This window comes from Amborella trichopoda, chromosome 13 (genome assembly GCF_054954075.1).
Source record: "Amborella trichopoda isolate Santa Cruz 75 chromosome 13, AtrichopodaSantaCruz75HAP2 v2.0, whole genome shotgun sequence".
Taxonomy (NCBI): domain Eukaryota; kingdom Viridiplantae; phylum Streptophyta; class Magnoliopsida; order Amborellales; family Amborellaceae; genus Amborella; species Amborella trichopoda.
This window is the reverse complement of record NC_142348.1, coordinates 5126527-5270705: the sequence shown is the minus strand read 5'-3', so window position 1 is coordinate 5270705 and position 144179 is coordinate 5126527. Positions and strand designations below refer to the sequence as shown.

The following is a 144179-nucleotide window of genomic DNA, read 5'->3' as shown; positions in this document are numbered from 1 at the left end:
ATTTAGAGCCTCGCTCTATATAAACCTTTTCCCTTTTTTATTGGTTGTTAAATGATGGATTGTGGCGGTCATGCAATATATATCTAATTTTATCCTCATTTCCATTTTAACAAAAAGAGCTGGACTCGGGCGGAGTCGATTTTTTTGAACACTGATATTTTCCTTTCTCTCCTGTTTCAGGAATTGAAGGACCGAATTCAAAGCACCATAGCCACATTTGGGGCAAATGGGGTGAGGCCTTCTGAAACAGAGTACGAAGAAGAAATGGCAAAGATCAGGAATGACATGGCCAATTTCCATAGAGAGATGGTGCTCTTGGAAAACTATAGCAACGTCAATTACACAGGTTAATCATCCTCTAGAAAGAGAAAATGCACCCTCTCATCATTTACATTGACTTTTAAATCACCCCAAAAAATTAAAAATTTACAACGACATTGAATCTCACTAGGAAAACAACTCATATCACTCTGTTATTTAGCAGAGGAAATTCACAGATCCCTTCAATTCAAGTTTCATAAACTCTCCCGAGTCGGACTTCGCCAAGTTACTCAGACTCTGCCCCTTGCGGAGCCAACACGCAGGTTTTAATTAAATTACAAAATTTATATTAAATGGCCAAATTATATGTAATTACAAAAATTATATTAAATGGCCGAATTATATGTAATTTGTGTTGGTTGAGCACCCACTCAGACATCTCCAAGTGACTCAGCTCAGGCTGCGGCCGAAGATCAAGGCTTGAGCCGAGTTCCATAATGTAGTTTCATTTACATATTTACATTGGCATTGAACATCTAAAGAGAGAAAAACAGAGTTTGGAAGAACCCAAGCCTCAATTTTTTAAAATTTTTCATTGGGTTTTTTAATTGCAGGCCTTGCCAAGATCTTGAAGAAGTATGATAAGAAAACGGGCCGGTTTCTTAGGCTCCCTTTCACTGAGAAAGTATTGGGGCAGCCATTTTTAATGACTGATCTTCTCTCTAGACTTGTCAAAGAATGTGAGGAAACTATGCAGGCTTTATTCCCAGCTGAAGGGGGAGGAAATGAAGCATGGGAGGAGACCATATTCAGGAACGCAGTGGCTGCATTTGTGACCATTAGAGAGATGAGACGGGGCAGCTCAACTTATCGCCCTCTCTCTCTCCCCCATATAGATGAGGGTAGACACATTTATTTAATTTTTTTCTTTTTCTTTTTTTTGTGGGTGAGGGTCACTTAGGAGCTGTAGGAATTGAGCCTAAGACATAAGGAATCCTCAAGCTCTACCAATTAAGCCCGGGATCTTTTCTTACCTGGGCTTTTACTTTCCACTCACAAATTACAAACATGTTTGTCACCAATTTACTACTATATACTAAGTACATTAATTTTGTTATTTTCTTGGTTTTTGTTTGGTAATGAGATGAATAAAATGTTCTGAGTAGTCACTTTAACACAGATACAGGCCTCTCTCTCTTTCCCTCGTTCTCTCTCTCTTTTTAATTTTGTAAAACCCGGCATTGTAAACTTGGCGATTCTTGATCTAAATAGGGAACGGGCTGAGACCGAATTGGTTTCTGGTTTCGGGGAAGGCGTTGGTACTGGCATGGTCCCACCTCTACAACACCATTCATATTTTTTTTTAGTGAAGTTTACCTGATGTTTTCTTATGAGCTGCCTAAATTTCCATGAAATCCTTGTTTTAATTTTTTATAATTTTTATTTTTAAATATTTTTCTAAAACAGCAATTCAGACCCATCGTGATCACCAAACTGCTGATCTGACCACATGGGGTGGACTAGTGGACGGTCGGGATTTTGAAATACTAGTAAAATACAATATGTAGCTTATATTGACGTCGGGCCATTGTGCTACTGACGTTAACAGACTGTTCATAACGCTCCCTGGCCCTAATACATGGATCAAGTTTCCCCGTCTGTGGAAAGCAGGGACAATGCCTTCTAAAGTAGGGTTCAGGTTAGTTATGAGCGCTTATATAATATGGATTTATATTTAGGATTATCTATAAAATTATCATTTATTTTTTATACAAAAGGTCACAATCATTCTTGTCTCTTTGATTTCAAAATGGGTAGTTGTAAGAATGTCATTGGTTAGACACAAAATTCTAAATAGAAAAAAAATTAGACTTCATGACTCACCCCAAACCATCCAATTTAATATCTAATGAGTGGAATAGTTGTAACCTCTTTGTACAAAAAGTAAATGGTCTCTTTATAGATAATCCCTTTATATTTTGAGAACTTGTTTGGAAAAGTAATTGATGCATATAAGTCGTCTTGTGGAATTGTAGTTGTTAAACTGATGAGATTGTCTCAAAGAAATCATTTAGTTTTTGTACATAGAGACCACAATCATTTTTGTCCTTCAAATTTCAAAGTAGGTGATAGTAAGAGTATCATTGAATAGACACAAGTTCCAAAATAAAAAATTATGGGACTTCGTGACTCACCCCAAACAATCGAATTTGATATCTAATGAGTGTGAATAATTGTGACCTCCATATACAAAAAATAAATGGTCTCTTTGTATACAATCTTTAAATTATTAATATGTTCTATCCTGTTTACATTAATGTTGAACCACAAAAATCTTAGCGTTTGTTTGCGCAAATGTTAGAAGGTGTGGTTTGTATAAGGCTGTAAACAATCGAAGTAAGACGCACCTTCAAATAATGTCGAAATATATTGTTTCAATATCAGAAATCTTTGTGATGGCCTGTAAAAAAAATTTTCATCTTTAATTATAAAATTTCCAGCTTAAGATATATTCTGAATCGACTAGTTAAGTTGGCATTAATAGTCATTGTTCTTTTGTTTTTCAATGTTAAATATTTAAGGCCCTATAAACTTTTTCCAATGCTAAAGAGGTTTAGTTGGCATTAATGGTCGTTGTTCTTTTGTTTTTCACATTCTTATCAACCAGTTAATTGGGGTTTGATTGTGCTGTTGCCATCCCACACCTTAAAAGGACTAGTGCACACTTTATTGTTTGAAAAAATGGATCAAGGTCCGAATCGTTACCTGGCTTAACAAATTTGGATTTGCTAATTTCAACTTGGATCACCTCTTAAGGGTGATGTTACATAAAAATATATTAGAAAAACATAATAAATCTTTAAAAAAAAATTTTGCTTTTACTTTTGAAAAAATGATACGGATGAAATTGCTAACCCGAATCCATAAATTTTTTATTTGAATCACTTAGTTCTCTTATAGAGCCCGGCGATTCCGTCTATATCGGATCAAGTCCCAATTTTCTACCAGATTTAAGACGATCATCTACTAATTCTGATCCGAATCAAGTGATTTTTATACATATCAAATGTCTTGGTTACTAAATTTCTTACAACTAACACATGCTTCTTACCTTTGCCAAACTTGCTTTCAGTCATACCCCTATGTCACTCCCTCTCGGCAAGAACACGTAGCATCTCAGCCGTCAATTTTTTTTAAAAAAGAAGGTTACTGTTGACGGCAAACAATCTCAATGAGGCACCCTAGCCATGGTGTTATGGTTCGTCTGGATCCTTGTATACCCAAATTTTGCTTTTTCAAAATCGTGTTTTGTCAGCAAATTTGTTTAAGGGAGTTTTGTGTGCTCGTAACGATGTAAAGCCCAGTTTCAGATAGATTTTTTAATTGCCAATCCCACATAAGACATATAAAGGGAATGAAAACAACATTACAATTGAAAAGAATAATTTAACCAACAGAAACCAAATTCAGATCCATAGAAAGATCACGATAAACGCCAAAAACATTCAATTTACCAAAAAATAAAAAGACGCTTGAGTTCAATTTAAAAGCAACCATTGAAGTTATTCCATTGTAAGATTGACCGAGAAGGAATCGCGTGGTGTTTGAGTTCGAGGAATCATGGCAAAATGATCACGAAAGCATCCTCACCACCCAAAATAAGAAAAATTGAGAAAAAATTTTCTTATGTTCTGTCCCAAGTCCCAACTCTTAAAGGTTTACAAATCAGCTATATTAACCACCAAATATTGCAAAGCCTTGCAAGTGCCTCGCCTCCCTTAAATACTTCAAAACATTTAAAAAAATGGAGACCCACGGGAGGAGAGAGGGAGCAAAATAAGAAAAATTGAGAGAGAGAGAGAGAGAGAGACTGCTTCACACAGAGCAAGAGCGCGAGAGAGGCTGCCGAAATAGAGAGAGCAGAAGAAAAAGATGTCAGGACAGATCCGCCCATCTATGTTGACGGTGGAGATCGCTTCAGATTTGAAGGGAACTTCAGCAAATCATAGGATAATCAGAGAGAATGCCCAAAGAGAAGAATACTAGATCAGTAAGAAAATGTGTCGAAATCAGATCTGCATCCGACTCTAGTTTTTTATGATGGTTTTGGTGGGTAGTATCTGGCAGTTTCGCAATGTGGTATTTCTATTGCCGATTTTTGGGGTGTTGTTTCGATTTTATTTTTTTTTGGGGCGGTTTATAGAAGAGTCGGTGGTTTTGCGGTGGTTTTGGTGTGAAGGACGGTTTTGATTTTGTGGTTTTCTAAAATACGGTTTCAATAACTATTTTGCGGTGGTTTTTAAAAGATAGCGGTTTTACAGTTCTCTATTCATACTCAGACGCCTATGGGTTGAAGACTCTAATACCATCTGAAAAAGAAAGTGTATTTTTTCTGTATTGTACCCGGGACGAATCTCATGTATGTATACCGAGGTGATTATATTATACAACCTGTGTAATATACAAAAAAAAAAAAAAAGACAACATGCATCATTCCATGAGGTAAAAGAAGAAAAGGCGTAGAGTCCTCTTCATCATCGTCATAATTCAACTATTTGAAGTCCGGTACACTAACATGATATTCTACTTCATTAAAAATCGTATTTTTTTATAAGCTTTCGTATTTTTTCTCAATGCATCCAACTATATCCTTTTAGTCCTACTTTTTGCTATTTTTAAACCTTAAAAAAAGGATAAAGTACCGGTTAATATTTACATGTTATGCAAGCATGATAAAGAAGATGAAAATCATTTGTTCCTACATTGTTCCTTTACAATGAATAGCTATACTTCAATGCCATACGAACATTAAAGTATATCTATACTTCAATGCTAGCAAGCCATACGAACATTGTGGCCCATATTGATCTTCCATGGCTGCCAAAAAAGAAAGATTCCATTGAAAATTGTAGTTATTCTTTAGGAGATTTCGTGGGAAAGAAATAGAAGGATTTTTTATGGGTAGGCGTTGAAGGTGAATATCATAAAAAACAGGAGTTGGAGGGTTAATTAGAAACCCCAAGGACAATCTTAAGTTTTCTGGTCCATGAAGTATAGTTACTGCTAATGAGGGTGAGATATATGTTATTCTATAGGGGATTATGTTCCACCATTCTAGTTGAAAGAGACTCTCATAATTTAATATAATTGTGCTCTAGAGTGCATACTGTTCCATAGAAATTGAGGACGCTTTGGAAGATGTTGATCTTTGTGCGTCGTTGGATGTCTACTTCAACCATGTCTTTAGAGAGGCGAAAAGGAGCGCGGATCTATTAACTAAACCGGGTTTGCTTTGCCGGAGCTTTTTATTGACCATACATCTGTATAATTATTTTTGCTACTTCTTACATTGTAAATCTTTGATCTCAATAAAGTTAGTAACCTTTGTCAACAAAAAAAAAAAAAAAAACAAACGATTGCATTGTTTTTTGAGGTCAATGTATGAAAGTATTTCTTGATTGTTTTGGTTCGTTGTTAAATTTAATGCCTTGGTAGTTTGTGTAATATGATGTGTAAATCTTGTTTAAGATGAACTGCAATCTTGATTTCTTGTCTTATGTTTCCTTAGAGAATGTAGTTGCTATTGAAAGAAAGACCTATGTGATCTCTTATTGGAAAATACATTATTATTTTTTTTCTTTCACCCCTTTCTTTTGGCAAAAGATCACTTACATGTGGTCTTTATTATAATAAGATAAATTTCAAAATAAAATCAGCATAACAATAAAACCAAGATCTTAACAACTTGATGTCATCGAAACAACTATGCACTATGTTTGAGAATAAAAGATAAGATTGCAAGAAACAAAAGGAAGAGCGCCGGAGATTATCCCAACTGGGCTTATTACACCCCACACCGAGTCACCACCATCCGATAGCTCGAGATCAATGGTCTAGATTCAATCTCGAACCGAAAAAGCAAATTTCAGCCAAGCCACACCAATTGAACATGAACTCCTTTGATCACAAACTCAAACCCTAGGTGAATTCTCTTACCAACCTAGTTTGAGAGAGATGAATTCGTTTTTTGCTAAACCTTAAAACCCTTAGCCATAAATTCATATTTGAAAGATAAGAGAGAAGACCTCCATAACCTAAACCCTTAGGTTCTTTCACAATATGGGAGAGAGATTAAACATGAGAAAGATAAACTTTCTTAAGAGAGATAGAAAGATAAGGTGTAGAGATTTTTGGGTAGAGACAATCCTTTTTTATAGGCTTTCAGTAAGATTGGGGTTTCTTAGGGTTTTCTTTGGCTTGCCTCTTCTTGCGAGATTGAACATAGACCGTCGATCAATGGTGACTTGTGGGAAGAGAGATTTGAGTCATCCATTCCATAGATGAGTCATCAACATTATGGAAGGTGCATGAACTATTATCTCCCTGTCCTAAACCATTTTCTCATCAATAGAAATTAAATAAATTAAATCTAATCAAAATATTGTACATACCATAAAATAACACAAGTCTACTCAATCTTTCTACAAAATCTTTCAAAGATATATCAAGTTAATATTTAGCCAATATCTTCCAACCATATAGCCACATGCCATATCACCAAAAAATAGGAAATAGAATAAAGAAAAATACCACCAGGGCAAAAAGAGCTACTAGCATATTGGAAATCATTCATAGTGACATATGTGGACCTATGAATGTGACCACCAAAAGTGGAAAAAGATATTTTATCTCTTTTATAGATGATTACTCGCGATATGACCATGTGTACCTTATTCTTACAAAATTAGAAGCTCTAAAAAAATTCAAAAAATATGAAGCCCAGGTAGAGAACCAAACCAACCTGAAAATTAAAGTCTTCAGAACCGATAGGGGCGAATATTCATCTGACCTTTTCAAATAATTGTACATTGAAAATGAGATCATCCATTAGTACACCATGCCCTATACTCTTGAACAAAATGGTATAGCTGAGAGAATGAATATAATGGGGCATGCAAATATCTCATTGGAGTTTTGGGGAGAAGCCATATTAACGACATGTTACATCCTTAACCGGACTTTACAAAAGCTGCCACACTTACTCCTCACGAAATTTTCACAGGTTATACTCCCTTCCTTGAACACCTGAATATTTGGGGTCGGTCGGCCTATGTTCTTCTCCCACATCAAAATAGAACCAAATTGCAACCCAAAACAGTCAAATTCATTTTCATTGGTTATCTAGATCATGGTAAGGGGTATCGATTCTACAACCTTGAAACATGTGTGGTTATTGAAAACTGTGATATTCACTTCTTCGAGGAAGAGTTTCTTGAAGCAAGGGTGAGTAAAAAACAAGCCGACTTTTATGAGGATGTAGTTCGAGACCCTGAACCTGAAACTTTCAAACCAATCCAACCTGATCCTGAACTCCCTATAGAAAGTGAATCTTTACCTGAACCAAGACAAAGTAACCGATTGAGGTAATCTCCGACACTCTTCCTTTTGTTTCTTGCAATCTTATGTTTTATTCTCAAGCATAATGCATAGTTGTTTCAATGGCATCAAGTTGTTAAGATCTTGATTTTATTGTTATGTTGATTTTATTTTGAAATTTATCTTATTATAATAAAGGCCACATGTAAGTGATCTTTTGCCAAAAAAAAGGGGTAAAAATACTAACAATAATAATAAATGTATTATCCGGTAAAAGATCAAATAGATCTTTCTTTCATTGGTATCAAAGCTATTGATACTTGATGTCATTAGTTATCTTTTCTCTTTATTGAGTTTAAATCAAGCTTGGGAATGATATATAAGAAAACTAATGAGTATTCTAGGCTATTTTGGAGTAGTGATATGAAAAATATAATGAGAATTTTCCTATTACATAGTGATATTTTGTGTCTTTAAGAGTAGGATTTACTTGAAAAATTTCAGTGGGAGATCCTAAGGGAATTGAGAGTTATTGAATCATCAATGAAGGGCGTCAGTTCTGACCTTGCAAAATCCAGAAACTGTCTATTGAGTTCCATGATTTGTTTCACCAATCATATGATTTTATTTCTTGCTGAAATTTATTGTAACTCACAAACTTGAGTATACTTTTAAGTAAAAAAAGGTTCATCAAGAAATTCTTTGTGGTTTGAAAGATATGATCAATTTATTGAACGGTGCGCAAGTGTTGTTTTCTGCAACGAAAATTATTTTCATGACTTGGAAGTCATGATTTTATTTCTATACTTAACAGAATGTTTTATAGTCCACACTAAATTTTTGGACTCCCATTCTACATCTATTTTCTAATAAAATTTATTTAAAAGAGAAATATATTCGGGAAGAGAGGAATAAAAATTTTGGATTGAAGAGAGGTCATCCTGAATTTTCTGCAATTTGGTATGTTATTCATTAAGACATGAACAACTATATTTATCAAGCCTACTTAACAAAATCATATGAGGCTTGTGGAAATATATGTGTTGTCATTATGTGTCTAATTTGAAATAAAGTTGGTTTGAAATGAAAACACCATGAGAGTAGAGAGAAAAGATAATTTTACGAATTATGTTCATTTTATTATTGAAATGATTTTAGTTTTATTATTTAAATTTTTAAACAACTGTAAAATCAATATCTTTAATTTTATAAATCCAAAAATTATAAATAAAATATCTAAGGGTTCATAAAAATTCAAATAATAATCTTAAAATAATTTCTATCATAAAACAAACACAATTAAATTAATTTGATGGGAAAATGATCCATATGGTTTAGGAATCATCAATCATGGGACATTCGACCTTCAACTATGGACTACAGATCACACTTGCTTTATCAAACCGACCCAGTGTTTCCTATGACCCACAGTCCAAGTAGGGGCTCATTAGCGTGTCACCAAAGTACGTCGATCAGCCAAGGGATCGCAGTCCCAGTCTGTGGATTTCAACTCCTCCCCTAGAGACGAGTCAAAGTCACCTAGACCTGATGTGACCATAGCTCCTATAGTGCATAGAAGTATCTCTCGCACATACATAAGCTTCACCCTAAAAGATAGATTTTTGATTTTTTCGAACGATCTATCGATATACATGCCGTGTGATGGTACATGGATGAGGCTTTGCCCCCGTCTCTGTAGGCCACCATCACACACAAGGGTCACCCAGTCCCTCGGCTCACTCATCCGGGCATATTCTCTGACCTCATCAAGGGCTAACCCATTAGAACCCTTCTTGGTTTGTTCTTTATGCCCAGATAACATGAGTTTTTCTCAACCGACTAGCCTATATCGTCAAGCACAATCTGATATCTACAAACATCGTTTGCTTAGTATGGCCCACGAGGGACCACACTCCCACTGAGTTCATGTTTCACTCTATCATTTCATTTTACAAGCACTCATAAGACCTTTAAAGGCCACATGAACCCAACAGCTATTACAGTGGTGTGTGAAGCTATTGCATTGTTTTTTAAAGCCTATGCTCGAAAATATTTTATGATTATCTTAATATTTGAGATAATTGGATTGGCTTTTCGTCGAGCCACCAGAAGTTCCGAAGTATGTTTCAGATCCAAATTTGTCACCTTTGAACTTCGCATATTTTAACTGATCTTGATAGGAAATCCGCATCGATGTTTGGCATGGATGATCCACCATTATTCACCAAAAGTTCTAGAGGTTACATCCTGAAATTTTGGGTCCTAAAAATATTCTTGAGTTTTATCTGAGAGAATAAATGGACAGTAAGTCCTATGCAGTGATTCAAAAGTCAGCGAGTCGAACTGGACTCGAGAACCGGCAGACTCGATCCGGTTCCTGTGAAATACTGAAAATTGCCCGGTTTTAGAGAAGAACCGACGATTCTATGCCGTACATCGCCATGTGATTACTCCCAGTGAAATACCGAAATCGCCCTAAATCGGCATGTGAATACTCCCAATTCTTGGATTCATGACGCCGATTCTTCAATGAGCATTTTTGTAAATTTTCTTCAATGGGCATTTTTGTAAATTTTAAATTGTACATATACTTTAAGGTCTGTACACCTCGTCACGTGACTCTCTTCACTTGGCACGCGTTATCCTCGTTAACTACAAGGAGGTATTTATTCACTACAACTTCTTTCTACCTCTTTGATGTGGGATAATGTGAAGGTATTAACTTGAAACATTAATATATTATATTTTGTTTGCGCTTTTAATACTACTAAGTAACATGTGGCTTACTGGTTACAACTTTCAGTTCCATTTTCCTTGGGACGAAAGGGGGTTCTTTTATCAACTATATTTCTTGTCAATTTTATTTTTTTGAGGGCAAATTTTTTTCTTATAAATATTTTTCTAGTCAATTTTATTTTTTTGAGGTCAAATTTTTTTCTTATAAAAAAAATGAAAGGTTTTTTGTATCAATTTCTCTTTTTGTCAAATTTTTTTATTATAAAAAAAATGAAAGCTTTTTTTATCAATTTCGCATTTTGTCAAATTTTTTTCTTATCAATAAAATAAAAATTTTCTTATAAAAAAAAATGAAAGGTTCTTATAAATTATTTTTCTTGTCAAATTTCTTTTTTTTGTCAAAAAAATAAAAAGTAATAAAAATTTATTGTCAAAAAAAAAAAAGTTCTTATGAAAAATTAATAATACAAAAAGTATTTTTGTCATAAGAAAAAAATGAAAGGTTTTTTTATCAATTTCAAAAATTTTCTTATCAAAAAAATGAAAGGTTTTTTTTTATCAATTTTGCCTTTTGTCAAATTTTTTTGTTATCAATAAAATAAAAAGTTTCTTATAAAAAAAAAATGAAAGGTTCCTATTAATTATTTTTCTTGTAAAATTTCTTTTTTTTGTCAAAAAAATAAAAAATTATTGTCAAAAAAAAAAGTTCTTATAAAAAAAATAATATGACAAGTATTTTTTTTAAAAAAAAAGGTTCTTGCTAAAAATAAAAAAAAATGTAATATGACAAACATTTCTTGTAAAAAAATGAAAGGTTTTTGTCAAAAAAACAAAAATATTTTTATAAAAAAATCATTCTTTAATGTAGTCCATGCATGATTATATACTTCATCAATGATAGTTCTATGATTTTTATTTTGTGTGATGTAATTTAATGGTTAAAATAAGTTCATACAGAAAAAAGTTATCTCAATATTCACATATTGATGAAAAAAATGAAAATTAATAATATATTACCTCGATTTCTTATTGGATTCTTAAAAAATAATATTTCATAATAAATGTTAATAATTTTTTTATATATTTTTTACAGCTTAATAAGTCCGATTCGGCCGATTCTCGATCCGGATCGTAGATCCACCGATCGGGATGGGTTTTTGAGGTGCTCGATCCTAGCCACTGATCCATTTTTTAAACCACCGATCCTATGGGAGTAAGAAATCTTTCTTTTCTGGGAGTAAGAAATCTTTCTTTTCTCTTCTTAAATATAAGAATCATGATGATATTTTAATGAAATTCTCTAGAAGAGAGAGAAAACTCACGCCATAGCAAGGAAAATAAGGTGAATAGCATAGGCATTATGGTTTATTTTTTAATCACAGTATCTCTTCAATTTCACCCAAAATAAGTTTTTGTTCACCAAACATGCTATATAAAAACTCTTATTCAGAAAATATATTACATATTAAAAAATGGAAAAGTATATAATGAGATCATTTACCTTTAGTGCAAGGTGGTCACAATTAATCTTGACCATTAAATGTACAATTGGGTGGCTCCATTTATTTCATTGGCTAAGTTCAAAATTCAAAAGAAATTTTCTCGAACCTTGTGACACACCGAGCTCATTGTATAGAATCCCCTAAAAAATATAAGGTAAATAATGTTTTTCTACAACAATCTTCAAACAAAAAAATCAATGATTTCCTATAACCTGATACCGAAAAGTACAAATGCTTGCGGTTAACAACAAAATAATAATAATTTTAAAAATTACTCCTTTGAGTGGTACACATTTAAACAAATTTAACAATCACTCCCCTTGCTTACGAGGGGAAGAATAAATGTTTTTTTACATAAGCTTGTCCATCGATTTGTTTCTAATAGCTTGACTGAAATAGAAGCACTTATCTTTTATTCAATCAGCTTGTTAATAGCTGACTGAAATAGATGCGCGTATCTTTTATTCAATCACCGCCAATATCCTATCCAGTCTGCATGAAATATGCATGTTATTAATTTGTTAATTCAATAATACTCTCCATGATGGAATGAGTAGTATTTTAGCTTTTTAATTCAATTTTTGATGAATATAAACTTCCATTTTTTATATAACAAACATGAACAAAATAAAAGCAAACAAACGGGGCATCTTAAGAAAAACGTGGAGCATACATCAATACACACAATACACATGTGCTTGTAGAAAAATAGTATCCACATCTGCCAAAGGACAACATAACAACATAAACAAATAAGGAATACAAATATAGTTGGAAACTATTTTTGAAAAAATATTTTCGCATGAAAGAACTCTTCTATGTGATGTGGTTTACGAGTTTTTTCATGTTAATCGGCTCCGGCTATCAAATTCACATTTAATGATTGTAAGTAACTAAACCATTTTTTATATTGTATGGATATGCATTTTTTTCTTCTTTAGTGGCATGTGGTTGTGCAAATTTAAGCCCTATCTTGTCCTTTGCGAACATGGGTAGAGAGAAGAAAATTGAAGACAAAGGAACCTATTTAATGTGCACAGTAAATTTAATTCATAGCTGAAATAGGGTTTTGGTTGGGTAGTTGATTGTTGGTTGCGAATCCATTTAATGGATTTTTAGCTTTTCTTTGTTTGGTTGATTTGATGTTTATTTTTTATGGTTTTTTCAGTTAGAATGTACTGGATTTTATGCTTTGAATTTGGTGGTTCATTTTAATTTATTGTTTTTTGTCATCATTTTTGTTTATGGATTGTGGTATTGGAGATTGATTTCCTATTCACCATTAGAGTTATTTATTTTTCTAGTTGATTGGTAGCTAAGATTATTAATTGTATGTCTGTGACTTATCAGCTATTTATTTATATTTTCATAATTTTCTTATTAGTAGCTGAATTTATGATTGTTGGGTTTTTCGAGAATGAAATTATGCGGAGCTTCTTCGGCCACATTAGTGTAAACTACAAAGTATATAGCCAAAAAAAATATTATTATCCTGTGGGAGTACGCTGTCCATTTACGCCCTCGGATAAAGCCTTTATCTATTATTAATTTTAGACTCATAGATTAACTTCAATAAAGAACATTTCCTAATTGCGCCATCTATGCACTTGAAAAAATAATGTCTCGAGATTGAACAAAGACCATCCACTTCTAAGTGTTAAAAAATTGAAATTGCTTTTTAAAAAAGAATCATCTGGTGATTCTTTTTATTCTTAAGTGGTTTCCAAAATTTTAGATTGAAAAAAACTCCTTGGGGCTCTATGCTCCCAAGGGAACATACGTGCCCAAGTATATTAAACTTTTGCGATGCCAATAAGATGATCCGAGTCACATGAGGGTGATGGGACATGAATTTAATAGAATTGTGAGATATAAAAGTAGGGGCAATTTGAGGAAGTATTTTTCGAACTTTTTTCTTTCTTTTTTTCTTGGTTACAAACCTATTCAAAATATTCGTCTGGGATAAGTGTGATACAATAGATCATTTAAGTTGAATGCTTTATAATAGTTTTGGACCTTTAGTTATGAGACAAAAAGTTACTTTGTATTTTTTTCACGATCTGATATGTTTATTTTGTTATGGAAATGTGTATAATGTGATTATTTATTGTTTGTATAGGGATATAACAATAATTATCAACCCTTATATATAAGATGGGGAGGTTGAAGATGTGGCATTGACTAGCACAACATCCAAGATAAATTTTTCAAATATTATATCATATTTCAATTTGTCAGATTTCACATCTAAATGGTAAAAATAACAATGAACCCTTTCTACCAAAACTGCGTAGTCTTATGGTATAAGGTCCCATTTGTTATACCTATTGTGTATATCTTATATTTTGAGAATTGCTTCATTGAATAGGTATCACGCAGTCATCCATGAAAACTTCAAAAGTGAATTGTTAATATAGCTAATTTCTAGAACTTCAAGCATCCAAAATCCCCAGTGTAATGCAAGTTCCGAAATCCCTAAAATTCTAAACAGGTTGTCAAATACATAATTTTTCCGTACCAAGTATCAAAATTTCCAACTTTCAAATTCTATAACTTCTAGCTTTTTAGCTTTGAATTATCATAATTTGGGATAGAATGCACCCAATATAAATAAAAAGAATTGCTCATGTTCAAAAAGATAGAGCAAATTTGCTCGAGTAAAGAAATTCCTAATTTTGGCCTCTTTACAAAATTATAATAATTTTTATAAGGGATTGTATACAATGATACCATTTATTTTTGGTACAAGGAGATCACAAATACTTATAACTATCTGATGTAAATTTTGATAGCTTGGGTGTGTCACAAAGTTTGAGAAAATTTCTTTTAAATTTTGAGTTTGGTCAATAGAATAAATCCAGCCACTTAATTTCACATCTAAAGGTGAAGATTAATTGTGACCACCTTATAACAAAGGTAAATGATCTCATTGTATACTTTTCCTTTTTATAAATAGTACTTATGTGAGTTATTGGTATTTTTAATATAGATTTCTCACTCTAAACACCATGTGATATGCAAATATCTTACATATGCCAGTAATTCTAAATTGGCACTCAAAAATACACATCTCACAATTGATTGAGACATAGGTTTTTTTTAAACACCAACATCTAACTAGGTATTCATGAGTATTGGTGCTTCGAAATACAACATCTTGTAAAAACTTAATAACTGTGAGGCCTTGGTATGCCAAACTACCAATATCTTACAAGATAACTCAGTGAGATATTGGTGTTCAAAAATACAATAATTTAATTATTAAAATATTGTTGTCTAAAAATATCAATATCTCATAGGATGTATAGAGTGAGAAATTGGTATATGAAAATACTAATATCTCTCAAATGACTTTTCCAAAGAATGGTTTCGATGTGATAGAAGGGAAAAATGGGAAACTGCATGTCCAACAATTTCTAACTAATGTCCAATAAGGATTCTCATTAATTAAAAAAAAGACCAAGAAGGAGAATGTTAAATAGTGCATCTCTTGATGTTGGTTTGATAAATTGGTTTGATAAATTTCCTTAGAAATTAGGATAAATGAGTAAGAGTGAAGACTGTGCTGATGTCAGAGTCTCTTGTTCAAATTTTAAAGGGAAAAATTGAATTGGGCATGGGTTCAACATTTGAACTCTGTGTTGAGGTGTATTCATGGCTATTGAAATTGCCTATGCCTCTTATCTTTTCTGCTTATAGCATTGAACAAAGGTTGTTTCTTTGACTCTGGTGATATCTTGGTATATTCTTCTTATGCATGAAGTTGTGGCATTGTTTTTGAGGTCTACGTTTGAAAAGAGGAAATATACACAATAAAATCATTTATTTTTGGCATAATGAATTCACAATCATTATTGACCACAAGATATGAAATAGGGTAGTTGAGGATGTGACATTGATTAGGCACAAACTTTAAAATTATAATTTCTCAAATATTGTGACACATTATAATCGGTTGGACTTCACAATTAATGACTAAAAATGATTGTAACCTTAATCTACCAAAGTGAATAGTCTTATAGTATGCAATCCTTTGAAAATATTTCTTGATTATTTGGATATTCAAAGTAATTGGATTGGTTTCTGAGGTGATCGTTGAGGAAAAATAAGTCCCCAAACCTAGAAAGAGGTGAGGGGAGGGTGCTTCTTTGGAGCCAAATTCTATATGTCTTAACTTGGGACCAATAAAAATAGAACTTTAGATGTCACACTGTAGCACTCACCCCCTTGAATACCTCTTTCTAAGCATTTTCGTCTCTCTCTACAAGTGAGCCTTTAAGAAAAATATGGGATAGGGTACACCCAAATCCAAAGAAGAAAAGCATTATACATTGCTCATGTTTCAGAAAAATAGAAGGTACTTATGAGCAAAATATACAGAGTTATGTTACAAGGACATGGTTTCGATTGTAAGAATTTGACCTCAATACATGCTTCAAATTTGCTAATTTTGGTAAAGTTGCAGTCCTACCACAACAGGTAGGGAACTAGGGATGAAACCTTCCATATTTTCATTAATTTGGATTGAGTGGACTTAGCATGGAATGAAGAAAGACACTGGCTCTTAGAGTCAGGGCTTTAAAATCCAACGATCAAGATGAGGAAATTAATGATCTTGATAAGGAATAATTGGTTCTTAGATGATTTAGATCTCCCCCAGGAATCACCCCATACTATTTTCTTGTCTCCTTTTCTAATTTTTCTAACCAATCATCCGGCCTGGATCATTGTTTTCTATAAATTTCGTTTATCAAATTTTCATTGATCCAGATAACGCAAAGTAGGTGGACAACTCAAAACCCAATACGGATTTTTAAAGGAATTGTATACTAGGATACCATTTATTTTTGGTACAAAATATCACAAGTGCTACTTGCTATTAGATGTCAAATTGGTTGGCTTAGAGTGTGTTACCATCTTCAAGAAGTTCTTTTTAAAATTTGAGTCTAGTCAACGGTACATTCATAATTAGATTTGAAATATGGCAGACAACATTAATTATGACCTCCTTGTATTAAAAGTAAGTGGGCTCTTTGCATCATTTTTCATTTTTGGAGCACTGGTTACAACCAGAGTAAGCAAATCCGGGAATATAATATATCAACAAAGAAAAACATCAATAATAAATCGGTTTTATTTCAAAAAGTTGGAGAAAAAATCAGGTAAAAAATACATATCGCAAAAAAAAAGAAGATAAACTATAGAATCGTGAAAATTACAAATTTATCTCCAAAAAAAAGAGTGAAAAAATCGAATATGTAAAGGTGACATTAAAGCCATTGGCCAATGATTTTATGGCCTTGCCAAGTGTTATTAGAATAATGCTTGATAATTTTGGGTCTCAACTTTCAATAAATTCAACAATAATGCTTACCATGTTGTTACAAAACATACAATAGATTTATTAAGAGCATAAAATGAAACAACAACATACTATACACGAGAACTACATTAGTAAATAACAAGAATTATAAACCAATGTATAGGATTATTGCCCAAAGAAAAAAAACAAAAAAAGGCCTCAGTTTAATATTGCAATTAACTAAAACAAAAAATAAAGATCCAAATCTGTAAAATAACTGTCCATCCAAAATGTTATGTTGTATATAGTATAAGCAAATAAAAAATGTAAAACAAAAATATAAAACTAATCAAACTCCTCTATGCATAAAGGAAGCAACAAAATGCTTATGCAGATTCGAATCTCACATTGAATTCCTAACTACCTAAATCTTTAGTATCATTGAATATATCTTTTACTCATTATAAGGACGCTCAATGTTTAAAGGAAAAATCGATTTTTCATTATTACTCTTCTTCTAACTCTACCTATTATTCTTCTAACTTTTCTTCTAACTCTACCTATCATTGTTTCCTGGTTGTATTTTATCATTCAATTTGTTAAGGAAATTTATTGGAAAAATATTTGATGGAATTTTTTTATTAAATCAAGATTCTTAATTTACTCCACGGGACAATTGTTAATGTGCGTATCTTTAAACTAAAATTAAATAATATTAAGTTAAAGAAGAAATAAGATAGAGAATATATTTTTTTTGAAAAAAAATATAAAAATGTGGATTTATGTCGGTTCTATTAAAAAAATAAAAAAAAAATTATGATCTTTTAAAAAACTTGAAGTTTTTAATGGATTTAAAAAAATCAGAGATTTTCTTGTTAAGTATGATTATGACCAGAGTTGATGCTTTGGGAATCCCAGAAGGTTCTTTTTTGAAAGGGCATATATGAGGAAGATTCATCCATTTTTATTCAAGGAATCATCCAAGATCCAAGGTTTTGTGCCCTCTTCTTTTCTCCTCCAAAATTCAAGATTTGTGTCCCCTCTCTCTTGTTCAAACCTCAAAGTCTTGGAATATACGATGGGATTTTAAGGTGCCAAAACCCTAAATAATAATAACACACCTTTGAAACCTGAAACCTTTTTTGGCGCTTTTCCCAATTGACTCCCTTTCTACCTATCTTTTATCTCAATGACCAAACCACCCAAGACCTTCCAAATCGAAATAGATGCTCTGTAGCAAGGGAAAGCATAAGCTATAATTCATAGCATTAGCAAGCACTATTCATAAGTTTTTCACCGTCATTTAATTATTAATTGGATGGTGATGAAGAGTGGGCATCGAAGCATGAGATGAACCACACGGGGAGTCTGCCTCTCATGTCGACCGTCACTTGAACCAGTGATTCAAAAACATGAATGGGGCAATGACCCCCCAAGAGGGGCGGGGTAGAAGGTCTTTTGATTTCGATTCTACCAATCTGATTCGAAAGATTCCCAGGTTAGAACCAAAATAGTAAAAAAGCTAAAAAATTTTGGGAGATCGAAGCGAATTTGGGGGGCTTTTGGCCAAGAATTGCCATGCTCCCAATCTGATCCAACTCAAGCATTTCCCAAGTCAGATACACAATTTATGAGTCATTGGATTCAGCATTTCTAACCTAAAATGATGGATGGTTATATCAATCATGACATGCTAGCAAGCAGTCATATGATTCATATAACCACAATAGTATCTTGGTCATGAGGTTATCACCGTCCCATCTATGGATACGACAATACAAGGATTGAGGCCCTTAAATAATCTAATTAATTGATTCGCATGTTCCTTCATTGCTACATTCATAGATTGGAAGGTGATATCCTCATGATCTTCTTGTTATCATAATGCACATGAATCATATTACATAATGGCAATGCGTTGGGTGGCCTAGCCCGGCCTGGTCAGCCCGCCATGAAAAAGTTGGGCTTAGGCTACAAAATGCGACTTAAGACCGGCACAACCTCATTTTTTCTTTATTGTTCTTGAAAAAAAATTTGTTTTCATCAAGCTAGGCTTGGCTCGGACTGGGCATAGCCTGGGCGGATTGGGCATGCCCTTGGCCAACTGGGGCTTAGGTACAATGAATGATCGGGGTGGCAATGGACTCGGACCTGACTTGAGGGACAGACTTGATCCAGGTTTGGGTATGGGTCCAAAAATTAGACCCGACAGGTAGGGTCCAAGTCCAAATCTTGGACCTAAATACTATTGAGGGTCCAGGTCCAGGTTCAAGGTCTGGGTCGCAGACTACATTTTTGGGTCTGGTTCCAGGTCCGGAGAATTCAGGTATGGTCATGGTCAGGTCTGGGACGGGACCGGTCCGGCCTGTTGCCAACCCTTTTGAGTGAACTCCGAAGTTCTCACCTAACGTTTTGGCCATTTTGGTTAATGAGGAGGTCAGTGTGCACATTTGTGTTGGATGTGCCGTGCATATAAATTCAACACCAGCATGGTATATGCTGTCAAATATTCCCCACGTCCCGATCCCATCAACAATGTTGAAGCCTGAACTTTAGAGAGCGATAGAGAGAGAGAGAGAGAGAGAGAGAGCGAGAGAGGCTCGGGTATATATATACATGCGCATAGCTGCTTAGCCAAGCTCATTGCAGAGCAAGAGGTGGAGAGAGAAAGGGAGGAGAAATTGTAGAGAGAGAGAGGATGAAGTATGGGAATCGGCTAAGGCGTCAAATAGAGGAGACGCTGCCGGAGTGGAGAAACGAGTTTATAGCTTACAAAGACATGAAAAAGTACCTGAAGACGCTTTCTCATACGAGTTTGTCTTTGGAGGAGGCAAGATTTATATGTTTGTTGAACGCTGAAATTGAGAAGATCAATAACTTCTTCTTGGAGCAGGAAGAAGACTTCATCATCAGGCAAAAGGTTTTTTATCTCTCTTTCACACACGCAACGGACCTTTATTTACTAATTGGGTTCTTATATTTCAATAGTTAAATTGTTTTTTCCTCTCTCTCCCTCTGTTATTTCTGAACTGGATCCCTAGAATCTCTCAATGTGTTGCTCAGTTCTGTTTTTTTTTTCTTCGCTGCACTGTCAGTATGACTCACTCTCTTTCTCTCTCTCTCTCTCTCTCTCTCTCTCTCTCTCTCTCTCTAAAACACACAAACAATGGGGGACCTTCATTCATTAATTGGGATTTTATCCTTCAATAGCTGTTATTTCCCCAAATTCTCTCTCTCTCAAGGTGCGGGTTCTTAATTCTGATTTCTGAGTTGGGTTCTTAGAAACCTCCCTCATGCAATCAGAGAGACACGAATTACTTTCATTTGGGGTGCCAATTATCAATGTAGAGAGAGAAGGAAACAATGTTCTATCTCTCCCCTGGTTCAGGAATTGCAGGACCGGATTCAAAGCACCATAGCCACATTTGGGGCAAATGGGGTGAGGCCTTCTGAAACAGAGTACGAAGAAGCAATGGCAAAGATTAGAAAGGATATGGTCAATTTCCATGGAGAGATGGTGCTCTTGGAAAATTATAGCAACGTCAATTACACAGGTAATCAACCTCTAGAGAGAGAAAATGCTTCTCTCATCAATTGCGATGACATTGAAATCACCCAAAAAAAAAATGAATGAAATTGAACCTAAGAAGGAAAACAACTCATGTCACTAGTGTTATTGTAGGGTTCGGTGACAGCAAATCGCTGCACCCATATCTTAAGGGTATTATGGTAAAATAAAAATAAATTTTTATTTTAAAGATTAAGAGTGTTATAATAAAATAAAAATAGATTTTTTTTATAAGCAAGAAAATGATCTCAAAAAAGCTTAATACTCATTCGGGTCACCTCTTTGGGGGGTTATGAGAATACATCTCTAATATGGAGATGGGTCTCCAAGAGAGAAAGACATGGTCTTTGATAGAGGCATTATTCTCATGACTTATCACGGTGGAAAAGATGACGGTAATCGACGGTGTTGCTAGGTCGGGAGAGCAGATTTAGAAAAGGGATCGGTGATGATCTTTTACCTATGTTTAGAGATAGATATTATCTCTTGTAATCCAAAAGTATAATCTTGATTGTGATAGTAGATTTCGACTTGCCGAGGCCGTAAATGTAGCCCTATAAGTGAACCACTTAAATTTTGTATTGTTGTCGTATGATTTTTATGGTTGTTTTATTTCTCGCATTAGAGTTATAGTTGTATTTATTTACTTCGTATTTAACTAATTAAGTACATAATCTTGAGTGGGATTCCAGTATTTGAGATTCATAGTTCTACAAGTGAGGGTTGCAGAGAATCCTACAGTTATTTAGCAAATTGAGAGAGGAAATTTAAAACTCCCTCCAATTCAAGGTTCAGGAACAATCGGCCCCAGGCCGATACTCAAGTGAAACTCACATTAATTTTTTTTTAAAAAAAATGTAAAAATTTTATTAAATGGCAAAACCAATTCATAAATATTTTATGGGAAAATATTTAAAGAGGCTATTTACCTTTGGTTCAAGGTGGTCATAAATAATCTTGACCATTGAATGTAAAATTGGGTGTCTACATTTATTTCATTGACCAAGCTCAAAGTTCAAAAAAAATTTTCTCAAACTTTGTGGCACACCCAAGCTATCAGATTTCACATCGAATGGTTATAAGTAATTGTTACCTCCATGTACCAAAGGTAAATGGTGTCATTGTATTCAATCTCATATTTTATACATAATTTAGATTATTGAACAACGATTTCTTTTTCTTGTCATGCACTTTATTTTTATATAGCCGACCCCAATTAGTTGGGAAAAAGATTTGATAATAACATTTTATCTTTCTTTTTTTAAAAAAATTTTATATTTATATTTTATACTTTTCCAGCTTATTTGAAATTTTTATATTATTGTTGATTTAGTTTTATTTTTACTATTCTATTTCTAACATCTATTTTGAAATTATTTTTTTATTTTTAGGGCTTTCTAGTGATGTAGACTACTCAAGCAAGTCAACTCTGACTCGTCCAAGTACTAGGCTCGGGCTAGGGCCGAAGTTCAAGGCCTAAACCGAGTTCCATGACATTGCTTCGATTACATGTCATTGGACATCTAAAAGCACATAGTTAGGAAGATACCAACCTCAATTTTTTTAATTTTTTACCGGGTTTTTTGTTTTTGCAGGCCTTGGAAAGATCTTGAAGAAATATGATAAGAAAACTGGTCGGTTTCTTAGGCTCCCATTCATTGAGAAAGTATTGGGGCAGCCATTTTTAATGACAGATCTTCTCTCTAAACTTATCAAAGAATGTGAGAAAACAATGCAGGCTTTATTCCCAGTTGAAGGGGGAGGAAATGAAGCATGGGAGGAGAGCATATTTAGGAACACAGTGGCTGCACTTGTGACCATAAGAGAGATGAGAAGGGGCAGCTCAACTTATAGCCCTTTCTCTCTCCCCCCAATAGATGACCATGGAGATCATTTCTCTCTCTACTCGCTAATTCCTATACAGTAGCTCGGATTACGAGACCTGGGATTTTACTTCTTTTTTCTTTTTTTTTGACAATAAGACTTGGGATTTTACTTTACACGAACAAATTATAAACTCATGTTTGCCACTAATTGACTACTATATACAAAAATTTTGTTACTTTTTTGCTTTGTGTTTGGTAATGGAATGAAGAAAATGTTGTAGGCACATAAAGATACGAGCCTCTCTCTGTCTCTCTCTCTTGTAAAATGCAGCATTTTATAATTCGCGATTTCTTATCCAGATTGCTCATTCAGACTAGGGATTGGCTGCGACCGATCTGGTTTGGGGAAGATTTGGGGTCTCCAGCTAAAACACCCTCTTTGATACTTAACAAAGCTTATCTAATGTTTCTTGTATCCACCATAAATCCCCACATCCCTGTTTTAAAATTTTTATTATTTTTAATGTTTCCTGGATCACCAATTCACATCAATACATCAACGATTCACTGATCCAACTCAGATATGTAGGGACAATCCATGCCATTGATCTGGGTTTTGAATCACCTAGTAAAAGCGGTTGAAGATATAAATATGTCGTGATATGTATAAATCTTATATATATTTTCTTTTTTTTGTGGATATGTTTGCTCTTGTATAAATATGTGTAATTTGTCATATATAACAACCTTTTTGTATATTTATACCTTTTTACTGTTGCTTTTATTCGTGGTTGATCCAAGTATCGAATGGATGTTAAAAAAGCCTTCCTCCATTGAGATTTGCATGAAGAAGTCTATATGAAGCTCCCTCCTGGCCTATCTCATCAGTCTCATAAAGTTTGTAGGTTTCGACGAGCCTTATATGGTCTTAGAGAAGCACCTTGTGCTTGGTTTGAGAAATCCACTCATGTTGTTGCTCGTTGTAGTTTTGTGCAAAGCTGTCATGATTCAGCCCACTTTGTTTATCACTCATCTAAGGGCATTGTTCTAGTATTATTATTATATGTTGATGATATGATTATCACAGGCAATGATCTTGATGGCATTCGTGATATCCAACTTCATCTTAGTAACTGTTTTGAAATGAAGGATCTTGGCCAACTCCGTTATTTTTTGAAAATAGAGGTGGACTCTTCTCCATGCGGCTATGTTTTATCTCAAGTCTTATTCAAAAGGTAAGTTTAACTAACACTAAAACACTTGTTGGTTGTCTTAACTCTTTGACAAAAACCCGACTTAATATTAGTCACGTTGTTCACATTATCAGTTCATGTATACACCCCGTTCTTTTCATTATGCTGCAGTACTTCGGATCCATGGCACTTTATTTGAGGGTCTTCTTTTCTCTTATACTTCTCATCCAGAATTGCATGCTTATTATGATGCTGATTGGACGGGTGATGTTACGGATTGTCGTTCCACCATTGGATTCCTTATTTTTCTTGGTGATTCCTTTATATCCTGAAAAAGTAAGAACCATGATGTACTTGCTTATGCTACATGTGAGATTATCTGGTTACGATGGTTACTTCGAGATGTAGGTGTTTTTCATTCTACCCTTTCACCAAATTTTTTGTGATAATAAAAGTGCTATCCAAATAGCTCACAATGATGTATTTCATGAGCAAACAAAGTTGTCACAGTACTAGTTTTAAAATACTAGAATCCTTGAGATGTTACAGTCGATTCTTAACAAAACAAATTCTTAAACTTCACCATTTATTGCGCTAAAACAATTTTCCATTTCTACGAGTCTATAAAATCTACTCATAACTATATTAACATGAAGGTTTAGATATACATCTATTGATAGAACAAAAATTTACTATGGTGAAGTTAAACAAAAGTTACAAAGGAAAATTTAGTTATGACATGACTGCATCTTCTTCACAAGCTGGTCTTGTTGTGCATTTAACTATGAGACTGTAATTATCCTGAAAAATATTTACCATAGTTTGGTGAGTTTGGCTACTCAGTAAGTGATCATCATGGTCCTAAAAAATAATCATGGTTGGAATATATAAACATTTTTTGAAGAATGTATGTTAAAAACAACTTGAGGAAGAATTGCAAGCAAAAGCATTTATAGATAACAATTGCACTTTCACAAATATATCGTTAAACATAATCCAAATAATTAAAATGCATATAAACATTTTAACAGAAATGCATAATTCAAAGGATTTCATAAAATGCCCATACTGGCGTCCCAAGTAGGTGACCTATATACCCCACCAGCGTCCTGATGGGTCCAAACAATCCCTACAGATCCAAACATACATCACTGACGTATCGGATGAGTCTAAATAGTTCCTACCAGATAGATCTAAACAATCCCTGCAGGTCCAAACATACATCACCGGTATCCCGGATGAGTCCAAATAGTCCCTACTTGCGTAACCGGATGGGTCCTAACAATCTCTGCAGGTCCGATCATACCTCACCAGAATCCTGGATCAGTCCAAATAGTCCCTACCGGCATAACCGGATAGGTCCTAACGATCCCTGCAGCTCCATTTATACTCAAATTATCTCTGAAACTCTTTAAACATCATAAAGCAACAATATCATATATGCAAAGTATCATTGAAAACATTAACATGAATTCACTCGAAGCAATTTAATAATAATCACTTCCATTGAAATATCTCTAAGTAGCCATTTAAACATTTTGTACAATAATTTTTGAAAGGCAGTAGTTCTGAAGGACATTTTTAAAATCTAACATGATAACGATCTAGTATCAATAGACGAACTTTTATGAGAATCCAAAATTAAATACGGAATTGTCACAATTTATGAAGTTGTCAATTCGTAAATAATCATTTCATAGGCAAAATACTACAATCAAGTGCATAAATATCAGCTTTTCAAATGATGCGGCATTCATTTGCATATGAATTTTACAATGTCTAAATATTCAAAACAGTAGGAGGAAATCTCATAATTTTACTAAAAACAAAAATATCACATTTATTTCTAATAAATTACAGTATCTAAAATTCTGAACAATAGATAGGAAAAATAAATTTATTTCTAATAATTTACAGCATTTAGAACTCCTAACATTAGATAAAATATCACAATTTTAATAAAATAATTATTCTTCGAGACAATGAGGTCGCTTACATAACAAGACACTTGCGTTACTTACGCATCAACCCTGAATTCCTGTTATAAAACCTTGAATACGGAGATAAAAAATATGAAGATCGAGATCGACCAAGTAGCTTGTCATACTGAACCTGAATAGAGTAATTCCACTAAAAATACTTGGAGGACCCACTTTCCACTTAGATTAATATTTGTGTACAGGTTGCAGTTGCTTTATGGAGGACCAATTTTATTTGCCATGAGGCAATGAAGAAGATGGCCAACCTTATTTATAAAAAAAAACCAATCATGGCATAAGAAGGGGAGGACAACGCGATGACGGACTTATGGAACGATTAAGAGGGAGACTCTTATAAAATTTTAATACATTTTATAAAGGTGTCTTAATTACATATAATGAAATTTGTTGGGTTGCCACGTACGGAGAGGAAGCATCTTCTTAAAACAATGCTTTTGTAAAAATTGGTGGTGCAAAGGTCTACACTGGCAAAATGCGTCCTACGTAAGGTTGTCGGAGATGCTACCCTCTTGTAAGGTCAAACATAGTGCAAATGCAGTGTAGACCATAAGGTCTACACTATAAAAATAGACTTATACCATATTCAAAAATATTAAAATAAATAAATAAATTGTTTTAAACTATTTTATTTAACAAAAAGGCTAATTGTCCTCTATGGGTTTCAAAAGACCTCTTCCCAAATATATCAGAAAAAAGACAAAACGGATGGTCCCTAAGTGAAAAGTTTATATAGAGCCTTGGCTCTAAAAAATCAAATTAGAGCCTACCTCAAAAATTTCATTATAAGAGGTTGTTTTGATGCCCAAATATCCTCAAATTGAGACTTGAGAAAAAAAATAGATTTCAAGTTTTGGAAATAGTGTATCTTGTAACGCATTTTTGGAACATCAATTTTTAAGTTATTCAAGTTTTTATACATCTACTTGATCTACACTATTTTTTAAGCTTTAAATTTTATTATTAAAGATGAAAATATACTTTAAGACTAGTCAAAGATTTCTCGTATTGTAAGTACATTTCTCGATACTATTTAAAAGAGGGCTCTAATTTCATTATTTAGAGCTTCAGCCTATACAAACCGCGCACACACACACACACACACACACATATATATATATATATATATATATATATATATATATATATATATATATATATATATATATATATATATATATATATATATATATATATATATATATATATATATAATCTGGGATTAGCCCACTAGCTCATATGAACATATGAGCCCAACGGACCAGATTGAATCTAGACCGATCTGACGGTCGCAACCTCATTTCGTATTTGAATTTTAATTGTTTTCTACAAATCCAAATCACTTGAAATTTTAGACGTGTGTTCTTCTCATCAAGGTGCACCTAATAAAAATATAAAAAAATTATTCGCAAAAAAAAAAAGAACAAAATACCCCCAAAGCTTTTTGGGGGTATTTTGGTCAATTTATTTATATAAAATATTTATTTCGAAGATTCAACTAATTTTGATGAACACACTCCTAAAATTTCAAGTGATTTGGATTTATAGAAAAATAAAATAAAATTCAAACACTACCGGACTTCTGTGATCGTCAAAACGGCTCATATTCAATCTGGGCCATTAAGTTCATATGTTCATATGAGCTAGTAGGCTCATCTTAACTTTTCTATATATATATATATATATATATATATATATATATATATGAAAAGCGTTTATACAAAGGTGAGGCCCTTCAAAATCCAATTAATGTGCATCTCAAAAATTTACTAGAAAAATTTATTTTGATGCTGAAAAACCCTCAATTCGATCATCTCATTCTCAAAGATAAATGGATATAAAAAAAAAAAATAGATTTCAAGTCTTGGAAATGGTGCATCTTGTAATGTATTATGTACCTGTCGATTTACAAAATTTTCCAGTGTTCGTGCATCTGCTCTGTCTATACTGTTTTTTAATCTTGAAATTTTATAATTACAGATGAAAATAAATTTTTAGGCCATTAGAAAATTTCTAATACTGAAACGAACATATTTCGGCACTACTTGAAAGTACACCTTACTTTGATTGTTTAGAGCTATAACCGTATACGAATTGTACATATATAGGGATTGACTTGTATGGAAAGGTATTTGATAGAAGTTATCAAATGTCTATTTATAGGGCTGGCAACATATTGGGTCGGGTTTGGGTCCACGTCCGGCCAGACCCATACCCTATTGGACCCGACCTAAAAATTTAAAAATATCTATGTATTTAACTATATTTAAATATATTTTATATAATGGGACCCGAAAAATAGTATTGGACCTAGACTCGGACACGATTGGACATGAATAGTATTTGGGCCCAAGATTTGGATCGAGACCCAACCCTTTGGGTCAAAAAAAAAATGTCCAATTTTTCGACCCATACCTGGACCTGACTGGGTCTCGGGTCCCAGTCCATTGCCACCCTTCACTATATACCATGGACAACGAAAATCGTACCGAAATCCAATAACTACATCACCTCCTTATCCGTAAAAAGCCGATCCAACTTATATTTATGTGTTTTGGGTCGCAAGATTTTTCAAAAAAACTACTAATACTTTTTACCTAGATCACATCACTGATAAACCACGAAAATCGCAGTCTTCTATTTGTTTTTCACATTGGTTAAGTTGGGTTTTGAACGAATTTAGGAGTGGCAGGTCGGGTCCGACCTGGACCCGGACATAGGCCCTGACCCAAAAATATACTATGAGATCTGGACTCGACCCGTTGGGTCCAATTTTTGAACCCATACCCATACCCAAATCGATTCTACCCCTCGGCCCCCGATCGAATCTACCCCTCGGGTCCCGAAGCGGGTCCTTGCCATCCCTACTTGTATGTGATTTTGAAGACAAATCCTACACCTTAGTGGGTCTTTTGGGTCTTGTCATACGCAAAATCTGCTTTTGGATATCTGAGATACAAGACAAGGATGTTTGGCTGCATATTCGGTCCCCAAATACCGGTTATGCCTATTTATTATGTCCCCAAAACCTGGATATATGCTCACTCCAACTCCTTCGGTTCTTGTTATTATCATTTATTATTATTATTATTAATTATTTATTATGAAATATTATTAATCTTAGTATATCATTATTATATTATATGGCCTCGTAGTATACCCTTTTTATAATATATTATTATATTATAATAATATTATATTATAATCATGACATATAATATCATTTATTTTTTATTATAATATTACTTATCATCTCAATATAAGAACATTGTATTACATTTGGATTAAAACATATTGTGTTTTTATTATATACTTAATAAAATGACACTATAACACAATTTTGTCCGAAAACATTAGAGAGATATAGAAGGTTACGTAAATCAAAATTTAACAATTAAGCAATCTACAAAATAAGATCTAAACCATTATTGGAAAAATTGCCCGATCGAACCGGTAACCCCTCGGTTAGATGTCCGATTTTTGGCCGGTTTTGGTGACCGGCCGGGTATTTAAAAAAAATAAAAAATTATATAAAACTATAAAAATAAGATATTTTCTTTGTAAGGTATTTTTAGTGTTTTTCATCATTATAGCAAAGTTGGAAATTTTTTTGCTCATTAATATTTATTTTTATATTTTTTAAAAAAATTCAAAAATCCCCATAAGCACAAATCAATTCTTTAAAATTCATTTTTTCATTAATTTTTCAACTTCATTTAGATGTGCTTTGTTTAATCATTCTTTAAAAGAAATAGTTTATATAAGGTTGCAACCGTAAAATATAGCAGTAAAGATGCGCCTAAAAAATCTATCATAAAAGGTTGTTTTAATGTTAAAAAACCTCTTAATTGATCATCTCGACATCGAGATGTATGAATATGGAAAAAAAAAAAAAAAGATTTTGAGTCCTAGAGATAGTGCATATTGCAACACATTAACTTGACCGTACAACTTCAAGATTTTCATATGTTAGATTTTAGCCATTTTTGGAGTTTAAAAATTGTATAATTAGAGAAGAAAATAGATTTTAAGATAATCCTAATAACATTTTACACCAAAATTACATGTTATGATAAAATTTGGAGGTGTACCTTAATTGGATTGTTTAATATTGCAACCTTATAGAAACCAAACTCTTCTTTAAATATATTTTTCATATTTTAGTAGATTTGTTTGGGTTTTTTTATTTTTTTTAACACTTCTTTGACCGCATGAGACTTGCCCAGTTAGAACGGTTGAACTGGCCGGTTTACCGGATAGGTTGGTTGAACCTCTTCCAGGCCCATGTTTGGTTAATCGTTCTGATTCAATTTTTCCAACACTGATCTAAACGATTTAATTTATTTCTCATATTATAGATGGCTTATTTCTTCTAATCATGTTAATTGAAGAAATATTGATATGTGATCATCAAATTATGAAATAAATGGCTTTTTGTTTTTGGGTAATTCAATGGGGAAGACAAGCTTCTGCGCATGTTTTTAAGTAGATTAAGAGTTAGCTTTTTGAAGGTGTTAGTGGGATGGCGTTAGTGGTGGGAATGGAAACTACAATGTGGTGACTAAAGTGCGGGGTGCTGCCATTGGAAACCACAATGTGGTGACTAAGATGCGGGGTACTGCCATTTGAACTTTGAGCTTGGTCAATGGAATGAAGGCAGCCATATAATTTCGCATCCAATGGTCAAGATTAACTATGACCACCTCGTACCAAAGATACATGACATCATTATATACTTTTCCATAATGAAACTCTAACTTGCAAACTTTCCAACAGATTTATTTGGGCAACCTTGACCTCCAATCCCAATGAAAATCCATAAACAGTTGTTGCATTTTAGAAATAGTACAGTAGTTCATGAAAAATCGCCTATCGCCTGATCTAGATTGATAGTGGTAGGTGGACAGTTGGTCTGATGAACCCCGGAATCACCCCAATTTCCGGTGCTTTTTACTTCTTCCAAAAAAGAATTATTTGCCATATATAGCTCGAGAATTGCGAGTAAAATCTCACCCATGTTGATTCAGGGGGCGATTCCATTTTTAAAACACCGGATAAAAGTTTATTGTACAACCAAAATGTGTACAGTGATACAGTTGGAAACCCAATAGTTACACATTATCGCTAATGAATAATGTTTGATAAACATTTTCTTCCTTAGAATTGATGTTGAGGCTGAAGTCACTTAATTATCGGCATTTGGAATAAGAAAAATCAAAATAATTATATATTACGAACAATGGAGAACCAAAGTTATACCAGCATTTTCTTTTTCTGTAGTTCAGCAGTAGGAATCGAACTTACATATTGTAACACCATTAACTAACCAATGAAAAAGTCCAGCCACCTTCCTCAAGAAAACTATGAAAACAAATTACAGTAAAAAAGAGATGCATGATCAACAGTATATCCAGAAAAGCATATCTCATAACCTTAATGAAAAAAGAAAGTGGGCCTTCCACTCTCTTCTGTCATATATTCATGATGATATGTATTTGATGATAGCTTGATTCTTTCAATTAAGAGGATTAATTAGTGAACTTATGTATTTGCATTTGAAATCATTTATGCTCATGACTTGATTGGTTGGACCTTTATTATGGGCTTAAAACTTGCCATCTAAAGTTCAAAAGAAAGGCTTCATTGGATCTTAGGCCCTCATTTTTTAGGTTTTTATATTGTTATGAGAAAGGCCTAATCAGATGGGTCAATGGTAATGTAAAAAACATGAGAAAAATACAATGAGCAGGATCAAACAAAAAGCAAACTAGATACAAAGTACAAACAACAATCGATAGGACAATGCAGGGTAATCAAGGAACAAAAGTAGCACAAAACAATGCCAAAATTTATGTGGTTAGTCAAACTCAAAGAAAAAATCTGAAAAAAACAAGAAATAAAACAAAAAATGTAGATATTTATGTGGTCCATTATAAATACAAAATGCATTAACGAACAAAGACGATCAATAATTTCACATTACGAGATGTATATACCTTGTATACCATCCCCAACCTTATCCCTAAAAAACATATCCATGCGCCCAAAATATCCTGCGACTAGAGAGTTGTTGGCACAAGAGTAGAGATCAACATAAGATCTATATTACATAAAATCGAACACGCGTGTCTATTTGTGGTATGGATGTGAGGATCATAAACAAGAACTCAAAAAAGTTACATCGGGACATGAATGTCCATATATAGTTTATTCAACCATTCATATGTCATAACCAGTTTTCGAAAAGGGAATTGGCACCTGTGCCAGTTCCAGCAAATAACGGTGAAACACCCGTGTCTAGAGAACCAGGTAATTCGAAACAGTGAATTGCTCGCGTCACTGTAACAGACACAGGTGAACAATAAGAAGCGCAATATGTATCATCAAGTTTTGGATTTTTTGATCATTTTTTTGCTTTTGCACGGTTTGGATCGAATATTTCAGGATTTATCTTTAACTTTTCAGCCTTATTGGTCGACATATTGGAGTTGAAAGCTTGAGTTTAGATCACAAATCATCGGATTTGTGAAGAACAAGTTTTTTTTTTAGGTTATCGGCCATTTCTTAGATTTCAAACAAAATAGGGCATTATTTTTTATCAAATCATATAGTTATTAATCTTAAGAGTGTTATTGAGAATAAATTATTCAGCGTTTGAGAATAAATTATTCAGCGTTTGCTATTATTTTGGTCGATTACAAATCAGATTTGGGTTTGAAGTCACGGTTGTAGAAAAACAAGTAAGAACTTTGTTTTTCCGTCATTTCATCGATTGTAATCAATTTTTAGCAAATAATTTGTTCATAGTATAGGGTTTTGATTCTTTATAGTGTTATTTTATCGTAAAATGTATCCAATTTGATCTATTTTGTTCGATTTGAGGTGGATTTTGAGTTTGAATTACTGTTGACAAGTTGGGTCTGCGTTTTGACTTTTTTCCATCATTCGTTGGATTACAGAAAAAATAGGTCACTATTTTTTATGAAATCAGAGGGTAATCACTCATTACGATGTTATTAAAAAATATTCGTATCTTAGTTTCTATATTTTGGTCGATTTGTAGTGTATTTTTTATTTTGAGTCATGGTTTTGTAAAGAACAGTTAGGTTTTTCTTTTTTTCCGCCAAACTACAAATATGAGACGAAATGAAGCGCGATTATGAATTATTTCAAAAGGTTTTTGAAGGTAATATTGTTCTTCATATGATTTTAGGTGTAATTTGTCTGATTAAGCAATTTTTGTTGCTCGATTTCTTAAGAATGGAGTTGTGGCTGTGTTTTTTTAATAATGAAATATTGATGATCGATTTTTTTGAAAAATCGTGATTATCTGAAAAATTGTGAAAATCGTGACCAAATTTTGATTATCATGAGGAATTGAACTGTATTTTTCATTTTTATTGTTAAATTTTCAATGCAAAAATTGTATGTTGATACATAAAATGTAGTATATTATTGACAAATATTTTATCATTATATTATCTTGAATGACTCTATTATTGTAAATATTATTTGTGACATGTATGTGTATTCTTGGTATTAAATGTATGAATATCATTGTAAAAAAATCGTGGCATATATGGTAATTATCTTATCTTGCATTTTTCAATTTTATTGTTAAATATTTAATGCAAAAAAATGTATGTTGATACATTGAATGTATGTATATTCTTAATAATTAAGTTGTAGGCATGTTTGGAGCTTGCATTTTTAATTATATCATCTTGCATTTTTGTAATTGAGTTGTAGGACTATTTGTGCTCATTTTAATCTTGGGATTGTGCCCACATATTGTTATATACTTTCTGAAAACTAATTTTAAAAGAGGTTTTTTAAGTAGGCTAGGCGGTGCTATCATGAAAACTAGTGATTAAATTAACTTGTTTTTTTCAATGTTATTGTTAAATTTTTAATGCAAAATATTGGATGTTGATATATAAAATGTATGTATATTCTTGATACATATTATTTTAATTATGAGGCCATCCTATCTTGACCAAAATATTTACATATCGAGTCCCAACAGCAAGAGGGTAGGGACGAGCACGACAGTGTAGGTGAGCATGAATGATGGAAAAGCTTCAGGGAATTGGATTAGAAGCGCAACAAAGCACAAACACTCAGGGATTTGGGTATAGTTAGGTGCCCACTAATTTAGATGATTCGTTTTTAGATCGAGTCAATAAATTGTTACGTGAATTCAATCAATGGTACCAGCGTGACCAAGAAGAAGAAAAACGTTGTTTGTCATTTTATTTTTAGGTCGTATTTTACAAATTGTATGCTTTATTGTAGTCCATGCATGATAATTATATGCTTATCCTTTTGTGTGATGTAAATTAAATGGTAAACAATAGTTTATGCAGGGAAAAAACATATCAATATTCGCATATTCATGCAAAAAAATGGAAATTATTAATAGAGTACCCCCATTTCTTAATGGATTCCTAAGAACAACATTTATAATGAATTTTAATAATTTTTCGGATTTATTTTTAGGGCTTAATCTGACTGATTCGGCCGATTTCCGATTTGTATTGTCGATTCACTGATCTGGATGGCTTTTTAAAGTGCTTGATCTGGGGCACCGATCCGTTTTTTAAACCATTGGTCATAACAATAGCAAAGTATCACAGAAAAAATAAATTAAATAATAGTCTAAAAAAATATTACTTTGTTAACCATGATTTTTTGATAATCCAATACAGGATTGCGTCATAACAACATGGAAAAAAGCTAAAAGCTATTAGCTAATTACTAATTCAAAATGTAGCACCCCTATTGCATAGCTATTGAATACGATTCCAAAGATGGATCAGAAAACATATGATAACAACAATGACACCCTCATTAGAAACTTATAAAAATAATTTTTAGTTTTATTCTAAACTCTCTTTTATTATTTGAAAATATTTTTATTTTAAAAATAAAATATTATTTATTGAAAAATGACGTTTCTAAACAAAAAAAAAATGACAAGTTTAAAAAACAAAAAAAGTCTACCAAAGGACACGCCATTAGGCACTCGATAAAAATGTTGTGCGTGTTTCTAAAAGTATCAACGTGTGTGTCCGCGACCACCAAACATTGACATATAGTCAAACCCTCAGATACACGACCCACGTTTCATAGCATAAGATAGATAATAGATTAGATATAAATATAGAAAGTCCCTATATTTGGATGCTTAATTCTTTTTTTTTTCTTCTTCCTTACGGCATTTTAGTGGTAGTCATAGAATCATTTAAAATATTATCGTTCTTTCCCACAAATAAAGAATGCCTTTTAAGTACATTAAATACTCTCTTTACATCGCTCCTCACATGCAATTATTGGTCCTCTTAAATGCTTCCATCCGAATAGCGAAAAAAATAAAAATTTTGCTTCCATGTACCATCCACATTTGACTATCATATCCCGTGTTTAAAAACGTGTGACCCGGATCGCCTAACCGGATAATTGTTGCCGATCAGCAGTCTAGAACAACAATCCAACTTCGTGATACAATTCATAAAAAATAAAAAACAAAGTAAAAATAAAAAATAAAAAGGTCCGGCCGGATCAATTAGTCCATGATAGAACTAGCCCGTTGCTAACAAAAAATAGCCAATTCTCTCAATATATAGTTAGAACCAAATTGGTCCCACTAATTTCCATCCAAATCTAACAGTTCTTAAAACCATAAAAATATTATTTGCTCTCCTGAGATATAGCAAGGAGTACCCCTTCTTTTGAAGCATTTGCAAAAGGAAGCTTCTAAACTTTAAGAGTACCGTGACTATAATTTCGTCTTAAAGTAATTATGGATATGGTAACTTTTTAACCCTTTAGGAAAAAGTAAGAATAAAAGTCAAAAGAATGTAGGGGGAGGATGTATACTCTACATTTGGTCCCTCGTGACCCTAAATTTTGAGACCGTACTCTCCGGCCGACTGCTCAAATGAACCACCTCGGCACCAACGTGCTCGCCACAAGACTAGCCTTTCTCAACCTTTGAAATCACTTGTTCTATTTGGAATCGTGGATTGGAATGTTAGGCGTTCGAGAAACCCTGAATCACCTCATTCAATGTTTTAAAACCCAACAATTTGGATCGAAATCTTGTTACTCTAATATTGGATGGTTTGGCCGATCTAGATTGGTAATTTGCCGGGTCCAGTGAGTGGTCAATTCATTGGACTATAAGGGTTTCACAATACTGCCTTCGATTATTTGAAGGACTCGGTTTTCTGCGGCCAAGCCAGCATATGTAGAAATGCGGACCTCTTAATAAATTTATTTTTGAGATGGATTTTAAGGCTTAATTTTTAAGGAGATGTAATCTCTAACATAAAGATCATGAATATGAAAAATAAAAAATAAAATTAAATAATAATTGTAGTAAAAAAAATTTGGACCATTAATTTGTATTATTTTTAGATGGAACACCTACTTGCCTCCATCTTTAAGGTGGATGTTTACACTTTCTAGACCGTATATGTAGAAATACAGTCTATCCTCATGAAACAATTTTCTTTATTTAAAATTTAACTAAAAAAAAAAACATACTCTTTTGAATATTTTTGTACCGGTCCATCGGAATCCAATCCATGACGAGTCAAGACGATTCCGATTTTGAAGCTCATGACAAGTGTTTATTGGCGACAAAGGAATTCTCGTTTCCATCGGATCTCCTCAAAACCTACCACCCCCGGATTCTTGTGAAGTTACAGCGTTGTCTTTACTTTTTCTCAAACTTCCAGGATTACCCCTAACTATTGGCAAAATTATTCAAAATTTCAAATCGTAATTTTCATTTTTGAAATGTAGCTGAAATCATATGCTACGTTTTCCGGTAACTTCTTGCCGAAATTATTCAAAATTTCAAATCATAATTTTCATTTTTGAAATCATATACTACATTGGGTATCATGTATAAAACGTGTTCCCATGTATCTCTGGTGCGGGCCCACCCAATAGCTATGGGACCCGCTAGTCCATTCGATTGCAATTGCATGGGAAAAATGGACGGTGGATATCGTTTTGTATGTGCCTTAACATAGTATATGATCTGTAATTTTCAGTTTTTAACAAGTAGGTGAGCTGGGTTCCAAATTTTGTATGCTTTTGAGCTTTGACCTTTGACCTTTTCTCCCATGAAACGGCCACTTTTCAAAACGATAAAAGGAAGTTGTTGAAACATGGAAGTAAGGGGTAGGGCCTAAGGGAGAAATTTCAAACTTGCCCTTTCTGAGTTTTTTCAAAAAAAAAAACAAAACAAAAACAAAAACTTACGTAAATACCTGTTTTAGTTTATGTTATTACTAAAATATGAAAACCTTTCGGTTATTACTCGTATATATATTTTTTTAACTTCATAACAATTTTTTTTAAAAAAGGACAAAACTACTCTTTTTCAGTTTTTTCCAAAACAACCGAAACCACGTCAATTTCGGTTTTTAAAAAACCAAAATTTTTAAAATTAACCCAATTTCTTTATAAAACCCTGGTGAAAATCTTCATCAACAAGGCAAGCTCTCATAAAATCACAAATTTCAGGAGAGAAAGTACGAGAGAGGAATCTCTGTTGAGCTATGACAGCTACAAGAATTCATGCCCTCAAGCTGAGTTCATCATCCGTGATACTGTTAGCGAGCTCGCTTGAAACCGATCCAATGTCCCTGCTGTTCTCTTGCGCCTTGCCTTCCATGATTGCTTTTCTGACGTCTCTCTCTCTAATAAACTTTCATCTCTGTCTTTTAATAGTTCTTGGATTGTTTCTCTCTTTGTCCATGTTTCTTTGGAGGTTTTCTTCAGGTAGTTTCTTGTGGTTTTTCAAATTTGTGGTTTTTCTGTTTTCTCCCTCTAATTGAATCTAGGAGGTGGATTGATATAAGTTCTTCTTGTTTCTTTGGAAACAGTTCTCTGTATTCTGGTTCTATTTGTTTCTTGGGATATTTTCTCTCTTTAGTCAATTTCATGAGATGGTTTTCTCTCTATTCACTCTATTTCATGAGATGGTTTTCTCTCTCTTCTACTTGAGTAGATTTTTACGATTTGAAATTCTGAGATCAACATTAAAATCAAAACCTGAATTAAAATCTACTCAAGTAGTTCTCAAGGGACAGTTTTCTCAATCTTCTTTTTTCTTTGAATTTGATTGCATTTAAATGGGGTGGTTTTCTCTTTCGTCTTGTTTCTTTGAATTTCCTTGCAGCTTTTATAGAGCATTTCTCTCTCTCTCTCTCTCTCTCTCTCTCTCTCTCTCTCTCTCTCGTTTAGTTAGATTTCTTGCAGTTTCCATGGAGTAATTTTATGTCTAATTGTTTTTTGGCATTGTCTTGGCGGAATACATGGCATTTCAAAAGTTATTTCAGAATTCAGAGTTAAGCATGTTTACAAGTCCTTTTAAAATTTTCTCTCTCGTCTTGTTTCTTTGAATTTCCTTGCAGCTTTTATAGAGCATTTCTCTCTCTCTCTCTCTCTCTCTCTCTCTCTCGCTCTCGTTTAGTTGGATTTCTTGCAGTTTCCATGGAGTAATTTTATGTCTAATTGTTTTTTGGCATTTTCTTGGCCAAATACATGGCATTTCAAAGGTTATTTCAGAATTCAGAGTTAAGAGTCCTCTTAAAATTTTCAGTTTGAAAATTTTAAAATTTTCGTTTTTTCAATAACTAAAATTGGATTGACTTTGATTTTAGAAAAACAGAAAATGGTAGCTTTATTTTTTTTAAAAAAAGTTATTAAGAAGTCCAAAAAATGGATATATAAGTAATAAATGAAAGTATTTTATATTTTGATAATAACATAAATTAAAATGGAAATTTGTGTAATTTTTTCAAAACAAAAACAAAAAGACCGAAGGACATATTCAAGTTGGGCTAGATTTTACTGTATTTTGTGTTTTATATATGAGAAATGACACTATGAGACCCTCCCATAGGCATGTGAGTAGGACCTCAAATGATCACCATCAAATTTTAGTACAAATCTTTAAAAAAGTTTTACTTTATTTTTTTAGGGAGTAATGATCGTATGAGACCTTCACACATCCATGTGTAGGACCCCGAAAGATCACCATTAAATTTGGTATAAATCTTTAAAAAACTCAAACCTCACACTCATATGATAACTTATATAGAGATCAGTACCAAATTTAATGGTGATCTTTTAAGGTTCCACACATATGGGTGTGGGAGGGATCTCATAGGATCATTATTCTTTCTTAGGTGTTACAAGTTTTTCTGGGTCGGATCGGAATTTGGAGTCACGTAGTTTGAGTTTAGAACCTAAAAATCATTTTGATTTTTTAGTTTTAGTGTCTCTTTGTTAAATATAGCCTGATCCGAATCAAGAATCTCTCAATACTGCACTGGCGAATAGCAATTGAACCCGTGACGAATAAAAACCGAATTTCGATTTTTTAAACATATGGTGGGCACTATAAAAAAAATTGGTGCAAGCTATAATGGCCACCCATGGGTTGAACAAAAAGAAAAGGAATTGATGCAAGAATAGCAAATATTTTAAAAGAAAAATGATATAAACAACAATCTATAGTTTCTAAACTTTGGAGATTTTATCAAAATACACCTAAGCTATTATTTTTAGCATCTTACCATTTTTAACCAATTCCAAATAATGACAATGTTTATTTTGATGGGCTGTATGAAATAAATTGAAAATAAATAAGTACAGTATTGAATAGTTAATCTCTTAGGTGCAATTTGATCAATTTGTCTTACCTTTGCATGATCTTATGATTTTTCATTTTTCTTTTCCGCTACATAAAACCTTATAGTTTTAGCCTTTTAGGGAAAGTTATTAAAATGCACTTAAATTATCGACTATTTAATATTTTACGAATTGCAACTTTTCCAACTCGTGATCATGCACATTTCGACAAGACAATAGTTCAAAAGTTGAATAGTCCCCTTAGTCTTATAATTATATGTTTTTATTATTCATTACACTATTTTATTTTCACGTCGACTTGCATTTTACTTGAATATAAACTTAACAGATCTCAAAGACCCAATCAAAATGATTGGTTATTTATCTGGGATTATCCTAATCATATTCGTATTTTTTCAAAAAAGTTATTGAAGCATATTTATCAACCATTTAATATTTGATCTATTTTATTTAGAAAATCGTTTGATGCATCCAAGTTTGCACCTGTTATTATATGCAGCCTTGGAGATCTACACTATCCACCAAAACCGAGTCACTTAAATAATAGTCTTCCAAAGAAAAAATAAAATAAATGGTTCAAATAATTTATGCAAAAGGTATAAATTTTAATTTTTAAAAATTATTTATTTGTCCAGATTAATAATGTCCGCATTGAAAATTATATATTCCCTAAAACTTAAAGCCAAATTCTATTTTAAAAATAAATTATTAAGGAGCTCGCATTTTTACATGCGAGTCCGTGAACTTGTAAAAACTTTGTCCATTTTATATTCCAAGTGATGATTGTGTATTTTGAAGGCATGATTGCAGTGGAGAAGTATTTAAAGAGCCTGTTTATTTTTTTAAGTAAATGGATGTCGTAATTATTTTTGTCCACGTGATTTCAAATTGAATGATCGCAAGAATGTTGCCGACTAAACTCAAATTTTTTTAAAAAATTATTGAACATCATGACACATCTTAAACTTTCTAATTTGATATATCTACTAACTAGAAATAATTATGAACTCTTATAACAAAGACGGGTCTCATAATATAAAATCCCGAAATAAATTTACTCCATATTTTTCCAGATGTTAAGCAAATTAATCCATATTTTTCCATGATCTTAAGCTTAAGCTTTGGTTTTGGGGGCACATCACTCCTTTCCAGTCAATAATGGGAGATGTCAACGTGGGAGGCACCCAGGACCACGAGACATCTTTGATGGACAAGGGCAATATCGTCATTCTTAAGCACGCGAGCAGAGAGCGAAGAGAGAGAAAGAGAAAGTAGAGAGAGAGAAACATGCCATTTATGTGGCCCCACTCAAACCTCGCTGCAAATAGTACGCGCAGACGGTTTTCTATCTTTGCTCTGAAAACTCTAAATTTGTAGATAATTCATCCTTCTCTCTCTAAAACTCTGATCTCTCTCTCTCTCTCTCTCTCTCTCTCTTATTGATTCCCTATCTCTCTCTAATACTCTTTTCTCTCTCATTAACTCTCTCTCTATTAATAGTACGGAGGGGCGGTTTTTCTGCAGGCGTAGATCTTCCTCAGGATATCGATTTTCACTCAAACCCTTCTCTTTCTCTCTCTAACTCACCCCTCTCTCTCTCTCTCTCTAAAAGCTTCTCCCTTTCCCTGTCTCTAACTGTAATAGCAGCACACAGACGTTCTTGTGCTTTAAATTAATCCCCTTCTCTCCGTTTCAGACACGGTAATTCTCCCATTTCTCTCTCTAAGATTCCTCCTCTCTTCTCTGTAGGCACAAATCCATCTCGCAAAATCTCTGTTTTCTTCTCGGGGGTTCTACTTTCTCTCTCTCTAACCCCTTTATCTTTCTCTCTCTAACACTTCCTCATCATGGAGGAGGCCTCTGCCGCTGCCCTCGAATCCATCACCATGGAGGACGCCTCTCATTCTAACCATGGTTGGCAGAAAGTCGTGTATCCAAAACGCCATAGAAAACAAGCCCTGAAAGACCAACAAAACCAGCACCCCGTTTCTGATCTCAATAAAATCAAGAGCAATGGCAATGAAAGCAACGTTTTTCGATCAGTGGAACAACAAGCAGAGGAAAGGCGTCGGAGGGTTGTGGAGGCTCAGAGGGCAAATGCCATTGCTGAATTGCCTGTGAAGAAAGATAGACTTTCTTTCTCATCAGATGATGAGAGTGATGAAGAGGGGGTGAAAAATAATGGGGTTTCGAATGGAGAGGAGAAGAAGGAGAAGGTGAAGAAACCCAAGAAGCCGAAGGTCACGGTTTCGGAGGCTGCTTCAAAGATTGATGCAGGGGATCTCTCTGTGTTTCTTGCTGATGTCTCGGTGAGTTCCTCTTTCTCTCTCTTCATTTCTATGAATTTGTTTGGTGATTGAATGATTGTTGCAGCTCTCTCGCTCTTTCTTTTCCCATGACCCCATTGGTGTAAATCTCTTTGCGATTAATGCCCTTCTTGCTCTCTCTTCCATTTGTGTAAGTCTATGAATCTGTTTGCTGATTCATTATCCTTTTTCTCTTATGTATATATCTCACTCGATTGGCTATTGCTTGCTCTCATATGTGTGGGAGAACTGAATTCGATTTGGTTATGAACCTTTTTTTTTTAGAATTCAATTGGTTTTATGAGAAATGGGATTGTAAAGAAGAAATAATAATATCTCCCTATGACTTATTTATATTTATGTGCTAATTGGACTTAATGATTCATATTGGTGCTCTAATTAGATAATTTATCGATACCCTTTTTGAATTCTCCATGAACTAAAACATATTTATGTTTTTCTTCTATCCTTTTATTTCTCTTTGGGTTTGATTGCTAGCTTTGCTGGTGTATGAATCAACCCATGGTGGGGTGTTATGATGAGCAAATTTCTCTTTGGGTTTGATTGCTAGCTTTGCTGGTCTATGAATCAACCCATTGTGGGGTGTTATGATGAGCAAATGTGATGTTGAGTTTGATTTGTACCATCCTTATTGTTACGGGATTTAATCCATGTGGGATTTCATGAAAACATGTGATCTTGGATATAATTTGTAACATCCTTGTTGTCTTCATTTCCTTTTCCCTTGGTATTCGAATTGCTTGTTGTCTATTTGTTTTTCTTATAGTATTTATATTGTTTTTCTTGTGCTGAATCTATCTTTTGTGGATTCTTACACTTTTCTGGTGCAGGCTTCGTACGAGACACAACCGGATATTCAACTCATGAGATTTGCTGATTATTTTGGGCGTGCATTTGCTCCTGTTAGCGCCTCTCAATTCCCATGGACCAAGCTGTTCAAGGAGTCTTCTGTTTCCAAGATTATTGATGTGAGTAGTTATTTCATTTACCACCCCTCTCTGTGTGTGTGTCCGGACCTTATCTGCATACTACAAAACTTTTCTGCTTCCTCCCAGATGTGTAAGGGACTGTTTCAATTTTGTTTACAACGTTTTTTGGTTCTGAACATCTATGCATTTCTTTATGTTTTTGTTCTTATTTTTATTCCTTTTGTTTCTCTGAATGGAAATGAGGATAAAATGATTCGTGAATTAACTATCTCAATAAATATTTAGGTTTTTATTAGTTTTTTCATTGATTCTTGCAAAAAGTTGAAGGAGTCTAGTTGAGCATTGCATATATTTTGATCACCTAATTCGTAAGGTGATTATTATTGCGATGGCATGGATGATGAATCTTGAAATGGAGCCCAAGACTTTTAGAAACAATTGAATAATTTTTGCAAAATATTTGCTGTCTAGGAGAAAATTGAAGGAGTTTTATTGCCAGGTTTTTTCCTTGTTAGATGGATTTGTTTCATCTTTGAAATAGTTGTTATCTACAATCATATTGGTTTGAAATTTTTTGAAATGTAAGTATGTGACCTCCCTGGTTTGTATGCCTTTTAAGATGATTAATTTTTAGTTTTTCTAAATCAGTAAATGAGAAGGGATTTGATACCAATGAATTGTTGATATCAATTAATGGGATATCAATTAATGGTGTGATCTTTTCATCTCCCAAGCACTCAAATAATATAATGACTCAAGACTAATACAAAATTTTTACCTGTTGGACTTAACATGATTGCTGCAATTGTGATCAGCATAATCAAGTGCTGACACAATTGGGACCTCAAGTTTTGTTTCCTGTTGTCTAGATTCTGAAATCTTTTGAAGAGTTGTCAGGTGAGAATTTGATGAATTTCAACACTGCAATGACCATAGGATTATTATTAGATTTGTTTGAATTGGAACTTGGAGAATACTCTTGATGGCTCTCATAAGTTGACATTTTGACTATAACTGTCCTTTGTTTGAAAATTCCCACCCTCTGGCATCTAAAGTTGTACGCTATGCGTGAGAACAATGAGGTTTAGTGCCTTATGTTTAATTTTATTTTGAGGACATAATTACAAATCATGAATGACACAAGTTTTTAGTTATCTGGAACAGCCAACACCAGAACCAACAGTGGGACCTTTATGGAACTTTTTGAGCTTCATCCCATCTTTTTTCCCCTAATTTTGGACAGGGTTATTATTTCTGTGTTCATACCATTTTACAGGTATCTCACCCAATTTTGTAGAGAAATAGTTGAAGTCGGATGTTTTGGGAATTGTAAAGAGCGCCCAATCCATGACCAGCCTTATTTATCTCTTGTAACTTTCGCAAATGTAATACACAATTGTTTGCCTTGTTCAAGAAAAAAAAGGACTGGTTTCATGTGTAAGAAATGAAGCAATGAAGCATATTTTCTTGGAACTTTCGGGACACATGGTTATTGAAAGAGTATATAGAATCTCTCATGGGATTAATAAATAGAATGTAATTTCCAGTTGGCTGACTTGGATCCTAAGGTTGTTGAGATTATGTTAGGTTCATGAGGTTCTGTGGAGCCAAATAATGATTACAGCGAAAAGAAATTGGGGCTAGCTGACTCGGACTCGACAGGCTGCCATATCCGGAACACCCAAAACTTGGGGTGTATATATTTTATTAGTAATTAATTATAATTGATTCAATGTTTGTCTAAATTAATTATAATTCATTTCATAATTAGTTTTGCATAACTTTGTATGTTTTTATGAAATTTAAGGATTTCACAATTTTCTATTTTTCTCCGAAATTCTGACAAAATGATGTCCATCCAGTTTTTTTATTTTTTCTATACTTCAATAACTTTTTTCACATCTTTTATGTACTTGTTATGTTGTTGGTTATTTCCCCCCTTTTTTTATTTGACTCTTTTAGATTCTCAGTCTGGACTTGGGCGAGTTGATTCTCACTTAGAGTGCGGGTACTCAGCCCAAGCCATGCTTTAAAACAGATTGAATAATACTGTGATTTAGGAAAGTGCCAAGAAAATATTGCAGGACTGTGAGGGATGCATCTAAAGTCCAATGAGGCAAGGTTTTATTTGTTTATTTGTTTTTGAATCTACCTGATTGTTCATTATGGGACATTGTCGTCGGACTTCTAAGCCTATTAATTATTTTTTAAATTCTAATTGTTAAGCATTATTCGTCCTTATTGGACTTGTGGGATGAAGAAGCCTTCGTTGATCTTCCATGTATTGAATTTTATTAACAACTATGGAATAAATTTAGGGTACATCTGTTTGTTGATGAACGTGAAACGAAAGTTTTGTGAGAGTGCTAGGACATCAGAGACTGATTGCCATTCTAAGCCAATGAGAGTTTGTGCCATTTGGCATTTAAAAGAAGAAAAGATGATGGAGCTTGTATAATTCTTGATAGGTGGGAATTGTGGGCTTATTAGCTACTCCAATATTTTGATGCTGTGAACAATAAATCATTGTTAAAAAATTCAGCCCCCGCCCCGCACCTAGGCGGGTGCCCTGGCTGTCCTTTCTTCTAGGCACCTAACTAGGCGGCCAACTCCCTGGCACCTTGGAGCAACTTCACCGAGGGTGGAAAAATGCCCTTGGCCGGGGGCATATTTTGGGATTGTTTTTTTGAGATTTCCCCCCTAATAAGGTGGAAAAGGGTTTGGGGGGACATTTTTGTCCCCCAAAATCCCTCTTGCATCCTAGAGAGAGAATGTAGATGATGCCCCATTGTGTTTGAGAGAGAGAGATAGGGAGGGAGCGAGGACAATGCCCCCTGTGATTGATCGTGTTTGTGAGAGAGAGAGAGAGAGAGAGAGAGAGAGAGAGTGTTAGGACCGTCCTTTTTGATAGCTAAAACCGCATTTTGGGCAGAAAATTTATGAAAATTTTGAGCAGAAAATTTTAGTTGAATTTCGAACTTCAAAAATTTATGAAAGTTTTGGCCCAGTGTCATGTTGGATTTTTGTGGGCATCTTTGGATGTGATTTAGCTTGAAAACCTTTTGAGTTTGGCTTTTGTGAGAGAGAGAGAGAGAAGGGGGGTGGGGGGTGCTTGTTCCTTGGTGCCCAAGCCGGCTCTCAAAATGCCTAGGCATGTATCTTCGCTTTCTTGAACATTGAATAAATATTGAGTCCTTGCACTACTATTGGTCTTGAAGTTGTTGTACTTTGAACACACAAACTTGCAGTGTTTCAAAAAGCGCTAGGCGGCACTTAGGCAGCGGGGGGGGGGGGGGGGAAGGGGGGGGGGGGGAGGGGTTCTGGCCGCCCAGCGCCTAGGCGGGAGCCCAGAACCTGGGTGGCCTAGTAGATTTTTTTTTTTGGGTTTTCTCTATCTAAAATAGTCTCTAATGGGTTTTAGGTTTCAAATGAACCGAAAACCCACAATTTTACCCCTTTAGTATTAAAAAAATGACACAAAAATACCTTCAAGGAGCCGTATTTCTGCCTTTGGGCGGGGCGCGGCCCTGGGTGGTCGCCTAGGTGGGTTTAGGCAGGCGCCTTGGGATATCTCCCTAGTTTGGCTGCCTATGCCTGGGCAATACACTCAGGTCTTCTGGATTGCCTAGGCGTTGGGCGGTCCGATTTTTAAAACAATGCTAACTTGATTTGATTATGCCTTTATCAATGGGGATCTGCATGAGGTGGTGTACATTTTTTCGACTTTTGGTTATTGCTATCAAATATTTTACTCATTTCTTGGTTTTTTAAGGCATTATACTCAAAGAGGCTTTTGATGCTTACATTGAGAAGTTTTGCATGTCAAAAATAGCATTTGGCCTCCTCTAGGTGTTGGTGTGCTAACTTAATCTCACTTCTTCGAGCTGGACAATGGCAGTCATTGTTTGTACTGATGGTGTCGTGTCTACTGTCTATGGCCAGGTGGCTCTATCTTGGCTTAAGCCTCTCTTAGTTCGATACCCTTGATGTCACAATTGTTGTATTTTTTAGCCCTGGATGTTTTTGGATGTCCTTGTTTTTGTGTACCTCCATAGTATAACTCATAGTCAATATGACATTTTACTCTTCTGAACACCGTAATCCAAAATTCTTTGCTGAAATGGGTGATCGTTTTATTGGCCCTACCCATTTTTTGACAATTTGTTGTGACCATTGTGTATTTGACACTGGTCAGCAAAAATCATGGATATGTTTTATGTTCATTTGTCACTTTAACTACTTAGAAGTCGAAGCCCTGGGAAGTTCATGCCACAATCTGAGACATTTGCTCCTCCCCTTAGCATCTTCTGATTTCTTTATCAACACAACTTCAGCTTATTACCTATTTTGGTTGATAGTGGATAGTTTGTTTAGGTAACTTGTTGATCTGCCATGGGGTACAATGTTTTTGTACAATATTTCTTATAGAAGATTTAGATGTGGGACACGGACTTAAAATCCTATAGATGACTAATTTTGCGCTACATGAAACAAGTGTGGACAGGTAGTTGGGCTCTGTGCACTCCTTTCAAATCTGGGTGTTTATTGTCATCCGTTTACACCATTAGATTGTGAAATTCTAATTGTCTTTCAAATTGCATGCAGTGGTTAGGGTACCCAGATGAAGCTCTGTGTCTGCTTGTCATTTCATTATGCAGGAAATCCTTTCTATTATATCTTGTTATCTTGTTATCTCACATTCCCATCTTTCATCCTATTGATAACTAGTCTGCAGTATACCAAAGATCTAGATCGAGATCGGTAGTGGTATGTATACCCTTGCTGGATTGTTGAACACCTGGTTTGGTTTGATTGGATTGGTTTGCAGTGTCTTGTTTCTCTATATTTGTCTACGTCATTAACTTGTTTTCTTTGAGGCAGTGTTTTGTCTTCTTCTCTGAATTATCTTGTAAGGGTAAATGGAACTATTGGCCATTTCACGCACACTAGGGAAATAATTTTTCATTGACATTAATGAAGTTATTTTTTGCCTTTTGAAAATATTACATTTTCAAAACTTGGAAAGAATTAGTTGATTGTGTTCTATTAATTTTTGTTGCTTTTAATTAGTTGATAGGAAATGGCTGCTTTTTATATGAATTTTCTTTTTGTTTTCTACAGATACCCCTGTGTCATATCCCTGACGATGTTTACAAAACATCAGTTGACTGGATTGGTAAGCGAAATGCTGATGCACTTGGTGAATTTGCCTTGTGGGCATTGGATAATATTCTCACTGACGTTGGGGCCCAACAAGGAGGCCTTAAGAACGCAAAAAAATTGACTCAACAACCATCATATAGGGCACAGGTAATTTGAGTTTCCTTGTGTATATCAAGCTTTTATTGCAATGAAAAAAAGGTAATTATACTAGAAGTCAATGGGTGTGGCCTTTGATAGAGAAGCATGGAGGAACAAGATTCATGTAGCCAACCCCAAATAATTGGGATAAGTCTTGGATGATGATGATGATGATACTAGAAGTTAATGGGCTATGAAACACAATTGTTCATGGGGGTCATCAATCTCTAATGAAGGGATGGATGGCAATGGAGATCAGGACCCACTATATGGGTCATGTCCTTTAGAAGGCGCTACTCTCTCACTACTGTTATCCATCATTTCATAGGACAGTGATGATCCCAACATACTATGGTCTTCTATTGTCAATTACATATGTGCTATCTAATAGTGTCTCTTTGGAAGCATTGTTTCCTCTATCCTAGTACAACGTGCATTCTTATTTATCATATTCTTCTTTTCTTCCTCCCTTGAAGAGCTCTTTAGTACCCAATGAAAATTTAAATTTTAGCAGGCTTTTGTTGCATCAGGTGATGCACCTATTCATATGCTGTCCCCCTTCCAAATTCTGTCTTAGATATGGAATGTGGATCCACAATTTCATAGGTTGATATTCTTGATCATCATGATCATGAATGTGAAAAAGAAATTGAATGGATTTAAATTTTGTTTTGTTTTGGGGCCATTAGTTTTATTTCTTCTCAGATCATCAGATTTGGGACATTTTTTTGTGGTGCAAGATTATGGTCCTAAGCTGAAATGTGTTTGAGTAACAATATATGTTTCAAATCCTAAATCCCTGAAAAAACAGGGTGGACTCGAATCTGGGGACACACAATAAAGTTTTTATTTATTTATTTATTCTCAGAAATTTACTTGACGCGCTAAATTAAATGCAAAAGTATCTCCTCCTCCTTTTATGTACATATATATATGAAAAATATAAAGAGATCATTCAGTTTTGGCACAAGGAGGTTACAATCACTCTTACCTATCAGATTTTAAATTGGCTAGTTATGAATGTGTCACTAACTAGATTTAAAATTCAAAACAAATTTCTTGAACATCATGACAACTCAAATTGTCCAATTTGAAATCGGATGGTTAGAGGTATTTGTGACCTCTTTGTAACAAAGGTAAATGGTGTCATAGTATACAATCCCATATATATATACATAAACACACACATATAGGGTGCGGTTTGTATAGAGCCTAGGCTCTAAACAATCAAATTAGTGCCTACCTTCAAACAGTGTCGAGAAATGTGGTTTCAATATTGGAAATCTTGGTGATAGCCTTAAAATATATTTTCATCCTTATTTATGAAGTTTAAAGCTTAAAAAATAGTGTAGATCGACAGATCTATGAAAACTTGAAAATCTGGAAAATTGACGGTCCAAAAATGCGTTACAAAATACGCTATTTCCAAAACTTGAAATCAATTTTTTTTTCATGTCCATGGATATTGATGTCGAGATGATCAATTTGAGGTAATTTGAGCATCAAAACAACATCTTCTAGTGAAATTTTTGAGATAGGCTTTAATTTGATTGTTTAGAGCCTCGATTCTAAATAAACTTTTCCCATACGTGTGTGTATATATATATATATATATATATATATATATATATATGGGAAATGATCTAATGCAACGGTTGTATAGTAGTATAATACAACCACACCTCTAGAAAACCATATTTTTGGCATTTGTATGACTCCAAATTTTGCACACACATTCTCGTCATCCTCATAATCAATCCTATGAATTTTTCTTTCAATTTGTACCCTAGATGTGGTCAATATTAGTGCCCATCCAACAATGAATCTCGAGCTCCATTTGGTGAATTTCAAGACCTAGGCCTTAACAAATTCAAAAACTTTTTTTTCTTTTTTAGCATTATTAATCTAATGATGATAACGTTATATAAAAATTTTGGGAATAAAAAAATCCTTATGGGGCCTATATCTAACCATCTCAATAAAATGGACGATATATATTAATTGGGCGAGAATGAAAGCTTTCTATAGCATTTTTTCAAAATTTTCTTTTTTGTGATCATTCTTCAAAATGAAAAGAGTGTACATTTAAAAATTCGTGTCAAACAAATGTCATACAACTATACAATCGTTTCATGAAATCATTTCCCTATATATATATATATATATATATATATATATATATATATATATATATATATATATATATAGAAAATGCTGAGATTAGCTCACTAGCTGATATGAACATATGAGCCCAACGGCCTATAATATATCTGGGCTGATCTTACGGTCACGACCTCATTTTGTATCTGAATTTTAATTTTTTTTTCTACGGATCCAAATCACTTGAAATTTTAGGTGTGTATTTTTTTACAAAAGCAGAATTTAATAAAAATATCAAAAAATGATTTGCAAGAAATAAATTGATCAAAATACCCTTGAAACATTTTTGGGGTATTTTGGCCAATTTATTTTTTTTTGAATTATTTTTAAATATTTTTATTAGGTGTGAATTGATGAGAAGAATGGACGCCTAAAATTTCAAGTTATTTGAAATTCAAACACAAAATGAGGTCGTGACCGTCAGATCGGCCCAAATTCAATCTGGGCCGTTGGGCTCATATGTTCATATGAGCTAGTGGGCTAATCTCAGCATTTTCTTATATATATATATATATATATATATATATATATATATATAGGGAAAAGATCCTTTCAGCCGATGGGCTGATAGAATAGTGTAAGCCTAACAAAATTTGGGCCGATCTGATCGTCATGATTGCATTTCGTATTTAAATTTTAATATTTTTTATACATTTTCAAATCACATGAAATTTGGGGCGTCTACTCTTCTTATATAAAAATATTAAAAAACTTATTCACAAACAATAAATTGATCAAAATACCTCCAAAATTTTCATGGGTGTTTTAGTCAATTTAATTTTTATGAAGTATTTTTTTGATATTTTTATTAGATTCACTTATGGTTTGAAGGTAGAAGCTTCAAATTTCAAGTGATTTGAATTCGTAAAAAAAAAAAAAAATTAAAATATAAAATGCAATTATGTTCATTGGATCGGCCCATATTCAATTTGGGCCATTGGGCGTTTACCGTAGCTGTGAGTTAGTGGGGTGGTATTTGAATTTTAATTTTTTTTTTTTTGTCAAGTGGAAATCACTTGAAATTTGGTGCGTTTACCTTTAAACCATAGGCAAATCTAATAAAAATATTTAAAAAATAATCCATAAAATTAAATAGACTAAAATACCACTGAAAATTTCAGGGGTATTTTGGTCAAATTTTTTTTTCCAGTAAGGGGCTCCTAGATGAGAAAGAATGGAAGTATCAAAATTCATACTATTTGGATTTTTAGAAAAAATTTAAAATTCAAATACAAAATGCAGTCGTGACTGTTCGATTGGCACAAATTCAATCTAGGCTGTTGGGCTTACTATTCCATCAGCCTAGGGCTTGACATGATCTTTTCCCATAAATATATATGTATACATGTAGCTTCCAAATCTTACTTTCAATCTTGGAGTCATTTGCAACTGGCAAGCATATTTCCTTGAACCATGTTAATTCTCCTTGAACTAAGTTTCCTGCATTTGAGTTGAAGCAAATTTTATTTTTATTCCATTTGATCTTATCTTATTTCAGATATTGGCTTACATATTGGCCCTTCTTGTGGGTCTGCATGACTTTTATTTTGTTTCCTTGAACTATATCATAGGGTATACTTTAAAATCGTATGATACTTATTTAAGGTCCTTTTTATTGTAAAATATTTACTAATATTTTGTTTCATATTGGTGTATTTACTGCGTCTAGTATAGCAAAGGAAGTGTGTCAATAATTTCTTACTGTTTTATGCGGCATGCCATGCGATGCATATTTCTTCCTGCAGGTGGCAATGTTTGTGGTTCTATCTATGGTTTTGAGGAAAAAGCCTGATATTCTTGTTAACCTGTTATCAACTTTGAAGACTAATGCAAAGTATCAGGGTCAAGATAAACTTTTGCTGACCATATGGATAGTTGGGCAGGTAATGCTCTTTAATTTGGTTTTAAAGCTCTCGAACTGCGGATAAACAATGAAGTTGCTGAGGGGTTTTAATATTTTCTAATATTAGGGAAATATACAGTCTTATGGACTGCAGAAAACCATTATATCTATTGGGTTATGACCAAAAGGTGAGATGGTCGATAATATTGGTGAGATAGTGCGAACGACCATCACAATCGTGTTCTGTATTGGTGGGTCCTACTATCTCCCCATGTCATCCATTATTTCATCTGAGTGTCATGATGCAGTTGACTGTTGTTGCTACAGTCATTGTACTGCAGTATACTATTTAATATTTAGGTTTTTAGACCGAGTTCATGAAATGGATGTTGGCTGGTCAGGCTTGCCAGGGTGACTTGGTAGTTGGAATGCTCCTTTGGGTACAACTTCTCTTGCCCATGACTTTGGGCAAATCAAGTAACCCTCTTTCCAGGGACTTGGTCTTACAGCTGCTTGAGAGGTTGGCTTCATTTACATTATTTCTTTAGTTTGTGTTTTTGAGTTTTACATCTAGTCATACACGTGGTTATTGGGAAGATACTTTTCTTTCGAATTTATTCATGACTATGTTTGAAATTATATGTTTTAGTTAAATTGTTTTTTAAAGTATTTTTCCTTATTGAAAAAAGGTATAGTAAGTTTTTATTTTTTATTTATTTATTTAAGTTATGGTGTGAGTAAGAGTTGAAATTTGATATGCTTTTGCAATGTAAAAATATGTATAATATCATCCAATAATTACAGTTAAATTTAATTTGTAAAATTTAAGGTATTTGTCTAAATTTTCAATAAACAGAAAAAAATAGTTTTTTTTATTAATTTTGTAAGTATAACTATTTAAGATAAATGGTGAATTTTTAAGGGTCTCCGAAATATTTGTTTAAGCTTTAAATGAAGGGTGCAGTTGGCATACGGATGCATCTGTAGCTGTAGAGGTAAGGTCCACCTTCAAATTTTGTCATGGTATATAATTTTGATGTGAAATGTTCTTAAGATTATCTCAAAATCTATTTTTATATCTAATTATAAAATTTTAAATTTAAAAAATGGTTAAAATCAAGTTGATCTATAAACATATGAAAATCTTGAAAATGGACGGTGTAGATAATATGTTGTAAAATGCACTATTTCCGAAACTTAAAATCTATTTATTTTTCATGGTCATACATCTCGATGGCGAGATGATCAATCAAAGGGTTTTTCAACATTAAAACTACCTTTTCCGATGGATTTTTGAGGTGCATCCGTAGTTCTACATTATAAGGTCTCATCCTTATATAAACTTTTTTCTTCGTTTATATAACAATATTTATATTGGTTCTGCAACTCCTATTCTTGTGAAATTGACAGGATAACACTATTATTTCTTTGTCTCTTTTATTGGAATAGCTAGAATTCCCATTTGTTTTATAGTAAAATGACTGTATTATATTTCGGGATTGTTTATAAAGAGATAATTTATTTTTATTACAAGGAGGTCACAACTAGTTCGGGATAATTAAGGTTTTGTTTTATGCTTTAGATATGTCATAACCATTCCCAAGTTTTTCTCAAATTTCCTATCTTTGAGGGTACCTAAAGAAATAAAAGATAAAGCATGATAAAATTGGGATAAATACATAGATAGTAATGCCCATGGAAGTAATCAGGATAAATTTCCTATAAAAATGTAAGCTAGAGATTTGTTAAACTTACTGCCCTCATTTATGTCACACTTGTGCTTTTTTTTTTTTGGCAGAATTTTTGCATACCCAAAGGCCCGGCCTATCTTAGTGAATGGAGCTGTGAGAAAGGGTGAGCGCTTGGTTCCTCCTCCTGTGCTCGAGTCTTTATGGCTGGTTACATTCCCTGCACCTTCAGCACGCATCAAGGTGAGCCAGAGATTGTGAAGTCAAGTACTGTTTTCTAATAGACAGAGCGTGATGAGATGAGTTCAATGCGTCTTCTCTATTTGGCAAATAAACCACAAATCATTTGGATCCAGGCTATAATTCTTTTTAATTTTGTGCAGGCAACTGAAAGATTCGAGGCAGTATATCCATCACTGAAGGAGGTGGCTCTAGCAGGATCCTGGGGAAATAAATGGGTTACAAGAACTGCAGAACAACTTTTGCCTAATGCACTTGCAGCAATAGATGACAGTAAGTCCTAATTTTTTACACTCAAACCTCTCTCTCTCTCTCAACACATTGGCTGAAGAAGTCGGTACAGATAAATGAGATAGAGCTGGAAGCAGGTATAGAGTGATACCGGGATTACAATGAGGAAATTAAAAGACGTCCACTTTTTACTCATCTGGAGCATAAGCCAATGGGAGTCTTTCTTTTCCATGGGATGTTAAGTTTGAGACTGTTCTTTTTCATGCAGGTAACCAAGCACTATCTGATGAAGCAATTGACATTTTCTTGTGGTGCCTGAGAAACAGTTACCGATGTTACAAGCAATGGGTGTGTCCTGTGTTTTCTTTTTCCACTTTGTCAAAAAGCGCATCTTGTGATTGTTCGATACCTTTTGTTGATTTATCATCTGAATCTTTGTCTTTTTCTTTGTTTTTCTCTAATCATCTCCAATACCAATAATCAGGAGGACCTTTACTTGGATCACATATATGGAAGCATAACCATTTTACATAAGCTTTCAGAGAAATGGGGGGATACCTCTTTCAAGCTTTGGGAAGGGGAGAGTGAAAAGAAAGTTGCACTCGAAAGGCTAGGGCTGGCCCTCACAGCCATGAGGGTGAAGGTACAATTATACATAACAACTCATACCTGAGTATGCTATAATCCATTGGAGTATATTGCAGGTGCTCCAAAGGGCTATCTGCTGTCCCTTCCCAACGACAGGCGGTGGAGATTATTTTATGTGGATGAATGGCTTGATAGGCCACACCAAGGTCCACTGTCCACTGTCATGAACGGGTGGGGGATATTGAGGATCATGCGCCATACTCCATTGGGTTGTAATGTACCTTAAAATACTTATAATGGCTTGTTTTGTCTTGCCTCATAATGACAGGTCAAAACAAGAAACTCACATAAAAAGTGAAACCAATATAGCCATCAAGTTGGACCATGTTTTAGTTTCTAACTTTCAATATGTTTTTCTCTCTACACAGAACCAACTCGCCTTGAAAGGTGAGGCAGAATATGACGGTGATGACGCTCCAATCCGAAGTGCTGAAAAGTATTGCAGTGTTCTAATGAGAAGGCTTCCTCGTAGTCGTGGTGGTTGTGTCAAGGGATGCCTCAAGGGCGGGGTGTTCTTTCTCACACTTGGTGTTGCAGTTTATGCAGCTATAGCATCGCCATATTTGGAATCTTTGGATTGGAAGAAGGTGTCAGTCATGTTCGGATCGCCACAGTCCTTCTGAAGTTAATGGCTTGGCCATCAGTTTTGTTGATGCCATTGTCATAGAGAGAGAGAGAGAGAGAGAGAGAGAGAGAGAGAGAGAGAGAGACTTTTGAACTAACAGGGGACGAGCTGTTGATAGTTTCTTTCTTTTAGGTGGGTTTGTGGTTTTTTCCTCTTTCCTGCTTTTATTGTGTAGTTAGTGTTTGTGTTTCTGGGTTGTGAAATGCATGGATAGTTCAGGGTTGGGCCCTGGTTGTTGCTGGCTTATTAATTCAATGATGGATTATATGAATTTTGTATTTCATTTGAGGTTTGTGTTACACTGCTGGAATGTGGAAAGTTGGATTCCCTCCATAACGGGAAGAATCTCTCATCTATTTTCTCATGATCAATAAAGGATGCATCAATTTAGATTTCATTATTCGAGAAGTAGAGCTCTCTCACATACGAAGTAGCATCTGCTCGGGAAAGGGGCTTGGGTTGTGGTGGTGGCCACATTGTGGTTTCTTTTCTTATCACTAAACACCACGGCATGAATACCATCAAAAAGCTAACCCTTAATCTACTTGAAAAACTGTGCAACGACCTGTATTCTTTATTGAGTTACCCAAAAATAAAATATAAAGGGTGTCGTCTGCTCCCTTGAATCCTTGGTTAAAATCGATCAACCATATCTAGGACCATTCTTAGAACCCCAAAATTTTGAGTTGCAACTTGAACTTTTCCACCCGACTTTAGAAAAGAGAGAGCCAAGGAAATTCCAAAGGGAAAGTGTTCCAGTGAGTCAGTCAAAATATATCTCAAAGATGTATTTTCGATCCAAAATTTTAAGAGTTGATAATCTCAACCTATCCGTTTTCAAAAAATATAAATGGTATTTTTAGAATTCCTATTTTCACCGTCTGTTTGGACTTTATTGGATGTAACCTTTTTTGATATCCGACTCTCAGGTCGATGTTAGATCGACAAGGGATGGCACGGTAATAAGTGAGTCGGCTAAATTACCAAAACTATGTCCAATTCCAAATGAATGTCATGATTTGTAACCTACTCAACTTTAGAAAACAAAGAGGAAAGGAAAATTGCTTGGGAAAATGATGTCTTACTCTAATGGATATTTGGGAAAACCTTTTGCAGAAAGATTGATCGTTTCTGCCGCTTGGATCCAAAATTGGGCCGGAACGATTCTTATCTAGAAATTGGATTCTCTATTTCCGGGTTTAAAGCAGATATTGTTTTTTCTCGCCGCAAGTTAAAAAAACAACTTTCATGAAAAAGTCTTTCATTGAGGGGAACGAATTTTTCATTAAAATGGGCCTCTAGCCCGTTGTTAGCCTCCAAAAGTCTACGGGTACGGGTCGGGTCCAACTGGACCCGGACTTGGACCTAGACCCAAACTCGAAAGCATTTAAATCCGTGTTTTCGACCCAGATCTGACATGCCAGGTCCAAATGGTGGACCCAAACGCTCACCCGTGTCGGGTAAACCCGGCCGGTCCCAGGTTGGGTTTGTGTCCATTGCCACCCCTAACGAAGTAGTAAGGCACAAGTACTCTCTGTCTCAAACTATGAAAGGGGTATTTTTTTTGGAAAAATATACAATGAGATAATTTACTTTCTTGACCATTAGATGTGAAATTGGGCAGCATTTATTCCATTAACTAAGCTTAAACTTCAAAAAAATTGTTTTTAAGCTTTGTGACACATCCAAGCTGTCAATTTTCACAACAAATGGTTATAAATCGTTTTGATCTCCTTGTACCAAAAGTAAATAGTCTTATTATATACACTTCTATTTTTTGACCAATTTTTAAATATATACTATTTGCATTTTAATGTGCAATCACAAAAAATCTAAATTCGAAAGCATACCACAGAAAGCTTTTTTTTAGCCTAATTAATATAGGCCATTCATTTTAGTGAGATTCTTAGATCCAGGACTTCAAACGAAATTTTTTTTTTCTAAATTTTTTAAATAGCTTTATTATCATTAAATTAATAAATGAAAAAGAAAAAAATGATTTTGAATTTGTAAAGGCCTAGATCATGAAATTCACCAAATGTATGGTCTAGTTTATTATTGAGGGGCACTGATTTTGTTTTTTTGAAGTTAATTATAGGGATGGAGAGATTGTTAGTGTGCAAAATTTAGGGAAAAAAAAATGTTATGAAAATGATTATCTAGAAGTGTGGTTTCATCATATATCAATGACACGATGACATGAGACCATTGTGTGTGCATGTGGTTTCAATAAAGTTGCAACCTTAAATAATCCAATTAAGTTGCTCCTATAAATGGACGGTCCAGATAATGCGTTATAATATACACTATTTTTCAGACTCGAAATTATTTTTCTTTTCATATTCATACATCTAAATGTCGAGATGATCAATTAGAGGGTTTTCCAACATCAAAACAACCTTTTATGATGGATTTTTGAGGTGCACATTTAATTCTACATTTTAAAGTTGCAACCTTATATAAACGTTTTCATATATATACACCTCTCTAGTATAATTAATACTTATCGGCAGCATCACGAGGAAATAGAAATTTAGGGGAGATTGGGGAAGCAAATCCGTCGATACTAGGAAAGCAATTTGATTCTTTGTTATTGTATATATATTGTATTCACATAAACGATTTCTATGAGAAATGTTTGTTCCTGACGATCCAAACCAGTGTTTGGACCCGGATTTGCAGAGTGAACCGACCCTCCAAAATTGGGGAATCGCTTTAAATGTGAAAATTGGTCTATTAAAATAATTTCTTTTTAAAAAGTTAAAAAAAAAAAAAAAAATGCGGGAAATAGGCGATCTAGTTGCTTTGGTTCATCCGGTTCCCTAAGAAACTCCAAGTTAAACGGAACGATCCGGGTTCCAAAAAATGAACTGGGTTGGTTTGAACCAATTCTTGGTCTGGATTGGCAATCCTTAATCCCGACCAAGGGTTTTAAAAAATTTGATCCAAACAATAGGAACGTATTTGTATTGTTGCATCCAAATTCTATCCAAACAAAAACCTATTTTCTACGAAATGTTTTTTCTCATAGGAAAAACAACTGGAACAAAGTCTTCCCAACCTTTGGATGCTTAAATCTAAGTGTTTAGAACTTAAAAGGCAAAATTACAAATAACCCCCAAGACTTTCCATGCAACTTACCCTTAATCAAAATTTTGTCCTCACTTTTTATCTCAAATTTAACTTTTCTAGTAAACACCCCCAAGTCATAAAAAAGGTACAATGAAGACCAAAATACCATTTGGAAAGCATACGGTCAAGCATAAAATGGGGGACGGTCCAGCACTTTCCTTTTGGAAAGCATGTGGTCCGGCACAAAATAGGGGCAGTCCGACACTTTAGACATGCTGTTCAGCACAAAATGGAGGCGGTCCGGCACTTTAGGCATGTGGGCCAACACAAAATGGGGGCGATCCAGTACTATGTGCAATTTCGCAAAAAAAAAAATGATTTTTTTGACTTGAGAGGTATTAACTAGAAAAGTTTAATTTGTGGTAAAAGTTACTTAAAAAAAATCTTTTTGTTGGGGGTAGGTTTTCTAAAAAGTCTCATTTTGAGGGTTATTTATAATTTTTCGAACTTAAAATCTATCTTTTTCTTTTGAAAATAATCATCAAAAAAATACTCATCTACCTATTCTGAAGTGGATCAGATTGCCAAAAAAACCCTCCTATAGCTATTTTTCTCAAGGGAGCGAGCAAGTGTAGAGTGTTTTCACCAAGCATGGTTTGCATTTTGTTTGATTGCATTTGGTCGCTGAGTTTTGCTTCTAATGCCAGTTTGTCTACAAAGTGTACACACAATAAAAAATATATATTAAAATGACTTGATTATATGGTTCAACAATAAGAATTGAACATGAGATGTAACATTGGTAGTCAACTACTAACCACTCAAGTGCCTGATTCCTTTGGTGCTTTCACAAAGACCACTCGGTGAGAAGAGCATTGAAATTCCAACGTCCAGTCGTCGTATTCTAATATATTTTTACAAAGGTTAAAGGCTTCCCAAAAACTTTCAGAGTTAATGTTGAGGATTTCAACGGGTAAACTTTCCATAATTTTGGATGCTTTTGAAAATCAACAAGTTTTATGTGAGCTAACGCATGTCCATAGAAAAAAAAAATGCAATTCGCTAGATTTTGATATTTTTGAAATGCTTGGTATTCAAAGAAAAAATGGTTTCCAGTAATTTTCATTGTCAAGAGACCTAATTTCTATGAGGGTATAAAACTTGAAACTATCCCACAAACCATGGTGACATAAAATTTCAGTGATGGATGAGAGGGTTCATGGGATAATCTTATTGAAGGTTTATCTTAAAGATGCAAGACAACATGGTTTGCTTCATTAGCGACTTGAATGAGTATATCGAGTTCGATGCAGTCCGTTGAGCACGTGCGCACCCACATTACGAAAGACTATTTGGTATTCGCAGTAAACCACACAATTCACAAACAACTATGTGAACAAGGCGTGTCAAATCTTTTTAAACCAGGAGAGCGAAAACATCATGAGTAGTTAAAACCAGTAATTAAAACTCATTTTAAATATTTACAAATATTATTTTAATGCCTAAGGTGTGTCCACTTCCCTATCATCTTCTTCTATGTTATTAAACTCTCTCAACTTCTGATTCAGTGTGAATTTCCAACTGTCACCTTCATCGAGTTTCCATTGCTTTTTGAGTTCATTGATGGCTTTGGTTGCAGCTGCTGCAACAGCTGGATTGCTATCTTCTGCTAGTCTCTGATAAAAAAGCATGTTAGAATAGGAAAACCCTGGATATTTGAGATGAGGTTCGCATTCCAGATTCATTATTTACCTGTAGAGCTCCCATGCCTGCATTCCCTAGAATCCACATGGATGGTGCAGATGCTAGAGCATTGGCCAAAGCTTGCCTACGAAAGAGCAATTGAAGGAACTTCAAACGTTGAAAACTCTCTCTCCCTCTGCCTCTCTCTCTCTCTGATATGTATTGTACTGAAATTACCATACTGAAAGTGTCCCATAATTTAGAACCATGTGAGAGAGAAATAGACAATGTTTTTGTCCTCTACACCCTAAGAATCCCTCTGCATTTGCAAAGAGGGAAAGTTTAATTCAGAAAAATCAAATCCAACCACCATCAACACAGTGTTTATCAAAATCATATTATTTTGTTCCTTCTCTCTTTCACTCGATTTTTTCTTTCTTTTATAATGAATCATAATCCTCTGCTTTTGGGTTTGGATACCTGGAAATATATTGTCTGTGAAATATATTACGGGCGTAATACATTACTGCATAATACATTACCTGCAAATGGATTGTCACTATTTGGGTAGTATTTAAATGCAATTTGGGAAATACATTGCTACTGTTTAGCTATGTCTGGAAGAAATATGCGAAATGCATTACCATCCAAATATGAAAAAGATGGCTATGTTTGGCTAACATGATTAGACTTTGGTTTCAATATGATAAGTCATTGGAATAATATATATGATTGGAATAACATGATTTTATTGTGATAAGTCTTATTTTTATTTATCTTTTATAGAAGTCTTTCAAATGTCTTTCTATATATAATTTCAAATAAGCAATAAATTTATGATACCAAAATCAAAATCTTTACGGTACAAATTAAAAAATGGGAAGAAGTTTGATTAGTATACTAGAAGGTTTGGTAATTGCAGTAGAAAATTTTGAAGCATTGGAGGAGACTAAAGAGGTATCTTATTTCAATTGAGTTTTTACTAATCTCTTATGAGGATTAAGTTGTGTGAAATTTTTTATTATGATTGTGTTGTGTAATTTCTTATCGATTACCAATTATTATTTTTATTATTTTTGTTTTTATACGACAGCTGATGGCGAGGGATGTAAAAATTTGTTTATTATGATTGCAGTAGAAAATTGTCCTCGTACACCTGTTCAAATCAATTTAGATTTCCCTTTTCATATCCCCTACTTTCACTTACTACTTTAATAATTATACAATACTTTTCATATCCCCTACTTTCACTTTCAACTTTCTACTTACTTTAATAATTATACAATACATCGTATCGTATACTTGAGAGAGGACAATGTTTTTTAAGCGGGGATAGGGTAAAGAGACACTGAAAGAGGGAATGTTTTTTTAAACAGGGATAGGGCAAAGAGACGCATGCGAAGATTTCCAAAAATATATTATCCATCAACCTTGTAATAGATTTTCCCTTTCACTGTGCCTAATGGATTTCGTGATTTTTGGAGAGATCTCGGGTAATCTCACGTAAGATCTGATCTTTCCATTTCCTTATTTCGTGATTTTTGGGGAAATCTCGGGTAATCTCACATAAGTCTAGTCTTTCCATTTCCTTACTATTAACGTGTACCCAAACAGTGTAAATGTTATATTTCCTTGTAATCTATTGTCACGTAATAGATTTTCACGTACCCAAACGGCCCCTTAGTGTAAAAGTATTTACATTATGATTTTGTGAGTATTTACATTATGATTTTGTATAGATGAGACTATTTACATGATAATATATAAAGATAGATAAAAGAACAAAAATTATCTTTTTAATTAAAAGTAAATGAACTGTGATGATTCATAAATGGTAAAACTACAGCATGGCCTCCAGTTGAATACCTAACAAATAAACAATTTCAGCAAGGAATTCAATAAGAATCATACCTTGTACCAACATCAGGAGAGCTTGAACACTCTGCCAAAAGTGAGGCGCAATGTTTTCCATCCATGGCCTCGAGATCTATAAGAGTAGAAACTAATAGTTCCAACTGCTACCATGATAACCCGGAATACAAAAGAAAATAATAAATCAAACAGGCATTACAGAAAAGCAATGGCATAAAATATGTGAAACCACAAGCATAACACCTCATCAGGATCAGTGTAGTCAAATCCATCAGCTTCAGACAAGGCAGATGCCATACTCCAATATATATCCTGTATGGAGTGTGATAAATATAAAGAAATTTCTTAATGAGAATTGTATTTTTTCCTAAAATATTGCTTGACGTGGCAAGCAAAATTTTTCACACATGTAACTAAGCCCCATAGTAAAACCTGTATAGCTGTTATTCGGTCAGTTGAAACTTCTCCAGGGAAGAGATTAAGAGCCTCCCCATTCTTTTCAAGTGAGATGGCTCCCATCATATTATCAGCAAGTGGGGGCCCTTTTCTCCTGGGAGTAAAAGAAAATTGTTTACTTAATATGGCAGTAATACCAGAACACTTATGTGCAAATATAGATGATCCACAGGTTTCGATCACAGTTTCAAATTATAGGAACTTACATTTGGTACATTTTGCCAACCATCATATCATGGATGTTCTTGACAAACTGCATAAAAACACAACAAACGTAAAATAGCAGTATATTCGTTTAATGGTTATAAGATCCATATGTGTACAGAAGTAAGTGCACAGCTTTGAAATCTTCCCGTTATGGAACATAGAAATTTGAACAAGCAGAAACCCCCTAACTTAATCTACGTTCAAAAACTGCATGCATTGGTCAAAATAACAAGTTTCTTCTCTTATTCATAGAGTTTAGGAACACATATAACACAATTATATTGTCGTGATTCACAATGAAAATCAAGATCCATATCACAAAAGAAACTAAGGTCATCCTGATAGTGATACTTCAAATGCTCTCATGTACAGAGAGCTATTGTAGATGAACTTTCATAATTGACAGTTAAACATGGTATGCATAAGAAGACTTTGTACCTCCAAAGATATGAACGCATCTTCCATGGCACGCCTTTTAACACAGAAATCTGCTCGCCGCAAGTCATCCTTCATACACGAAAATGTTCAATTTCAAATTCAGACATTGGAATAACATCATATGCTCGTACCTGATGAATAAAATACAAATGCATATTTTGAACCGATGTTTAAAAAAACAGATTGGTGACCCAGATTGCCCGTCCAGAAAATTGGTATAGATCAACGATCCGACCGAGTGAATCGGCCAATAAAAAAAAAAAAAGAGAAAAAAAAAAAATATGAAAAGTTAATAGAAATAAAAGGTGGGGCCGGATTGGCTGGTTCCCAATACATGGTTGGAACCAGACCGATCCCACCAATTCCCAATCCGGATCAGGTGATTTCGATCCGGATTGGCTTTTTTAAAACCCTGTTTTGAACTATGAAAAAACACATTACCAAGGAAGCATCCAAAAAAATAAAACATCAAGGCAAGACATAACCTGCAACCAGAACATTATGGGAAAGTGCAATATAGATGTTGGAGGACTAAGCATCCATTCCAGGATAAATACTATAAAGTAACAAAAGAGTAATTGAAACATGAGAATACCCTTTAGTTCATAGTTACAATGAATAAATCGGCACCTTGTTCTGTGGACATATGGGGAAGTTTAATAAAACCATTCATGATTCCTAACTCATCGCTGATGAAAAATTCAGGTTAGAAGCAATCCAATTTACTCGTCTAGTTGTAGTGAGTAGCCATGCTGTAAGTAAGATAAAGATCAGGAAAAACTTGAAGGCATATGAACTTGGTAAAAGTAGAAAATTTGAAAAATTAGCTCAAGATTCTACTACTATGCTAGCTCTTCAAGGATATAAGAGGTTAAACTGAGATATATGCAGAATCCCATAGCCCGTCATCAATCATCTGATATTTTGATGGACTGGTGAAGACATAGTTTTAATGCTCTGTAAGCTTCATAGTGGAAGAGAAGCCCAAACAAGCTTTGACACAAGGACAATCTGAGTCGCTAAATTATGTAGCATATATGTGTGAGATGAGGCATCATGACAGATCCCATGATTATTAGCACAGGAGAATGAATGGGTGCAGAGAACTATTAGCCCATGGGGAATGGCAATGTTTTTCTATGTGTGCGCAATGAAATCTAGGACTACAGTGAATTCAGGAAAAAATTGCTCCGAGGGATATTCCCACTATTCTTTGTTCAGTCCAAGGATCAGTTAGAAGATAGCACTAAGACTTTCAAAGCACCATGTTCAGAGGCATGAAAGCAAGTTGACCACTCTTCCGAGGAAGAGGGCCACGAGAAAGGAGATAAGTTATTGCTTTAGTGATAACCAATAAAGTTTTATCAATATTGGAAGAGTAAAAGAAAACGGAAAGGGGGCGAAAAAATGTCAGGTTGACCTCTCAATGACCAACTGCCACTACCTGCATCCCTCCACAACTAATAAAGAGTCTCAGAGCACCTTATCAGAAGCAAGGACATCAACTTCTACATTGGTTCCCCTTAACACATACTAAAGAAATGTTGTTTTTTCAATTACAAATATCATAGATTTATGCAAGGGCATAGTCAACCCCCAAGACAATGCCCCTATTCCTGCTTGGCTGATACACTCCTGAGCTACCATCAAAATTTAACTTGATCTTTCCTTGTATCAGTGTGGCCCAAAGTTCTCTCAAAACGGAAACAGGTGGTCTAAGTAATGCTACTAGCTTCCAATCATGCAGAATATAACTATCCTAACTCCCAAGAACTCAAGCCAGACAATAGGTGAGAAAGTCACCATATCTCCATCCTCTACCTGAAACTCGCCTACCTCCCTGTCCCCTACAAGATACCAGTTGTTCCATTCTTGGCTCATAAACATATATTAGCCTCAATACACAACTACCATAGTACTCTGGGTCTTGGGGGAAAAGGCAAGTAAAACCAGCAATAACCATAATGATCTCAACTGAAGGATGGGTCACCAGTGATATGCCAAGTAGGTGAAAAACATATAACTAAATGTAGCGTGCACCCACAATGAAACATCAATGTCGAGCTATTCTGCCTCATCTTGGCACAAGATAAATATATTTCGAATGGGTAGATCTGTTTTGAATAGGTAGATCCGTTCCTTTGCGAATTGCGAGTAATCAACAATAATAATGCCATCATCACTCAACAAAGATGCATGACTCTAGGTTCTTGGGAAGGAAAGAGGCAAACAGAACCACCCATGAGGCACAACATACTATAAAGGGTGCGGCTTGTATAGGATCGAGGGTCTAAACAATCAAAGTAAAGCGCACCTTCAAATAGTGTCGAGAAATGTGGTTTCAATACTGGAAATCTTTGTGATAGCCTTCAAATATATTTTCATCTCTAATTACAAAATTTAAAGCATTAAAAAATAGTGTAGATCGAGTAGATCTATAAAAACTTGAAAATTGACGGTCCAAAAATGCATTACAAGGATGCACTATTTCCAAAACTTGAAATCTATTTTTTTTTTCCATGTCCATGCATCTTGAGGTTGAGATGTGATCAATTTGAGGATATGTGGGCACAAACAACCTCTTCTAGTGAAATTTTTGAGGTGCGCCCTAATTGGATTGCTTTGAGCCTCACACTTATATAAACGTTTTCCTACTATAACAGAATATTGACGAAAAAATATTCACTGTTGCACATCCAAATCTTCATATCTGCTCCTACTACCATATCATAAACTAATAAAGCTAAAGGAGAATGGATGAGGCTATTGGCCCTTGTCCAATAATTATGCTCTTCTAGTGCTCTTTCTTTGCGTAGTTTGAGTTTTGAACTTTCATGAGTAAGTTTACAATTGAATATACTCGTTCTTAACAGAACAAAAAAAGAAGATAGATAGGAAATTTACAGAGATATCATCAGTAGCATGATGCATTAAACAATGGAAGGGAAGATACTATGACACCTCAAGTTCAATTTGAACAACCCCCAAAAAAAAAACAGAAATAACTATGCGGGAAGAAGAGTTACATTTAATGCCCCATCACTCCAATGCTTGTCTGCCACTGTCTTTAGTTTCGACTGAGCTTTGTCTTTCAGAATCTGATATGGAAAAGGGTGCAGGTAAATTGCAAGAAGAATGAGGCTATAGCATCACCTAAGAACAAGCTAATCTAATCAAAGGTAAACACAACAGTAAAAAAAGAAAAAAAGGACAGCTGGCAGGAGAATGCAAATTACCTTAGCTATGTGATGCAGATGAGCAGCTTTTCTCTTAACATCATTGTCAATTTTCTCGGTGTCCTCTCTTGCCCGAGCTGTAGAGTACCACGTCATTGACAACTTCGAGGTCATTATTTGGAAGAAACTGTATCATAGATGGCAAATGCAACCAAATATTCTAGCAGTACTAGCTTCATGGTGTTGAAAAATCAATATCCAAGTTAAGGAGATATATGTTCACATAATTCACCATCCAACTTCAAGAATTTGGAGCCAAGAATTGCAACATCCTGACGTGCACGATTGTCCAATCTCATAATGCCACTGAAACGAAGATAAAAAAGAGACACATTGATTAATTAGTTGAATAGGCATATCAATTATATATAAATCTCAAATTAGGATATTTCCTGAGCCTTATTTCAGGTACAATCAAGTTGATCACAGCACAGGACATAAATATAATAAAATCAATGCTTTTAAAAAGCCAAACTCAGCTCGAGAGTCAGTGTGATACTGTGATCCAAGCCAAGTCATGTAAATAATCGTCTGAGTTTGACTAAACTTCAAGGTATAATGGTGAGATTTGGCCAAGTTTGGTGAAACTCACCGAGACTTGCCATGCTACCGTGCTAAATCAACTCAAGTGAGTCCCGGGTCAACTCAACAAGTATTGAACATTGATATAAAGGTGATGCTCTAAACAAATGATGGATACACAATAGCTTATCCATAACGGGAATACAATGATAAACCATTTAAGTGGCATAAGAACTTAATAGAACACTGAGAGATAAGATATGCTCTTTCAGCAAGCAAGAAACTAAATTACTAGGGGAATAAAAAAGATTAATATCAGGGACATAATTGTTACCGTGAGAGCAAGATGATGCCATTACGCGCCCTTTCATTAACAAATTTTGCATCATTATAGACATACTTGCAAGCTTCTGCTAGACCTTGACTTGAATAAGAAGAATTGTTTTCCCGTGACTGTGGCTGCTCACTAATTCGAGAATTGAGTAAATCTTCAACATCCCGACCACAAAATTGAGCACTGTCACATAAAGAGGTCAATTACTGAAATGTGACATAACATCACAAATGATTAAATTGTTTTACCCACTGAAAAACTGAAAATCATCATCATTGATGGAAGAGTACCAAAAGGCAAAATTTGTCAGCAAGAAAATAACATTCCATTTCTTGATTATTATAGAAAATTTCCGTATCAGGTCATAGAAACATAACACTAAGTTCTAGAGGTTCATGGCGCAATCATAGACCAATTAACCGGCTACAACACAAAGAAAATTTCTTTTTGTTTCCTCAATACTTGGGCCAATGAATGACAAGGAAAATCAATGTGTGATAGTTAAAAACCAGGGATTTAAAAAACTTTGATCCGGATCATAATCGTTCGATCTTGATCGGGAATTAGTGGGACCAATCCGGATCCCCCATATATCGGGAACCAGCATGTTCTAGATAGAAATGTTTGGTTCTTTGACAAAACTGGTCAGTTCAGTCATGGAACTGGCTGGTTTTATCAATGAACCGGATTGACCAGCCCAATTCCCACATTTTTTTTTACTTTTTCATTTGAAAATTTCAAGTTTTCACATTTCTACTTTTCAAATTATTTTATTTTATTTTATTAGCTGGTCTCACCCCATGCTCATGCTTATGTCCGCCTTACTCTATGCTTTTGTTCAAGAGAATGGTAACCTTTTTTATAGTGGAATGACACCCTCTATGTTCCCGATGTGGAACTAATTCTTCTTTCTCCTTTTCTCTCTAGTCTTTGCCACTTATTTTTTATTTACAAGAAAAATCCAAGTGATTGTCAGCGTGCAATGCACAGAAGCTGAACAGCTAGGAAGCCACAAGGCCTTTCATCAGAGCCATACATTTAAGAGTACAAAGGCTCAAGTGGCCATATTAGTAGTTTTCTTTTGATGATGCCTTTCAAAATTTGTTCATTTTCCTTTCAATTTTGCCAATTTTAGTTGCCAGAAATTCTACCCAAAAATTGACCAATTCAACCCAAAGTGGGAGATACAATGAAGGCTGTAAAAAGGAAAAAACAGTGTACATAAGATGAAAACTACTTAAAATTTGGGCGGGCATAGAGTGCACTTGCAGGATCATACTATGCACTAGCTCTGTCCAGCAGGAGACCTACTTAAGAGGATTTTATTGATTTGAAATTCGGATATCCATTTTTACATTTACAAGTATTGATCTCATCTTGCTAATTTAAAAATAGGATGATAGAAATATGTTATCTTTATGAACATCAGAATGTTATATTTTACAAGCAAATGGTAAGAGCCTATAGTTTCTTTTTGATGAACATTACTACCATTTTATTCATAACATCATAAAGTACAATATTATTCAGAAAAGAATAAAATAAAAAAACCACGATAGGTCTTGGTGAGGGTCATAGCTTTTTTTCTCTCTATTAAATCAAAAGGTCAAAAGCAATTGTACGCTTCCTTTTTTTTACCACTATAAATATTCGAGTTGGAGAGATACATTTTATTGTAATGAGTTGCATTTTAAACCTCATTTTGACTATGAAATGAATGTAATGGATATCAAACACTCAGGTATGAGACAGGTTCTTGGCATTTATGTATTTTCAGTAAAATAATGAAAAACTATAATGCAATACCACTATTTTTTTTAAAACATAAAATATTTTTAAGAAATTTCAGTTATTTTTTGAATTTTTTTAATGCCGGATCTTGCCGATCTGGACCGCTGATCCCTTGATCCAAAACGGTTTTCTAGACAGCCGATCCTAGTCATTGATCCAAGTTTTCAAACATTGCTGTAAATAAATGTGACATACATTGTGATTGCAACTCATATTTTCTTTTTTCTTGTCTGCTAAAATGATACATTGCTCAAAAAGCATCCATTCCATTTAATTACAATTCCTATCTTGCTAGAGTAAAACAAAGGCAAAGCACTTGACATGAAACTCACAAGCCATCAAAATACTTCGTACCTAGATAGATCTTGGCAATCTTCAGGGTCTCTACAGAACTCTTGGGTTTCAGTATTTTGTGTTCTTGAAGAGAGACATGGCATGGTATGTTCCAAGGGGGCCACAGGTTTGCAGGAATTTCTTTGAATGCCCCAAATGTCCCCACAAAACAAGCTGACGTTGTGTCCAATAAGTTCTCCCTTCTTAGATTTCCCAAACACAATCCTCTGGCTCACAAGGTGTAGTCCATTATGATGGGAGAATTTGGAGACAGAACGCAAAGTCCCACGAGGATCAGCATAATTCACTACATCAGTTGCCATTATTCCACCAAAAATCTTGCATGTCGTGATAGCCATATGCTACTGATACAGTGAGACGCCAAATTGCAATAACCACAAAAAGAAAAAAAAAAAAAAACGACACGGAGGAAAACGGAGCTCGACAGCCCTAGTATAGTTTTAGGCATTTGAACTTTTGAGGCATGTATCCTGAAATAATCAGAAGTTGCAGAGTAAGTAGTTGAAACCATCTCACTGGTATAATTAGTTCCATCAATATCCAAAAGAGAATTTCTCCACAAGAAAAGAGAACTTCTCCACAACAAAGATTAATTACAGACGGAATACATTTATGAAATAATGTCCAAGAACAATGAAAGGTAGTTAGTTTTACTTGTATTTATAGTGGGGCATGACATGGTGCATGCTATGATCTTAACCTCATCAGCACTCATTTAACTTTCAATCTTTCACATCTACACCCTGGTATAGACTTGTTCCAAGTTTCAATCCTGAATTTCCTACATGAGATAATTTCCGAGTAGGGCACACCTCAAGCTCTAGTGCAGCTTTCAGCACATTCAATAAGCAAACAAATCTTTATCTACTAGATAGTTAAATGACCTCCAAATTTTAAATCTAGCATGAGAAAAAGTGAATGGCATAAACAGTGTAATCTGTAACAGACACACAGAGGGAAAAAAAAAAACTCTCAATCAAGATCATTGTTAACTTAGCCTGAATATTTCACATTTACACCACGATTTATGCTTGTTAACCCACGTGTTTAAGGGTATTTGTTTGACCCCAATTTTTAAATATACCATGAACAATCACAAAAAAGCAAAATTTAAAAACATACCTTAGAAAACTTTTTTTTAGCCCAGTTAAAATAGACAGTCCATTTTAGTGAGATGCTTAGATCCAAGCCTAGAAGGATATTTTTTCTCATCACAATTCTCAGATTATCATTACATTAGCAATGTTACAATAGAAAAAATTGATTCTGAATTCGTAAAGGCCTCGATCTTGAAATTTACCAAATGGATGGTCCAGATTCATTGTTGGAGGCGCTTATTTGACCATATCTAGGGGGAAAATTGAATTTTATTTGTTTAGAAATTGATTATTGGGATGAAAGGATTGTGTGTACAAAATTTGTGGTCAAACAAATGCCACAAACATGGTTTTTAAGGAGTGGTTTCATTATTTTTCAATGGCACGGCGACGTGAGATCATTCCCATCGTAAATACATAGGTTATTTTACGATACACCATACTAATGGTGAATTTAAAATTTAATACTGCAACACTTTTGACCACAAAATGGCCTTATTTATTCAAAAATGACTTTTGGCTATAAATAATTCATGCAATTTAGGAAGGATATTTTTGCCCTTTTAGAATCACTCCAAACTCATTTTCGAATTTTAAAAGATCCTTTTGACTTTTAGAATAATGATTGAATTTTAAAAGTAAGTTCAAATTATAAATATGGCCTTTTCAAAATTTTCAAACAAGTTATTGCATTAATTTTTATATTTGTAAGGGCATTTTCTTTTTAAAAGTTTCATATTAGTAAATTCTAAGTTTGTCATTAGTGTGATGCATCCTAGAATCACCTGATCAAGTAGGGGTGGCAATCCGATTATACGACAGGTCGACCCCATCCGGGTCCAAGCTTTGGACCTAGTGGGTTGAGTCCAGATCCAAACCTTGGACTTGTGTCGGGTCTGGGTCGGGTCCGGGTCCGGGTCCAAGTCGACTTGATTTCGAACCCGACCCAAACATATGTATATGCACACACACAAATACTTTTATACATACATACATACATATACATATATATTTATTTTATTATATATAAATATACATACATATATGATATACAAATATTTTTTGGAATATATAATGTTTTGATTATAGTTACTCGAATCGCCTATGAGGGTAGCGATTCCGTTTTGAAATCTCGATTCAGCATTTCATCCGGCGAAAGTCGATTTTAAAAGAAAGGAATCACGTTTCCATTTTTTGCAGAACGCGATTCCACCTAGTTTAGGAATCTCGATTCCTGGATTGCCGGAATCAAGATTCCATGTCAACGACTTTATGATTCTTAGCTACACAAGAATGCGATTCTGCTTGTGAGAAACGTTGATTCCAAAAATTTTGGAATTGCGAATCCATGTTGATTGGAGTCAAGTTTCTATATCGAAGACATCGTGATTCCTTGCTACACAACAATACAATTCTACTTATGCTAAACATTGATTCAAAGTATTAAAGAATTACGAATCCACGTTGTCAGGAAGCAATGTGAGCATAAGGAGAGCAGAAACCCTTCGATGTGTGCTCAATCATAAGTGAGCACGACATGTATGAGAGCGTGAGAGAATTTGAAGTTGTTGCACACGGCAATAAAATCAAAATTTAAAATATGAGTAATATGTGAGCATAGGGAAAGCAGGAACCCTTCGATGTGTGCTCAATCATGAGTGAGCGCGATATGTATGAGCGTGAGAGAATTTGAAGTTGTTGCACACAGCAATACAATCAAAATTTAAAACATAAGTAATATGTTAACTTTTTTATTTTCTTATTTACTAATTTCCATCCTCATTCCATGTTACTTTTTAAGAACTCTCACCAAGAATAAATTTAATAATGTTTGGTAAACGGTGTGGGTGCTAAACTACTAATGTAATAATGTTTAATATATGATCAGCGCCGTCATTTCTTCAAGTCGAATAAGAGGATAACAATGCTTTTCTTTAAGTAAAATAAGAAGATAATAAGGATATGAGCGAAGTGCCCTGTGTGGTGATTTAGGTTAAATTGATCATTAAATATCAGAGAAATTAACTAAAAATCGAATAACTCAATTTTCAAAAGTCAAAAGACTCAAAACTACATTTAACAAAGAAGAATTACTATGTCATGTACTAATTTTATAATTCAAGGAAAGAAGATAAAGGGAGCTTGCCCTTGTTCTCACTTCTTGTATTCCGTAGACTAGCTCCAAACCTTGTTCCAGAAACGATTTGGAATCACAGACGTTTCCAACAACTATAGTTTTGATAAATTTGCCTGTTTATGTATGATGTGTGTGTATATTTGAAATATATATTGTGAATACTTTTTTAAAATATTTTTATTTGGCTCTCGACCCGGACCCAAGCCGGGTTGGGTTCGGGTCCAAGTTTTGGACCCAAGTTGGATTCGAGAACCTGACCCATTGCCATCCCTATTCTCAAGGATCATTAATATCTACTTCCCAGCCCTTGCAATGATATATACCATAGGTATTCAAACACAAATTTATTCTAACCAACAAATGACCCAATCAATCTGCAAAGAGTAATAAAAGAAAGTATACCCCAATCATAGCTCATAAGACTTCTAATGTCAATGTGGAATATCTCACCAGGTACTAACCTATATCACCCACAGGAGCCAACTGTCCTTGGTGGTTACACTTGAATAATATAATCAGTATGAATAATATAATCAGTAAGAGAGTTACAGATATCCCAAATTTCTTTAACCATGCGACTTGCTACTGATGCTTTCCTTCCTCATCACACAATCAAATATGATAGCGAATATTCAATGCATTTAGTTATTAACCAAAGGAGTACCCACATATCTTTCTATAGCTCAAATGGCCCCCATCCTCCCTCTAAAACATCTAAACCACCATCCTCAACCAGTTACACAAGGAAAGATGGCAGCGATACACCTGTTTACTAAACCAATGATTGCAAACCTCATGCATAATAAACATTAGAAGATACACATTTCGGTACTTTACCTGTTCCGAAGCCTAGGTAAAGGAGTAGGGTTGTGTTTGGTGGGCAGCTTGTGTAAAACTTTGCCGCAACTTTCTATGAATCCTGAATCTTTGCAGGATTAGGATATCTGAAATGAAAGAATCTTTGGGGAGGTTGAAGATAAGGAAAGGCTTTAGACCAGTTGGTATCCCAAAAGAGATTTAGAAGTGCATGGGGGAGGTTGGCATATGCTCGCAGACCTAGCTGTTCAACAAGGTGTTGAGATCAAAGCAAATGTCAGACAAAAGGAGGAAAAGTATTGTGGTAGCTATTTACAAGAACAAAAGAGAGATACATAATTGTGCACACTATCGAGGGACTAAACTTATGAGCCATACTATAAAGTTGTGGAAGAGTGATTGAGCAACGACTAAGGTATAAAACAAGCGTATCAGATAATCAATTCAGTTTTATGGCAAGGAAGCCAACAATTGATGCCCTTTTCCTACTTAGGCAACTAATTAAGAAGTTCACGGAGAAGGGAAAAGATATCTACATGGTCTTTATTGATTTAGAGAAAGCCTATGATAGGTTACCTAGAGATTTAATTTGGTGGATGTTGGGAAAAAAAATAGTCTCTAGATGCTATATCGATATGGTGAGAGATATGGGAGCACTAAATAGTGTACGGAAACTTGTGAAGAAACAAGTGAGTTTTCAGTGACAACAAACATAGATCAGAGTTAGCGTTGAGCTAATATCTCTTTGTTTTAGTTATGGACGAGTTAACTAGACATCCACAAGATGAGGTACCATGGTCTATGTTGTTTGTGAATGATAGTTTGGATCGACGCGATTAGAAGTGGCATCACTTTGGAGGGATGCTATAAAATTTAAAGGTTTTAAAATTAGCTGGAATAAGGTAAAATATATTGAATGCAAGTTTAGCAATAACAACGATAGAAACAAAGAAGAGCGAATATTGATGGCCAACAAATACCTAAAAAAGAATATTTTCAATATCTTGGATAAATAATCCAGGAAAATAGAGAGACTGAAGAGATGTCGCACATAGAATTAGAGCTGGGTAAGCGAAGTGGAGCTGTGCAACTGAAGTTTTATGTGATCACCGCATTACCTATGAAGCTGAAAGAGAAGTTCTATAGGATAGTTGTAAGAACAGCTTTGTTTTATGAAATGGAATGTTGGGCGGTTAAGAAACAATACGCCAATATGATGAGTGTAGCTGAGATGAGAATGTTGATGGATGAGTAGCAAGATAAGAAAGGATAGAACTAGGAATGAATACATTCAAGGGAACTTAGGAGTGGTTCCAATGCGTGACAATATGGGTTGGTCATGTGTAGTGCAGACCCAATACAGCACCGGTCAGGAGGTACGATTTGGTTCAAGTGGTAGACTCTTAAAGGACAAAGGGAAGGCCCAAAAGGATATGGATGGAAGCAGTGAGAAAAGATATGGAGACTTATGATCTTACTGAGGGTATCGCCTTTAATAGAGCAGAATGGCAAAACATGATTTGTGTAGCTGATCTCAAATAGTTGGGATAAGGCTCTGATGATGATGATGATGATTCAAACTAACCACGTGAGGTCTACCATTGGAAATATGCTTACTAGAAACAAAGCATGTCTTTGGTCATTCCCTTGGTAAGTGAATCTACAAACTAGGGTTTAACAAAAAAATGGGATTTAGAAATAACAACAAATCATAGCTTCTCATGAATATAATGGCAGTTCGCCACATTTCTTAGAGCAATGAGACATAAGTTCACATACAATCAGGATCATGCTATTGTTATCTCCATAAGACAATGTCCGTTTCATAAAGGGAAGCTCTCATCTATAACTATCGTGATATGCTAGATATGTAGCACATTTCCAAGTCTATACACAGATGTCAAGTGCCATTCTGTTGCTGATGGTGAATCCTCTATTTTTTTATAGATATGAATCCCCTGATTTGTGTATAATGTCAATATTTGAGAATCAGCAAATGATATTGAGAATCAGAAAATTAATGACATCATAGCAATTAACAGCAATTAAAAAGCAATTTGTGAAGATTGCCATTAATCATTATAGTATAAAACTAATGTAACTTACAATATGATTACAAACATTAGTGCCCCTTGGTTCATGGTTCCTTTCATAATTCAGATTTAATAACCAATGGATATTCAATTGCCTGAACTTCAATTCTTCAAAGCATGTCATGCCTCAAGTTTTTACTTATTCTTTAGATTTTAGGGTAAGCAACAGTGTTACTGCGACATGTAGCACAGCATCGTGTATCAAAATCTTGACACTTGGGGACCCTGTGGATATAAAAACATTAAAAATTTAAATATGAGCACATGGGGGGCTCAATCTCAGCTTATTATGAGCTTATCTTGTTCGTTCTACGGTCTCTCCATCCATTTAGTTGGTGTTATAATAATGGAAACTATATAATTTATTATAAAAAAATACAGTATTTTTATTTATAAAAGGTATTGTATGGATGTCTAGCTATATTGTGTTTTTAGGCTGGTGTACTAGACAACTTCGACACTCATAGACACATGTTCGTGCAACACTAGTTCGTAAACAATACATCCATAACAAATTAGAAGTTAAATTTAGATTGATGTCATCAAATAAATCTAACCGTTTATTTTGCAAGTCTATCAGACAACCTACCTCAAATTAAAGAAAATGCCCTAAGCTAGCAAATTCCGACAGTAATTGAAAAGAACCCTAAAACAACAAAGAGTTACTACCGATACTTTATGCAATCATAGATTCTACAGTAGGTAATTCTTACGAAATACACTAATCAACCAACTTACAAATGCTCACATATAAATTAATCATTAGTCTATTATCCTGAAAATTTAGGAAATGGCCCATGATAAAAATTCATAATGAGTATTCTGATCACAGAAAATTCATCAGTTAAGAAAACTCAAAAGTAAATTCATCAGCTAAGAAAACTCAATAAGCAAATTCATCAGCTAAGAAAACTCAAAAGGTAATAACAAGCAAAGTTACAAACTTAGAAACACTAACCACGGAGAAAAATAAAATAGCAAACACAGTTACAAGCAATTCTTCAGTAGAAACCCTAATCCCAATGCACAATTTCTTCAGAGAGGCAATAAGAAAGGAACTTGGAAACGGTAATCAAACAATTGAGTCACTAATTCAGCAACTCTTACGACTTCATTATTTAAACACAGAGAAGGAATAGAAAATTAGCAGGTGACATGAGAAGAATAAAACTAGGGCTTGAAAGTCCGAGATGGTTACCCGTTGTTTAAGTGATGAGGAGAGAGAGTAGAGAGAGAAAAGCAGAGGAGAGAGAGAGATGCAAATGGAGGGAGGGCAAGCATTCTGAAGTCCATTGATCGTAGCAAATGGTAGTGAAAGAGAGAGAGAGAGAGAATGATGGGCCACACGAAAGGTCGAAAGAATCATATCCACACATGGAGCCTATGGCTCGAAAAGAAACAACACCCTGTATCAAACTCCAAACTAATTTACCTACGCTCATTCAAACGACCATCAAAATATTCTTTTATAATATCACACTCCAGATAGACCCTTCATAGATTTTAAGTAGCGGATTGGAGTACGTGTAGCCGATATCAAATAATTTTAAAAAAAAAAAATTAAAAAAATGATAATGATGATGATGATTACACTCCAAATTAATTTACATACTTTATCTTATTATCTTATTATGTTTTTTCGGATAAGCTTACCTATTGGTTTTGACTGGTTTTGACAATTTGATAGGCCAAACAAAGTGGGCATCACTTTTGTAGATAAAACATAATTTTTAATTATTTTTATATTTTTTAAATGTTTTAAAATCTGATCAAATTAATATTTAGACCGATTTTGACGGAACCAGATCCCTCTCATGTTTAATGATGAGTTAGATCATAATAACACTGCTTGTAGGTCCTTACTAAATATTACATTCAGCTCAGTGTTATTAAGATTGGACTAGCTATCGAACCAATAAGGTGTTTCGTCCCGTCAATATCGATTTGACTGCTAGTTTGACCAACTTTTAAAAAGATTGATAGATATGAATAAAAGTATATGTAATATCTTAGAAAAAAATGTTTTGAATTTTATTTGTTAGTCGAATCAATCCAAACTCGCTTGTCATACCGATCAAAATCAATCAAATATTAGTTTTGACTGGGCATTTATTTATTTTGTCTCAAACTAGCCAAGGCACATGTAGGCAGTTCGATTGGTTGGACCACAAGTCTCGATCCAATATTGATAACTCTACGTTATCTCACCAATAAAAGAGGAACTCTCTCTCCTATTAAAAAAAAACAAGCGCCTCTCTTCCACAGGTTGCACTTCAGCTAATTCCCGGTCTCTTGATAACTCTATGTTATCTCACCAATAAAAGAAAAACTCTCTCTCTCTCCTATTAAAAAAAAAAACAAACGCCTATCTTCCACATGTTGCACTTGAGCTAATTCCCAGTCTCTTTCTCTCTCCTATTAACAAAAAAAATATATATATGCATCGACATATGCCTACATATAAACTTGAGCCACCTAACGACTACCGTCTCGTCCAACTTAGTTGGATGGTAGTGATTGAACCATCCAACTTAGATGGTAGCCCTTGAGGGCATGCCGTAATGGTAGTCGCTTCTTTTACCTTTTATACAAGAAAGCCACAATTGTAATTGACTATTAAATTTGAAATCGGATCGTTGAGGGCGTATCATCGTTTAGATACAAATTTTTTTTCAAATGTTCTGACATGCTGTCATCTATTGAATTACACCACAGCAAAAAGTAACGGTGATTTTCTTGTTCCAAATTAAATGGTTTCATAATATATAATCCCTAACAAAAAGGCCTTTCCTTCACATGTTGCCCTTCAATTAATTACCAGTTCAAATGTGCTTATACGGCAGTCCACCAAGACCGCACGACTTGTAACCTACAATTAATTGGAACCAACTTTAAAGCCTTTCAAGTTATGATAAAATAGAAGATTAAGAGTTATTCTGGTTTGAAATTCCCCTTGGGCTAGGTTAACATGGTACAATATGATGTTTTAAGTTCCATCCCTACTAAACTATTAAAAAGAAAAAACAAAAGAGTTTCGAATTGCCTTAGACTTTAGAGAGTCTTTTTAATTCTAGTAGACACCTAATTTTGAAATTGGCAACTTTTCTAAAGTTCCTAAACCTTAGGTACCACAACAATTAGTAGACTCTAGTTGGCTTTTCAAACCTAAAATCTAAACTTTAAGCTTACCCAACACCCCAAATAGCCTTGAGCCTAAGAAACATATGAAACTAACCCAAACTCTGGGTTTTGGGTATCCCGGGGCCAACTAGCCCGGGTAGGTAAGTTGTTTATTTTTCTCCCTTTTGATTCTTTTTATTTTATTTTAGATCTAGTTGCAGGAGTTTAATATTGTTTTTGGTGCAAAAAATTAGTTGGCACTGCCAAAAATTTGAAGAAGAAAATGATATGCCAATATCAGGCTTCTTTTCTTCATATGGTAATTTGATAGATAAAAAAAATTATCCATCAAAAACTCTCTCGCATTTGGCTGTAAACAACTCTTAAAAATAAATTGATTTTGTGTGAAATAAGAAAGTTTTGAGAGCTTTTGGGGTCCACAAAATCCTTGCGTGATTGACCAAATAAAAGGCACAATATGGTCGCATGGAGCCCGAGATTCAAGGCGTGCTCATGGAGCACCTCGTGCCAGAAAAAATGTATTTTGGATTCACTTTAGAATCAGCAGATAGTAAAAAAAAACGAAAAAAAACTTAAGTTTCTAAACACCTAGATCTAATCATCCAAAAATTGGATAGTTGTGGTTTATTTCACTCATTTTTAGAGTTTGTATTTTTTTTTTATCCTTTACTTTTTTTGTTGAGGTTGGTCATTAGGTGTAGTTAGTTACAACCCCAAAATTTAGGATCCCAACAATATTCCCAGTTAGGATTTTGCAGATGGAGCGCATAATGCTCCCATGGAGCACTAAATCTTTCTCATTTTTCACATAAATTCAATTGATGTCAAATATTTTGCTTATGCAATAATAGAACAAGTCTCTTTCTCTCTCTCTCAAAAGTACTTTTCACGTGCAATTATTGGTTTGTCATTGTTTGTTTAAAATCCACTAATTTCCAATTCGGATTATTGAAACAGATGGGAACTAGTTCCAGAATGGTATGAGTCTCGACATGATTCAATTTTCAGACATCATATAGCAAGGCCTCATACCATTGGAAGAGTTCCATGAAAAAAACGAAGGGTTGTTTATAATCGAATCTCAAAAGGGAAATTTTACAAATTAACCTCTTTAATCTAAGTGCAAACTAAACATATATTTCAGAATTTGAAAATATAAAAAATGGAGTATGGTCAAATTATGACTCATATCAGAGATTTTACAATCTCATTCCTAGAATCGCTATTGGTACTGAGGATTGGATAGCTCACTTTCCTAATTGTAAAGATTTACTTGGATTTTCCTACTTTGTAGAGATTGATTTGGTCATATCTACTTTTTTAGTAAGTAGATATTCATTTTGGCATATTTGTAACTTTTTAGTTTGTAGAGATTTATTATTCATCATCCCCTCAATCAATGGATATTGCTGTATATTCTTATATCATATGTTATATGTATATTGTTATATATAGCTCAATATCAATAGAGAAAGACACCAAATCTTCACATCTCTTTCCCATTTATGAATTTTACATGGTATCAGAGTAGTAAGTCCATAGCGAACCTACTTGTCATCTCTCTTCTTCACCTTCAAGCCATGACACAGAATGGAAATGATGGAAACTCGCAATCACGTAACGAGTCTCATTTTTCACTTGAAAGTAGCAAGCCTTCTGTCTCCGACTTCCCTTCTCCTTATTATCTCCGTCACTCTGACAATTCCGGAGCCGTACTTGTCTCTAAAACTCTTTTTGGAGACAACTATAACACGTGGAGAAGAGTCATGATCGTCGCCCTAGGAGCAAAAAATAAATTGTGATTTGTAGATGGTTCATTTTCCAAACCATCCGAACCACTTACTGCTGTCAAGACTTGGGAGAGATGCAACCACATTGTGGTTTCGTGGTTACTCAACGTAATCTTCAAAGACCTTGTAGATAGTGTTGCATATGCGGATACCGCATATGAAATTTGGATAGATCTCGATGATAGGTTTTTTCAAGGAAATGGTCTAAAGATCTATAATTTCAAGAGGAAGCTCTCTACTATCCAACAAGGGAAATCCTCAATAGCCTCTTACTTTACTTCTATGAAGGCCATCTGGGACGAACGAGCCTCGTACACAAAAATTCTTACATGCACATGTTGATCGTTTAAGGAGATGTAGACCCAACAGCAACTCAAACGAGTGTACCATTTCTTAATGGGACTGAGTGACTCTTTTGGGACCGTTCGTAGTCAAATTTGGGCTGTGGACCCTCTTTCCAATATCAGTAAAGTTTGCTCCTTAGTCTTGCAAAAAGAACAACAAAAGGGGTTGCAAATTTGTCAAACCTTGCAAGGAGAAGTAGTTGCTCTTGTAGCTCATTCAAATTTGGATAAGAGAGGGCGCTATGGTGGAAAGAAGCCACGTCCATTTTGTGAACATTTGTGGTCGCAAATGTCATATCAAACAAAAGTGTTACCAGTTAGTGGGATATCCTGCTGGTCATCACAAGGCCAAGGGTCAGCCACATGCTCACAACTCAACCATGCAATCAGCTAACCATGGCCAGTAGAACATCAACACTAGTTCGGGTGTAGAGTTCGTCAACAATAGTGCAACTGTCCCAGGTTAATCTAAGATGAACTTTCCTTCCTTAACCTCGATTCAATATCAACAGTTGATGTCCATAGTTGAAACCCAACCTATTGTTGCAAATGCTGCAGATATGGAAGTCTTTTATTCATTCCCAAAAACAATGATGACTCATGGATCATTGATTCCAGAGCATCTAACCACTTTACTTGTTTCACTTCTAGTCTATCAACTTGTGTTCCAAATCATAATGGTTTACCTGTTTGCATGCCTAAGGGTAGCACTACTTCCATTACTCATCTAGGCGAATCCAACTTGAGTCCAACTATTAGCCGAGATAATGTTTTTTATGTTCCAAATTTCAATTACAATCTTCTCTCAGTAAGCAAATTAACTAGTTCCATGAACTGTATTGCTATAAATTTCCCTACCTTTTATGTCTTTCAGGGCCTGAGCACGAGAAAGTTGATTGGAGCCGGTGAGGTGCAAGACAGTTTATATCACTTCGTTTCTGGTGTCCCTAATAATCTCACTGCAATGCCTACCATTCAAAGTCATTCTACTGAGTTATGACATAAGAGGCCAGGGCATCCTTCTCGGCACCAAATGTCTAGTTTGCATTTTTCAAATTTAAATTATCTCCATGTTCTATTTCTTTTTGTGAAGTATGTACTTTGGCTAAACAAACTAAAATTCTTTTTTCTTCTAGCTTGAATAAATCTAAAAACCTTTAACTAAATCCATTGTGATATATGAGGTAGATACTCTACTCCATTCCACTCAGGAGCAAATTATTTCTTGACTATTGTAGATGACTGTTCACAATACACATGGGTTTAATTGATGATGTTCAAATTTGATACTTACCATTTTCTAAAGTTTTTTTTTGTAATAGTACAAGCCCAGTTCAATTGTCATGTTCAACAGATTCGAACCAATAATGGAGCTGAGTTCTTGTCTGACACTAGGTAAACCCTTTTTTAGGAACATCGGATCCTCCACTAATGAACATGCATACATACACCCCAACAGAATGGCATTGTTGAGTGCAAACACTGTCACTTACTTGAAGCGGTACGTGCTTTACGCTTTCAGGGCCATCTTCTTATTAAATTTTGGAGTGAATGTATTTTAACTGCAACATACTTGATAAATAAAATTCTCACACCCATATTGTCTAGCAAAGCTCCGCATGAAGTATTGTTTAAAAGTAAGTCATCTTATGAACATTTACGTGTTTTTAGATGCCTCTGTTATGCTCATAATAGTGATATTCATAAACACAAATTTGATCCTAAGTCTAAACAATGTATTTTTGTTGGATATTCTCATGGACAGAAAGGCTACCGTGCCTTTGAATTGCAAAAAGAGACCATTTTCACTAGTCAATATGTGTTCCATTTTCAAGACAAAAATATGGAACATGAGACAATTCTCACGGTTCTTCCCATGCATGTTGTGGGCAATGAGACTTGAAATTCCATCTTTAAACATACCTATTCCTAATATTGAGGTGCCACCTACTCATGAATCACCTACCCTAGTTCCATCCCTGCCAGCTGAAACCATGATACTTGCTCCGTCCATTCCCGTTCTTACCCCCGTGTGTCGTTCGGAACGTGTTAGTCGGTATTCCACTCGTCTTATTTATTACTTGTGAACTTCCCAAGCTCACACACACTCGTCTCTCACCAATTCGGCTTCACTCTGACAACCTCCATCTGTTTCTCTTGGTAAACTATATTCCATTTCTCATTTTATTTTGGATTCCAACTTTTTTTCAACTCAACGTGTTTTTTTTTTATAAACTTTTATTCTAATAAAGAACCACGGACTTATGCACAAGCTGTCAAACACTCCCACTGGCGTGATGCTATGGAAACTGAGCTTAAGGCTCTTGATCTCAACAATACTTGGATTGTTCAATTCTTGCCCCGAGAAATACCCCATTGGTTGTAAATGCATGTACAAGATTAAGTACAAAGCAGACGACACTCGATCGCTACAAAGCACGTCTTGTCGCGAAGGACTATACCCAAATGGAAGGGTTGGACTATCATGAGACATTCAACTCCTGTAGCAAAGTTAGTTACTGTGAGATGTCTTTTAGCTATAGCGGCTGCAAAGGGCTGAAAATTGCATCAATTAGATGTCAATAATGCATTTTTGCATGGGGATTTATATGAAGAAATATACGTGGAAGTTCCATTGGGTCATCCTCATAAGGGGGAGCATCTAGTTTGCCGAGTGCAAAAGTCTCTATATGGTCTTAAACAGGTATCTCAAAATTGGTTTGACAAATTTTCCCAAGCTCACTGGATTCAACTATCCATTGCGGACTATTCTCTATTCACATCCAACGCCGGTCAATCTTTTATAGTTGTTTTAGTTTATGTTGATGATGTGATTGTCACTAGCAATGATGCCCATGATATTTCCTCATTGAAAGCATTTTTGCAAGCCCGGTTTCACTCTCAAAAGATTATTGCAAGATCGGTTCCTCAACAATCCAGCTTGAGGGAGAGTATTGAGGATTGTATAGCTCATTTTCTTAATTGTAGAGATTTAATTGGACTTTCATAATTTGTAGAGATTGATTTGGTCATATCTACTTTTCTAGTTGATAGAGATTCACTTGGCCATATTTGTAACCTTCTACTTTGTAAAGATTTATTATTCATCATCACCTTAATCAAGGGATATTGTTGTATGTTATTATACCAGTTGTATATTGTTATACATAGCTCAATATCAATAGAGAAAGACACCAAATTCTCACATATCTTTCCTATTTACAAATTTTACAAGTGGCAGTCGCTTAATCTAGCTTAAAACCTTTGAGAAACTAATGTTTCAATTTTAAAAAAAAAATAAATTTCAATCAAAACATATCTATGAAAATTAAAAATAAACTAAAAGCATAAGAGGGAGAAATGTTTTTTGAGTTGGGGTATTCTATTTTGTACAGAAAGGAGATAAACGAGAGAAGAGACGGGAGAAAAGGAGAGCTGAAAAAGAAAGAGAAGAGTCTGGGTCAATATTCGATCAATTGATCGATGGAACGCTGTAGCGCACTGTATTACAAAAAAATAAAAAAACACTCGTCAGAATTCTCAATTTTGTTAGAATACCCATCTCACCATATAAAACACAATTTCAAATAAAACAGGTGATTAGGTTGCGGGAATCTCAAAATTCTGGCCACCACCATGGCTCTTGTTCGAGCTCAATGTGGTTGGATCTGTGGAAATTCCTGCATTGATAATTGCCATAAAAACTCCAGCCATTGCCTAGCAATCTGCAAGGTTCACAGCAACAAATAAACTTACTGAAATTTCGTCTTGAAATGAGATAGGTCGGCTAAGATAGTTAGGCATTTTCATGGGCAAATTTGGGGCGGAAATTCTAATTCTTGGAGCTCTTTTTTACTGATGGAGCTCAGGCATTGTGCACGACATACGCAGGGATAAAGAAATGGGGAAAGGGAAGAGATTGGGCTGAAGGGGATTCATGAAAGTTTACTTCATTAATACCCGGTTGCTTGAAACCAAAATGAACAAAGGGTTTCATGTGCAATGTTGTATTTTCAGAGGGGTGTATGTAATTTTAGTTTAAACTTTAAAATGATTTAAATTTATATTTGTTTGATTCAAAATAATTTGAAATTCATTGTTTTTGTTGGAACTTTGGGTGGATTTGAAATCTGCCATTTTGCTCGATTGTCCAGAATGAGCATTTCAAAAATTTATATTTGTTTGATTCAAAATAATTTGAAATTCACTATTTTTGTTGGAACTCTGGGTGGATTTGAAATCTGCCATTTTGCTGGATTGTCCAGATTGAGCATTTCAAATCAGAATCATGATTCGAATGATTCGGGTCCTGATTCCATTTTTAAGGCGTTGGTTTTTACCCTTCTTTCAAATAATACATCAGAATTGAGCAATTCTTAAACCGTTTAAAAGCTTATGAGATCCACTACAACCTAGATATAGATCTAGGTTAATTTGGATGACTTTTGGTGTGTTTATAGCATTTAAAGTCTATAAGTGTCAATCTTAGTGATTCTAGGGCATCATATGGTGTACATGGCAGTTTTCTATGAGTGTTAAGCCAGATAAGTCTTTAGCCTAAGGTTAAAGTTCAGGTTGTTAAAAAACACCTAGGACTAGGAACCCAATTAGACAAAATAGAGTATCTGCAAGAGTAAATAAAGATAACAACACTTCTTTCTTGTGTTAAGGGAAACTATGGATGACACGCATCTTAGAAGTTTCCTTGGGCAATTCATAAAATACGTGACCCATGATCTTACCCGAAGGCTCTCAAAGTTTGACTCCTGCCCTTGGGGTGGCAATGGGTCGGGTCGGGTTGGGTTTGGGTCCAGCTGGACCCGAAGTCACCAAACCTTAATCCGGACTTGGAAATATAATGTGAAACTTGGACCCCGACCAAGAAATTTCAACACTGTCCCGGTTGGGTATGGATATGCGTCTGGTCTACATGGAATTGGACCCGGACCCAAATAACCTTCGGATCCATGATTTGGACCCAAACCCGACCCATTGGGTGATTGGGTCCACTTTTTGAACCCATAGAGACACGGGTCTACCCATTGAGTCCCGGGTCAGGTCAGGGTATTTCCACCCCTAAGTCCTGCCCAATGACTACAAGTCTACAACAGAAAAGGGTAACGAAAATATGTCATGCCTCAATGGCACATGGAATATGAGGTCATTACATTCCAATAAATCGGTTAGATGGTGATGGAGAGAATGTGGGACTCACCGGTCTGCGATTTCACTTGGAAGACGGTATGGGCATCCATCAACTGGACGGTGATTAATGCATTTATGAAATACTTGAAGAGCTAATCCCCATGAAGGCGTCTTTTTTTTTTTCTTATTGGCAAATTTCATAGACCAAGAATGAAACGAATTGCAGTTCTCCGAGGATTAGTGCCACCTAATGTTTAAAAACTTTGTTAAATGGGTAGATCATTAATCGACAAATCTGTGTTGGATTGGCTCTGGATAGGTTCGATGATTGAGAAAATATCAATAAATAAATAAAATAAAATAAAAACTTAAATATGGGTTTATGGGGTGGGGATTTAGAGGGGACCTAAAAGAAAACATTAGATATGTTTAAAAAAATAGAAAAAAAAAAAAAAAAATAGAAGGGAGGTTTTGGGGTGGAAACGGGTAGGGACCCGTACCATTTTAGAATTGGTTCAGTCCCGCCTGATTCCTATTGGTACAAACGATTCAGATTAAAAATTACCGGGTTTTAAAATACTACCACCTATCTTTTACTCTTCATTTTTTTTTTTGTACTTAGAAATCAACAAAGAGGTAGAAGAAAATGAAAAGGATAAAATAGCATTGGTAATATTACTAAAAAGAAAATACATTTTTAATTAAAAGTAAAAGAAATAAAACGTCTGCCTTCCTTATACAATAATTTACAATGCAATAGATATAATTTATGTCTTCATGGTAAGTGCGTATCGATAAAAAAAAAAACATCCTAGTTTCCCAAAATTGGAAAATTAATAAAATTAATTTTAGTTGAGGTTATTATCAATCAAATCAAATTTTGTCCAACTTAAATTCACAAGATTTGTCATTATAACTCCTTGTGGGATATTCTTTCTAAATATCCCTTGGTTCTTAGTGTTTTTGAGAAAGCTTAAGGGGCAAGCTTAGATGTTTTGTTTGGAAGCCTTAGTGAGGGATGCTTTGAACCTTTACTTCAATTCATTGAATAAAAAAATGAACACTTTTCCATTGCTTCACATGTAGTAATCCATTATAAGGAATGGCGGCTATCACCTAAGTTGAGTAACATATAACCTTGTGCATAAAGTTGAAATTATTATTTGTCAGCTTACAAAGAGTCTCTGAGAAGTTAAGGCAAACTAGCTAGAGAGAGAGAAAGAGAGAGAGAGAGGCAATGACATGCTTGTAGTAAGGAAAATATGCATAGAGAGAGAGGCAATGACATGCTTATGGTAAGGAAAATTTACATGAGAGAGAGACCGAGAGGAAATGACATGCTTATAGTTAGGGTTGAGAATGGGTTGGATCGGGTCCGGATTTATTGGGATTTAGATTAGGATTCAAAAAGTAAATATGATTTTAATCTGGATTCAAACTCATATCCGACCCACCAGATCCAATTTTTTAACCCACACCAGGACATAGGTCCCGGTCCATTGCCATCCCCATCCCCATCCCCATCCCCCTAGTTTTAAAAATAGTGATATAAAACAAGTGATTAGGAATAGTTGGAAACGAAAAAATGTTCTACTAAAACTAAATGAGAGGAAGATATAGATGAGTACGACCTCCTTCTTGTAAGAGAGAGACAGAGGTAGACTTGTACAAGACTAGAACTATAAACGTCACTATTCAAAAAACGAGCAAAACGAGCAACTGACACAAGTAGACAGGCACGCATGACCTGATTGTGCCAAGGGGAGAGAGGGGAAGAGAGACGAAGAGAGAGATAAATGGTACGACTTGCATTGGTGGCAATGGGCCGGTGGTCCGCCCCTAAAAACTATAGGCCTATGCCACAAAACATGATCCGGGAGTTGGGCTTAGGAGTTGGGCTTAGGTCAAGGGCAAGATAGGCCAAGGTCGGCCCTTAGAGGAATAACGCCGGGTTAAGGGCCTGGGCCACAAAATGTGACCTGAGAGTCGGGCTTAGGTCATGCCAAGATAGGCCCGGCCCAGCTTTATTTTTCATTTTTTTTTTTGCATTTTTTTTCTTGAATTTTACTTAACATAGTGCGATCCGACGAGGCCTAGGCTGCCCTCATAAGAATAGAGCCTGGCTAGTAGGAGTGGCAACAGGTCGAGTCCGACTGGACCTAGACCTGGACCTGGACCTGGACCCAAACCCAAATAGTATTTTCGTTAAAATTTGGACTTATATCTAAATCTATCAGATCCGGGTATGTTCACATTCATTGCCACTTTATGACCGATAGTATTTGTTTTTTTGTCTTTTTTTTTTAATATCATATACCCTATGATTATGAGCTTCTTCTTCTTTGCCAATAATATTTTAAATGTTGTTAATATTGTGACAATATGAATATATAATGGACTTCTAAAGGCCCATGATTGCCATCTTTGCCAATAATACTTTAAATGTTGTTAATATTGTGACAATATGAACATCTAATGGATTTTTAAAGGCCCATGATTGCCATCATATATCTTATGATTATGGGTACGGGGTTAAGTACGGAACGAGTCCAGTAAGATCTAGACCTGGACCTAAATAGTATTCGGATCCAAAATTTGGACCCATACTTGAACATGAGGTTGGGCGTACCCGTCGGGTCGTATACATTGTCACCCATATGGGCTAGGTTCCGGCGGTCCCCGCCCAGGCCCGGCTGTTGCCTGCGCTAACGACTTACGACATGCTTACTCTGTACCTACCTAGTGGCCAAACATGACCACTGTCGATCGCCACGTTGACGAGGCAAGAGCAGCCTACGACGTCAACCACAAGAAGCCCCAAAACGTGCTCCCCGTGTTACTTGCACACGAAGAGAGAGAAACAGGTAGAGAGAGAAACGAGGAGAGAGAGAGAGAGAGGAGAAAAGGCATTGGAGTTGGACTCCACTCACCAAATATGCGAGTGACTCCACGTGTCAAATGCGGACGGCGTGTCGTGGACCCCACAATCTCTCGACTTTTTACCGAAAGGGTATGTGCTAGCGTCTCGTGGACGGAAGAAAGGGCGTTTACCGAATTTAGCAAATTAGGGTTGGGGGTTTTTGGGCAAATGGTGGCGTCCGACTTTGCAACAACTCGAGAAGCCGTTGCACCATCCCTTCCCTCTTTCCATCAAACCAAATTCTATGAACTAACTCTCTCTCTCTCTCTCTCAAGCCAAATTCTATGAACTAACTCTCTCTCTCTCTCTTAAACCAATTTCTATGAACTAACTCTCTCCCTCTTTAAGTCTGTATTTTTGTATTTTCAGTTTTAATTGGGATTCTTCATCATCATCAAAAAAAATTTCTAATTAATTAGAATTAATTATATAAATCTTAATCGATCAGCCATATCTTTGGTGAGACTATAAACCAAAAAACAGGTTACAGACTTTGTATAATAAAAACCCAAAAGAAAATGTGATTATGATGTTGAAAAATCTTGATCGTCGTGACTTCCAAATTAGATCTAAAAAGAAAATAGATCTCATGCCTCCAAAACAGTTTTAACTTGTAGCACATTAGTTTAATAATTTATTTTCAACTATTTCCATATATGCTAGATTTTCTTTTTTTTAGTTGTGGCTATACCTTTTAGCTTAAAATAGTTTATTTTATTTTATTTAAAGCCTAAGACCGTGATAGCACGCGTTAAATCATGTCATTTGAAAGTTTATGCGGTTTTTGGCATACTAAGAAACATCCAACGTTAGAAGAAATACGAAAAAGAATTAAATTCTAAATGAAAGTATAAATAATTTTTAAAATTTATAAAATTCATTTTATTTATGAGATGCTAAAATTGTAATTCCAAAGGACAAAAATGGCTATTCTAGTCTCGTCCAAGTTTTGCAGCTTAACCCCAAAATTTTAGGAAAAAAAATTGTATAACGGTGAGGCCTTAAAGAATCAAATTAAGGCGCACCTCAAAAATTCATTAAAGGAGGTTGTTTTAATGCTTAAAAATTTTCAAATCGATCATCTCAATCTCAATATGCATGGACATGAGCAAAAATGGATTTTTAAGTATCGAAAATAATTCATCTTGTAATATATTTTTTGGACCATCAATTATCAAGATTTTCAAGTCTTCAGAGATGACTCAAAGCATCTTTCGAAAATGCGCCTTATTGTTTGATATACAAACCACACCTAAGTTTTAGTTGTCATTTACTATTTAGAGACTACTTAGCATATATCTCCAAAGAGGCAAAGACATGAGATTCTTGTACCGAAGGACTGGTCCAAGGCCACAGAGGCTTTGCCCAAGACAAAAATTGTCATTTTGGGCAGAAAAAAAAATAAAAAACCAAAGATTCTTGAGCTTTGGAATTGAGGCTGGCAATGGGCCACGCCGCCCAATTTTTAAAAGATAAGGCTTGAGCCACAAAATAAAGCCCGAGGGCCGAGCCCGCCAATGCAAGCCTGGTTCAGCCTGTCTTGGCCCTAAATAGAAGCCTTAGTCAGGCCTGCATGCCCTATGGAGTCAATGGTTGGGACAGATCCGAGACTGGCCCGGCCCGAGTTTGGCCCATGCTATCCAAATTGGAATGGAGAGGCAAGTGGGGAGCTTGAATTTAATATCATTATTTTGCTTGTCATGCTGCAACGAATAAGTGAGAGCAGGCAGACCCGAGTGTATAGGTTGCAGCCCAAAACAAGAGAGAGAGAAAAGAAAGAGTATCCTTCGCTGAGCAGCCAAAAAAAAAAAAAAAAAAAAGCAAGAAAGAGGGATAAAAGTTAGAGAGAGGAAGTGAGGAGAGAGAAAGAGCGTGCCGGAGCGTGCAAGTATATCCTTTCCCCTGTATGCAGCAACGGCCGTCCCTAAGGCCTGTCTACTCTCTCTGTAGGACACGTGGATAAGAGAAAGGCCCAACGCCAAAGCATCAGTCCACATAGACGGGCCACTCAAGGCCGGTGCTCAACTAACTCACACCATAAATAACCCCCCGTCTCTCTTTTCTCTCTCTAACGAACATACAACCACTAGAGAGAGAAAGTGCTTGGTAGAGAGAGAGGGGCAAGGCAACAACTCTCGACATATAATTAGAGCTGAACTACTCTCAAAACAGAGAGAAGCTAAGAGCCCTGAGCCCAAGTGCTATCAAAACAGAGAGAAGCTAAGAGCCCTGAGCCCAAGTGCTATCAAAACAGAGAGAAGCTAAGAGCCCTGAGCCCAAGTGCTATCAAAACAGAGAGAAGCTAAGAGCCCTGAGCCCAAGTGCTATCAAAACAGAGAGAAGCTAAGAGCCCTGAGCCCAAGTGCTATCAAAACAGAGAGAAGCTAAGAGCCCTGAATCTCAACAACAATAGCATAGTAGAGAGAGAATGGAGTGGGTTAAGGGCCCGGCGATCGGCCGAGGCTCCTCCGCCACAATCTACTTGGCGAAATCCAAACCGTCAAACGCCCTCTTTGCCGTGAAATCGATGGGCGCAGCTCGCTCTGCCGGACTCCAGCGCGAGAGCGCCATCCTCTCCTCCATTCGCCACCCGTGCATCGTAGCGCACCTTGGGTCCTGCACGACCCTGGGCGGCAACGACGAGCCCACCTTCAACCTCTTCATGGAGTACATGGCTCACGGCACGCTAGCCCACCTTGTGAGGGCTCGAGCCATGACTGAGCCTGTCATTCGGCGATATGCGGGAACCGTGCTCAAGGGCCTGCACCACCTCCACACGCTGGGGCTCGTGCATGGTGACATCAAGGGGGAGAACATTTTGTTGGGTCCTAATGGTTTGGCTAAAATAGGGGACCTGGGGTGCGCAAAGTGGGCTCGAGATGGACACGAAATGGCTGGGACCCCTCTGTTCATGGCTCCTGAGGTTGCTCGAGGAGAGAGACAAGGCCAGGAATCAGATATCTGGTCTTTTGGTTGTCTCATCATCGAAATGGCAACTGGGTTAGCACCTTGGCTCTACGGCTCAAGCCTAGGTGGGCTCGATGGCTTGAGCCCATTTGAGGCCATGGCTCGAATCGGGCGAGCCAAGAATGGGCCTTGTGTACCTGACTGGTTATCTACCCAGGCTAAGGACTTTCTGTCTAAGTGCTTGTGCTTAAACCCTGAAGAGAGATGGAATGCTGAGCAATTGCAGGGACATGGGTTTGTCAGAGATGTTTCTCTCTCTAGCGTGCCTCCTTCCTTTCACGCTCCTCCTTCCCCTGTTTCTCTTGATTTTGAAGATGGGGTTTCTACCTCTCTCTCTCCTCCACCCAAAGAGGAATGTGGAGTTTCTCTCTCTAACTCGCCCAAGAGTGTCCTGGCTCTTGAGCTATGGAGCCTCTCTTCCTCTTCCTCTTTTTCTCTCTCTAGCTCTGTGAAGGAAAGAGATTCAGAGAGAGGTGGATGTGAGGCTTTTGCATCAGAAAGATTGAGGAAGTTAGCAGCAAAGGGAAAGCCCAATTGGGAAAGAGACGAAGAAGAATGGATCACAGTTAAAAGTCAATGGAATCCACTTTCTCAGTGGATTCGATGAGAATTACAATTTTGACCCCCCTTTGGGAAGAGCGAGGGAACGAGGACACGGTAAATGGCGGAAAAAAAATTGTAAATAAATACGTACACATGAGGTCTAATTATTTGATTTATTCATTCATTTATTGGATTGAATTATTTGGTGCAAAAGATTAGTTAGTGTACAAGCTAAGTTATATTGAAGTTTTGATTAATGAGGGTCCATTTCTTTATTTGGGAAAACTACCACTATGGAAAAATCCATTGTTGATTTTTTTTTTTTTTTCCCCTCAATTATTTCTACAAAATAGGTTACTATTAATCTGATACACTAACTAGCATATAAGTTCAAGAACAGGGAATTATTATATGTGTCTATAAAGTGTAGGCCGGATTGAAGGAGAGTGTGCTAAATAATCGGATTTGTTTGTTTGTTCAATATATTGCATGAGCATATATATATATATAGGTCGGTCTAGGCACTCCAAATATGGAAAAGGGCGGTCAGCTCATAGAATTATCTTCTTTCATAATAATGACACTATGCAATGGTGCGTGCCGGATGCCATGTACTATGTGCATCTTGATCACTCAACTTCATGATCGGTCCAGATCACGCAATGGATGCGGGGCCCGCATTCAAGAAATGCGGCCCATAATGCTTGATCTGGAGCAGCCATACGGGCTGTCCGGATTCAACATGCTCATCTAAACTGCTGTGCACCACACCTAGTCGAACCATTTTTTTTCTTCTATCCATAAAATAGAATTAGGGGATTGGTATTTTTTTTTTTGGGTAATTTGGGAGAAGACAAGCCTTACCTATATTTCCAAGTAAATTAAGAGTTAGCTTTTTTTAAAGATATTAATGGGGTGGTGTTAGTGGTGGGAATGAAAACCACCATGTTTTGTGACTAAAGTGTGTGGGGTTCTACCGACCCAAGCCTCTTTCCCATAATGTTGGTTGATTGGGGATGGGTCAGAAGCCAATCTTGAAATTAGTTAGCCAATAGGTGAAAGTGGACTTTCCAAGTTCCAAATGGGATTTTTGGTGACCAAATGTTGGATTTCTCATGGCTAATTGAGTGGCTTGGATAAAGAAATAGATTTCGAGTTGAATTTATGGTATTGGGGTTGGTTGAATTGTATTGTATTGACTCAAACAAAATAAAAAAAATTGACTGAGAAAAATGGGAGAGGATTATTGGACGGTGGAGATTGTTGCACAGTTATATACGGGCTATGCCACGGAATGTGGAGTCAAAGCTTTGAGATAAAAGCTTTGAGATAAAAGGCCTCGTAAAGCAAGGGTTGAGCTAGGTTTCCTTTTTGATACTAAAATTTGGGGAAGAATTTACATTCCGGCACTTACACTTCCACAGGAGCATAGTTTATATTTACTCTCTGTCTCAAGACCTGGGAGGATTTTTTTTAGGGAAAAAATTTATATAAGCGCGAGGCCCTAGACAATCAAATTAAGGCGCACATCAAAAATTTCATTAGAAGAGGTTGTTTGGATGCACAAAAATCCTCAAATTGATCATCTTGACCTCAAGATACATGGACATGAGAAAAAATGAATTTCAAGTCTTGAAATAGTGCATCTTGTAATGCATTTTTGTTAATTTTCAAGATTTTCTTATTGTTCATAGATTTACTCGATTTACACTATTTTTGAAGCTTTAAATTTTATAATTAGATATGAAAATAAATTTTCACGATATCATAAAGATTTATAGTATTGAAACATCTTTCACACTATTTGAAGATGCGCTTTATGTTGATTGTTTAGAACATCGGCTTTATACAAACCACACATTTTTTTTAGTTGAAATTGTGGAGACCACCTAAGAATCACTAGATGATCATTTTCAAAAGCAAAAAACCGAAAAATTTAAGTTTTCTAAAAATTAAAAACTTTACCCTCTAAAAATTTGAGGGTCTCTATTCAATCTTGAGACATTTTTTTTTTTTCAAGTGCATAGAGGGTTCAATTAGAAGAGAAAATTATTTAGGTTAATCTATTTTTTTTCAAGTACGTAGAGGGTGCAATTAGAATTTTTATCTATTGAGGGTAATTTATGGTTTGAAAAGGTTATATCCCCAATTTGAGGTTCCAAAATTAACAATATGTTAGGTTTTAGCCGAGGGAAGGAATGAACATCGTATAGATTCAAAATTATGGACCCTGGTCTACCCCACATATCCAAGAATGGTGGCCGAGGGTGAACAGGGTTAGGTGTGAGAATTTACCTGGTTTGGATTCCAAACCCGATTTTGAATTCTATCTGGATCTGGGTATGGATCCAAGATTTGGACTCAAATTTAGATCCGATTAATAATTCGAAAAGTATCCGGGTACAAGTGGATCCGATCTAGATCCGACCTAGTTATTAAATTATTATATATTATTTTAGGGTAAGCCTTACAACAACTTGCCAGTTATAATGAATAGTGTATAAGTGAAATTGGAGCCGTCAAATCTTCATCATGCGGTTCAGATTGCAAATCACTATTTTAATTTTAATTTTTTTTTATGTAAATCTGATTAATATGAAATTTTGGATGTATATACCTAACACTATTGCGCTCCATAAAAAAATATAAAAAAATTAGTTTCGATAATTTAAAATAACCAAACTACCCCCGTCAGTTTTCAGGGGTATTTCGATCATTTTAAATTTTGAGAAATATTTTTTTATATTTTTTATTTGTGCGTCCTATTTTTTAGTACTCATGTCTAAAATTTCATTATGATTCGATTTATAAAAAAATAATTAAAATTAAAACTGTGATATGCATTATGAACTACATGATGAAGATCTGACGGCTTCCATTCCGCCTATTGTTAGCCTTTTTCATTATTTTATATATAAATATATGTTATGTAATAGTTTTTATGATATATTATTTTATAGATATAAAATAATTTTTAGATCCGATTAGATCTAGATCTAGATCCTATGTCTAAATTTTAGATCTGAATCCGAATCCCAATAGATCCGAACCCGATCTGACCCATTCTGAGCCCTAATCAGGGTGGCACGTGCTGCAACTTGAGGTCTCGAGTTCTATTCTCATCGAGTATCAAGTTAATATTCATTGGAGTTGTGGCACTAACACCTATGTTTTAGAAGAGAAAGCAAAATGGCCCTAATACATGATTTTCTATGATAAATTAATAAAACATAGAGTTAGTTATATATTTTATTTTTCTCAACTAAGGAAATGAGAGACACAAATGGAAAAGGGGTTCAAATGGAGTACCCACAAAATTTTCAGATAAGAAAGGCCAGTACGACATGATTTAAAGTCGCATAGCATCTTTACAGTGGAGCTCCTATGAAAATTTTCAAAAAAATTACCGGGCGCTTAAATACAGTGTGTTTCCCGACTCTTTTTGCTTTGGATTTTTATGAAATTTTTTATTTGGATATTTTCGTCTGAAAATTATACCCCCGAAAATTAGCGGACTCTTTTTGCGTTGGATTTTTATGAAATTTTTTATTTGGATATTTTCGTCTGAAAATTATACCCTCGAAAATGAGCTTTGAAGGGGTGTTTTCAAGAAATTTGAGCCCTACGGTGAGCACCATACTGTCTACACCCAAACTTGAGGAGGGGATTCGAGACCTCCCGGGCCTTAGTTTGCAAAAACAACAACAATATCAAGCAATAAGGGAGTCTCTTTCTCATAGGGAGTCTCTTTCTCATAGGCCACCGGTCCCAAAATCAAAGAGAATTTTTGAAAAAACACTTAAGGCACGTTTAGTTGGTGCGTAAATATTTCTCTAGAAAAAATATTTATATATGTAAATACTTTGCAGGAAAAACTTTTGCTTGCTTTCTTTTCACTATGTTTGTTAACATGTTTCAAAAAACTATGTAATGAATTACATATGTTTGGTATTTAAATATATTTTATAAATATATTAAATCTATACATTTAATGTTTAAATATTATAGCTAAAAATAGATAGTTATATTTATTTAAATCTATATTTAATAATATTTAAATTTTATTTTTATATTAAATGTAAAATATTATATAGTATACACTGTATTGTTAATATTTATATATAAATATTCGATATTATACATAATATAAAATATATATTATATATTTATATGAATATAAATATATAATATCATTTTATATAAATGTATATTAATCGTATAATTATATAGTAATATATAATAGGGATTGTCTACAAAATGACCATTTATCTTTTGTACATAGAGGTCACAACCATTCTTGTCCCTTAAATTTTAAAATGAGTGGTTATAATAGTGTTATTGAACGGACACAAAATTACAAAATTTATTTGCATATGCATTATTCACCAAACAAATGTACGAAACACAATTTTCACATGAAACAAAATATTTAGGCACAAACCAAATATGATCTTATCAAAAATATGAAGAGCATAGTAAAGTATTTTAGAAATATAAAAAGTTTATATAGAGCATAGGCTTTAAACAATCAAATTCGAGTGCATCTAAAAAATTTTACCAGAAGAGGTTATTTTGATGCCCAAATATACTCAAATTGTTCATCTCGACATCAAGATGCATGGACATGAGAAAAAAATAGATTTCAAGTTTGGGAAATCGTGCATCTTGTAATGCATTTTTGGACTGTCAATTTTCAAGATTTCCAAGTTTTCATAAATATGCTCGATCTACTCTATTTTTTAAGCTTTAAAATTTTATATTATTGATGAAAATATATTTTAAGGTTATCAAAAAAATTTCCAATATTGAAACCACATTTCTTGATACTATTTGAATGTGCGCTTTACTTTGATTGTTTAGAGCCTCGGCTCTATACAAACCGCACCCTTTAGAAAAAGAGGATTTTCCACCGAGGAGAAGCGATAAATAAGTAGGGCATACTTCGAAAGTCAGGTCCATACGGCTAGCATCTGGAGACGGCGACTGGGTCAGATCTAAGACTCAGTGCCCTAGTTCATTGCTCCAATGGAAAATTGGATTTATTCAAAACTTTTGCTTGACTGGTAAGGTCAATTTTTTGTTGTAAAGTATTATAGACACATGTTGAAAAATGTTCTAAATAAAAAATGTAGAGTCAAAACTTAGAAAGTGGTTGATCTAGTTGTCTTTAACACATTTTGATGGGGTTTCTATAAGTCAGCCTACTCATACGCGGCCCCCCACTAAAATTTATTTTTGATGATTTTTCTTTCTAAATTTTTTTTGCAGATTGATCATCTAGGGCAAGATGATCATAAATATGAAAATAAAATAAACTTTTAAAATTAAAAATATATATTTTTAGTATTTTTTATACACTTATTTATGGACAATACACTTATAGATAACGTCCATACTAAAGATGGACTCATGAAACAATTTTCCAACATATTATTGGCTTAAGATCCCCACAGGATTATTTAAGTAATCGTCGGCAGCCCAAGAAACCTAAAAAAGACCTTTCGTACGATTGACACATCCAAAACGTATCCAAATTAGGCTAATTTAATTTTGCAACTCATAATGCATCTCATAAGCTTTCAAATGAGCCACAAAAACCATCCTAATCCAATATAATGTGTTCCCACGCCACATGTTGTGCCGCTAGAGCCACAATTCCTTAATAGACCCGGTCCAAGAAGGGGGACGGGTGTCTCCAATGTAGTGTGTGTGGCCCAAGAGAAGGCCGCATGCGGCCTTGACATAGCCATGTCTAGGCTGTGCTCAGAGCAATTGCTAAAATGAGCTCTGCACACACTCCTGCATGGTCTATAAAGCCCACATGTTATGTCAAGGGTTAAAACTAAGATAGGAAAAGGGTTGGAGTCGTGGTGGTAGCATCTCCACGCCCAGATACAACATCGTGTTATCCATTTTTATCGTTGACATCCTTAATTAACACCTTCAAAATGTGACTCTCTAATAATAATATTAATGAAATCTTACTGTTAACATTAAAAACTAATAATAACAAGATTATAATTGCCCTATAATAGGGGTCAAGCTGATAATAGACAAGGCTTAAACTCTAGAAAACCTTAAAATCATTAAACATATAAAAAACCCTTAAAATAAATCTTAAAAATTTCACAAAGTAAATATCTATAATTTAATAAAAATTCAAAAATAAGAGGCATTATGCATCATTGCTTAGTGTTTTTTACTCCCCTTTTTGTGATTTTACTCTTCTTCCTTTTTCCCAAATCGTTATAACTGATTAACCATTTGTTACCATATCAGACGGTCGACGGAAATTAACAAGGTGTCTACGAATATCTTAGGACTGTATTACCCAGAAATAAAATAATAATAATAATAAATAAATAAACTCACATGTATATTGGGTTTGTTCATTCAATTTGTGTTATTTTCTCTGCATATACCGCGTGAGGGTGTCATATTTTGGATGAAGTTGGTGGATCCACCAAACAAAGTAGGAGTCCCCATTTTGCTAAGATCTTGGTAAGCTCCATCTAGAATCTCATGACAAGATGCTTGGAGAAAAAATATGGCAGTTAACGAGTCAAGCTGTTGGCTGGGCCAATTTTAGGCCGTTGTGGGCCACATGTTAAGTCTTATAGGCCGAACCAGGGCTGATGCCTGCTAAGCTCCAAACATTTTATCAGGCCGGACATGGGATAGAATTGGCCCGGCCTGAAAGTATCTCTTAGTTATTACACATTTAAAAAAGTGTTTCCATATTTATATGAGCCCCAGCCCAGCCCTGCCTGATTTTTTTCAAGCCAGGCTTCCACTTAGGCCTTGTTGCCACGAATTTGGATTGGGCTTAGGCTAGGCATAAACTAATTTTTCGATCCCAGGCTTACCCTACATAGTTTTGGGCTAGGCCCAGGCCAGCCAGACACCAAACTGGCCCGTTATCAGCCCTAAGAAAAACTACAATCTTGCATTACATAATGGATGTGGTTTGCATAAAGTTGCAACCTTAAACAATCAAATTAAGGCACGCCTCTGAATTTTATCTTAAATGTAATTTTGGTGTAAAAAAATTTTGATATAGTTTGAGAACCTATTTTTTGTCTCTAATTATAAAATTTTAAACTCAAAAAATAATTTAAATCACGTAGATCAATAAACAGATGAAAATCTTCAAAATAGGCTCTTCAGATAATGTGTTGCAAGATACACTATTTTTGACACTCGAAATCTTTTTTTCTTTTCATATTCATACATCTTGATGTTGAGATGATCAATTAGAGAGTTTTTCAACATTAAAACAACCCTTTATGATGGATTTTTTATATGTATCTTAATTCTACAGTTTAATGTTGCATCCTTATAAAAACTTTTTCCTATGCTTCTTTTTCAATTTGTGAAGAAACTTATAAACACATGAAAACAATTGGATTGTGGATGGAGTTTGGTATCCGGCATCTAGAACCTTGAAATGGTCTGGGAGAATTCTAAGCCATATTCAAATGCCCCCAATTGCGACTTTTTTTTTTTTCAAACCTCCAAGTTTCCATTTTAACCACTAAGATTATTTGAGGAGTTTGGTAATTGGTACCTGAAATTTAATTAAAAATGCCTTAATTATAAAATTTTGAAGACAAAAAACTGGAGTAGCTGGTAGTGCCTAGTAATTGGAAGATATTGTTTTTGGAATTGTAAAAAACTATGTTTGGTCTAAGTTGGAATTTTGTAAACCAGGAAGTCGACAAATTAGGGAATTTTAACCCTACATCGAAGTTTTTGTTAATGAGATGGTGCTTTTGTTAAATGAATGAAATTTCCAAATCATAAAGGGTAGGTCTAGCAAAAGGGATATTCTGGATCACTTAGAAAAAGCTTTTTGAATGAGTTGAAAGAATGCTTGAGTATTTCAAATTTAGTCTTTTTATACGAGTTAAAATTTTGGGGGTTCATGCTCATGCACCTCTAATGAATATAAATAATAACTTGGGAAAAATAGAATAATTGATATATCCCCATGGATGTCAGAGTATTTCAACTTTATTTTATTTCCTATAAATCGGATTGAGTAAGGTGTCAACAAGCCGGGTCACATACCTGTCAATGCTAATCCCATATTGAGCTCAATTCGAGCAATATTACTCCAACATGCCAAGCTAAGACCCAACTTGTTTACTGACATGGGTGGTTGTAAAAATGTCAATGAATAGATATAAAGTTTCAAAAAAAAAATTTTAGACTTCGTGACTCACCCCAAGACATCCAATTTAACATCTAATGAGTATATATGATTGTAACCTCCATGTACAAAAGATAAAAGATGCGGTTTGTATAGAGCCTAGGCTCTAAACAATCAAATTAAAGCCTACCTTCAAATAGTGTCTAGAAATGTGGTTTCAATACCGGAAATCTTTGTGATAGCCTTAAAATATTTTTTCATCTTTATTTATAAGGTTTAAAGCTTCAAAAATAGTGTAGATCGACATATCTATGAAAAGTTGAAAATCTTGAAAATTGACAGTCCAAATATGCATTACAAAATACACTATTTCTAAAACTTAAAATCTATTTTTTTTTCTCATGCCCATGCATCCTGATGTCAAGATGATTAATTTGAGGATATTTAGGAATCAAAACGACCTTTTCTAGTGAAATTTTTGAAGTAGGCTCTAATTTGATTGTTTAGAGCCTCGGCTATGTATAATTTTTTTTCAAAAATAAATGGTCGCTTTGTAGACAATCCCTATATAATATTATTTATACATTTCCTTTCTGAAAAAAATGTAGAATACGACTATTTATATATGGTACATCTAGGTCACAATTAATCTTGACCTCCTATTAAATTTGGTATATTCTTATTTTCACCTCATTTCCTATTAAATTTATGCTATTTTTCTTTTCCGCTTGGTTATCTTATGAGCTTGTGATCGGCTTGTTTGCAGCTTGACTCAACTTGCTTGCTTATGAGCTTATTTATAAAGGAGTCAGGGCAAGCCAACTAAAGTTACCTTCATACCAAAAATGTTGAAGCCAAGTGGTTCAAAATTCAAACTCGATCTAGAATTGAAATATATTTGAAATTCGAGTCACAATTTCTATTGATTAAACATATCGTCGGAACTGGTTACACTGAGGGTATACCCTTGATAGGGGAGAATGGAGAACCATGGTTCATGTAGCCGATTCCAAACAATTAGAAAAAAACTCCGATGATGACGATGAAACAAAATGTCGAAATACCCAAAATGAAGCATCAAGCTCAAGCCAATCTAACACCCATGCAAGCCAAGCATGAAGATGTCCAAGATCTGCTTAGCCATCTTATTGACTTCCCTAGATGTTTGCCCTTGCATATACATGGAGCATGATCTATGGAAGGGAAGGGGATTAATCTTTCCTTAAAATTATATACTCTCTCTCTCCTCATGATGCACACAATTTATAAGGGACGTGACTGCTTAACCTGCTATCATCGTAGCGTGTTGTTCATGCACGTCAATATCTCGGCTTCAAAGCCGGCTTGATTACCATTTATCTTTTATATATGGAAGTCACAAGTTATTGCCGTTTAAATTTAAACATGGGTGGTTGTAAGATTGTTATTGAATAAACATAAAGTTCAAAAAAAATATTTCTCGGACTTCGTCATTCACCCCAAGCTATCGAATTTGACATCTTTTTTTATTTATTTATTTTTTTGAAAAAAGTGAGCTTCATTAATATAATGAAAGTTGCAAGATGAATAAAACAAAAGAAAGAGAGACAGTAAAGGAAGACGATGAGAAAGAAATGGGAGAGAAGAAAAAAGAGGGAGACCCTAGGTCTTGGTCAAGAGGTGGCCTCATTTGATAAGGAATCTACCTCAAAATTAAAACCACGAACAACATGAGAAAAAGTGAACCTCAAACAAAATAGGCGATAGAAGAATTTCATCCATAAGGCCGCTCATCCTCCAATTTGACATTTAATGAGTAGAATGATTGTAAATGGTCTAGACTTTAAGTTGTACAACTTCCTTGAGAAGTCCTCGTACTAACATTCTTTAATATTGGATTGTGATTATCGACCTCTTCTTTTACGAGTCCTCGTATTATACTCCCAATTTTATTTCACTAGGAATGTTGATGCTTCCAAACTAGTTTTCTTAATTTAGTCCAAAAAGTAATCACAAATCCAAATTTACAACGAATATTGTCGTCGTTGTTTTGAAGGAGAAAATTTATTTGACTTCTTTTCTAATTTCCATAGCATATATTTCTCACGTAGCCAAATTTTGACACCCTAAGAAGCTCTATTGTCGTTTTTGCCCTGGACATCCAAATCCAAGTCGGTGATGAGTAGATGGAAGCATGAATTAATGATGCATTGCATAATAGAAAATTGTTTCATGCGAGGCAGGACCGCATTTGCGGTCTAGAAAGTGTAAAGCATCTATCTTAAAGAGGGATCCAAGTAGGTGCTCCATCTAAAAACAATGGACATTAATGGTCCAAATATTTTCTTACTAGAATTATTATTTCTAATTTTTAATTTTTTTTAATATTAAAAATTAAGTCTTAAAATCCATCTCAAGAATAGATTTATTAAAAAGCCCGCATTTCTACATGTACGGGCTTGGCTCAATAGTAACCGGGTCCCTACATTATTAGATGTAATGCATTATTAATCACATGTTGTAAACAATATTTAAGCTTGGAAAATATTATGCGATTAATTATTTAACAGTTGACCCCTATAGTTTGATTCTGAGTTGGAAAAGTTGTAAATGTAAAAAATATTAAATAGTGAATCTCTCATGGTTAATTTGATAAATTTCTAATATATTAAAATGAAAGAAAGACTAATATAATTTTGTTGGGGATTTTTTCTTTGTTCTTATTTTCACCGATTTTATTTATTTTTTTCTTTCTTTTGGCAAAGATCACTTACAAGTAGTCGTATTACAATAAATCTTGCTTCAAAAAAAATAAAACTAACAAATCCAATATCTTAAAAACCTTGATGCCATTAAACCAATTTTCTTTAAATAAAGAAAATATTCACAATTCTTATGCTTGGGAATATAAATACAATATAATTAAATATGACAAGAAAAAAAAAAAAAAAAGTACCAAAGATTATCTCAACCGGGCTTATTATACCCCAGACTGAGTCACCACCAATGACGCAGGATCAATGACCAACCTTCAATCTCAACAGGGAAAACAAGTTTAGGCCAAGCCATACCTATAGAACATGAACCCCTTTGATCCCAAACTCAAACCCTAAGTGCATTCTTTTATCAACCTAGTTTGAGAGAGATGGATTCTCTTTTTGCTATACCCTTAGCCATAAATCCATAGTTAACCAAAACCCTTAGCACCTTTTTATAATGTGAGCGAGATAGAACAAAGATGAGAGAGTGGGGCATGCCGCCTTTGGGCTTTCATGAGAGAGAGAAACTTTCTTAGGAGAGAGATAGAAAGATAAGGTGTAGAGATTTTGGGTAGAAACAATCTTTTTTTTATAGGCTTTATACAATATTAAAGTTTCTTAGGGTTTTTCTTGACTTGCCTTTTTTTATGAGATTGAATATGAACCATTGATCTTGAGTGACTTGTGGAGTGAGAGGTTTGAGTCATCCATTCCATAGATGTGTCATCAATATTATAGAAGGTGCTAGAACCTTTATCCATTTTTCTAAATCATTTTCTCATCAATAGAAATTAAATAAAATAATTCCAAATATAATATTGAGCATACCACGATAATGCATAAGGCTTCTCATGCTTTCCAAAAATTCATTCAAAGCTTCTTCATGCCAATACATTTTCAAAACACATAGCAACTTGGCCTACAAACCAAAATCACTTATCACAAAATAGAAGGCTTCTAAATGGAAGGGGTGTGCCACCCATGAGAGGATCTCATGGGCCCCACCATCTAGGCCATGGTGGGCCATGTGCACAATGGGTCCCCTTATAATTTAAATATTTTTAAAACTCAATAAAATAATTTTATAATTTATTTGAATATTTAAAAAGCTTCAATTATCTTAAACAATCATTCAAAGGCTCAAAATATCCTAATGCAAGATTTACATTTTTAAGGTACATTTTATAAAAGTACCTCATCAAAAAATATGTTCAAAAGTTCCCAAATTACCCCTATTTAATTTGGAAACCCTATATAATAGGGGCATTTTGATAATTTTGCCCACTTAAGTAGCTCCAACCCAATTGTAAAGGCACCCATGGTCCATGGATGTTCAAGGTTGGAAACACAAGGATCCCAAATGACCAAAATACCCATAGCAGTTCAATGTAAGAAATATGGAACTGTGGAGCTTGGCGATTATATGTTCTTGATCGAACAGTTGGGATATTTTTGTAATGGAAAATTGTTTCATCCTCGGCATCTCGCATTTCTACATTTGCTCCTCTGATTTATAAAGCGTCTATCTTAAAGATGGATGCAAATGAGTACACTAAGGATCCAAATGTTTTCTTCATAAAATTGTTATTTTTATTTTTTAAATTTTTTTGGATATTCATGATCTCCATGCTAGAGATTACACGTGCTTAAAAATTGGGTCAGAAAATCCATCTTAAAAATATATTTTTAAGAGTGGACTCATTTCTATATGGACTCATAGAAACCATGTCCTTTTGTATCTTGAACTACATCACCAAAATGCTTCTGATTTTAAGGGTTCCCGACACTGAACACTTTAACCAGGATAATTTTGAAACTTTCAACAAATTTTTGCAAGGAGTTTATGAAATGAAACTTTAAATTTAAATAATGCAATGATAAATGGATCTTTTGAGCCCAGATAGTTTGACATTACTAAAATTGATGTCGAAATCACTAATCCTGCTGACATATTTGAACCCAACTTTATTGCATGTTTCAACGAATGTACCCAACGACGACAAAATAGTCATTGAAAATTCGGAAGTTAGATAGGAGTAATAACGATCCAACTCAGAATCAACCAAGCAATTTGAGGTTAAAGGATTCGGGTGATTTATCAAAATCACCCATTTTTGACACTATATTATTGGGCACTGTTCGATTATTCCGGCCAGCCAGCCAGCCTGAGTAACTGGGACTTGCCCGTTTGGCGCGCCCGAGTATCCTCAAGTTGGATACCCAACTTGGGATCTTAAAAAAAATATTTTAAGAAAGTTATAAATAATTTTAAAAATAAAAAATTTATTTATAATATATTTTTATATTTTTTATTATTTTGGTAAAGATTGGAATGTATTTTGGCAATAAATATTGATTTTTATATTTTCTTTTCTTTTTATATTATTTTTAAAATACACTGTCACAAGTTGGTTCTTTCAAAATCAATTTTTTTACTATTTTTTAAACCTTGTTTAGACATGTTTTGCTCAATTTTACTCTAGACATGTTGTTTTTTTTTATTTAGATTTTGTTATTTTATTTTATTGTTTAATTCGTTTTTGCCTTGGCTAGAACTTAGCCAATTTACTAGGACCGAGTACTTGGCTCAAACATGGGCCGAACACCCGCCCCAGTCGCTCTTTCCAACAATGTTATTGGGCACCCGAGTTCCACTTTTTTTACTGATTTCTCTCTCACTTTAATGTTGGGTTTTTGTGGCTTTTAAAGGTCTTATGAGTGCGTATTGAAATACTTTCATCGTAGTAAAACATAAACTCAGTGGGAGTGTGGTCACTCGAGGGTCATACTAAGCAAGAATTAACCGATGAGGGTTTTGGGTTAGCCCTTGATGAGGTCGGAGCTTATGCCTAGATGAGAGAGTCGAGGGACTGTGTGACCCTTGTGTGTGATGGTAGGCCGATTGAGACGGGGGCCAAAACTTCATCCATATTTCATCACACGGCATGCATATCGATAGATCGTTCGGAAAAACCAGATATCAACCTTTGGGTGAAGCGTATGCATGTGCGAGAGATACCCTCATACACCATAGAATTGTGGTTGCATCAGGTTGTTGTGACCTTGACTCGTCTCTAGGGGACGACCTGTAATCCACAGGCTGGGATTGCGATGCTTTGATTCATCGACCTGACTTTGGTGACCCGGTAATGAGCCCTTGCTTGGACTGTGGGTCATGGGAAACACTGGGTCGGTTAGATAAAGCTAGTGTGGTCTGTAGTCCACAGTTGAAGTTGGAGTACCCCATTATTACAGATTGGATTCCTAAAACCATATGGTTCTTTTTTCCATCATATTAATTTAATTGTGTTCATTTTATTATTGAAATAATTTTAGTTTTATTATTTGAATTTTTATGAATCTCTCAATATTTTATTTGTGATTTTTGGACTTATAAAAATACAGTTATTGTTCTTACAAAATTCAAATATATATTTTAAATTGTTTTATTCAATTTTAAAATAATAAATCATTATAAAATTCCATAAGGGCCCAAAGTGCACATGGGCCCACCATGTCGCATGTGGGTGGAGGCCTACATGTGCCACAAAAGGTGGCACCCCCTACCCTCTTTGGATTCTCTTGTTTGCTTTATGTTCAAGTTTTAAGATAAGGTAAGTTTGATTTGTGGCATGTGGTCAAATCTTGGAAGGGAAATATTGACCATGACTTTATTTGTTTTATAACAAGTTTATTTTAAAGAGATGGTCAATTTGAATAAATATTAAATATTGATCTTATCTTATTTATATTAGGTAATATTTATTTACTTGATAATATTTGACATATCCTTATGGAATATGTGACATGGATCATGCAATTTATGGAATGTATGATATTTATGTTATTTAAATATATTGATGGGAAAATGGTTTAAAGAAAGGGGGATAATGGTTCAAGCACCTTCTATAATGTTGATGGCCTATTTATGGAATGGATGACTTAGATCTCTCACCCTACAAGTCACATTGATCAACGGTCTAGATTCATTCTCATGAAAGAGGCAAACTATGAGAAAACCTTAGGAAACCCTAAACCTAAATATACACTATAAATAGGGGTGCTCCTCCCTAATCTCTACATTCACAACCTCTCTTCTCTCTCTCTCACCTCTCTCTCTCTCTCTCTACTAGAGGGGCACGCCCCACTCTCTCTCCTCCATCTTTCTCTCTCTAATTTTCTCTCTCCTTTTTAAGTGGTACTCTCTCTCCTCTCTAGACTTAAGTTAATTTTGGGGGTTAGAGTTTTAGTAGAGATTTTAAGGGGTGGTTTCCTAGTTTGGCCGAAATCAGTTATCCCGGTTCGAGATTGAAGCTAGACCACAGATCTCGTGCCATTGGATGTGGTGACTCGATGTGGGGTGTAAATAGCCCGATTGAGGTAATCTTCGGCATCTTTTCTTTTATTTGTCTATTCTTTTATTTTATATTCTTAAGCACAGTATTAGGTTGTATGAATGACATCAAGTAGTTGAGATTTATTTGATGTGTTATTTATTTTTGGAATTTCTATTATTTGTAATAAGACCATCTGTGAGTGATCTTGTTACAAAAATTACAAGGGGTGATTATTACTAAAAAAAAAAAAAAAAATTGTGTTTCCCCAACAAAAGATCACATAGGTCTTTCTTTCATTTAAAACCTTAATTTTTGACTCACTAGACTCACACCCTGAGTCATACTAAAACCTCATTCCTCACCAAAACCTTATTTCTAGATCTCACCACACTGCACCTCCAAGTGAATAGAGGAAGAAGATGAAAGTCAGGCACAAGGAACAACGGTGTACAAAAGAGAGTCATATGTTAATCCTTCCCGTGTGTGTTTGTGGAGGAGGGGGCTTGAGGGTGGTGGCCCCCTCTTCCACAAAATATGAGGGCCGCACCTTTTGTACTTTAAGATGGAAGGGGCGGCTTTCTAAAATCAACATCAAAAGATGTTGAGTGTCGAATGCTTCCCTTCCCAAAATCGGCTTCCATGCAACCAGTATGGAAGCCGATTCGGTGAAACTTAAGTCTCCTACTACTCAAAAGTTCCATCAAAACATACCCTCATAGAACTATACTACTCTTAAAAGTTTACAGCTTGGAAAAGCTTTCAAGGAGGCTTTGAAAGTCATGTGCATTGGCCATGGGAACTAGGGTTTAGAAAAGTTGTTAGCAAGGTTTCAAAAAATGGATCGGTGACTTGAATCGGTCACACCCATACCCGCACCGGATAGGAGAATCGGTGGATCGGATCGGAGAATCAACGGATCGGTTCGAAGAATTGGTTGAATCGGAAATTTTTATCTCAATTTATTTTCAAAAAATCACTATAAATATCTAAAAATAGTGTTCTTTTAGTTTCTAAAACAAATTAAGAGTGATGCATTATGTACTTTCATTACTTTGTATAAATAAGTGAATAATGAGACATTGTTTTCCTATCTGGATGTCTATATAATTATTAATTATAATATAGTGTCATAATATTTCATCAAAATAGTTTAAAAATATTAGAAAACACTTCCATATTATAAAATTAAAAATAGTAATTTCTTATATAAAATAAAATTAGTATCACATCAAACATTTATTTATTCTCTTTACTGGTCCAAAATTATCACAACCTAACTAGCTACAATATTGTACATTGAAATTAGAACTATTGGTTCATATTTTATTATTTTGTAATCATTTTACTATACAAATTAGAATAAATGAAATTTGTCTTATAATATCATCTAATTTAAAAATTTTATTTATAACTATAACAAAAAATAATACATCATATAATTTGAAATTTAAATAAATTAATAAATAAATTACAAGATTTGGTTATCATTGCAATTAGTATAATTATTAATTACAATATTATAGTAAGCGCTATTCAAAAAATAAGGATATGACCCTCACAAATAAATAAATCTAATATGTAATAATCAGTATGGATAGAAATATAGAATTTATAAACATAAATTTACAATCATATTTTAATAAAATTAAATAAATTCATACTTGCAATGTGGGATAATTGATCAAGCAACTTGAAAATGAGCTTTAAAGTAGTATGAGCCAATATTATTTTTCTTTCTTAAAATATTATGTAAATTAGTATTTTTTTAATGCCCAATAAATTGGTATTACCTTCAGCCGTTTTGCTTAGAACTTGTTTCAACAGGTAACAATAATGTTTTCTTTGTATATTACTTCATTATAGATCTTAAATAGAAAGGACGTGGCTTCTCTAAATGCCTAATAAGTGCAAAGAAGATCTTAAATAGAAACGATGTCCCTTTTTTTTTTTATAGGTGCGTTAAATACCTCAAGTGTAAGAGAAGGACCATGAGAATTGTCCAACATTGAAGATATGACTACATTGAAGAGATGTGGGAGTGAAATGACATACAAAAGGAATTGAACCAAACATAATTGATATCGTGTGTTGGGTGCAAAATAGTACATACGGTCGTTATGTGATGTCAGCTTGATGATTCAAGGCCGAGAATAAGCCATTTGGCCGGATCCTGTTAGATCCTTGAATCGTCCATTTGACGACTCAAGGCCGAGAATCGGCCATTTGGCCGGATCCTGTTAGATCCTTGAATCGTCCATTGGCCGGATCCTGTTAGATCGGGTCACCCGAGTTGTAACTAAGTACCTCCTGGGGAGTATGATACTTTGGTTTGCAATGTCGAGCAATGGCATATGTTTTCAATTTAGAACTGTGAAAAATCAATTTCAATTTTTAAATTCTTAAGTGATGGTGAATTTTTATTTTTTAATACCGTGAAAAATCAATTTCAATTTTTAAATTCGTAAGTTATGGTGAATTTTTTATTTTTTAGCAATATTTGGTCATTTTCTGTGAATTTTTTGGGTTGCTTTCAATAGATTACATACTAATATATTTTTTCACAAATTGCAATAGAACTATTTTTAAGGTCTGAACCATTGATCTAACACAATTTTTCAAAAAGGGGAAAATGAATGGCCAGATTGTATATGGTGTTTTAACAAGTGGATTGACATGAACTTGTGGGTGTCCGCCCGTCTATATCAAGAGCACCTAATAATAAATAAATAAAAAGAATTAGCAAAGTAAAGATGGACTCAAATGCCAATAAATGTTTTTTAGGGTTGTTTGGTTAATTTTATTTTTTTCAAATTCCTCTTTCATATCTTTTATTGGGCTCACCAGTTTAGGAGAGTTTACATCTCAATTTTAATGTGAAATCGATTTTTAAAAAAGTGATATTCAAATAGGGACATCTATCAATTGGATTGTTCATATTTTATAGATAATATGACAAAATTCCCATACAAATATGAAATGTGTTTATGACCATTTGATGAACCTAGATTCAATCTAAGTCATTGAGCGTACTCTATTGTGTATGTAAAGTGGGTTCTAAACTTCCCCGGAGCACTTTTTTATGGCATTCACTCCCCCATTTTCAGTGATTAACCTTGATCAGAGTTAAGTGACTATTTTATCTTTTTATTTACCTAGCATAATGCACTAAATTCTGAGTGTATATGCTTCTCGCTTGGGTGCACCTGTAAACCATACCCATAACTAAATTAACCTTTTTTTTTCACTCTCCTTAAATTAATCTCTCTCTCTAGACTATAGATACCTCCTTTATTGGGATTAAGGTTTAGTGCAAAAATTGCAGGATATTTTTGACGAGAAGTAAAATGGGCTCTCTACCAGAAGAGATAACAATGCCTTATTATCAAGAAAGCAATCAACTGTGGTTTTCTCTCTCTAATGTTATTTTTTTTTCCTTGTATTTAGTTCTTTCTCTCTCTTTCCCTCTTTCTATTTCCTGGTTTTTGTGGTAAAACAGTAATCCAGATTAGAAAAACGCTAGCAAGCGGGTTTAGATTCCTCTTGTAAAAAGTTTGGGAGAGTCTATGGTTTTTTTTGTAGACCCAAGGGTCTATGCAGGATAAAAGTCGTAAAAATGGGTTAGCGATCTTCTTCCAAGTACGTTTTTATTTCTCATAATACGTGGAAAAAAGTTAGATCGGAGGTTATAAACAATTAAATTAGGCCAACCTCAAAAATTTTATTAGAAGAGGTTGTTTTGATGCTCAAATATCTTCAAATTGATCATCTCGACATCAAGATGCATTGACATGAGAAAAAAATGGATCTCAATTTTTGGAACTAGTGCATCTTGTAACACATTTTTGGACCGTCAATTTTCAAGATTTTCGAGTTTTTATAGATCTGTACGATCTACACTATTTTAAAACTTTAAAATTTATAATTAAAGATAAAAATGTATTTTAAGGCTATCAAAGATTTCCAATATTGAAACGATATTTCTAGATACTATTTGAAGTGTGCTTTATTTTGATTGTTTAGAGAATCAGCTCTATACAACCGCACCCATAATAAATATGTAACATTTATAACAATATAAATTTAAGCAATAGAATTCATGTGGCACATGTGAGGCCAACATTTGGAATCACACAAGCTCCCTTGGCCTCTCTTGTGAGAGTGTCTTTTTTATGATGGGGTATGAGGAAAAATGGGTACGTGCAAAAGTAACGTAGGCACAAGAATAAGAGAACGGTTGAGTAAAAACAATGACAAATAGAGGCATATGATCTAACCCTTTGAGAAGTCTAGAAATATGTCCAAATCGAGACCCATAGGGTAGTGGGTAGCTCATTTGGAGGGTAGTATCAAAATGAATTGTGATGGTAGTTCGAAGGGTAATCTGGCTCGAGCTGGATTGATGGGTGTTGTGAGAGATTATAAAGACAAAATATTATTTTGTTTTGCAGGTCCATGTGGAATTACAATGGCTAATGGTGCGGAGTTGCTCGTGGTGCTTCAAGGTTTGAAACATATAAAGGATCATCATGTTCAACTCATGTGCATTGTCAAGAGGGATTTCTTGAATGTTATTAATTGGTGTAACGTCATTTCAAGGGCCCCATTGAGATTGAGATCGGAGTGGATGGAGATCATGCTTCTGGTGCATGAGATGAATGTCACTTTTCAGCATGTGTATAGATAAGGTAACGAGGTTGCTGATCTCTTGGCTAAGAAAGGTGTTGATTTGCATAATTTGATAGTTTGCTTGATCTTATTGTAGAAACGAAAAGCAATCCACGAAAAACAAAAAAAAAAAACAAACACAAACGAAAGAGACAATCAACCACAACACAAAGATATACGTGGTTCCGCAACGTGCATACGTCTACGGGAGATTAGAGCTTCTTTAATGACAATGGAGAATAGGATTACAATTCGCTCTCTTCCTCATGCCTCGCTGTTTTATTTAATTACAAAGAGATTTGCGTTTTTTTCTTAACTCTTGATAAACCCCCAATCGCAACAATATATATCGAGTCTCAGATAGATGGTACAAATTACCAAAATACCCTTGTACGGATATATCAAGTCTCAGATATATCGAATCCTATGTACGAATATATCCAAACCTTTGGCAGATATATTTTCTCAGAATACAAGACATCAATCTTCAACAATTTCCACCTTGGCTTGAATTCTGTCGAGCCACCCTTAAGATGTCTTCATCCCCTTACCTCCATAAAGGTATGCTACTGCACCCCCACCTACCATGGGGTGCTTCCCTCACTCTCAATAATGAGAGACATTAAGTAAGTCCAAACAAAGTTTGAACTTCTCCGTGGTGACCGGCTTTGTAAGCATATCTGCAGGTTTGTTATTCGTATAAATTTTCTTTAAGTGAAGGATTCTTTCTGACACAAGCTCATTAATCTTGTGATATCTCACATCAATGTGTTTTGTCCTTGTATGAAATACTTGATTCTTTGCAAGATTTATGGCACTCTGACTATCACAATACAATACAGTACCTTCTTGCTCCACCCCCAACTCACGAGTCAAACCAGTCGACCAGATCGCCTCCTTTGCAGCCTCAACTGTCGCCATATACTCTGCCTCTGTCGTAGACAAGGCAATCGTGGGTTGAAGCATTGCCTTCCGTGAAATAGGTCTACCTGCTAGTGTGAAGACATACAATGTAGTAGACCTTCGCTTGTATAAATCACCAGCATAGTTGGAATCAACATATTCCACCAGTTCTATAGAGCTTCTCTTCTTGCTGAACATAATTTCGAGGTCTGACGTCTCGCTCAGATATCTGAAAATCTACTTAATAGGATTTCAAAGCTCCCTTTTAGGATTACTCATGTATCGACTAACGACACTGACAACGTGAGATAAATTCGGCCTGCTACAAACTATAGCATACATGAGGCTTCCGACTTCGCTAGCATAGGGCACAAGAGATATATGCTCTATCTCCTCATCCATAGTGGGACACTGCCGTTCAAACAACTTGAAATGACTCGCCAATGCAGTACTAACTGACTTGGCCTTTTCTATGTTGAAACACTCCAACACCTTTTCAACATACTTTTTCTAAGTTACCCAGAGTTTACCTGCACTTCTATCTCTATGAATCTCTATACCAAGGATCCTATTAGCAACCCCTAGATCCTTCATATCAAACTCAGAACATAACATAGACTTGAGAGAAGTTATGTCACATGCATTCTTGGCAGCGATGAGCATGTCGTCAACATAAAGCATCAAGAGAATAAAGGAATTATCATCAAAAACTTTAAAATAAACACAATAATCATACTTGCTTTTTGAATTGTCAATCCGCATCATGAAAGAGTCGAAGCACTTGTACCACTCACTACCTAGGAGATTGCTTAAGACCATAAAACGATTTCTTGAGCAAGCAAACTTGATCTTCCTTTCCATGCACCTTGAAGCCTTCAGGTTGCTTCATAAAGATTTGTTCATCTAAATCACCATGAAGAAACGTTGTCTTAACGTCAAGCTGTTCTAGCTCCAAATCAAACATGGCTACTAAAACAAGTAATAGCCTTATTGAAGTGTACTTGACAACCGAAGAGAATATTTCCTTGTAGTCCACTCACTCTTTTTAAGAGTAGCTCTTTGCTACGAGCCTAGCCTTGAATCTCTCATATTCCTTTTATGTTGCTGCCTCTTTATTCAAAAAGATCCACTTACACCCAATCACTTTCCTTCCCTTAGGCCCTTTGACAAGCTCTTAAGTCTTGTTCTTTTTCAGAGACTCCATCTCCTCCATCATGGCTGTCATCTATTTATCACTCTGTACATCACTTAGAGCATATTTGAAGGAGTCGATTTCCCCAGTACCAACAGTTAGAGCAGAGACTATTATGTCCTCAAAGCCGTATCTCACAGGGGCTTGTGAATATGCTTCTTTCTGCCTTTTGCCAAACTGTAGGGTTCACCATGTGATTGTTGCTATTATGGTATGCTGCTAGATGATTTTTCTTATTCTGGCGTTTCAGACTCTTCTAGCTCCACTTAGACTATCGATCTTTCTTCATCACTTTCATCTACTTGCACTTTGTCATCTTGCATGTTGATTGACTTCACCATGTGAGATTCATCAAACACAACATCCCTGCTGAGCACAAGCTTATGTAAAGTAGGATCCCAAAGCTTGAATCCTTCACTCCCTTCTCAAAGCCAAGAAAGATGCATTGCTTAGACTTAGAGTCTCATTTGGAATGTTTCTCACTTTGCACATGGACATAGGCAGAACATCCGAAGATCTTCAACGTAGAGTAATCTACCGGTTTTCCTGCTCACATCTCTTCTGAAATTTTTGCAATCAATAGCTGTAGATGGTGACCTTTTAACGATAAAACAGGTCATGTTAACTGCTTTTACTCAAAAACTTTTTTTCAAATTTGCATTCAATCTCATACTACGAGCTCTTTCCAAAAGAGTCATGTTCATCCTCTCAGCCATACCATTTTGTTGAGGAGTTTTTGGTGTGGTAAAGTGACATACAATCCCCTCTTCTTTACAAAATTCTTGAAATTATCCAGACTTGTACTCCCCTCCATTATCTGATCTCAAGCATTTCAGTTTCTTTCATGTCTTCCTTTCTACCTCTGTTTTTATTGTTTAAACTTCGTGAAAGCTTCACTTTTGTGTTTCATGAAGCAGACCCAAACCTTTCTTGAATAATCGTCAATGAATGTAATGAAGTATTCTGCCCCACCCTTGGATTTGATTGGTGAATGCCCCATACATCAGTGTGTACATAGTCTAGTATATCCTAACTGGTATGAATTGCAGTTTTGAATCTAATCTTGCACTATTTACCGAAAACACAGTACTTACAGATATCCAGTTTACAAGCTCTAACACCCTTCAGCAATTTTTTTTTATGAAGTTCCATCATCCCTCGTTCACTCATATGCCCTAAACGCATATGCCACAGATTTGTGTCATCTGTGTTAGACTCAACATCTGTGGTTACAGAAGCTCTACCTGTAACTGTATTCCCTATTAACCTGTATAGGTTCCCAGTCATCTAACCTTTCATAACAACCATAGATCCCTTACTAACTATGAGGACTCTACCTATTGCTATATACTTGCAACCATTCAAATCAAGATCCCCCAAAGATATTAATTTTTTCTTTAATTGTGAGACATGCCTCACATCTGATAAAGTTCGTACTATTCCATCAAATATCTTGATTTTGATAGTTCTTATTTCAATGGTCTTGCATACTGCATCGTTCCCCATTAGAACAGACACACCACTATATGATTTTTAAGTTTCAAACCAGTTTTTATTTGGACACATATGAAAAGAACAACCAGAATCTAAAATCCAAGAATCAGTAAATTGATTCTTACCTAAATATATAGAGAAAAGATCTTCATCATCTCCGTCAGAGCTATCGGTCACGCTAGCTTCATCATATGTTTTTCTTATTTCTATCCTCTTTGTATCCTCTTTTCTTTTCGGGCAGTCTATCTTCATATGACAATCCTTTTTGCAGTAATAGCAAATAAACTTGTCATTTCCCTTCGATTTTGATCGACTTCTGCTTCCATACCTCCTTTGATTTAATCTGCCTCTTTCATGACTCTTTTTGTGTTTCCAAAAAAACATTTTCCTTGAGATTTAATACTGTTAGTCTCTTTCTTATCTCGTTTGACATAATAGTAACAGTGACTTTGTTCGTCTCAAGAGTCTCCTTCTTGTACAATAGAGTCGTGACCAGGTGATCGTATGATCCTGAAAAGGAAGCTAATAAAAGTAGGGCCTTGTCTTCATCTTCGATTTCGACCTCAAGGCTTGCTAACTTGCTTATGATCTGGTTGAACTCGTTGAGATATTCAAGCAGATCTGTGCCTTCTTCCATCTGAATAGAATACAACTGCGTCTTGAAGAATAACTTGTTCGTCAAAGATTTCGTCATGTAGATACTCTCGAGTTTTGTCCAAACCTCTAGAGCAGTTTCGAGATCCACCACATAACGCAAGGCGTTATCTAAGAGATTCAGACGAATCGCACTTACCGCCTTTTCCTTCATCTCTTGCCACTCTTCATCGTCCATCTTTGCTTGTTTCTTCGATTTTCTTAGCAAAGCTTTAGTCAGACCTTGTTGTATCAAAAGATCCTTCATCTTTCGTTGTCAAAGGGTGAAATTGTTCTTTCCATTGAACCTCTCAATGTCATACTTGACGCTTGAGCCCTTTCCTGTCATCATGGTAGCAAACCCCAGAACGCAGAATAACCTTGTAGGCTTTGAAACCAATTTGTAGAAACAAAAAGCAATCCATAAAAAACAAGAAAGAATAAACAAACACAAAAGAAAGAGACAATCAACCACAACACAAAGATATATGTGGTTCGGCAACGTGCCTATGTCTATGGGAGATTAAAGCTTCTTTACTGGCAATGAAGAATAGAGTTACAATTCGTTCTCTTCCTCACGCCTCTCTGTTTTATTTAATTATAAAGAGATTTACGTTTTTTTCTTAACTCTTGATAAACACTCAATCGTAACAATATATATCAAGTCTCAGATAGATGGTACAAATTACCGAAATACCATCGTACGAATATATATCAAGTCTTAGATATATCAAATCCCATGTACGGATATATTCGAACCTTTGGCATATATATTTCATCAGAATACAAGAGATCAATCCTTAATACTTATTATGTGAGATCCTTGTAATTATCATTTATTAATAAATTACGGAACATTATCGAGAGAGAGAGAGAGTGAGAGCCCATATTTTATATGTTGAGATATGGAGATGAGTAAATATATGCTTAGTTTGGTTTTAAGCAGTATTAGAAAATGCGACTCGGACTGAGTAATCGTCTTGGCCTGAGCTAATTACTCAAGCCGAGTCTGAGTAACTCAGCCCGATTACTGTTGAACAATGGTTTAAAAAGTTGATCAGTGACCCGGATCGGGCACCTCAAAAACCGATCCGAATCCTCGAATCGACGATCCGGATCGGGAATCGGGTAAATTTGTCAAATTAAAGCTTCAAAAAAATCCAAAAAAATTATTAAAATTCATTATAATTATTGTTTTTTAGGAATTCAATAAAAAATGAGGGTACTCCATTAAGAATTTCCATTTCTTTGCATGAATATGCGAATATTGATATGTTCTTTCCCTGCATGAACTATTATTTACCATTTAATTTACGTCACACAATAGGATAAACATAGAATTATCATGGAATAAGTATATCAACATACATTGACTACAATAAAGCATATAATTAGTAACATACGATCTAAAAATAAAATGACAGACGACGTCGTTCTTCTTCTTGGTCACACTGGTGCCATTGATTGAATTTGTTTGATAATTCATTGATTCAATCTAAAAATGAATCATCGATATTAGCAGGCGTCTGACTATATCCAAATCCCTGAGTGTTCTGTTGTGTTCTCAATCCAAAATCCCCGAAGCTTGTCCATCCTTCATACTCACCTACACTATCATACTCATCCCTACCCTGTTGCTGTTGGAACTCGATATGTGAATAATATGGCTGGGATAGGGTGGCCTCGGAATCATCATCTCTCTCATTTTCCCTTAGACCCCCTTCTCACTCTCCCTCATTAGGTGCAATATCACCGACATCTCCGACGAATTGTGGATACGTTGGCTGACTGCTTTTTCTTTCATGCTGCTCAGCACCTTCTTCAAGATCTTCCTCACCGATAGCCTCAAGGAATGCTCTCTTGTGCAACACTAGCTCCTCCTCTTCTACTACCCATTGGTCTACTGTGTCTGTGACAAATATTGTGTCTAAGTCTATCGGCCCATAGTCTTCAAGCTTCCTTCTTATTTGTCGCTCTCGGAGGTTTAAGTTGTAATGAACGTAGACTAGTTTATGAAGCTTATCCGAAGCGATTCGATTTCTCCTAGTAGTGTGCAACCATTAGAAAGTACTCCAGTTGCGCTCACAACCAGTACCAGAACATGTCTGGGAGAGCACCTTGATTGCTATCCTCTTTAGGTGAGGAGCATCAGTACCATATATCTCCCACCATTCAGCTGTATTAAAATGCAAAAAGCATTGTAAGGGCAAGAACAATTCATAAGATTAAATATATGAATGAATAAAATATTAGCTAGGGGATAACCTGGATCCATCTTAGTTCGAGAATTCCTGGCAAGTCTAGTTCCGAAGGATCCTATAGCATCCCTATACATAGCAAGCTAAAACAAATATATTTCGTTTTAGTACATTATTCCTCACAAATATAACAACTCAATAAAGTTTTTACCCAAACATTAAATAATACCTCTTGTACTGTTGCTACCTGGTTTCGATGGCTTCTCTCCAACCTGGCAATAATGTATCTGACCCCTTCCATAATCTTGTGAGGATGTTCAGGTGTCAAATAGAAAAATTTTGGGTTGAAGAAGTAACCTGGAAAATATATCGATAGAGAAATGTCATTTAAAATTTCATAAAAAAATAATTTACAATGAAACATTCTAATGATATAAATATATATTTACTTGCATAACGAATTGGACGTCCAAATTTGGTGTTCCACCTCCGTTTTATAATCTCGATCACTTTGCTAGCAAAACTACACTTTTCCCCAATAGCTGATTTCGCTTTTTCAATATCTTCATAAAGGATGCCCATGGTAGCTTTCTTGTCAACGTCCACCATTCTTAACACCGTGACCAAAGGGGCAGTGGCCTCTACGACACTGGAACATCGAGACCAGAACTTCCTATTTGAGACTATGCCGTCCACTTTTATACCGGTACTGAACTTCGAGAGGCGGTTATTTAACCACTCTTCACAGGTAAACAATCTCTTTAATGCACTTTCAGATTCTCGAATGGAGTCCACAACTAAGTAATTGGTCGCAAAGCGAGTTATGGCAGGCCTGATTATCTCTTTTTTCTTAGAGTGTTATCTAAATAGAAATATTATTTTAGAGTGGTTGTATATAAATCTCGACACCAACCTTGCTTCATCTAGAGTCTCCTTCACAATTTTGATCTCATCGATCTCCTCTAACATAAGATCGATGTTGTGTGCAGTACACAGCGTCCATACTAGATGCTTCCTCTTATCCATTAACTTGCTGCCCGCAGAAACACATGCACGCGCATTGTCCGTAATAAACTGGACTACATGCTTATCTCCTACTTCCTCCACTATCTGATCATATAGTTGTACGTAGAAGTTTGCATCTTTTTTTGTTCTTGATACGTCTTTGCTGACAAAAAAGTTGTACCTTTTGGGGAATAGGCCAAGAAGTTTTAAAACTCCTTTGTGCTAACTTTATTCAACCAACCATCACTCATGAGAGTAATGCATGCCCTTGGCCAACTCTGTTTATATTCTTTAATCCAATTAGTAACTTCCTCCACCTCTTCATCTAATATTGGCCCACTGAGCTCATACGCCGTCAGGGGTTTTACCCCGGGCCCTGCTCTCTGGATTGCACTGACCATAGGTGGAAAATATGGGCTATTGGCTGCATCAAAGGGAATCCCTTTATCGTATAACCATTTACCAACATATCTCCCCAACATATTTTTTGTACATTTAACCATGCCTTTTAGGGTCATCTGTTGTGACTTAGGCTTTAAGAGAAATGGTTTTATACTACCATGACCTGCAATTCTGGTACTCCTAGATAAGTTAGGAAATATTTCTTCAACGTTTGATTCTTGTTGACACATACTGCCACCAACCCCTCCATACATATTTGAGCTGGGCCCGCCATACATGCTCGACCTGAGCCTGCCATGCATGTCTAAGCTGGGCCCGCCATACATGTATAAGCTGGGCCTGCCATACATGTCTGAGCTAGACCCACCATGCATGTCTGAGCTAGACCCACCGAGCATTCTAAACCTACGTTCCCTCTGATATTGTTCATGTAAACTCAATCTTGTGGCCATATCCAGGTCATTATTATATTGCTCTTCTAGGTCATTATTATATTGCTCTTCTGTATCATTCTTGCTTGATGGTGTATATTGCTCTTTGTTGTTATTTATTATTGCAAAATACCTCTATTGACATTAATATTTTCGTACATATGAATTACAAACATTCAGGATAATATAATACAAAATGCAAGCTCCAAACATGGCTACAACTCAATGATCAAGAACATACATTTTTTGCATTAAAAAATTGATAATAAAATTGAAAAAATGCAGGATAATGTAATTGTCATATATGCCACGATTTTTTTACAATGATATTCACTTTAATTCCACACGATAATACAATTTAACAACATGTATCTTTTGCTTTCAAAATTTTAAAAATTGAAAATACATTTTTAATGCAAAACTACATAAAAAATATAATACAGTTTTGCATTAGAAATATAATAACATGTATGTTTTTTGTATAAATATTCTATCAACATGCAATTTTTTCAACAAAAACTTTAACAATAAAAATTAAAAATATGGTTTACTACCTCATGATAATCAAAACCTAGTCACTATTTTCACATCTTTTCGGAAAATCACGATTTTTAAAATAAAATCCATCATGTACAAAACAAAAAAACAAAAAAAAACAATTCTTCACAGAGCCACCTAACATAAGTTATTCCAACTCAAAAATGCATTAACAACAGATTAAAAAAATACAGTTTTGTATTAAAAATATAATAACATGCATTTTTTTGCATAAATAATCTATCAAAATACAATTTTTTCAACAAAAACTTTAACAATAAAAATTTAAAATATGGTTTAATACCTCATGATAATCTAAACCTTGTCACGATTTTCACATCTTTTCGAAAAATCATCATTTTTCAAAAAATTCAATCATGGATAAATAAAAAAAAAAGTACAGCAAATTTTCATAAAATTCGATCATAGATTACAAAAAAAAAATTCGATCATGGATTAAAAAAAAAAATCACAAATTTTCAAAAAATTTGATCATGGATTACAAAAAATTCGATCATGGATTACAAAAAAAAAAATTCGATAATGGATTACCAAAAAAAAAATTATGGTCTTCACAAAACCATCTTACATCAGCCATTTTAACTAAAAATTTCACCTCCAAGCAAATAAATTACATCCAATTGAGTACATTTTCTGATAAACAACAATATAAGGAATCAAAACCCTAAATTTTGAACACATTATCATTTATAAATCAAATCAAATCGATTAAAATGAGTAAAAAAACAAAGAACGCAGTTCTTCACAGACAACAATCATTGAATCTAAAAAATGAAGCTCAAATTGAATAAATCAGATCAAATTGAGTACATATGATTATAAACAAGACTATAATGATTAAAAATCCTAGAAATCTAACACATGAATTGTAATATATCATGAACAAAAAATCGAAAGGCGGAAAAAAAAAAAAAAAAAAAAAAAAAACAACGGAAATGTTTTTTCACAGACATCACTGTGTTCATCTAAAAAATCAGGCTGTAATTGAGCAAATTAAACAAAATTGAATATGTTAAATGATAAAAGACACAATAACGATTAAAAACCATACAAATGTAACTCATTATTTTCAAAATATGCAGTGAAATTGATCATATTTTTTTAATCACTGGTGCTGAATATTGTAGCACCATAAAAAAGGTCTAAAGATTATAAAAAAGTAAAAAAAATAAAAAAATATGTGGTTAAATTAAGATTAAGCAAAACACTTCAAAATGATGTTAAAAAGGTAGTAAAAAATATAGATTTTAAAAATCAATTTATGATTGGTTGTATTTTTTAAATAATCCAAAAAGATATGAAAAAATATAAAAATAAGTATTTATGATCAGAAAATTTATTTATTTTCAAAATTTTTGTAAAATTTTATAATATTCTTGAACTGGACACCCAACTCGAGACAACTCGGGCTCAGAAACGACACGACCCCAAAATAACTCGAACGAGTAGAGCCACTTTATCGATCACTGGTTTTAAGAGGGAGGGGGCCTAGGAACTACCCTTCTACATCTCCTACACAAAAATCCCAAACTTTCCCATTACGCTTGCGGTTCTCTTTCTCATGCACTCTATACTAAGTTTCCTAATAACCATCCCATCTCTCTTTCGTTCCACTTTTTTTTGGATAAGACTGTTGGGGAGGTCCCTGCCTATTTTGCATTAACACTTTAAATTTTAAAAAAGTTGCAGCTCATCTTGACTAAAGCAAGATAAATGAAGTTTGGTGGACGAGAATGGCAAGAGTAAAACGAGATAAATGAAGTCCGTTGGATGAGAACATCATGTTGACCTCACGAAAACGTGAGTGATAGGCTACCCACGATTAAAAAGACGTTAATTTCACTTTACTATTGTATTTATAACAACCCCTCTTTGTTTATTTCTTTTAATCTCTCCTCTCCTCCATTGCGTGGGGATATGTAGCTAAATTTACCAAAAAGCTGACTTCAAAGAATCTCATCCCATGAGATAGTGCGCATCTTTTTCTAAGATTTCCTTTCTTCATCCTCCGGACCGAATGAAGATATGCTCCTTGCTTTAAGAAATTGCCAAATATAAAATCAAATACCTATCAAGTAAAGAAAAAAAAAACAGAAAAAAAGGCAGATAAAAAATAGTGTTTTGCAGAAATTGCACAATGAGAGATAATATTGACTACAAACGAGTGCTATATAAGGAAATTATATAATGAGATCATTTATGTGGTCACAATTAATACTGATCATGGATGTGAAATTGGGTGGTTGCATTTATGTCATTGATCAAGCTCAAAATTCAAACTACAATTTCACAAAACGTTACGACACACCTAAGCTATCAGATTTCACATGAGATGGTTATAACTTATAAGTAATTATGATCTATTTTATACTAAATACAAATGGTTTCATTGTATACAATCCCATAATATAGGGACTTACCATGGAGAAATCAACGCATCGGTTTTCATTGTGGGTCAAATTTTTGTACTCGATCCCCTCGTTTTCATCTTCTTGGAAGTAAATATTTAGGTAATTTTTCCACAAAAAAAAAAGAGAGTAAATCTTTGGATAAATTCAGCTGTGTGCCTCCATGAAGTGGAGAGAGAAAATAGGAGAGAAATCAAAGGATTACAAAATATACAATACTGAAATTGAGAGAGAGATATGGCTTTGGTCACAGAGAGCATAGATGGTCCCAAAAAAACTTGGAGAGAGAAAGAGAGAGCATGTGAGAGAAAGAGTAGGTGAAGAGTATGTAGTGGGTCTGGGCTTTTTGGGCAAAGAGTTGGAAATTTAGAGAGAGAAAGAATGGGAAAATATGATAAAGCTTGAAGTTGGAAAATTTAGAGAGAAAAAGAATGGGAGAAGATGATGAGGCTTGTGATTCTTGGGTAAGGATTGTGGAAGAAGGCTAGATTTGAAAATAAGGTGTGTTACCTATGGAAGTGGTTAATCAGCGAAATGGAAATCTCACATTGGAATTACATCTTGTCGGCGGGCAGCTAAAATCACCCCAACGCTGTATATTCTTCTAAAGAAAGGTTTATATAGAGTTGAGGCTCTAAACAATCAAATTAGAGCTCACTTCAAAATTTCGTTAGAAGAGGTTGTTTTGATGTCCAAATATCCTCAAATTGATCATCTCAATGTCAAAATGCATGGACATGGGAAAAAATATGGATATCAAGTTTTGGAAATAGTGCATCTTGTAATACATTTTTTTACCATAAATTTTTATGATTTTAAAATTTTCATACATATGCTCTATCTACACTAATTTTGAAGCTTTAAATTATGTAATTAAAGATAAAAATATATTTTAAGGTTATCACAAAGATTTTCATTATTAAAACCACATTTCTCGATAGTATTTGAAGGTACGCTCTATTTTGATTGTTTAGAGCTACGACTCTATACAAACTGCACTGTAGTAAGTAAAGCCTCACTTCAACACTAATGAAAAACTGCATTTCTTGCGTCGGTAAACCTTCAAATCAATCATCTTGGATTTGACCATTATGATTGTAAAAAAAAAAAAATTTCAAGCCCTAAAAATAATGTATAATGTAACACATTATATAGACGAACTCCATTTTACCTTAAAAATAAATGTGGACGAATCCGTCAGATTTGTACTATTTTTTTAACTTCAAAATTTATAGTCGGTGTTGAAAATTGATTTTAGAGCTATCATGAAAATTTCAATACCCAAATTACCTTTCAAAAGGATATTTGAGATCAGGTTTTACTTTTTTTTATTTTTTTCATAAAATCTAGGCCCAATAGAAACTCCATCCTATTTTAAATACACCGGAACACTCCGCTTGAGATATAAATTTTCGACACCTAATGTATTGTGACAAGAACGCCCTCTCAACAACTCTCATGGAATAGGCAGCAAGTCGACATCCACAACTCTCAACTCTCTCTCTCTCTCTCTCTCTCTCAATATGTATAAGAAAAGGCAGGAGTTTATATGAGGTGTGATGTACGAGTATGGTGCACCTAAAAAACCCAATAGGAAAAGTTGTTGAAAACCCTTAAAGCGATCATCTTGACCTTGAGATTCATAAACATGAAAAAATGGGATTTCTAGTCCTAAACAAAGTTTATCTTTTAACACATTATCTTGACTGTCCATTTTCAAGATTTTCAAATGTTTATAAATATGCTTGATTGTCATCATTTCTGAAACTTTAAATTTCATAATTGGAGGCAATAATAGATTTTCATATCATCGCAAGGCTTTGCAGCACTGAAATTGCATTTTTGACATAGTTTTGAGGAGCACCTTACTTCAATATTACAAGGTTGACACTTTTTACAAACCTCACCCATAATAATAGGGATTGCATGTTAGAAGACAACTAACTTTTGGTATAAGAAAGCCATAATTATTTTTAGCCATTGGATATGGTGTCTGGGGATTGAATTTTTTATAATATTCAAGAAATTTTATTTTAGACTTTGTTCCTACCCAATAACACATCCCTAACCACCCGATTTTACATCTAAAGGTTAATAACAGTTGTGATCTCCTTATACCAAAAATAAATAATCTTATTTATATATAGAAAAAGTCTATATAAGGTTGCAATCTTAAAATTTAGAACTATAGATGCACTTCAAAAATCTATTGGAAAAAGTTGTTTTAATGTTCAAAAACTCTCTAATTGAGCATCTCGACATAGAGATGTATGATTATGAAAGAAAAATGGATTTTTATTCTCAGAAATAGTGCATCTTACATCACATTGTCTAGACCTTCCTTTTCAAAATTGTCATATGTTTTTAGATCTGCTTGATTTTAACTGTTTTTGGAGTCTAAAATTTTATAATTGGATATGAAAATAGATAATAAGATAATCTTAAAAATATTTTACATCAAAATTATATGTTATGATCAAATTTGAATGTGCGCCTTTATTGGATTGTTTAAAGTTGCAACCTTATAAAAACCACACCCTTTATATCTTGCTTTGTAAATAATGGACCGTATTCAGCTATTGTTTACCTCAAAGCATACATACGAATCATGTTCTCTTTGCCTCATAGCTAAAGAAAGCATTTAATATGTATCCCAAAGCCCTACTATCCCATTACTGAAATTCAGCATGGTTATTAGTATAAGGGTGTGTTTTGTATAAAGTTGAGGCCTTAAACAATCAAAATAAGATGCACCTTCAAACAATCAACATGGTGATTGGTACGAGAGATGATGGGAGATAAGAGAGCCACAGTGAGAGAGATAGAGTGGGGAGTGCCCCCCTTAGGGTTTTTTTTGAGAGGAGAGAGTTTCCAAGATAAGAGAGAAGTTTCCTTCTAAGTGGGTATGGCCCCTAATTTTCGTAAGAGAGAGAGAGAGAATTTCTCTACTAGGGGCGTGCCCCTCTTATTATATATAGGAGAGAGAAGAGGGATTTTAAGAATAAGAGATTTGGTGTAGAGATTTGGGTAGAGTACTCTTCTTTTTATAGTGCTTGAACAAATTTAGGGTTTTTTTTTTTTGCTTGCTACTCATGTGAAATTGAATATGCATTATTGATCTTGGATGATTTGTGAGGTGAAAAATATAAGCTTTACATTTCATAGATAAGTCATCAACATCATATGGAAGGTACTAAAACCATTATCTCTCACTTTCTAAACTATTTTTCCATCAATTAATTAAAATAAGAAATTAATATATTTTATGCATAATCCTTTTCATACATTCCAAAATATCATTCAAATTTTCCTCAAAGCTTAAACTTTTTTAAACAACACAAACTTATGTTAAAAAGCTTTTAGAGATTGATGTTTACAAGATAGAAAGTCTCCATAAGTGGGGTGTACCACCCATTGTGGCACATAATGGGTCCCACCCAATTTGCTATGTTGACCTTAAAAGACCTATTAGACCTCCCATACAATTATATTAGTTTTTATATTTTTAGAATATATAAAATTATTATTTCAATATTTAAATTATTATAAAATCAATATCTATGGTTTTATAAATCCAAATTTGATAAATAAAATATTCAGAGATTGCGAAGAACTCAAGTAACAAGTCTAAAAATTATATATTATTAAAATAAACAACATTAAATACTTTGATAGGAAAATGATCTATATAGTCTAGGAATAAATATCCATCGGGGCACTCCATGTCCCACTGTGAACTATAAACCACACATGCTTTCTCAATCCGACCCAGCATTGCTCATGACTCACAGTCCATGCATGGGATCATTAGTGGGTTACCAAAGTCTAGCCAATAGGCAAGAAGTTGCAGTCCCAGTATATGAATTTCAGATCTCCCCTTGGAGACGAAACCAAGGTCATCCTAGCTTGATGCAATCCATTGCTTGATGGTGAACATGGTGTATCTCTTGCATATGCACACGTTTCACCCTAAAAAGTGGTTCGCATTCCCGAAAATGACTATCAATGTGCATGCGGTGTGATGGTACAAATGATGAGGCTTTGGCCTCATCTATGAAGGCCTCCATCATACACAATGGTCACATAGTCCCCCAGCTCACTCTTTCGAGGATACTCCAACTTCATTAAGGGATAGCATATCTAAACCTTATGGATTTGTTTCTCAATGCCTAGGTAGTATGAGTGTTCCACAACTAGACTGACCTAGCACGTTAAGCACAGTCTAATATCAACAAACATTATTTACTTAATATGGTCCACACGGGACCACACTTGCACTGAGTTCAAGTTCCACTATATAATTATTTTGCATGCACTCATAAGACCTTTTTCCTTAGTATAAAATTAAGGACAAGCTTTCTATGCCTCCCCTACAACATGGAAGTTCTATTCTCCCCCTTATCGAACCATCCATTCTAATGGAGGGCTAATATTGCCCCAATCACAATGTCACGTCTCTACACTATTTTATTTTTAATTTTTTTCTATAAACTATTTTGATACCAAATTTTGAACGTCCATTCTTCTATTAAACTGATACTAGCAGAAAAATATATATTTTTTTTCAATAAAATAAAATGACTAAAATACATCTGAAAGTTTCAAGGGCTATTTTGGTTATTATATTTTATCGAAAAAATTATTTTTAAGATTTTTTATAGATGCGCCCCAATGAGAAATTGGCATGTACCAAATTTCATATTCATACAATTTATATAAAAAAAAACTAAAAATAAAAACAAAATCAAACGGTGAATGGCTCTCTTGATCAAAATTGAACGGCTGGATGGTAAGGAGAGGATATAACTTCTATGCTATAGGGAAGCATAGAAACCTGTCCCTAAATTAATTTGTGTCGCAACTCTAGAGTCCTTGATTTTGGCCGGGCCACTTTGGATTCCTTCCTTGATTATGTATTCCGTCCCTAATTTTGTATTGGGATTTGGATAGGGACAAGACAATCCAAAGCATTTTTAAATAGGTAATAGGAAATCCCTCTTACAATTTTCAAAAGAGGGGATATAAATGTTTATAGATGATATTGATGAAGTTGGTATTCTTCAAACGGCGCGGTTATAATTTAATCCTAATTTTTATAAAATACATAATCTTTAAAGATGATGAAGGCCAGGCCTGCACATATAGAAATACGGGCTTGGCAATAAATATATATTTTTGAATATAATTTAATCCTAATTTTTATAGAATATATAATCTTTAACATCGAGATCATGAATATGAAAAAAAAAAAGATTGAAAACTAAAATTATATTAAGAAAACATTTGAACAATTAGTTACGAATTGCTTTTAAATGGACCACCTATTTGCGTCGGATCTTTAAGATAGATGCTTTATACTTCTAGACCGCCGCATATTGTAGAAATGCGATCCAGCCCGCATAAAATAATCGTTCTTCTTCAAATTTCGAGGTCTTTTTCTAGTAGAGGTGACTAGCATGTTGGTGGCAACTAGAGCATTTTTAAATGCGATAGCATCTCTATCTTTTATTTATTTGATTGGAAACTCTTGACTACTATTGTTTAGCTAGTTGTTAATTTGGTTGACCTCATGCCTGATATTTTATTTCCCACAAGTTAGCGTAGGGCCATGTTCTTATGAGAAAAGGTAGAGCTGTCCCTAAAATCCATTCAGAAAATGTAGTTAATGACACCCGGAACTCAAAATCAATTTATGCAACGGAAAATAAAGTGGGAAAAAGACAAATGCCCCTCTTACTATAAGAGAAAGGAGGATAGGTATGAGAAAGGAAGCCAGGAATGGGGTAGAGGTGCCAACATCCGGACTTGCCCGGCCCAAAAAGCCCGACGTGCTTGGGCCACCTTTGACCCAGTTTGGCCTAGCCTGGAGCCCTGGACTGGGACGTAGATTAGGGAATGTTCATGCGTGTAACACTTATAAATTATTGCGGAAAGATATATACTCCCACTATAATTGTAATTCTAAATAAATGTTTAAATCTATGAAAAGCCCACCGACCCCTGATTAAAAGAAAAAAGAAACTTTAACCCTCTCTTTCCCTTTTTTATTGTTTAAATAATAATATTTATTTTTTAACAATTGTTTTTTTTATTCAAATGATGGGGCTAATATTAATTATTTACTTATTTTATAACCCCATTATCTGAATAAAATTTGGGATGCCACTTCAAACTATTTGGGTGTTCAAGAGAGATAGATACAGGGGATCATGGGAGGTCAAAATAAAGAGGTGGAAGGAAGAGAGAAAGAGGGGTTGCTTTACTAGGGTTTACATTACAAGACAAGTAAAAAAATGAGAAAAAACGAATATTGTGATTTGGACCAACAAAAGGTACGCATAGGTTTAAATGTTGCTTTTTTTAATTTAGAGGGGCCCATGGAACGTAAAGTCTATTTTGAATCACAATCAAAGGAATAGGTATTTATCTTTTGTCTTAAATTTATTTATTTTGGGTTGCAGTTTGTACAAAGGCTCTAAACAATCAAATTAGAACCTACTTTCAAATAGTATCGAGAAATGTAGTTTCAATACTAAAAATCTTTGTGATAGCTTTAAAATATATTTTTATCTTTATTTATAAAGTTTAAAGCTTAAAAAATAGTGTAGATCGACAAATCTATGAAAACTTGAAAATCTTGAAAATGGACTGTCCAAAAATGTGTTACAAAATGTACTATTTCCAAAACTTGAAATTCATTATATTCTTATGTCTATACACCTTGACGTTGAGATGATCAATTTGAAGATATTTGGGCATCAAAACAACCTCTTCTAATGAATTTTTTATTTGTAGGCTCCAATTTGATTGCTTAGAGCCTCAACTCTATATAAACTTTTCCCTTTATTTAATAAAGTCTATTTTGAATTACAAAGGAACGGGTATGTCTTTTGTCTTAAATTTATTTATTTAATAATTCCTTTGAGAAAGAAAAATTAAGGAGAAACATTGAGTTGGGCTTTAACCTAGACTGCCCCCTGGGGCAGCAAAGGCCAGGCGCAAGCTCGATCTCTAGGCCATTTTTATGGCTGTGGTGGCTTAGATCATTTAGAGCTGGACTTTCCCGTCGGGTAGGGCACTCCGCCCCTTGCCGGCCCGAAAGAAAGAGAGCGGTTTGGTTGGTCGTGCCGGAGCCACTGGTCCAGAAGGGTACTCGCCCCATCGCCAACGCGAATTAACGTGAGAAGAGAGAGAGAGAGTATAAGTGAGAGCAATGTTCCAAAGCACTACTTGGGCAAGTACTCAGGCCCATGCTCGATATTCGGGGCGAGTACTACAGCATTAAAAAAATTATTAAAAAAATGTATGTTTAAAGTAATATTAAGCAAACCATATCAAAATAAAGTTAAATACGTAGTAAAAAATAAAATTTTAAAAATAAACTTGTGATTTAGTGTATTTTTGAAACAATCTAAAAAAGTGAGAAAAACGTAAAAGTTAATATTTATAGCCAAAAATACTTTCCAATCTTAAATAGAAATATAAAAAATATATCATAAATAAATTTTTTATTTTATAATTTTTTAAATTTTTTAATTTTTTTTAATATCTCCAAATGAGACACTCAACTTGGTAAAACTCGACCCCGACAGGACCCAAGTACTCGGGACTCGACCGAGTAATCAAACATTGAATGAGAGAGGGGTTGGGTCAATGGCATTGAAGAAAAAATCCGGTAGTCTAACTGATAATCGTCAAGTTAGATCGGAATAATCGTCAGGTTAGATCGGAACTGATTAGTTTCGATGATCGTTGATATTTTTATTTTTAAAAAAAAATGATATAAAATCCTAAAAAAATAAAAAATTTTATTCGTAATACATTTTTTTTCTTGTTTTTCACCGCTATGGTAAAGATTGGAAATTGTTTTTGCTATTAATACTTATTTTTATATTTTCATATTTTTAATCCATTTAACCGGTCCGATTTGATTTTTGGGATACAAAAGCGGCTGTGAGCGAGTTGGTGAGAGCCCGAGAACATAGGGAAGAGTGGGAGAGGGAGAGGGAGAGGGAGAGAGAGAGAAAAGAAAGAGGACGGAGAGGGAAGAGAGAAAAGAAAGAGGAGAGAGAGGGAAGAGAGAGAGGGGAGCATCACGTGTTGGGCACGTAGCTTTTAAGTGGTTGTAACGCATCGCCTAAGGATGGGTTCGTCTTCTACCTACAAACCCGAGGATTCTCATTCTCTCTCTCTCTCTCTCTCTCTCTCTCTCACATTACAACGCAATCACCTTCTCTTTCTCTCTCTACCCACTCTCTTTCTCACTCTAAGTTCCTTAACAACCCTCCCCTATTTGTCTCCGAAGTTTCTGCGATGAGCATCTGACCGTTGATGACCAGATCGACGGCTACTAATCCTCCTTTTGCTAAGATCCTAACCAAGGTTAAGTTAACGAAAGTTAGATGCCCCATGAATGGTAGTTGCCCGCCCTCTACGAGGTTTCTTGTATATCGCTTTCGGAAAAGCCTACTCTCTCTCTCTCTCTCGTCCCTTTTCTTCTCTCTTAAAACGCTCATCTCTCTCTATCTCTCTCCCATGTAACCATTATCTCTCTCCTCTCTATCTCCATCTCTCTCTTATGTAACAATTATCTCTCTCCTTTCTCTCTTACTATCTCTCTCTCATATATATATATAAAAGTCAGGTCCTGCTTCCTCTCTGCTTGCTATCATCTCTTCTTCTCTACAGGTTTGTTATTTTTCATGTCTCTGTATTCTTCTTTTTTGATCTCTTCCTTTGCTTTTCTTTTCTGTTTTTGTCTCTCTCTGGTTTTGATCTCTTATTTTGATTAAAATTTGCTTTTCATTTTTCTATTGAATTTCTATTCCTTTCTGGGTTTTTGGTTTTGTTTGTATTTACAGGTTTCTCTCTCTGGTTTTATTGATCCTTTATTGCGTCCACATTTCCTCATGGGTTTTCTCCTCCTCTCTCTCTCTCTCTCTCTTTCTTTCTCTCTTCCCCTCCCTCTGGTTTTGCTGTATCTCAAATCCATCAAGTTTTTTTTATACCAGCCTATTGACTACAATCTATGGTTGTAAATTGAATTTTTTCCGCCATGAAAACTAAATATGAAAGAAAAAAAAAAGCTGTTTTTTTGGGTCTTTGTGATTTCTTTATTTCTATCTAATTCAAGGATCCACAACATGGATTTTTGCAGGCAAAAACCTCAACATGGGTCAAAAAGTGGTTCTTCTGGTCTGTCTGATACTATGGGCTTCGCTCGCTTCCCTAGCCCTGGCTTCTTCCGGTAATGGCCTGGTTAGAATTGGCTTGAAGAAGAAGAGTTTGGACCCCAATAGTTTGCTTGCTTCTCGCATAGCAGCAGGAGATGGCAAGGCTTCAAAAACTCAACCTCGCAAATTTTGTGGCCTTAGGGGCAACACGCTCAACTCTGATGAAGACATTATTTCTCTCAAGAATTACATGGATGCTCAGTACTATGGAGAAATCGGAGTTGGGTCACCTCCCCAAACCTTCACTGTGATTTTTGACACAGGAAGTTCTAATTTGTGGGTTCCTTCATCGAAGTGCTATTTCTCGGTGAGTCAGTGTCCCCAAGCTTTGATTTTTATGTTTATTTTTTTGGATAGTTTTCAATCTGTTTTTTCTGTTTGATAAGTTTTCAAGCTTGGATTTTTCATTGAATTTTCTTTGAAATTATTCAATTTCTCCTGAGTCTGCAATTTAACGGAAGTCATAGGAAGATGAGGACGTAATGGAGAGCTATCGTTTTCTTTCTTTTTGTTCAATTTTAGTTTGGATAAGGATTAATTTTAGGAAGATAGGGATATTCTTTTGACATTTTCATTGTGCTTATGGAAGTCTTTGGAAGATGGTGACATTCCAGAAAGCTTTAGTTTCATGGATTTTTTTGTTAATTAGTTCGGCTGAGATTTTGGAGACTTAAAAATTTCTTTAGATGAGATTTTGAAGACTAACAATTTCTTTGGATGAGATTTTGAATACTAAACATTTATTCTATTAGGGCTATATTTGGGGAATGATTTTGTGGTTTTTTGTGAGAACTGATATGTTCAGATTTTTTTAAGTTGAAGTTATTGGGTTTCTTCATTTGATATCAGGTGGCTTGCTATTTTCATTCCAAATACAAGGCTTCCAAATCAAGTTCTTATAAGGAGAATGGTATGTTTATTTACCCTCTGATTTCTTCCTTGCTTCTCTACTTTTGTCATGCGTTATGCATTCAGAATGTCTTTCATGTTTTGTAACAGTATATAAATACTCTAGTTTATATACTCTAGAGGTCGTCCTAAGGCTTTGCTTTAGGAAGTTTGGCTATAGCTGACTTTCAATTCTACATGCTTGTAATCAAGCTTGTTTTCAACTCTCTGTCGATTCTATATGCTCACGACCAAGTTTTGTTTGATGAGCCTCACTTATATATTATTTGAACTGTTTTCATGAGCTTAACAATTTGGTGTTGCCAGTGAGAACGGTAGTTCTAGTGTTTCTTTAGAATTATCTTATCTTCCAGCTTAATGATCTGGTACCTTTCTTTTGTCTTTGTGTTGGAAGATGCAAGTGTCATCCTAAATGTTGTAGTTGACATCTTATTTCAGGGTTGTGTCTATTATATCTGTGCAATTGTTACTTGAGATTTGCATCTGGATGCTAGCATTTTTTCTATTTTCGTGACATGTTAGAATTTCAATGGCATCGTCTCATTGATGTATTTTATTTTTACCCTGTGAGTTTTTGGAGTGCTGAACTAATTGTTTACTCTCCCTTGTGTAGGAAAATCCTGTGAGATACACTATGGGACTGGGTCAGTTTCTGGCTACTTGAGCCAGGACCATGTTCAAGTTGGTGATCTTGTCGTGAAAGATCAGGTCTGTTGATGTATTAAATTTATTTGTCGGTGTTTGGATATCCAGAGTCATTTATTTCTGCAATACCACATGAGGTGATTTCACATTTTTTGTGTGATACTGTTTCTTAGGTTTTCATTGAAGCTACAAAAGAACCGAGTATTACCTTTTTGGTAGCCAAGTTTGATGGAATACTTGGACTTGGATTTCAGTCGATCTCTGTCGGGAATGTTGTACCCGTATGGTATGCTTCACCTTTAAAATATGCTATTTCTAGCAACCTTAAAAGAAAATTCTCTTATAAGTTCTTCATTTGATGGGTTACCTGCTTCTTTTCGGCGGTTTTTAATCAGATCAGCAACCATTGAAAATTGGCAATCAAATGTTTGATTTCTTAGGTTCTGAAACTGATTTATGGATGATGATTATAGGTATAACATGGTTAAAAAAGGGCTTGTGAAAGAACCCATCTTCTCTTTCTGGTTTAACCGAAATGCCCAGGATGAAGAGGGTGGAGAGATTGTGTTTGGAGGTGTTGATCCTAACCACTTCATAGGAGAGCACACCTATGTTCCTGTGACACAAAAAGGCTACTGGCAGGTCATTTCAGTGATTATTTTTGTGTTTCAGATACAGGTATTATGTTTTTGTCGGATGTTGATTTTTGTTTGGTTCTTATGTTTCAGTTTGACATGGGTGATTTTCTCATTGGTGGCAAATCAACTGGTACATGTTTCTCTGTCTAAACAAGCATTTCTCTTTTCTCAAACTCTAACTTATACACTTCTATTACACATTTAATTGCGGTCTAATGCAACAGAGTCTTTGTTTCAGGTTTCTGTGCCAACGGTTGTGCAGCAATTGCAGACACTGGAACTTCCTTGATTGCCGGACCAACTGTAAGTATTTTATTAGATTAACCATGTTAATAAAACTATTGAGATGGATTCCGTTTTCATACTTCTATTTTTGTTTGATTTGTCATCGTTTGATTGACTTAAATATATTGTCTATTTATGAATTGTTTTAGGAGAACAAAATATTGAAAGTTCGCAACAGAATGTAGTGTCCTAAGAAGTATCATTTTATTGTTTTACTAGACTTTCTAGAGGATAAAATAGACTTGAGCATGTCTATGTTTCTTTTATTGTTTATAGTTTACTTGATTGTCCATTGTGGTATTGGGGACAAAGATGTATGCCTCTCTCTTAATAAAATTATACTTGTCTGCTAGTGCATTAGTTAAGAAATAATACAATCTTGCAAGAACATAATTTAAATAATCACTGTAAAAATAGTTCCGCAGCGAAAATAAGTTGGCTTAGTGCAAAATTTGCTTATGCTTGGTTTGGGAATGCCACATCGTAACATTGTTAATACATTAGGTGTGGTGCTCTAATGCATGTTTTTATTTGCAATAAAAGATGAAAAGAGGGAGGGACCCCTTTCTGACTAGAATTTAGATGTCTCCTCCAATGAGATATGGCAAAACATACCATGTTGACCACCAGCACAATCTCATCGAGTACTCTATATGTTTCTTTAGTTTTTGGGTGGGCGAGCCTTGTTATATTATGTTTACTTGGTTCTTTCTCTTAGTCATGCAAACAACACCTTTGTATATGTGAAGTTGAAATTCTCCACATTGCACTCCGGTTTGGTTCTGTATTGGTGTTTATCTTGTTATTATTGTATGAACTTTACCTCTTCCTGGCAATGGTATTGAGCTCGTCTTTGTTAACTTATACTTGGGGCCCTCAACCATACTGCTTTTATCTTTTTGCTATGCTAGTTATTAGTTTGTCTTAGTTAGTTACTGAAAATTATATTTGACCAATGTTCTACCCAACTTGCCCGAGTAACTCTGTGTGGCAGGTTGCATGGCCTGGGTCCCCCCTCACACCCCCCTTACCCTCCCAAAAAAAAAAAAGAGAAAAAAAAAAAAAGAGAAAAAAAGAAAAGAAAAGAAAAGAGGAACTCCGGGTGATTTATATTTATTTATTTTTTGTAATTTTTAGATTTCTATATTTTTTAAAGATCTTTCTGTTTGCTCTATATTTTCTTATTTTTCTGAGTAAATGAACTTTTAAACAGTTTCATTTTTTTTATTATTTTTGAAAACTTTTTGTAATCTGTTGTGTACATCTTTTACTGTTTGTCATTTTCTTTCCTTTTTTCAGATTTAACAGAATTTTATGGGTTTTTATTTTTTGTTATAAATCACTTTTTTTTCTTTTTGCCTTTCTTCGAGGTCAGTTGGAACTTTGGGCAAGTTGACTCAGACTCACCCGAGTAACTTGGCCAGGTAGGTAGCTGAGTTCAGTTGCCGAGCCAAGTAAAAAAACATTGCTTTTAGCACATCATCGGGGGTTGGTGCGACATTGGTGCTTTATCTTGTTTAGAGAGTTTAGAGAGCTGTGGCTTTCCTAATTTTTATATCACTTATATTCTTCAGCCTATTATCACGGAAATCAACCATAAAATTGGAGCAGCTGGAGTTGTCAGCCAGGAGTGCAAAGCTGTGGTTCAACAGTATGGAGACAAGATAATGCAACTGTTATTGGCGGAGGTAACTATATGCAATTTCTATTTAGATAATAGAAGTTGGTGTTTTGCTGATTTGCTCACATTTGAACTTTATTAATAAGGTGCTATTTAATACTCATGATTTTCGCATTATACATGTTGGTATGCATACACAATTTCCATCTAGATAATAGAAGTTGGGTTTTGTTCATTTACTCACATTTGAACTTTTTTTAATGAAGTGCTGCTTAATACTCATGATTCTTCCGCAATACATGTTAATTGAACTTCTCCCACTCTTTGATGGTTTTCCCTCATTTGTGTAGGCGCAACCTCAGAAGATCTGCTCCCAGATTGGTTTATGTGAATTTGATGGCTCTCACAGTGTTGGGTAAGGGCTTTTTATTGTGGGAAAGTATACTATAATCTGTAGAACAAGTAAGTCCATATTCCGTTTTTCATTCATTGAAGTGATGGACGGTGATGGAGAGAGAAATGGATTCACCAGAACAGGACATGACCCCAATGGTTGTCCCACTTTCTTCTCCTCTACTGTCCATTGAAATGGATATTAAGGACTACTATGCCGTAGCGAGTGCGGTTATAGCATACATTCCTCTATATATCCATGTCAAATTTTGTGCCTTTTTCTTCTATAATAATTTTATAGCTAATGGACTCTGGTGAGCTGTATTAATATCTTGCTTATGGATTTGTGCAGCATGGGCATTGAGAGTGTGGTTGATATGAAGAATGGAGGGAAGTCATCACTGAAGACTGATTCTATGTGCTCTGCTTGTGAGATGGCTGTTGTCTGGATCCAGAATCAGCTTAAGCAGAACATGACACAGGATCGTATAATGAATTATATCAACGAGGTAATGTGTTATGGGTTTGCATATTATAGTCCAATGGAGTATGATGGACCTTACTCAGAAGGGGCATCCAATGTCCATTCCAGTGAATGAGTTGTGGAGATTAATGCCAGCTGTGATCATTCAACATATCAAGAGGGGGAAAAAAAAAGAGCTAGTGGGGATCATTATGACAATCACCAAGTATAGTTAATTTCCACCATTCATTCATTCATCACCAGGAAAAGGCGGCAGATTATGCTTTATAGTACTACTCCATTGGAGTTCATTTATTTAATTTTAGGAAGTGTGCACAATGGGAACCATTAGAATTCAGAAGAGCATGACCCATAATGATTGTGCCAACTCTCTAACATCCTTCATCATTTCAGATGAGGGCAATGATCCAGTGGATTTCGGTTTAACCATACTCCAATTCAGTTGTCATACACTTTACCTTTATATTGTTCTGCAAATAGGAAGGCATGTGATAGCTTATGGATTGTGTGTGTGTTGCAGCTCTGTGAGCGGTTACCTAGTCCCATGGGTCAGTCAGCTGTTGACTGTAATAAGCTGTCGTCTATGCCAAATGTTGCCTTCACTATTGGTGGTAAAGCTTTTGAGCTTACACCACAGCAGGTAAGCTCGATGTTACTGTGACTAATTTATCCATCCTTTCATGTGTATCATGTTCTTGGAAATGGAAGGTAGTTTTCCATAAGAACCCAAATGTGAAAACGAAAAAGGAGCAGAGGTTTCTTCGAGAAAAACAAGAATGAAGGTTAACTTGTGAGATTTTGTTTTTGTCAACTTAAAATTCCGCCATGTCTTTGATCTTTTAGATAGAATTGGAGACATATTTTAGAAAATCTAGAATGTGAATTTGGAGACTTGTTTTAGAAAATATAGAATGTGCTTCGAGTTATGATAGAAATATTGTTCAATACAAAGCAACTGATGATAAAAACTTCTAGATTTGGGGAACATCATTTTTCTTATATTCTTTTTCCTTATTTTTTTTGGGTTTTTGTTTTTGTAATATGGAATTTCTGGAGGATGAATACGTGCATGCTTCTGCCAGTAATTTGTATTCTGTTGCCACTCTTTGCTCTCTTTTTTGTAATATGGAATTTAATGTGTTGTTTATGGATCATAAGAAGTGAGATACTAGTCACAGTTTCTTATAGGTTTTTAAGTTTTGGTCAATGTCATTGTATGTTTGGGGCATGCTGGTTGAGTAAAGCTTGCAAAATGTTGATGTTTTGTATATTGTATGCTTGATCGATTGCAATCAGAGGAGCAATAGTAAATGAGCAAGAATAGTAGTTGAGTAAGAAAATTAAATTATGGAATTCAGGAAAGGGAAAATGTGATTAATGTAGTACAAGGATTGAAAGCAAATAGAGTAGTTGCATAAAATTGCCTTAAATGTTGGTTTTTGGTCTGCAAGCATTGGAGGAAAACTTTTGTGGTCCTCTTTTGTCTCTATTTATTCCATCGGTTTGTTTCATTTTAATGATTTTTAATGTGCTTTTTTTATGTAATTTGTATAATATCAAGGTGCGACCTTACAATTGCATTATATATATATATATATATATATATATATATATATATATATATATATATATATATATATATATACCTTTTTTAAGTGTCTCAAGGACATGTACGTATTATTTGGTTGTAAGACTGCTATTGTTGTGTTCTACAAATTTTCTCAAAAGGAGTTTTGGTTGTAAGACTGCCATTGTTTGTGTTCTACAAATTTTCTCAAGAGGAGTTTTGATGCATGCATGCATTTAAGGTGTCAACCCTTCACTTGTCATTAATAAGAATCAGTAACTATTGCGAACTTCTTCAATTTTTATTTTTTTATTTTTCTCACTGTGTTTTATGGTTGGTTTCAGTATATCCTCAAGGTGGGTGAGGGTGCTGCTGCTCAATGCATTAGTGGATTCTCGGCCTTGGATGTGGCCCCTCCTCGTGGTCCTCTCTGGTATGTACTAGTTTTGAGCCTAGAAATCTATAGTCATCGATACTGTTTTTCTCCGATGATCCTGTTTTTCTCTCCTCTCTTATCATGCTTATGAAAGTATATTTGGTTTCATGTGATTGTGCAATGAGTTTTAAAAATTGAAGCCTCATTTTACTCGAACAAAATCAGCTACTTACGGAAAAGGAGGCCTTCTCATCTGATGTGTGCTTGGCTATTGCAGGATTCTTGGAGATGTTGTCCTGGGGGTTTACCACACCGTGTTCGACTACGGCAACTTGCGAGTCGGATTTGCAAAAGCTGCCTAAACGAGAATCCCACAAACAAAACCGTTTGCTTCTTCTAGTTAATCAATAGATTAATCACGGTCTTTAATGTTATGATGTGTATATGTGTATGTCCACACAGATGATATGCTTGATGCTTCTAAAATGAAACCATGTTTCTTGATAAACGTTTATTGGCCAAACATTTGTTGCGGATAAAAGGTTGCATACAAGCTCATTTTTTGCATTTGAAAAACCGTAGGTTTTAAAAAATGCTAATCCGATCCAGATCGGGAATCATTGAGGGAACAGGTTCCGTTAAATACCAAGAACCGGCCGATCCCCCCTTCTAGATGATTATCTGACGGTTCAGCAATCAGATCGCCGATGTGCTGAACCAGATCATAAAACTGGATCGCAGTGTTTAAAAAACTCCTCTTTGAGGGAGCTTCCTTACCTTTTATGAGAGGTTAACGCAGATTCGCAGTGTAAAAAACCTTGGAAAAAATTCCTCTTTATGGGAGCTGATTTTGTAAATGACCGTTTATGGAGAAGAGCCTGGTAGCGAATGTCTTCGTATCAAAGTTGGGAGCGGAGCGGAGCGGAGCTGAGCTGATATGAGAGAATCGTATCTACGTTCGAGGAGCCAGAAATGGTTTTCGGTGCGATGTTGGACAGGAAATTTTTACATCCACCCTACGAAATATGGACGCATGTTTTGAGGGTCTCACTACGTGATAACACTCGGTGGATATATATTTAAGAAAGTTAAACTTACATGACAAGAAAATGCACTAACTCGTACATCACTTTCTACGTATGACATGATACACAAAATAAATATAAGATTTTTAATGATCTCTATACTCTTTCTCAAATTTAGGTCGGTTGAACATCAATTTGTTAACGAGGTAGTCAAGATGAGCATGTATTTTGGTTTAAATATCAATTTGTCAATGAGATGGTCAAGATGAGCATGAATCTTGGTTTAAAAATCAGCAAGCTTTAATTTGTGATGCAATGTGTGGTTTGTGATGCAATGTGTATTTGTGATGCTATGTGTGGGAGTGTAACTTTTTCAGTCAGAAATTTTTCACAAATGAAATTACAATCTATATCGATATGCTGTGTGCGTTCATGGAACACTAGATTAGAGGCAATTTGTATGGCATTCATATTGTTAGCCTATAATGGCATAGAAGATCGATGAATAATATTTAGGTCATGTAAGAGACCTCTCAATCAAGTGATTTCATTGCAAGTTGATGAGTATTGAGCTTCTGCAAAAGATTTCAACACCTGGATAGAAGAGTTAGACGAGAAGAACAATCCTCTATGGCACGTACTCGGCAGATACCAACATCGGGATAGAAGAGTTAGAGGAGAACAATCCTCTATAGCGTGTACTCTGCAGATACCGAATGATACGGTGGACAATCGAGGGGTGAATAACTACCTGCATTGCATCTGATTTATCAGAACGAGTCATAGTGAGGTATCAGAACGAGTCATAGTGAGATAAGATCTAAAATTCTATCCTCATCATTCTTTCTATATTTTAGATTCACCTCCATTAGTATATCCACCCGTTTATCATCAACTAAATTGGCTAATTTGATCAATTTTTTGGTGTATTTCTTTTGGTTAACTATATATTCATTAGTGGAGTAATAAATCTCTAAGCTAAGAAGGTAAGTCAACGGACTCATATCTTTCATTTTAAATGAGTAACTGAGAAGTTATTTTAAATGTTGTATATTGTCATTGTTGTTTCTTGTGATAAGGATATTACCAACATTTATGAGAAGAATTGTTATCCATGATAAACTAATATTGGGTAAATAGCAAATAGTCATAAACACTTTATGTGAACCCAGCATCCAAATTCACTTGTTGAAACCAGCACTTGGATATTGTTTTAAGTGATACAAGGATTTCTTTAAATGATCGACTATGGACTTGTCATAACAATACCCGATAAGAGGTCACATACATATTGTCTCTTCAAATGTCCATGAAAAAATATATTTTTCACATCCAAATGAGAGATAGGCACCTCATATAACTTTTTTCTTCGTTTCTAGAGATTATCGGCCTTGAGAAATTGTATGAAAATATGATCCCTACCAAAGATTCAAACAATACTCAATATAGGAATATGATATGAAATTAAAAAACAATTTATCTTGGACAATTTGGTCATAATGTAGTTAACATCGACTTAAATTAAGAATTTGGTCCACAATTTTTATTTTTTTGAGTAAATTTCTTTTAATTGATTGTAACCTTTTATAAAATCACAAAACAGGGTCAAAACATCTTAGTTAGCGATCATATAGTTTAATTTTTCATTTTACTCACGTATCTCCTCAAAAAAATATCTTCAAAATATTCACATTAATTTTATTTAGGGTTGTAAACCTTTTGTACTTTAACCTAGATAAGAGGCCCCCATCCAAATACAGGAGTACCATTACTTGTTCATGATGGGTGAAAGTTCTAAAATCCATTATGCATTTAGGTTCTCAGTCCTAAACAAGCGGAATTTGGGTATTGTTTACGATATTTTGAGGTACCTAAGTTAAAAGGAAACAAAAAGTTAAACTTTCTACTAATTGGGATCTTTTGACAACCCTTAATGATTTTGTAACTTGTTTTGACCCCTTAATGATATTTTCCCATGTTTATTTTTGTATAAAATTAGGCTAAGATGTAATAAATGAAAATCCCATATGAGTAACTAAAGATATAACAAGGTAAGAAAGACTTCATTTTTTTTTTTTTGGGTGGGAGGAGATCCTGATTATTCTAGACAATTTTTGGGTACTTTGTACTTAAATTAACCATTTTTTTAGTTTTTTTGCATTATAATGTTTTCTAAAGATCTTAGTTAATTATTTTCTTTTATTTGCATTATAATGTTTTTAAAATATTTCATCTCTATATCTAATTATGATATTTTTTTTCTTTTTTTTGTAGTTTTTGTATTAGATTATGAATTGGGAGAGGTTAATTGTTTTTGTATAAGGGAACTAATATGGTGGAGAAGAATTTTTATAGAGTTTTAGATTATATACAGCTCAACATGATCCATCTTGAGAGGTATTTGTATGAATGGTTCATCATATATATATATATATATATATATATATATATATATATATATATATATATATATATATATATATATATAATGTTGAAAATAGTTCCACTCTTCTTTTATTTTTCTTTTTTTTTTGAAAGAAGTTATAAAATTTTATTAAAGGAGACTGAAACGAAATTACAGAATTAGAGAATTGCCTCAAATAAAAAAATGCCCCATTCGCAAGAGAATCAGTCATCACATTGGCTTCCTAATAGACATGCACAAAAGAAAATGAGAAAGGCCTAGATAAATCCAAGATATACCACAACACAGTTCTTGGCATCCCGAAAGACATGCACAAAAGAAAATGAGAAAGTCCTAGATAAATCCAAGATCTACAACAACACAGTTCTAAGCTCCCAAGGCAGCTTCTGCCCCTTTTTGCACCACCTTATGACATTTAGGGAATCACCTTCGATAATGCAAAAGGGACCTAAACTTCTTCCCACCAAAATTTGCAAACGATGAAGTAGAGCCAAAAGTTCGGCATGTTAGCTGTTTTAACCCCAAGTGTGCCAGCATAAGTAAAAACAATATTACTTTCCTAATCTTTAACCAAACCACCTAGACCAGCTAACTCAAGGTTTCCTTGCAAGCTACCGTCAAAGCTTATAGACTCCCCTCGAAGTTGGAACGCACAACCCTGCACTTGATAGAGCCCATTTGGAATAAGCTAGATAAATTTCTTGTAACGTCAACCTCCATAATATCTTACCAGTTAACCCAAGGTTTCCTTGCGAGCTATCGTCAAAGTTAAGCTTATAGACTTCTCTCGAAGGATGAACCCATCTACCCTTAGGCCTACCCTTCATAAAGCCCATTTGAAATAAGCTAGATAAATTTCTTCAACTTCCATAATATCTTTTCCCACTTTTGTAACCGATAGATATAACCAAATGGCAAGCAAAATTTTCTCCATAATCCTCTTAAAAGGTAAGCTTATCCCATCAAAAATTCTTCTACTTCTCTCTTTCCAAATCTCGCACAAAATCATCCCTAGCTCAACCTTCCAAATCACCCTATTTTTCCTTTCTGAAACAATAAGTAGGAGAAATTTCTTC

General features: G+C 34.7%; 6 protein-coding genes and 1 pseudogene across 58 annotated transcripts in view; 6 read left to right on the top strand and 1 right to left on the bottom strand.

Moving 5' to 3' along the window:
- The window catches only part of LOC18428763 (SPX domain-containing protein 3), a 3530-nt gene extending 2094 nt beyond the window's left edge, over positions 1–1436 (top strand). For both annotated transcript variants that reach the window (XM_006838062.3, XM_088856481.1), the window contains exons 2-3: positions 181–346; positions 876–1436. In XM_006838062.3, coding sequence (XP_006838125.3) covers positions 181–346; positions 876–1222 — 513 coding nt within the window. In that variant the 3' untranslated portion in view covers positions 1223–1436. The remainder of the gene's footprint in view (positions 1–180; positions 347–875) is intronic.
- An 18303-nt stretch (positions 1437–19739) lies between these two features.
- On the top strand, positions 19740–24016 carry LOC18428764 (SPX domain-containing protein 3). 3 transcript variants are annotated; one of them, XM_088856479.1, is made up of 4 exons: positions 19740–20098; positions 20567–20732; positions 23660–23807; positions 23937–24016. In XM_088856479.1, the coding sequence occupies exons 1-4, from the start codon at positions 19877–19879 to the stop codon at positions 23962–23964; spliced, it is 564 nt and encodes a 187-aa protein (XP_088712605.1). In that variant the 5' UTR covers positions 19740–19876; the 3' UTR covers positions 23965–24016. The 3 variants fall into 3 exon arrangements, with proteins under 3 accessions (XP_088712605.1, XP_006838126.1, XP_088712606.1); XM_006838063.3 differs by lacking the exons at positions 23660–23807; positions 23937–24016 and adding an exon at positions 22342–22808; XM_088856480.1 differs by lacking the exons at positions 23660–23807; positions 23937–24016 and adding an exon at positions 22138–22808.
- Positions 24017–40962: 16946 nt separating this feature from the next.
- LOC18428765 (transmembrane protein (Protein of unknown function DUF2359, transmembrane)) lies at positions 40963–55711 on the top strand. Its single transcript, XM_088856477.1, has 10 exons — positions 40963–41745; positions 42594–42731; positions 47814–48002; positions 51899–52036; positions 52398–52516; positions 53795–53927; positions 54068–54197; positions 54424–54503; positions 54640–54798; positions 55172–55711. The coding sequence occupies exons 1-10, from the start codon at positions 41284–41286 to the stop codon at positions 55424–55426; spliced, it is 1803 nt and encodes a 600-aa protein (XP_088712603.1). The 5' UTR covers positions 40963–41283; the 3' UTR covers positions 55427–55711.
- Positions 55712–59893: 4182 nt separating this feature from the next.
- Positions 59894–76972, bottom strand: LOC18428766 (senescence-associated family protein). 50 transcript variants are annotated; one of them, XR_016048102.1, is made up of 15 exons: positions 76735–76972; positions 73465–73687; positions 69394–69863; positions 67249–67431; positions 66625–66698; positions 66393–66469; positions 66183–66254; positions 63157–63225; positions 62718–62764; positions 62488–62605; positions 62299–62367; positions 62095–62201; positions 60421–60502; positions 60253–60328; positions 59894–60176 (listed from the first exon to the last, which is right to left on the bottom strand). XR_016048102.1 is itself a non-coding variant. In XM_088856456.1 (15 exons), exons 3-15 carry the CDS (start codon positions 69729–69731, stop codon positions 60003–60005), a joined length of 1455 nt encoding a protein of 484 aa, XP_088712582.1. In that variant the 5' UTR covers positions 69732–69863; positions 73465–73687; positions 76735–76972; the 3' UTR covers positions 59894–60002. The 50 variants fall into 50 exon arrangements, 26 of the variants coding, with proteins under 26 accessions (XP_088712582.1, XP_088712584.1, XP_020519622.1 ...); XR_016048105.1 differs by having other exon boundaries at positions 62095–62198; XR_016048090.1 differs by having other exon boundaries at positions 66616–66698; positions 76735–76836.
- A 3285-nt stretch (positions 76973–80257) lies between these two features.
- Positions 80258–81905, top strand: LOC148778957 (uncharacterized; annotated as a pseudogene).
- Positions 81906–90548: 8643 nt separating this feature from the next.
- LOC18428767 (mitogen-activated protein kinase kinase kinase 18) lies at positions 90549–92599 on the top strand. Its single transcript, XM_006838066.3, has one exon. It carries the CDS (start codon positions 91305–91307, stop codon positions 92448–92450), a length of 1146 nt encoding a protein of 381 aa, XP_006838129.1. The 5' UTR covers positions 90549–91304; the 3' UTR covers positions 92451–92599.
- A 39348-nt stretch (positions 92600–131947) lies between these two features.
- Positions 131948–140161, top strand: LOC18428769 (cyprosin). The gene is made up of 14 exons (XM_006838068.4): positions 131948–132190; positions 132660–133042; positions 133585–133645; positions 134258–134352; positions 134463–134575; positions 134763–134931; positions 135018–135057; positions 135166–135230; positions 136787–136900; positions 137184–137248; positions 137579–137735; positions 138231–138350; positions 139622–139710; positions 139931–140161. Exons 2-14 carry the CDS (start codon positions 132674–132676, stop codon positions 140013–140015), a joined length of 1542 nt encoding a protein of 513 aa, XP_006838131.1. The 5' UTR covers positions 131948–132190; positions 132660–132673; the 3' UTR covers positions 140016–140161.
- Positions 140162–144179: the final 4018 nt, after the last annotated feature.

Coding starts and splice junctions, on each gene's coding strand:
- LOC18428767 (XM_006838066.3), top strand. CDS start 91,305: ATGGAGTGGGTTAAGGGCCCGGCGATCGGCCGAGGCTCCTCCGCCACA.
- LOC18428769 (XM_006838068.4), top strand. CDS start 132,674: ATGGGTCAAAAAGTGGTTCTTCTGGTCTGTCTGATACTATGGGCTTCG. Junction 133,043..133,584: donor CATCGAAGTGCTATTTCTCG/GTGAGTCAGTGT, acceptor ATTTGATATCAG/GTGGCTTGCTATTTTCATTC. Junction 138,351..139,621: donor TTGAGCTTACACCACAGCAG/GTAAGCTCGATG, acceptor GGTTGGTTTCAG/TATATCCTCAAGGTGGGTGA.
- LOC18428766 (XM_020663963.2), bottom strand. CDS start 69,731: ATGGCTATCACGACATGCAAGATTTTTGGTGGAATAATGGCAACTGAT. Junction 67,432..69,393: donor GATTGCCAAGATCTATCTAG/GTACGAAGTATT, acceptor TTTATGTGACAG/TGCTCAATTTTGTGGTCGGG. Junction 60,503..62,094: donor TCTCCTGATGTTGGTACAAG/GTATGATTCTTA, acceptor TTGCAAATGCAG/AGGGATTCTTAGGGTGTAGA.
- LOC18428765 (XM_088856477.1), top strand. CDS start 41,284: ATGGAGGAGGCCTCTGCCGCTGCCCTCGAATCCATCACCATGGAGGAC. Junction 52,517..53,794: donor GTCTTACAGCTGCTTGAGAG/GTTGGCTTCATT, acceptor TTTTTTTGGCAG/AATTTTTGCATACCCAAAGG. Junction 53,928..54,067: donor CACCTTCAGCACGCATCAAG/GTGAGCCAGAGA, acceptor AATTTTGTGCAG/GCAACTGAAAGATTCGAGGC.
- LOC18428764 (XM_006838063.3), top strand. CDS start 19,877: ATGAAGTATGGGAATCGGCTAAGGCGTCAAATAGAGGAGACGCTGCCG. Junction 20,099..20,566: donor ACTTCATCATCAGGCAAAAG/GTTTTTTATCTC, acceptor CCCCTGGTTCAG/GAATTGCAGGACCGGATTCA. Junction 20,733..22,341: donor TAGCAACGTCAATTACACAG/GTAATCAACCTC, acceptor TTGTTTTTGCAG/GCCTTGGAAAGATCTTGAAG.